Raw genomic sequence first — 144,179 nt, 5'->3', positions numbered from 1 at the left:
ATAATATGAATATAATTTGCAGAAATGTTTTATTTTTATTTTTTGTTTTTACCCGCATAAAATAAATTTACCGGTTAAAATCAAGGAACACACGAAAAAAGTATACTAAGAGGTGTTTTGTGTGGGGTATCTTTGCTCCTTTAGAACTGCATTTGTATGCTTTTACGCATTAGATTGGGCTGAAGTTACCCCAAATTTTTGAAAAAGAAATCCTGTTTGTTAAAATAGTTAGAGGTTCAGAGACAGCCTTAAATTGAATGTATTTGATCTTTCAATAAATTTAACCACTTAATGTACATTGTTTATTAATTTTAAAATTATATAAGTTTGTTTGTTACCAAAAAATCGTGAAAAGTTGGCCAAAGTTATCCCGATTGACGGCATAATTGGAGCTGAAAGTTTTGATGGTAGCGTTTTCGTGAGGCTGTTGAAAAATTACTCTTCTGTTGGAATTCTCCTCCAAGGAATGGTCATGCAACATTTTGCTGCTTCATTTTGGCGTTGAAATAGAAACTGTTGAATTCATGAGAGAGAAAAAAATTACTTCTTTATTTTTGCTCTACCCTTATCAACTTACATCCGATATTCTCTTAACAATTTAACGTTTGTATTTTTTTATTTTTATAAATAATAATAGTTATAAAAAATAAATCGTTAATTTTCTATTTTATAAGGTTTCTTGTTGTATCTTGTCAAGTTCTTGTTTTTTCGCTTGAGATTATTTCCATAAATCACTAATAATTTGAAATTGAGTTCTGTACGATTCAAATTGTTTATCAGATGTCTCCAACTTCTCTGTAAGTTTATATAATTAAGTTAATTTAGTTAAGCACGCATTAAATTCATTTCTTTTTAAGTTTGCTAAGACTTTTTAAACATGGCAAATAGATATTGAAATAAAAAGGTGGTTGCACTTTTCCACAAGTTTTTTATGTGTACCACAATATAAATTCTTGTGGAAAAGTATTCCTACATTTTATTTCAATATGTCGAACCTCCACTATATCACGCTGGAATCGTTTTATTTACGGCAAAGGGAGATTAATTTTTTCATATTTTAGATATCAAATAATATATCATTTTCAATTTACGTGGCTGAAGCTTACATGATTTCGTTCACGTGTGTCTGACGACATCTCACATACATTACGTAATTCTTAACGGCCTAAGTTAGCCTTGGTTCAACTTTTTTTTAACTGCATCCATCCATTCTTACAGCATTTTCAAAATTTAGAGCTTCTACATTCATCGTCCAACTCCTAAAAAATTCATATCCCCTGCGCGATTTGTCTCGAGGAGGTCATGTCCTGCATCACGTAATGTCCTTCCAAACAATTGTCTGGGCGCTGATTGGTGGCCCGTCGCCAAGTTACGGCGAACCTTTTTAAGTTGCGCAGGTCGCGAGTACTTCTTATTGGAGCGCTCTCTGGTGACTGCATTAGTAAACGCGAATGTGTCACGTAGCCTTAACGACATGAAGGCCCGGGGGAATTCCTAAGTAACGACTCGCCAGCATTTGAATGCTAGTTCTTAAAGTAGTCGTGCTTAAACACCATAAAATCCTTTGCATATTCATGACCAGTTTTACTGTCTGTAGCGTACGCAGACATCTATGAATCCAAGTTGTCATCTGTTTTATTTTTCAAATCGTCGTTCGGGGCGGTCCACGTGGCTTAAATTTTATGATTGCGTCTTTTTTTTTAAGATCTTCCGGGAAAAAATTGTTTGATGGGAAATAACTTTTTTTGTCGATGGGAGATAGTACCTTGGTCTTAAAAAGGTGGAGAGGGTCTTGTTGCTGACATCCGCTACTAACTAATTCTGGTAATAAAAACCCACGGTGATGTTATAAACAGACCCCTGCCTTAATATGAGATAGAGGGCAAAAAATAGTATTGCGAAGGCTGAAGTCATTCTCCTTCCTGGCCACTGCAGTTGATTGACTGGAGTTTTATAAGTACGCGTAGCTGTAGGCTGCTTAGTGAAATGATTATTCTTATTGTAATTAAATATGAGAAATTTTGTGAGGATTTAAATTGGAGGGTTGTCTTATAGTCCTCCGTAGCATTCTTGAGACAAGTTCTTGAGATCTTGACTCGTATATTTCACCATTTTTCGGGTAATCGCCGCGTTATCTATCATAGGTTGACGACAGTGGAGTTTATATTGGAGTTTACAATTGTATTTACCGAAATCCAGCTGCTCTGTTATCATACAAACAATTGAATGCCCTTTACATGTTGTATATGTTGACTCATAGAAGTCTCTTTTGGTGGTAACTAGGGAAATGCTATTTTTTAAATTATATTTATGTTTTTATTCCACTAACTATAATTATTGGAGTTTTCATCCAAATTTGAAGTAGCAATTATGTTATAGCCACACATCAAATTCTAAGGTCATTTTCACTCCTAAAATTGTATCGAATTTGTTAAACAAACTATAGGATATACGTGTTGTGCCCTAAAATGATTCTTATTATGTAGTCCTGAAGATGGAATTAATTAAATTACTCATCTTTGTCAATGAAAGATTTATCAATCACTCCAACTGACTACTTACACTCGATGTTTAAAAAATGATTTTTGAGGTTGCTGGCGTAAAGGGTTGCATGTTGCGAGGCCTATTGCCTGTTCTGTCATCATGTTCGTAGCATATTAAGCTAATTGGGGCATATTTTTAATCTGCCAACGGAGAGTTGTAAATTAACCTTAAGAATGATGTTTCTTTGGCAACGATATTTGTAAATCGAATTTTGTATTTTCTGCGTTTATACCAAAGAAGCGTGTTTCTTATTTAAGAATAATATTTATCGGAATTGTTCAAGACTGCAAAATACGTAGCAACAGAATAATGCAATAAACGCATTTTTAAATACGTTTTTTATTCTATAGACATACGATAGATGTATTAAAATAAAATAACCTTGTTTACCATCAAAGTTTTTCTATAAATACTGGTAAATTTGCTTCCCAAAGCTGGAATTCTAACTTATGTGACCCTCTCACTCATGCAACGTTTTTTACCTTGCATCTGGAGCGTTATACAATTGAGGTTTCATTGTAATACTACAGGGAAGGACGGTTGTATGTTAAAAGTACTTACGGCTCTCGAATGTGCCTTTTCGGATTTCCCCTTTTGGCTCATCGCCGTTTATCTCGTATGCTCTCCCCCTATCCTTCGCTGTTGCATCATTTGATTTGCGCGCTTTAATTATTATGTTTTGACGCACAAAAATTTTCATGGTTTATTTATGCTTCTCTCTCACCAATTTCCTCCAATATAGTTGATTCATTTTTGTATCAGAGCCCTACGTCTCTATATTACAGTGGAACCTCAGTTGTATAACGCTCCAGATGCAAAGAAAAAAAACGCATGGGTGAGAGGCTTGCATAAATTCTGACCTTCAAATTCCCCAAGACCGCACCAATATATATTTCAAATCTTTTCATCTAACTGCTTCTAGATTCTGGAACTATCTTCCGCCAAATATAAAGACGTCACAATCACTTTAGTCGTTTAAAAGAATGCTGTACTCCTATTTGAAGTCCGGGGCTTAATTCAGTCTCCTCAACTCATTAGAGTTATCACCTTAAAGTTGTGATGTTATCAAAAATCTCTACATAAATGTGTATATGTATGTGTGTGTTCATCACTTTCTAAGTTAAAACTCATATTTTTGCGTTATTAGTTTTGAATATTTTACATTAAAAAAAAAATATCTTCTACTTGTTAGCCTAGAAATAATCTCCATAATGCCATATTCTTGTCAAAATGCCTTTTATTAAGATGCAGAACATTTCCTGCATTTTCCATTTTTGGCTCTCATAGGTTTTACCTAGAGCATAATAAAAATATTCTATTCTATTCTAAGTTAGAATTATTGCTTTGGGAAGCTAATTTACCAGTATTTCAAGAAAAACTTAAAGCACGGTGCTTTGTAAAAATGATTAATGGGCAAAAGACGGTGGACGGATGCACGAAGCATTTTCGTAAAGAAAGGGCAGTTTGATCACAGGAAAAATATATCGATGCGAAACACATTTTATTGACGCTTTTAGTTGGCTACATACTTACAGCCGGTCTCGGTGGTGCCTGGGTAAAGTCCCCAACTACTAACGTAGAGGTCGCCGGGTCGAAACCCACCCTGGGCGGATTGACCCGTAGCCACCGAGAGACAAGGCCTGAGCAACCAGCCGTGACGTCACGACGAGAAGGGTTAGATTATTGCCACTCGTCGTTCGCTTGAACGATCGCAACTGGAGTGAACGTAATTCTTTCTAATTAGATAGTAGAATTCCTTCGCATTTACTTTGCTACGTTAAAATATTTACCACAAATATTTCAGGTTTACTTTATTCAGCTCTTAACGTCCTTATATATTTACGATTGCAAACTAAACCACCGAAAGTAAGCAAACGCAATGCTCGAACTTCTTGTTCAATAACACATTTTTGCTGCGGGGAATCCTTTGAAAAGCAACAGCTCATTAGTTTTCTCCAAATATATGATAAATTATTCCACGAGACGTTAATTAATACGTTTTAAAATCTGATCGGAATGCAGTAGCTGCCAAAGGCTTAGACCAAAATTCTCATTATAAATTCTCGGTACCTTTGGACATCTCACTTACTTGACAAGCTCCTCTCCGAAATTGATTATCTGGATACCATGGACCTGTTTAAAAATAAAAGTCATAGGGGAGTGGAGGTGATGCATAAATAAGGATGTCAACAGTTGCGTATTAACATGTTTATTATTATCATCAAAACTCGAGTGTAATTGTACACATCACACAGGACACTCTCAAATGCGGCTGCACACATTTCCCTGGTACTTTTACTTTTAAGCAGAAGTTGAGAGATAGAGAGAGAGAGAAGAATTGCACTAAATATCTACATATCTGTGGAATAGTCAGGCTTGTTAACAGATTTCAAGGACAGGTGTTCGCCAATAAAGTAATAACAGGGATCACTGTCTGGCATGACAGATTTTCAGTAATCAGAGGCAATGACTAAGGAGTCACTGCTATATCTACCACAAGAGGCAGATCAAAACATTTGGGAGAAAGTCTCACCTCAGATTCCAACATTATAAACATTCTTGCGTAGGCTAAACTTCCCTAGTTTTAAAATTGGAACTTTTTCAAAATTAACACTAACATTGCGTGCCTAGTTTACCACAACAGAGAGCTAAATTCAAGGTATGGGGTTGAGGATAACGTGTTCGGAACAAGTATGCAGTCATGCTTATGAACCACTGTCCAAACATTTCACAAATCAAGAAACTGAACTTTTCTCCAAGATTCACTAAGCTTGAAATAATATTCTATCGGTCGTATGTCTCCTTCACCCTAATGCTTTCCTCCACCGCCTCTTCCAATGCAGAAAATTCCTTCACCTTTCTTCGTTTGCCTGGGCTCTCCCGTATGCTTGCCTGAGAAGACAGGTAGATGGGGTAATAGGGAAGTTAGGATGTCTCAGCGTCTGAGTCGTGACCATTTCAATGGTGCGGAAAGTAATCTCGCTGTCCTCTCATCATACTTCCCTAATTCACGAATTATGCCATGAGAAGAAAAATTCTCTTCACACACACCTGTAAAAGTAATGAAATTCACTATTTAGGTCTCAGTACAGCAATCAAATTAAATATTTTACATATTTACGCTCATATAAAAAGTAATCCCTTACTTCCCATTACATGATATTTTGAATGACTATTTAAAATTTATTTTAAAGCATTTTCAATTCTTTAGACTACTCTATTTTTCTATTCTACCCCTCATGCCTTTAATTTTTAACCTTGAGAAAACTGAGGCGTGTATAGGGACACCAATGACTACAATATTTATTACGGAGGCTTCCGCGGTGAGTTATTTGGTGATTGGTTTTCGGGTTCATTCAGCATTGACTCATATTTTGCGGACGACAGTTTCGGGCGCGTTCCAGCTCCCGTCTTCGGGTACAAATGATAATCAATGATAATGCCCAATCATTTGGAACCGAAGACGGGAGCTGGAACACGCCCGAAACTGTCGTCCTCAAAATATGAGACCACGCGGAATGAACCCGAAAAACAATCACCAACAACAAGATTTGTTTAACTATGAATAATCGAGAATTGTGGCTTACAGGAATTAATAAGAATTGATTCACCAAATAGGAGTCATGAATAAATAAAATTTGACGAATTGCCAAAATTTTAAACTAGAAAGCAATAACTTTTCTATCGCTGCGATCAATACAATAAGCCTTCCAATAAAAAAAGCAATTAATAAATGCTACTCTAGCCGGTTGGATTTTTTATACCACGGCCGTGTTTCTTTTATTTATAATTAATTAAGTTAGTACTTGAATATTTGGCCAGCTAGACTAAATTTACACTCTTTGACTCCACCAAACAATAAAATTAAAAGAATTTACACACTTCCAAGTACAGGAAATCCCGGACTGCTGTCAATTAAATTAAAAGAAATTCTAATTTTTTAAAGTAGTATAAGTGAATGCCGCTATTCAACTCCTCATCTCTTTAATTATAACCCACAAGATTAATTGTAAATATTTATATTAAATCATGAAAATATTTCATTCACATCAAACGGTGACATAAAAACACTCTAAGATCTTTTATACACTTGAGTAATTTCACTGTGCTACCTTTACTTATTACCATATTAAGAACCTTTCAGTAATAGCTTAAAGCAATATCAATCTGAATTAAATGATATACTTCGATCCACCGAATGGGATTCATGACTAAATTAAACATGCCGAATTACCTATTTAACAATGAATAACTTTTCCACCACTGCAATCATTAGCAAAAGACTTCCAATAACTAAGGCAGGAACGTTTAATAAATGTTTAATCACTCAGGAGACTTTTAAAGTATCCATCGATTCATGCCCTTCAAATTTAAACTCGGCAATTTCATCGAAATAATAAGTAGGCATCTTTAACAAAACCGAAAATTCTTTTGAACACACTTTCATCAATACCTCTATAATTAAACGATACGTACCTTATTGTTCTTTTTTGGCTCAAGTTCTTCTCTCATAATGGCACGAATGGATTTTTCTCAAACTTCTGGATCGCTCGGGAAATTGAAAACAGACACCTTGAGCCCCGTCTTGTAATTTCCTCGGCAGTCAGAAACACTGCGGTAGTTAGACTAATTGCACAACTTTTTACACTTTAGTAGAACTTCAGTAACATCCACTGCTACCGTAGAACGAACCACTGCTAAAAACCTCTTTAATTTCTTCAAATTATAGTTTTATTTTCACGTCTCACTCATTGAAGCGACTTCTGTTTACCACTTCGACAATGCCACTATCCTTCCATCAACAACTCCCTAACAACATTTGTAACCCCACTCGTCCTGACGTCACTGACCTTCTCTGCTCGCTTGCGTAGGCCTTGTCTCTCGGTGGCTACGATTGACCACCATCCAGGGCATGGATGTAATTGTGATTGTCAATCAGGTCAATTGTAGGAGATGACAATGTTGTCCTAAATTTGCTTGAAAATTAAAGACAAAATTATTATTATTCTTATTATTATTATTACTATTAGCCCGGTCAAAACAGGCATTGACCCTTGCATAAATTCCCAACAAGCTGATATTTGCATGAACTTTATGGATACCCCTCTAATGAAATCCTAAAAAGTCCCCATCGATCCTGTGTGTGCAAAAAATTTTATTCAAGGTCAAAGGCCACAAAAATGTTTTTTTGTGTGCATATTTTGGCCAAACGGTTAATTTTATGACCAAAATTACTCAGATCAAAATTGTAGATCAAAAAATTGTCTACTAAATTGTCATTCTACTTTTTTCCTCTAAGATTTACCGTTTTTGAGAAAAAGCCATTCGAAAATCAGCTGGAGCTGTATTCTCCGTAATATGCATGACTATATTGTTGCGCTCTCTGAACATTATTGGACGCGTAACTCGCATATTGGTTCCTAGCTCTCACCTGTCCATCCGCCAAAAAGTTGCATCTCTACAACTTCTCCTTAAGTTTATTCTCTGCCTTTTTAAATGTGGTAAAACATTTAACTACAAAGCACCTTTTTCGATCTTTTTTTTCCTGTTTATTGTTTTGGTTTTTGATTTTTTGAGAACGGGAATCGGGTAGGTGTGCTTCGTTTTCCCTCTTCGTCCAACCCCGCTTATATCCTCCGTTCATCCCCCTATTTTTTGCAGTTGCATCGCTTCAGTTATGCACTTTAACTATCATGACTGGACGCACGAAATGTTTCCTTTGTTTTTATTAAAATACGTCCCTCTTCACCCTCCTATTGCACGGCGGAATCATTTTCGTATCAGAGCGCTTAAGCATGTTACTTTAAAAAAATGATTCCTGGGCAAAAGAGGGTGGACGGATGAATGTTGCAAGGAATTGTGGTTGTTTTGAGTTGCGTCGTTTAGTATTCCTCCTTCGGTCCCTATTTTTTTTAAGGTTATGTTGCTGTTTGGGGCATATTTGCTGTGCGTCAATGGTGTCCTTCGATTTCAAATTTTGAATGATTTTACACTTGGACCTGTTTTAGGTGAGTACAGTGTAATTTAGTGGCAGAATAATAATTTGTATATTCAAATCATGCTTCTATAATTGAGTTTTTTTAAATTACTTATTTCATAAAAATGTATTTGACCAAGAAAATCTTAAGGCATTGATGATAAATTTTCCTTCCTCATGTTATCTAGTATTATATCCACCACATTTTGCATAGTTTTATAGGAAGAAGTAGCATATTTCCATTAAAAATACCTTATTTCATTTAAGTTTTATTAAATTTACCCTCATTTTGACTTCAAAACGCTTATTTTCGAATTTTTACTCTCCTGTTTTTTTTTGTTACCTTTTATTTGTTTTATTATTTATGTTTTTGAGAACAGGAATCGGGTTGTTGTGGTGGCCCGTTTGTTGGCTTTCCCCACAGTAGGCCCAGGTTCAGATCCCGGCGGATGTGCGTCGTTTTCCCACGTCCAAACCCGTTTGTACCCTCCGCTCATCCTTCGCAGTTGCATCGCTTGAGTTACGCGCTTTAATTATCAAGATTGGACGCACAAAAGGCTTCAGTTGTTTTTTTACAAGGCGTCCCTCCCCGCCCTCCTGTACTGTGGAATCATTTTTGCATCCGAGCGCTTAAATATGAGGGCGCGCGGCTCGACGTTCGTTTTTATTTTTTTTAGTGGTTAAGGGGTAAAAAACAAAAAAACTCCCGCTTTTGTGTGCTCTCCTTCCTTGTTAACTTCTCTCCCTACCCCCCCCCCCCTCCGCAACCGGAAGTGGCCCGACCTCACCGGAACTCTTGTAGCGGAGATTTTAATATTCGGGTGACGTAACTACGCCGGACTACCTATGGGAAAAAATATCATCCGGAACGTATTCAAGTCTTTTACGGAAATTGGGTCTTCTAATTCCTTGTTTCATGCTTATGACATTTTAAGTTATGGTAAAAATCGATTTATAAGCAAAGCGCCGTTGGATGGTTAGCTATTAAGGCTTTTTTTTTAAACTCAAAATTTAATAACTTTTTACTTCGGGAGAGATTTTGAATTAAGTGCAGGGGGTTTGTACTTTTCATAGTTTTTAACGTAGGTGGATTTAGGGGGGCACGAGGGAGCGTGCCCACCACCGACGCTTAAAAAATAGACGAGACTTTTTATACAAATATTAATAAATTTTGATGTAAAAGTTTTCATATTTACACATTAATAACTTTTATGATAAAATTAAGAGTATATTTCGTTGAGTAATTGTTGCATGTAGTTTCTAATCCCAAATATGATAAAAAATTCTGGACATTAAACAGCATATTACTTATCACCGTTTAAGTGCTTTCGATTGGAAGAAATGAAGAATGGGTTTTTGGGGCTACATTGCAAAATTTGGGATGTTTTAGCAAATATATTGTATCATGTGGCAATGGTCCTGAACTTTTGCTGTGGATATTTTAATATTTGGATGACGTAACTACGCCGGGATACCTTATGGTAAAAATGGATTTTAAAGTTGATTTCTATCAAAAGCTATCGAGGGTTTATTCTCAAGTAGCAAGGTTTTTTAACATCAAAGTTTTATCATTTGTTACTGTGGGAAAATTGTTGAATAATTCGGGGCAAGAATTAGTAATTTTTGTAGTTAGCATTATACCTTTTGGAATTTAGTATTTGAAGATTTCTTGTGCATTTAAGTAATCCTTTTACATCGTTATTTTGTTGTTTGGTCAGATTGCTCTGTGCCAATGGCATGGAACTCTTGAGGCGGCGATTTTTACTATCGGATGACGTAATAATACCAGAATACCTGCGGGAAACAAATCATTCAGAGCATATTTAAGTCTTTGAGGGAAATTGAATCTTCTGATGCCTTGTTTAGAGATTATGATATTTTCAATTGTAGTAAAAATCGATAATATAGACAAAACAGACTTGTATCAAAAGCTATTATGGGTTTTTATGTTAGGGAGCAAGGTTTTTTTTAGCCTCAATATTTGATCATTTATTACCGTGGTAGAATTTTTGTATAGATCGCGTCAGGGGTTACTATCTTTCATAATCTTTAATTCCTACTTGAATTTAATGGGATAACATTTCTCGAGCTTTTATTTAATATTTATGCATTATTATTTTTGGAATTTGGTCAGAGTGCTCTGTGATTAAGTCCGGAAGTCTTGTAGCATAGGTATTAATATTTAGTTGACGTAACTACAATAGATTACCGAAGGAATAAATGTCATTAATAGCCTAATTCACTTTTGGAGGGAAATTGGGATTGCTAAGAAATATTTCCTAGTTTTGCATGTATGAAATTTTCAACTATGCCAAAAAGTCGCTACAGATAAAATACTTATAGCGAAACTTATTAAGTTTTTTTTCAAAAAGCAAGTTTTATTTGAGGTCAAATTGCATCATTTATTTTCGCGCGATAATAGTCGATTCAGTTACAGGGGAGTGCAATTTTATTTACTTCCATTGAATAAAGTTTTCACTTCAACCTTGTAATCGAAATATTCATATTGTATCTTACTCTTTAATTTTGAAATTTGTTTACCTGCGAATGTTTTCGGGATATATGTTAAAAAATCATGCAGTTTAATCTTTTTATAGCAGCCTATTTCCTTGGAAACCGTATGGGCTTAATATATGCGATAGATTAATGGCTTATGAATAGGAAAATCTACTGCGATGATTTAAGATTTAAACAGCGTATTACTTATGACGGTTGAACTGCTTTCGATTCGAAGAAATAAACAATGGGTTTTTGGAGCTACAATGCAAAATTTGTGATGTTTTAGCATACGAAAAAAAGTTAAAAAGAGCGATTCTATGAAAGCAAACATACAAAATAATTTTGGTATCATCAAAAAGTAAAATTAAAAATGTGGAGTAAGAATTTGAATGTACTTGTACCGCAGTTTCATTGAACTATCTATGGAAAAAAATCCGTAGACTGTTTGAGTGACCTTCGAGAGATAGGTTTTTTTTAAAAATGATTACCTTCTAACTACCTTTTTTTTTGAACGAATGTAATTTAAAATAGCAAAATTTAATATTATAAAATTAAATTAAATTAATAAATTAAAAAAATAAATAATTTTATTAAATGGATTACACATATAGTGCAGTCATACTACTAGGATGTATCGTAGATTCTTGACCCAGGAAAGGCTTATAAAGGTGAGTGTCTTATCTTCCTATTTCTTTTTTCTTTTGTACTGGTAGAATTGTTGGGATTGAGCTATTCATTCCTATATGAATTATAATAATTGAATGTTTTTGTTTCATTGTTCGAAACCATAAAAAGTAGTGAGTCTTGCCTCTCCAATTGCTTAATACTAAACTTCACTGCTTTAACATTGATGGAATACTTCAGGCAAAAAATTCAGAATATCCAGTTTAAGACTTCGAAAGTTATTCTGATTTTAGGAACAAGTATTTCATGTATCATAACATAAATTATGCTTAAATAGACAAGAGAAACTCATTTTCTCTTGATACACCGGAGGTCAATAATCAAAATGATGGAATTAGCGTTTTTTACTATAAATTTATTTTATGTTGTCTCGTTAAATTTTTAACTTGTTTTCGTTTTTATAACGTTTTTAACTCATAGTTATTTGGATTTTGAGGAAGAAGGTAAAATCAAGAATCGGGTGAAATTATTTTGTTTATTTGATTTGGCTTCGTGTTACCTTATTCTTTCATTAAAATTCTATGCTTTGAAAGAGTAGACCATTTTTTGAGATTACATCATTAAACGGAAGAAAGTCTTTTTATGTATGAAAATGATTTTATTTGTACAACCTTGGAATAATAATATGCCATTTTCAGATAAAGAGTGCATGGTGAAGGCCAATTCTTTTTTAAAGTTCTGCTTTATGAAGAGAATGAACAAAATCTTTTCTTAGCTCCGTATATACCACCGGTAAAACTATGTTACTAAAAATTCTGCGGAATTCTTTTTTCACGGTTACAATTCCTTGATACGTGAACATTATTTTTCCGAGTGTAAGCATTTTGACATTTTGTGGGTGTATTTAAATCCCTGACTGGAAAGAAGATTACTATTTTGAATTCTTCGATAAAAATCAAGGCTAGTTTTTTCGGTCATCAGCTTTAAAGGGCCTAGAATTTTAGCCATGTGGGACTTATATATATCTGCTTCGTACATCTTACTCTATATCAATCTGTTCAAAAAGCAATATTAATAGAAGTTTGAATAATCGAAATTATTATTGTAATTATCATTATTATTAGAGGTTAAGGAATAAAGGATCATTTGAACCGTGTCATGGACCGACATATGGTCACTACTCAAGAACGTTGTGTGTGGTTACGATCAGAAAAAAATGGCATTTTGAAGGTTACAATTATGCTTTAATTACAATTTGTACAGTTAAATAATACTTCATAAAATTCAGTTACCATTTGCCGCATATTTCCTCAGGTAAGTCTCGTATATAGTATTTTTCTGACTAAATCATCAACTCGAAGATTCACATGACTGCCTCGAGAAAAAAATTCCCTTTAAGGGGGAATCGAACCCTTGACCTTAGGCTTTCCGGGCGGTTGAGCGGACCTTAACGTTATGCAGGTTCCTAATTTCCCAAGGCAATTTTATGCTTTGGTTTTTTAAAATTTTCATTTATTAATAGAATTTAGGAATCTTGATATCGTAGTGATGTGCACAATCGCTCGGAAAGTTAAAGATCCATGGTTCGATTCCCGGCCGGGGGGAATTTTTTCTCATGCTAATAAATGCGAATTTTAATTCCGTTCACGCTGCTGGGTAGAAATATTACGCAAACCCGCGAGGAGACGCGAGTGGCCACTTTTGTAAACACATTGAAATGCGCGGTGAATGACAACACATCTAGTGGTCGACAGGAGAATCTTCTTCCCATATTGCACAACGCGCGTCATTTCGTGCATTTAAGTGTTCCTCATTCTCAGTGATTCATCGTCCAATGACGATTCGCGTGAGTCGGTGGATAATGGCTTCGAGAACAACGGTCAAAACAGGAAAACAAAAAATCAGCCAGGCTTCCAGTAATTTATGTAATCCTTCGGTTCCACATCCTTCACTTAGCATTGCAATGTACTTGGAGGTCTGGGGGTATGCGGAGGAGTGTGAGGCTAAAAAAATTAAAAGGCACGGTTGAATAGAGTATAAAAAATTTAATAACAAAAAAAGCGGTCAAATAAGAAAAAAACACCTCACTGAACTGTGGTGGTGACGATACCAATAGGGTAGTTTCCTTCATCAAAGAAAACGAAATGCATTGATTGCTATTCGTTACCCAACATTAGGGTTTTCATAATATACAAATTATTTGGTTTTAGATATCCCAGTATAGATTAATGGAAATGGTCAATTTTAACCTCATTTGAAAAAGGCCAGATTGCGCCCATGGGATTCCACTCCACGTGACGTCATAGGGACCTAGTTTCTACACGAGAGGATAGGAGTTTTACATCGTCTGAGATTACCAATGCATGCATGAGTCACAGAGCTCAGGGAAACATCTCTTAATAATCACTTATTAAAATTGTCTAAGGTCGGAAAGTTTCCTTCGTTTGATAAGGTAGTAATAATCCATATTTAAACCAAGCGCTACCAGCCAGCAGGGTACTCAGCTACCTGCTAGCAGGGTACTCTGCTACCCGCTAGCAGCCTGCGCCGTATCAGCGCTCAAGCCTCGCCTCAAGGTCATCTCACAGGGCGGCAGCGGGAACCATAAATGCGTCACACGAACTTTTTCCCATCATTCCTACTTAGCCGTCGCGTTTTCGTGCTCTTAAAAAATTTTCACTTTTCGTTTAATCGCGAAAAATAGATGCCGTCATTCGGAAATCTAAGGGCGTGAAATGCGTAGTCCAGGGATAATAATCTTTCGATTTAGGCAATAAAAAAATAATAGGAAACCACCCTATTAATACTCGGGGAAAAGACGAGGTAGGAAACAGGGATGTTATCTTGTCTGTAAGAGGTAGCGGTGGTAAAAAAATGGTTCCTTTGGTCGCCTCCCGGGAGAAGCTCTCCTCACGGCCGAACACTCGACAAGAGCTCTTGTAAAATGATGCCCACCGCTCGCGGACAAGCATTCCTTTGGGCCCATTTGCCACCACCAAAGTTAGGGCCTTTACTGACCGGAGGCCATTTCTTTTTGGCGGAGGATTTCACCACCCGCCGAGCTGCTCGGCCGATGGCGTAGAATGAGGCACGGCTCAGTATCCATAGCAAATATTTGACTTGTTGAACGAACAAGTAAGAGTGAAATCCACGAAAGAATAAGGAGAAAATGAGGACGACCATCTTCATATTTGCCCGATGTGAAACACTCATTGATCACACTGGGAGCTGGGTGGAGTTACCAGAATACCAGAAATATATTGAATTTTTCGCTTAAACATTGCGCATTACGAAAGGTGATGTATAACTGACTGAAAATAAGGTCAAAATCATTTACAACCTCTAGGTTTACTCCTGAACAGACCTCAGTGATCTTCTATGGACAAGGGGGTTTGAAATATCTATAAATGAATAATTTTAATTAATTGATTTGACACAGCTCTCTACACTGCTTTCCGATCAGCTATCGTTAGGTTTTTCTTCTGCTATACCTCTAGTATGTATTGATGGAAACATCGATTTCATTTAAAATACAAATGCCTAAAATACAAAAGGCAATTTTCAATTGTAAATGCCAAAAATCGAGGAAATCGAGATCGAGCTTTGATCTTCGATTTTCGACCAAAAGTCGATTTTTCGACTTCGATATTGACCATTTTGTTTGATCTCAGCGGCGTCATTACCGGCCTATGATGACGTCACTCGTCTAATTTGAAGGAAAGTCCGTTAAAATTGTAAAGGCACGCACTCGATCATGAAGAAAGCATCGCAATCACTTAATCTCTAAATATAACATTTTGTGAAGCTGAATACTTTCGAGCGGCGATCACAAAACTTTAATGTGAGTGAATTTATAAGTTTTTACCACTAATTATTGACGCATTTATTCTATGTATATTATTTGGAATTTTTCCTTCATTTTAAATGTGTATTTTGAGTGTTTTTCGAATGTTAAATGAACATGTTATTGGTCCAAATTGTATTTTAAGAGAAAAGTCGCCGATATTTTTGATCAAAAGATCTTTCGGTTAAAATTTCTATTTTTGTTGAAATATCTAGATTTTCGCATCGATTAAAATATCGACTGATCAAAAAATCGATTGTGACCCACATTTTTCCATCGCCAGCCCCTTGTACTTTCCTTTGCCTTTCTTCCTCTCCTATTTCATGTAACTGATAGTCTTTAACAGGCTATCTTGCATCATGTGTGTCCCCGTCTTCTTCTTTGAGCGGTCAGAAGACTCGCCTTCTCTTCCACCCTACTTAGGAATTCCTCGTCACTCACACGGCCGATCTATTTTATCCTCCTCATTCCCACATTTCATGGCACTAACTTGATCCATCTTCTATATTATTTCTACTGTATAGATACCTTTTTCTCAACTTATACGCAGCCAAACCCTACAAATGAGGCACCAAAATGCACAGAATTTATCAGAAAACATGCGACGGCATATCTTACTTCCTAGATATTGCTCTTGTTTCCTAAAATTGGTTTTTAAATAATAAAAAAAAAACAAAAACGTAAGTATGAGTCATCATGTGCGTTTAGCAGAGTATAGTGTAATTACTTCCAATGTTGTGTTTAAAGAGGTCCTCTGACTTCAATGTGTACATGAACATTCCAATTAAATTTGTACATATGACCCTGCCTTTTTTCTACATTTTAAAATTAGAAACGCGCCTATCCCTCTGTGGTCCTGCATTGAAAAGAGCGGGGGAAGCCCGCTGGGAGCGGGCGCAGCACGCTCGTATACTTCCATTCGTGGTTTTCCTTTTCCGTTCTTGCCATCTGCTTGTCTCTCGACGATTGTCTTCCTCGGACCATGATGTCCCAAGATGTGGCCTAAAAGATTGTTCCGCCCTTAAGGTTTTCAGCCTTCCCTCCTACTTTTCCAAGGACTTCCTCATTTATAGGACTTGGCCGGTCCATTTTATCCTCATCATTCTTCTGTAGAATCACATTTCTAAGGACTCTGCCCTTGATTTCTCCACGGCTGTCAGTTCCCACGCCTCTTTTCCGTTTAGGAGCATAACCTAAACGTAAGATTTGTTTCTGAACTAAATTATCTGAGTAAAATCGCAAGTAACTTTAAATTTATAGATATTTTATTTGCGGTTTGAATTTATCGATGTGCTACAGAAGCTGGGGTTTTTTATTTTGGTCTCGGATTTTGCGCACACCGCAGACATCTTTTGCGCCCTCTGTTATATTCAATCTGAGCGCTTAAATTCTAGATGAAGATTTGAATGCAACACCTGCACAGGTGAAACCAGTGATTTGATCCCCCCATTCTTCCTCCGGCATCAAAGATACTTCTCCTCTTGATCAGGGGTACTGATTATTCCAGAGGGAGATATGACGGGATATTCACGAACGAAACGTCGAAATTAAACCAACACGGTCTGCTATACAAGTTCCATCCTGCGATACAGATTTTCATTTTGTTTTTTTTCCTATCGTTTATATACGAACGCCTTTTTCGCTTATTAATCGTCCGGCACAGTTGCATACACAATTCGCTCATATAATATTCTCCGTGAGATATGCATCGAGGCATCGTAAATCTGCGGTTGCGCGTAGCAATGAAGGGATTTTTAGCCGGCGTGCATATCCGCGGGTGTGGTACCCTTGCTCTCACCAACCCCTCTCTCTCTGTCTCTCATAAAAGCGCACTCCTGCGGGGATAGACGATAAATTTTTCGCCCGGACAGTTTTCTGTGCTGAGGCGCATTCGTATAGTTCTCTACCGCTCTCCGTCGCTCAGCTGTTTTTATATTCCCGCCCCCCGCCACAGAAACCCTTATTATTATTCCGACGTACCTACAGGACATGCTCCCGGGGCTGTAGGGAAAATACCGCGCGAATCTGGTCCGGATTTCATCCTCTTTTTTCGTTTTTTTTCTCTCGCTCTATTATATATTCTTTTTATTCTCCTCCCTTTCCGGTTGGGTTTGTTAACCTGCGCCGCGCTCCTATGATAAACAACTCGAACGCCATGGAGACGGAGAAGGGGGGGGGGGGGGAAGCGCACTAAATTTTACCCCGAAATCCACCGTTCCCCTTTTTGCATCTTATTCCCTCGTTTCCATCACAAACAATTCCCGGCGTGGAAAAATCACGGTAACTCACGGAGATTCTCCCTTACCCCTCCTTCCCTTTCGCCAGTTTTATGTGTCCCGAAGAAATGGTCCACTTAAAGAAACGTGGTGGGGTCTTCCATATTCTAAATATCAGCTGCATCTGCATACGACCAAGTAGCGGAAAAAAGAGAGGGACTAAAGCAGACGGCAGGACTCAGTTTTTGGATTTCCTCTTCAATTTCGGAGGGTTGAAGTGCTATTGCTGCGATTTCATCATCATCAACATCATCATAAGTCATCAATTCTAAGATTTGTTTTGCCTCGTTCACATTACGATTGTCCGAGCGATCGTCCTAACGATAGTCGGCCGAACTAGCTGTGTGAGTGCATGTCCTGACTATAGTTCACGTAGCTCCGAACGTTGCCACTTTACGATGGTTAGGCGCTGGGAGACCGGAATAGGAAGCGACAAGAGAAAGACGAAAAGCTCGTGAAGCTCTCTTCACTCTATTTTTTTCATGGATTTGTTCTAGGAAGGAAGAATATGGGCGGAAGAAAAATTATTCGTTAGACACGCGTTGAACATAGTAATATCATGTCCCTGCATAGCTCATCAGCTTTGCTAACCGTGAATTTCCTGTTTACTTTAGATGTCAGCACTAGATGGCAGCACAGGTTTTAACCATCGTCGTGTGAATGCACGATAGTTCCGACAATCGCTGGAACAATCGTAATGTGAATGAGGCATTCGAAGCTATATCTATAATATGCTACGCTACGCATATAATCTATTTTGTACGTTTTCGTCTTGCGTATCTCTATAACCTTTCGTATGGGCATTGGGTAGCCTTTTTTCTCTTCTTTGACGATCATCTTCGCATTTTCAAGTCGGAATTGTGCTTTGGGTCTTCCTAGACGCTGAAACAGTTTTCAATTGCGTCCCTGAACATGTCATTTGTTCCTGATATGTTTTTCTTTTATACTTCGTATGCATTAACCAAACCAAATGTAATTTCTTTAATAGAAATATTCTTTTATGTGGAGCCAATAAAAAACCCTTTACCAGAAAAATCAAAGAGAGCTACAGAATTAGTACCTTCCAAAAGCATGTGGAAATCTGGCTATTTACCTACGAAAATATTTTATTACTACACAATATATATTACATTTTTAATCCTATGGAATATATATTCCTGCAGAATATATTCTACAGAAATCCTGCAGAATATATGTATATTTCCACAGAATATATATTCCACTATTCATTACTGCAGAATATATATAATATCATATAATTATATCCAAACCATATTCCAATTTTTAATTTTAAATTTAAACAAGGCACACATTTGGCGGCGTACGTGACGGCTTTTTAATTCCATTGTTTTTCTTTGCATTACCATTACTGAATATTACTTTTGTTCATTTAAAAGACGTTTTTTATCATCGTAAGCATAGTTGTAACTGAGGCATCCAGCTCATAACCGTGTCGAATGATATTTATAATTTTCTGCAATCATACTTGAGTTTTGATTCAGTATTTGTCTTTTTACGCCTCACAGTCATACTTATATCTCCTGTCAATATTTTCAAAAATATATGTCATGGAGCAGGTTGGAAAATTTGAAAGTAGTCTGAATTCTCATGGTGCTTTGGAGAACGTACACCGTAGACAGCATTAAAGGAAGTATTCGCGGAACATTCAGAGACTTTCTCTGTCCAAATCCCGAGTTTGTTCTCCGCACTGTGGTGATATGTACCCTAACATGCTTCTCTGTGACATTGTGTGCATGGTATTGTAAAAAAAAAACTCCGCCAAATAAGATATTTTGCTATTCAAATCTTTTAAAGTTAAATAATTCAAATGCAACTCGAATTCCTAATTTTCTTCATTCCGTTTGCCAAACTTCACCCAGAATATGATGGAAAAATTTTCTTGCACGGAAGTGTGCATCAAGTGGTAGTTTTTCTGAATTTTCTTGGGTGAAATGGCTGTGGTATTTCTCAAGTCGACGTTTCATAACCCCATGACGATTAAAATTTTTCAACAGGCGAGGCGAAGACAACTCCTCCTTCGGCCGCACGTCTTTCTCGCGTTCCCAACACGGGTTCGGCGCTTCTACGAAGAAGAAACGCAACTTTAAGGCCTCATTCTCTATATTATTATAATTTGATACAGAAATCAATCAACCCGTAACCTTTACTAACCTATCAGATTCAAATTTCACTGGAGCTTAAACTTTTTTACCCTCAAATAGGCGTTTTAACGTAGATTGAAAATACAATTTTATATCAAACATCATCACTTTTGAAAATTGCAATATAAGGCGCGAAATTTTCAACAAATGGGAAGAAGACATAATTAATGATAAAATTCCCTATCAAAGCTTCAATTAATGAACTATTTCCTCAATTAATTGGTCCGTATAAGTGTAGTTGCTTCTTCCATTATCTGACGTAATTAAGGGATTATTCTACCGCCCGGATACCTCAAAAGAGCAGCCGAAGTAAATAATGTCACAGCTATTCAAAGAAACATTATTATTTTCTGTAGACCTAACTTTATGAAAATCTCTTCTAATAAATTGATACTGGTACACCATCTCGGTCTTTGAATTGAAACCACGTCGAGTTATCCTTTTTCAAACACCTGACGTAGACCAGTGATTACTTTTAAGCGTGGAAGCCTGCGTTTTAGAATTTATACTAATTATTACGCTCCACTACGAACGGATCAAGTAAAGAAAATTCCTGCGCACGATTTAATTCAATCCCAGAACCTATTATTAAAATTTTCAAAATCGGATTCTTGGGTGTGAGTTTTACTCCGTGAAATTTTTGCACTCATTGTAGATAGAGCGGCATCAACTGAAGTCAATTGATGTACTGGAGCTACATATACTACTCGTAAAAGAGTCGTCCAAAACATTTAATCACAAGAAAACACAATTAGGAATGAAATTTGAGCGTAATTTTGCACTTAAGCACAATATTAACGTCAAAAATGATTTTGAAATGGTATTTACAGTAGTAAATTTGACTAGTCTCAACACTGCTTCGAATCTTTGCCCACAGAGCTGTTGAAGACTCACCTCGACTAAATATTCATAATCTGAGAGGTAAATCGTAAATAAAATAATTTGTTTATAAACATAAGATATGAAAGAAGTATGTAAAAGCCGGTAAACTTGAAAAATTTCCATTGGCGTACCTAGCGAGGGCCAGGAGTGGGCAGCTGCCCCCCTCCTAGAAGCAAAAATCGCAAATGTCTTTAAGGAAAATAATATTTTTTAAAGCAAATAAATTTAAAAACTAATATAGAGCTGATGCAGTTTCCTTAAAATGTTGATTTCATTCACCTTTACCATGCTTTAATCTTACCTACAACTTGAACAACCATGGCTTGCCCTTCTCACCCCCTAGTTTTGATCCTGGGTACGCCCTTGAGTATTTGCATAAGTTAGGGTAAGTTGGTGTTGTGGTTTTCATTTTGTGATGTTGATACCATGCTGTCCTGCCAGTTTCGCATACTTTTTCGCAAATATCGTTCTTATTTTATCATGAACTATAATTTCCCCTACATATTTAGATTCGTCACATTTTTTTTCTTCTATTAAGTACCATCTCAGCTTTTAGATGAGGTACGGAGGAGACAGAATGTATGGATGGAGCGGGTACTTAGCGGGGAGGGGATGTTGAAAATGGTGTGGGAGGGTAGAATATTAGGGAAACGAGGGAGGGGAAGGAAAAGAATAGGATTTTCAGATAGATTGAAAGGGAGTAGGCCTTACAGTGAATTGAAGAAGGTAGCGCTGGAAGGAAAGGGAGGCTCCCAGATCACTTCTTTAGTACTCCATGGAAACCTACCTTAATCGGTAGAATACTGTTATAATAATACCGTCTCAACAACATCTTGTTACAAATAGCTTTTCTAGCTAAAAAAAACCGTATTTCTCCATAATAGCCCATGTTAAATTATCCTAATTTTACCGTCAAACATCGCAACAACAGCACATGGGAATCCCTATTTCTTTGGATCATAGAAAGTAAATCTATCAAAAAATATGTGACCAAAGTGTAATTAAATTCGTGATGCCTTTACCGAAGTGCTCTAACAACCTTAAAAATGCTACTGCGGGAGACTTCGCAGAGATACACCGCTCGTGAGTCTTTGGTTATATCTTCGAATAAAGGTAATTTTATTTACTTTACAATTGTATTGCGTGTACGGGGACACTTAGGATGGAGGACGAGAGAAGACTGGAGGCGTTCAAGATGTGGATGTGGAGAAGAATGCAGAAGGTGAAGTGTACGGAAGAGAATTGCATTATCAAAGGAGGCGGTCATGAACAGGAAGGAGCTTCTGAGAGGATCGCTATATAAGAGTTTTAAGAAAAGGTTAGTGAAGAGTTTGGAGTGTAGCTCTCTACGGTGCGGAAACGTGGACACTGAGGAAAGAAGACGAGAGAAGATTGGAGGCATTCGAGGTGTGGGTATGGAGAAGCATGGAGAAGGTGATGTGGACGGAGAGGAGGAGGACCGACGAAGTGTTGGACATGGTGGGTGAGGAGAGGTAGCTTCTAGATGAGATACGTTGGAGACATAAGGTATGGATGAAGCGAGTACTTAGCGGGTAGGGGATGCTGAAAATAGAATTAGAGGGTAGAATGTTAGATAAACGAGGGAGGGGAAGGAAGATAAAAGGATTTTTCAAATGTATGGAGGAGAACCTTACTAAGAATTAAATAGGAAGCTCTTGGAGGGCGAGGAGACTCTCAGAATACTTCTAGAATACTCCATGGAAACCTAACTATATCGGTAGAATATTTTAATAATAATAATTTTTATTAGTTGTCAAGGTTCCCAGATATGACGACATAGTCGTTGATACTTTGGTTAAACATTTTCAGGATTCAAAATTAACAGTACAGGCTCTTGATATTACTTCCTAGTGGTGATCCGGCTATGTCCCTCCGTATCTTTATGCGGACGTATGATTTCCTCTGTGTAAAGGAAAAAAATCCCATTTGGAAACGTGAGTTTCTCTCCTCTGCGATGGAACGCACTCTGCCATGGAGTGTTAAGCAATTGGCTTAAGTACTCGACGCGAATTCGGCGAATCTGCGCTAGTAGTATGGTTCCGTGGATGGAGTAAAATGCTTTTATTTCGTGAAATTCGTGAATTTCGCCAGTTCGTGCTCTTAGCTTGGACGTCAAGTGAAGCGGTCGGGAGATAAATGGCTTTGAATTTTCATTGTGTACCCAGCCATAATGCCTTTTCCCTTCTGCGAATACATGCACTCAAAATGTCACCGAAAAAATAATAATACAGTGAACAGTGCCGGAAGTTTTATTTTAGCCAATATTTTATCTTCCCGCATTTTTTTTCACGGTTTTTTTCCTTCGCGGAAAATATGAATAGCTCTGAGTGTGTAACCATTTTTTCGTAGTCTCTCTCTAGTCGGTTCTTTCCTAAATCCTCTCCATAACTATGTCAATTTAATATACGCCGCCGGCAGTTCCTTTTTAATGAAAACGCTGCTAGCTTTCTCTCATATGCGTACATCGCATAGGCATACTTTAGGGTGTGGACGCGGGTTTTTTAATTAAGGGAGGTATCATTCCCGAATTGTATCTTTCACGAATGTCATGTCATCGCGTTCTGTTGGTAACATTTATCTCCCACCCTACGGGCTGTCTGTGATCGTAGCCATAGTGTCTTTAGTTTCTCCGATTGTTGAAATCCAGTGTGGGCAACAAAAATTTTAATTTCTATATATTTGCGTACGGGAATAGATCATCGTCTTAATCCTGAGTCAACAATCCAAAGATTGTTCGACACAAATCTCCATTTCGCTATCCTGTTCACTAGGCTTATCATAGCCAGGTATTTCTTCCCTTTTACACAATTTAAAACCTATCCTATGTAACTCTTTCGGGACATCGTTTGTCCCTCTTCCCTTCTACCTTTTCTTCAACGATTGTTTTCATCAGGCCATCATGCCTCATAATGTGGCCAACTAAGTTGCCTTGTCTTCTCCTTAAGGTGTTTTCTCCCTGGCAAGGAGACGGAACAGCCTTATGGGGCATATCTTGAGACATAATGGCCTGATGAAGAAAATCAAAAGAATAGCCCAAGCGAAGAGAGAATCACACCAAAAGAGCGACTAGCTTACAGCGGGAAACTTAAAAATGAAAGTGAGGAAACAATTTATAAGAACCTACATTTGGAGTTTGCTCCTATACGGAAGTGAGGCATGGACCGGGACAGCAGCGGAGAAAGCAAGGATAGAGGCCTTTGAAATGTGGTGCCACGGAAGAATGATGAAGATCAAATGGATCCACCGAGTTATTAATGAGGAAGTCCTAAGAAGAGTAGGAGAGGAGCCTCATGAAAACCTTAACAAGAGTACGAAAAATTCTTAAAGGCTATATCTTGAGACATGATGGTCTGATAAGGAAATCGTCCAGGGGCAAGAAGATGGCAATAACCGAAGAGGAAGACTTCGGGTGAAATTTAGAATAGAATATAAAACAAATTTATTGTTCAAGGCAAAGCCTACGGAACATGCATCCAATACATAAAGAAAAAGATAACAACAGAATCATTGAAACACAAACATAATATAAAATCAAATACAATGACAGAATTTACCAAGAAAATATAAAGCCAATTCAATAGAATAAACAACAAAAAAATACATACAAAAACCTTTGATGAAATTAACGTAGATTCTTTGAAAGGAAGAAAAAAAATCAATAAATGATTGAACGGTAGAGATACACGCTCAATCTCCATAACATAAATTAATCAGGCACGCAAACATTTTTATTTATGGAGAAGGTAAAGAAGGATGTGAAAGAGAAGAAATATGTGGGTGTGAAAAGATTGACTAATGGGAGAATCGAGTGGATGGCTGCGTAAAAACCGATCTTAGGATTTCTGGATCAAGTTTCTGATGTAAGTTTTCGTGGCGTGCAGATTCGCAGTGGGGCAGATTTACTGGTTCTGTCCTCGTAGTCATTTTGATGGCGACGTTTCACCCACTGTGCTGTAGGCTGAGGTAGGAAAGCGCTTCTAAGATGTGTGATATCGTAACCATTAAAATGAGAATGCGGACAGAAATCTACCCAGCTGCTAATGTTGGGCTAGCGATCGGCTTTCAATTATATCCGTGGCGCGATGATGAGTGCAATACGATCCACTTTTTCCAATACTTTGCAGGAAAATGTTTGCAGTTGCAAAGATTTACATTGAGAAGTTATGAACTTGATGGATCATATCATCATGTAAGTATATAAATTTCTGTTCACACCGCTACTTACACCTTATTTCCCCGTGAAACTCGGATCAATTTGTCCGTCAGCGACGCAAGTGGCGACTTTTGTAAACAGATTTAAACCCGCGGTTGGTGACTAAATATTTAGGGGCCTACTTGAGGATCCTCTTTCGCATTATTCGTGCATACAACGAAAACTAGCCCAATATGTTTCTTGTATTCTCGTGACCTACCGCAAGAAAAGAATAAAATAATATATATTACAAATAAAATCGGTTTTTCTGATGATGCTTCCTGAAATCTATATCCCTTAAATGGAAGCTGCAATAGGGTTGTTTTCTATTTTTTTAATTGCCTAAATCGAAAGATTATCACTCCTGGAGTACGTATTTCACACTTTTAGATTTTTAAATGACTTTTGAATGATTTTTTCGCGATTAAATGAAAATTGAAGATTTTTAAGCGCGCGAAAACGCGACGGCTAAGTATGAATTCTGGGAAAAGCCCGTGTGACGTCATTCTGGTTCCATCTGCCGCTGTGTGAGGCCACCTTGATGCCAGGCTATGAGCGCCGCTACGATGCAGGCCGCTAGCAGGTAGCGCTTGCCTTAAATAAGGATTATTATTAACCTATCAAACCAAGGGAACTTTCCGACCTTAGGCAATTTTATTAGGTGATTACTCTGAGATGTTTCCCTGAGCTCTTGCCTCATGCATGCATTGGTAATCTCAGACGATGTAAAATACCTGACTACTCCCATAGAATCTAGGTCCCTGTGACGTCACGTGGAGTGGAATCGCATGGGCGTCAATCTGGCCTTTTTCAAATGATATTAAAATTGACCATTAACATTCGTCTAAACTGGGATTTCTAAAACTAAATGATTTGTATATTATGAATACACTAATGTTGGGTAACGAATCGCAATCAATGCCTTTCGTTTTTTAGATGGAGGAAACTACCCTATTCCAATTCTTTTCCTTTGTAGGATATTTATGATGGGATAGTGGTTGATTTGATATTATTTACTTATTATCTTGCCTTGCAGCACATATTTAAAAACTAGTTTGCCAAATGGTTTTGTACTGGGCTTAGTTTATAGGTCATTGCAGCTTCTGTCTTGGATCTTTCAGCCTCATGTTGACAAAATTCAACGTAGATATATTTTAGAGGGGGTTCGAACCCACGACCTTCGGTTTGGCAGGCATGAATCGTTCCCCTCCACCTCGGAGGCCGAAACCTACATATTAGTTCTGTTTTTGTGGTGCTCCGTTTTTGTGTCTTTCATGATGTTCATCATGTCTCGCTTATCCGTGCCCAAAATCTTTCCCACGCTTCCTTGCGTCTTATCTCTTCCGTGAACTCATTCACGGTCTCCTACATTCCCATTCAGTCTCGTTGCCTGTCCACCTGCTTTTCATTCTCCGGCCATTTATACATTCCGGGGCACTCTTGTATGTATGCATGTGGGCCTGAGTACGGGTTCGTTTCAGGGGTGGCTGATCTCCTTTTGAGTCCAGGGCCGGCTGCAGGCGTGACTTCATTAAAATGCCGAAAGGTTGCAGGGCCCGCCGTCCACCCCCCCACCCATCCAAAAGGGGCGCCACGTCCACCTGGCGCCAGGACGGCCATTTGACGCCGCTCAACCCTAAGATTTCAACCAACCCCCAGCCCGTTTTACCGTGTTGGGGCATCTCCCCATATAATAGCCCTTAAACGGTGACCGTGCGTTGTTTTAATTTTTATAAAAACACACCTCTGAATATTTTTTTTGTTCAAGGCCAAAAATGACCTCTGTTTCCAAACACTCTTTTAGGATTCAGGTCAACTTCCTTGCTATTTGTTTTCGCTTTTATTTTCGTCCCATAATCCCGACAAAAACTAGGAGTTCTCTCCTCAAATTCCCTCGCTGTTCCAAGGTCTGCTCGCATGAGAAGTCTCGCATAATGCTTGTGAAGACCTCGTTAAAATGGCCGCTTATGGCATTTGAGTTCTCGGGTGCATAGTTAGATGGCAGTTTTTATATGGAGACCTGCGTCTACCCAGGGTTGTAGACCGATGCTGATGATGATATTAAACAATATATGCCATGGTTCTGTGAGCTTCATGAGAGTCTACGGGCGAGTAATATATTTTTTCTTTGAGCTATGTCATAGGAGGCAATAGTAATAATATTTGTTTCACGCATAAATACAATTTTCAGTAGTACATATATAATTTGGAACATACGTACCCAATTCGAATCAAGGTTTCGTTATGGGGTTTTCGACTCGCTTTACATTAGGATGTTTTGGATGTTATCCTACGCATTTGTAGAAAACTGTATCAATGCTGGAGGTTGCAAGAGAAATTCACGTGATAATCAAACGAATTTGAATTATCCTATAACTTAAATGCATGAAATCACGGAAAGAGGACATTGACTTCGAATTTATGTACCGTATTCCGTACATTATCCAATCAAATTCGATACATAACAAATAATATTCAATTGACGCTTCGTTAGCTTGCAGTTAAGTTTTCTCGGGTTTCGCACCGGGTCAGGTCCTCCATTTCTCCTTCCAACGTTTCGATGGACAACTCGCCCATCGTCTTCAGGGATTCAGGAATCCAAGCTTCGTTAGCTTAACTTGCGAAAGTAATCGACCGGAATTCGGGGATCCGGGTTCGAATCCTGGTCGAGGCGAATGATTTTTTCTATTTGTATTTTTCGCAAAATTCGAATCATCATTAAAAATAACGGCCCCAATGGGTTACAAAGAAGAAGTTTTAAAGGGTGTGAAAGAGAAGAAATACGTCGCTTCGAAAAGTCTAGCAAATAGGAGAGCAAGATGGAGATCTACGTCAAACCAACCGTAAGACTGTTGACTTAAGATGATGTTGAGAGCCAACCTCTTTAATTACCAGCAATTGCGTTTTCAACGTGGCGCTTTTCTATGAGTTTCCGTAATCTGGCGAAATCGCGCCAATTCAAATAGCCTACTGGAAAATAACTCTTAAACCAAAAAGCCGAAGGCAGGATTTTGTGAGTGCTTATTGAAAGTACCTACTTATTTTTGTAGTTCCCCTCGTAAATAGTAAATTTTTACGTATAAAATGTGAAATCCATGGCGAGTATTTAAAATGCAAGGCAATGTTTTACGAATACTTTTGTGTTAACTCGATGTAAAAATTGCATTGATACATTTAATGAAATCTCCAGGTGCAAAATGTATCGAAATTGTTCATGCAATTAAAGTATTTTATGATATTGTCAGTGACACATAATTTATTTACACCTTAGAATCCCACGAGATCTAGCCTTCAAAAAAGTTGATAATTAGTCCTACTTAGGCAGTTTTTTCTTCGGATACGGGTCTCATTTATGCGTCTGAGTCGAGATAAGGGAAACTTTTTTTATGGACGTAACTATATCGCTCATTTCCGTGCTATAAGCGACCTCGGGTTTAAGGAATCGTTTTGGTGGAGGTATTTTTAAATGGTACTCTGCTGTGGCTTGTTTTATTGCCAGCGGAAGAGAATATGAGCTTTTTTTGTTTCAATTAAACGTAATTGCAATGAAATGAACGATTAAGATTTACGATTTTTTCTTTATTTTAGGCTCTCTCTTGCGCATTTACATAAAAATCCAGGAACGTACCTACATCCTTGTAATTAGAGTTTTCTTTTCGCTTTGATCGTTAGATATGGAATATCCGACTAAATTCTCCACAAACGTCACGTACCTCGGCGTTTTCCGTGTATTTATTTTTTACTTTGGAAACCCGAGTCTGGCCTCAAATTACGTAAGGCAGAAAGCTTTAACTGCTTTATGGAAATACATATTTTATTTAGCTTTCTTCGATTTCCCCTTCATGTCCACTTAAAAGAGAAATGTTGTAACTAAGACTATTTTCAAAAATGTTTTTGGTGACTTTGTCATCTGTCTTCACGGTGGAAATAAATAGGAATTGAACCTCTTGGAAAATGTCCAATCGAGCCGAGATTCGCATAGCTCCCACTATTTTATTAGTGGAAGTACACGATTCAATTTATTTATTTTCCAATAATCAATTTTTTAATAAGGAAATCGGTGGAGTTAAATTATAGAATTGTAACGCCTTACTGAAATATCAAATTAGCAATATACCGATGAAAATGGTGAATTTATCATATGTTTTTACAGAATTATATTTTTGAGAAATATTGCCAATTTTGCCATAGCACATCGTCCAGAATTTGAGTGGAATGATCCAATATGGACTGATAAAGTGTGACGTCAGTAGGTCCTGTTGCCATGGAGATCGCCATATTTTTTTCCAACCACAAACTGGAGTTGCAGCAGTTTCTCCCACAAGGAAGTTTTGGGCAATGAATTTCTGATTTCTACGGTACCATTTTACGGTACTATCTCATCACTAATGAAAGTTGCTATTGGGGGTCCGCAACACGCCTAGCTTTTATTCCGAACCTGGCGTTAACTTCTCATGCATAAAACGGTTCTTTTTTATGTCCGGAGCAGACGATATTGGCATACGTTAAGTTAATTCAACGATCCAATAATTACTCATATTGGCCCAAGCTGACTTGGTGAATGGAAATAGAGGTTGCAAGTATTATCCCTGTACCTGTAAACAAAATTTGGAAAACTTTTTACGTGGTACGAAGTCTACTCCCTGATGTTCCCGGGACAATTTTTAAATTTATTTTCCAGCTACTGTGTTTATCAGGACAAATTAATATTTCCAAAGAAAGGATTATGTTCTGAAAAATAAAGAATGAGTAAACATGGGAGTGAATTCTTTTTCTTTCTTTTTTTGCCCAAATACTGAATATGGTGTAGAAAAGGTGTTTATAAAGCCTTGCAGTTCGCTTTTTTCTCGTAGATGGTGCGGTAAGCGCTTAATTTAGCATATTATGTTAGGTTAAAGTGAAGTTTTAAATGGACATTGTAAACTTTAACAACTATTAGAAGATATTTGAAATGATTTTAGAACTGCTAATATCTCTATAATTTTGGGAAACATGGCCGCCCTGTGTGGAAGTTTCTAAATTTGAAATTAAATTTCTGGTTCATTAATATCTGTGCGATTCGAGTAGAGAAATAATTAATTCCCTGCGTAATGATACTATTTCAGTTATCTATAATGTTATAAAATTCGCTTGTGAGACAGAGAAAATGACTCAGTTGTCACTCACCGCTTTAAGATAAGCCGAAATGACTTATTTGGAAAAATTAATGACTAGCGATCTGTGACGTCTTTGACTTTACCTATTCATTGATTCGAATGGCTTTTTCTTGTATCCTGGCGATTATGCGTGATGTAAGACATAAAAGTATTGTGGGCAGTCTACGCCCAAGATACATTGTCGACGGAGAAGTAAGCTGTGAGGGATGTGATGAACAATTAGTTAAGGGAAAGAAATTGCTTTTAGAATATGATAATACTAGTAATAATAGTATTTATAAAGATAAGCTGCTGTTAACCCTGGAATTTCCCTGCATAATGTCTACGGTGAACACCCTAGCGTTTGTAGTTCCGGCTTTAGCCTATGGATTGAAGCATTATGCACACAGGCATGCTACCCTATAGTATTGTACGACTGACAAGGGTATACCATTTTGTTCCACAAATCCAATCAAAACCAATTACATATCATAGTAAACATTGTTAATATTATTATTGCCACTCGTTGTCAAGAAAATATGTTGATATCAGAGGAAGCATGATTTTCCCACAAATGCAAGACCTTAAGGAGAACAGATTATGATTATAAGAATTAAAAACTTTATTTTCCCAGCCATACAATGAAAGGTTCCCCTATCTATTTTAGGCGAAATGAATGCATAAAAAAGTAAAATTAAAATCACTACACGATTCTAAATGCTTGGTATGATGAATTCAATTGATTCGGCTTTTACTTTGTGAAAATCAATGTTGAAATGAAAATACACAACCTTGGTAACTTTTCTCTGGAAAATTATTTATATTGGTACGACGCATTTCGACGCTGAGGCGTCATTCTCAAGTACACTGTTTATAATATCGACAATCCAATATATACCCAAATTGGGTATGATAACTTGGGCTTGGTATGATAACTAAAAGGAACGTTAAGGTACTCTAGGGATAGTTATATGATAGTACATAAACGGTCTTTTTAAACATTTGTAAATGTGCTATGTTTCCATGTTTTGCAGAACTATATTTGTCTATTTATCTCGGATATTCCTTTCTTTTTTATTTATTTAAAGAATAATATTTTGATTAATGTTATGCGAGAGTGATTATCGGCTATTTATTTAAAAATGACCCATTTGTACAATGATCTGATACCGTAGTATTTATCTGATTGAATTTTCTTGTGGATATGTTTTCTAACTATTGTTTCATCAATTTCGGAACGATTGATTAATATGCATTCCTGCGGAAAAAAGGCCGGGAAAATGTAGATGCAATTTAGGTCTAACCTCCTCAACGCACTTTTAAGTTTACTGCCGGTGACTGATGGATTGTAGTTTTTGTAGTTCGCACCATTGTATTTACAGGCGTTAGAAGTGTTTGTTTTACTGTGATGTAGGGATTAGGATCCCCATTCAGGAATTCACCATAGGTATATAGACTCAGAGACCCCTGGAGGGCTTTGCGTCCAGACCTTAATACACAGCCTTCCGCGCCGCAAATCGGAATACACTTCATTGCGCACACTGCAAGGGTGACCGCAAAGGATTTTGTTGTACGATACGTTCGGGCTGGCTTTGTCCCTCGTCCTTTTCCCTGGGGTCGCATTACGACTGCCTGGCGGGAAAGGCACTGCGCTGTTGCAGGGTAAATATTTCACGTCCTATGTTTATCTTCGAAAGATTACAGGGAACCGATAGTTTTAGCTGTGTTATTTATCCAGTAGATTAAATTAAATGATATTCGTCATTCAAAAATATTAGAAAATCATGGCAGACACACAGAGTTAAAAATTAATAAGTGTTTAAAAACGGCAAATTAAAAAAAAATATCTAGTCATTTGTCATGATTTTTTCAAGTTCCATTAGAGGGAGGAAGAGTTGAATTCATGTATGCTTTGTCTTTACTAAATCACCTAGGGTGTTAATTTAAATAATTTTTCAATTCAGAAACTAATTTTTTAAGCGACTCATAATTTCTGCGTGATTTAGCAGAAATTAAGTAAAAATAGAGGGAAATTAAGATATTATATTAAGTTAGGTATAGTATTGACCACGACGATAGGGTACAAAAGACCTTGTCAAGTACCACTAATTGTTAAAAGTAAACTTGACAACTAAATTTAATCCCTGGAAATTGAAAATAAATTTCTGAAACTATACATGCCAATTTTTTTAAAAAAGGACCTAACTCCTAAATTTGCTATTCCGAAAACAAAAGTTGCTTACCTATACACCGATATTACTATATCCAGCGTCGGAAATTGATTGTTAACTTCACCATTACTAATTCAAAGTCGTTGGATATATTAATTTTCCCAATTTTTTAGTATTTCTGTGAACATAGAAACTACGTTGAATCAAAAACTGCCCACGACAAAAAAAAAAAACACTGCTGGTTACTCCCCGCGGAATAATGAACCTTATCGTAAAAATCGTAACAATGAACTTCTTCGCAATTCCTAGGTGGGGGATCACGAGATTTGAGACAAGTTTTCCTCATTCGTTGAAGCCAGAGCGCTCTCTCTTGTACATATTTTCTGTAAGGTTAGGACTAAGCATTTATTTAAATGCCATCTTGTGCGCCTGAAGATATCTTTTCACCTTTAGCATTCAGGACATACGTATGGAGAAGTCATGCGTGAATGTTAAATTGGGTGAAATTAATTTCGTCTCGGAAGCCATATTTGGTCCTTTTAATTTTCGTATTTATTCGTATTCAACAATGCTGAGCAGTGGTTGCTCCAAAGTCTTCATTATATTTCTTCATTCCCTTTTATCTTGGTCCTTTAACTTCCCAATTTAAATGTCTCGCTTCGGTGGTTCTGACACTTACGTGGAACCGGGGGGGGAAACACTCAGTGGTGCCAGAAGCTGTCATCCTTAAAACTCTTCGCTGAGGAGGAGTGGTCGATTAAAGCCGGAAAATATAACCGTTTGTGTCTCTGCCTCAGAGGTGGACATTGAATGTTTAATTCTCTGGTGGACTCGCCGTGGAAATGTTGCCGCAAATATAAATTACATTCCTATTGTTGAAGTGGGAGTATTTTTTGATGAAATAGATATAAAATAACAAATGAAAAAACAGGAGTTTTCCCAAAAACAGTATAATTAGCAGTAAATAGTAAAAAAATAAGCTTTTCCTCACTCGGAGAATTAATCCTGGGTGCGATTAGGTTTATCAGAAAGATTGCAGAAGAAATAAGTAAGGATTGGCTCGCAATGTTTATATGTCAACCTCATCAACTCCCACGCTTTGTTCTCCAAGCTAAATTTGAAAAGCTCAAGTTTCCACTTCATAGGCATTGAATAATGTTTTAAAAAGAAGCGTTTTTTTGGAATGTCCTGGTTCTAACATTAGTTACGTTATGATGATTATGGCTCGTAGCGTTGTGTTGGTGAGTAAAGTAAAAGCGAATAAATTTTGGTATGCTTTTCCTAATGAACCTTACGCGAGAAAGTATCAATACACATGGTAAATTAATAATATTTAGAAAGTATCTATACACATTGTAAAGGAATACTATTTAGTAAGTTTATATGCGCATGGTAAGGGAATAATATTTAGGGATTTGGATATTAAATTAGATTTTCGTTTTGAAAAGAGAAAAATGAACCTGTAGACGTTTAATGCGAAATGTTTAGCCGATATAATAATCATGAGAAACTATTTGGTGACAGACAACTGGAGAAGTGTTACAGAAATAAAAGCAAGGATAACATTGGGAAAATATGCCTTCTGCTAGAAGTAAAATTTGATTGCCAATAAAAGCCTGAATTTGGAGGTGAGAAAGAGACTAACCGATTGGTGCTCATGAACTGTATTCATTTACGGATTGCATGCGTGGACATTAGGTAAGAGAGAAAGAAATAATGAAATGTGGGTGTGGAGAAGGTTGGAAAAAGTAAGATAGGTATGTAAGGTGTGAAATTAGGAGATTATGAGCAAGTTAAAAGAAATATATTTTCTAAAGTAAATACGGAAAAGGTAAGGTTACTGGTTGGCTCATGTGATGAGGGGAAATGTAAAGAATGACTAAAGAATTGAATGAGAAGAATCACTAAAGAAAGGCGCGGTTTCAGTAATTCATAGGAAGATACCAAATATCACTACTTCAGATTTTTTCTTGTAGGGATAAATGAAAAGCGTTGTTGATACACGAAACATTAACGATCTCAACCACTTAATGAATAGGATTAATGAAGGAATGAAAATCAACATATTTTTGAGACAGACGTTGAGTATCATTTGGACATTAATGGAGCAACTAAGAGCGTACATTTTTAAATTTATTAACTCTAAAAAAAAACTGTTTGAGACAACAAATTTTAAAAACAAAAAACATAAACTATAAGGAATTTTGTTTTCATTTAGACCATGTTAAAAACGCGTCATTATTTTATGAAAATAATAAAAAATATTTATTCATGTGGACTAATTAGTCCTTTTGCCATAAAATAGAACAATCAATTTTTATTTTACTTTGAACGCGTTGGAATTATTAAAATTAAACACTTTACTTTCATTTAATCCTTGTTTAGCATCGCACCCTTCGGACCTTACATTCTTTTATAATGGTACATAACAATACACATTTATTTTCGTGGACTCGTTGGTCCTTTATTGCTAAATGAATAACCGAAATAATATATTTACTGAATATTATTTATTTTATGGACATTCTGTGTAGTAACGTTGGCACAAGAGGAGGTTGTAAAGAATATACAGGTACTTCACGCTATAGAAACAGAAGAGTAATTGCACCTATAATGATTATATTGCCTTCATTGGATTTAAGTAGCCATTTTTAGAACTCCATATTTAATTTTTATACCTAAATATTACTCGAGGTACTCTTCCAATCGTGGTGAAAGTGTCATAACAATTCATTGTGTTCCATTTCTAACCTATCCTGAACATTTCAGAGCAAAGGAGGCGTTCATGAACAGGAAGGAGCTTCTGAGAGGATCGTTATGTAAGAGTTTAAAGAATAGGTTAGTGAAGAGTTTGATTTGGAGTGTAGCTCTCTACGGTGGGGAAACGTGGACACTGAGGAAAGTAGACGAGAGAAGATTGGAGGCATTCGAGATGTGGGTATGGAGAAGAATGGAGAGGGTGAAATGGACGGAGAGGAAAAGGAACGACGAAGTGCTGGAAATTGTGGGTGAGGAGAGGCAACTTTTAGATCAGATACGGAGGAGACAGAAGGTATGGATGGAGTTAGTGCTTAGCGGGGAGGGGATGTTGAAAATAGTGGTAGAGGGTAGAATGGTAGGGAAACGAGGGAGGGGGAAGGAAAATAATAGAATTTTTTAGATAGATTGAAAGGGATTAGGCCTTACAGTGAATTAAAGAAGGCAGTGCTGGAAGGAAAGGGAGGCCTCCAGATCACTTCTTGCACACTCCATGGAAACCTACCTTAATCGGTAGAATGCTATAATAATAAGTTAATCAGGATGTGGCTTAGATTTGAGTTGCAAGATTTTACCCGGAAGGACAAACAAAAAAAAACGAGTATAATCAAACGTGGTAAAAAGAGAGGCAGGGGAAGAATGAAATTGGTAAATAATGTGAAGATCGAAAGCAATGAGTTTAATGAAGAAGAAAGCTGGGGACGGTAGTAGATTGAGGCAAAAGTGGTCTACGGGACCTACCAGCAGGCAGGACACCAAATGTCGATGGTGATTATAATAAAAAGCCATAAGATCGATCAAATTAGGTTTCTTATACAGTAGATGTCGTTTTTTTATATCCGTTACGAACTCGAGTTTTTTCTTTGTTTTCTATTGATGCTCGACACTCATCCAGTGAACCCCATCCTTTGCCAAAGTATATTCTCATCGAAAAATTGGTATTTTCTTTAGAGAAATCGATTTCCAATGACTCAATACATTTTTATCTTCTCAGCATTCCTGACTGTCCATTTCAATATTTTTAGTGAGAGGAAGTCGCAACGGTGGAGTAGACCAAGTTAAAATGGCATGCCTATGTAAATAGCTAGTTACAGCGCACACTGTTGTCACATCTCTATTCACTAAGTACGATCGACCCCATGAATAGCCTTTACAATCGCTCAAGAAGTAGATATGCTTACTTACCTAATGAACTCGATCATTTGAGAAACTGTCGAACATGCACATATTTTTGTATATCTTCATGTATTATTTGCGTTAAATTTCTTTCTTAGACAATATTTGGGAATCTAATAGGTACGAATTTTCTTTTCGGGGGAAATTTGTTGCAATTATAATTAGATTTTTTTCTCATCAAGTAATTCCTTTTGAACGAGAGCGTAATGAAAACAGCATAAAACTTTCTTCATTTCTTGGCTTTCTTTGTAACTAACAATATTTAAAGAAAATAGACGCAAAAACACTAAGTTAAGTTATACTTGGATACATGAGTAATATAAAAACCAAATAAACATACAAAGCGATAGCAATCGACAACTGTACTTTTCAAACAAATGACGGCGATAATCCAAAGAACTAACTGATGTGATATCGATATGAATCATTTCAATGCAGTAACAGTAAGAATCGCACACTGCAACATAATAAAAATATTTTCTAAAGCTATCTTAGTGACCGCTGATGATAAACCGGTATTCTAGTTGTCTTTCACCTTTTTTAGTTTCATCATATACAATATTTCATATGCTTAGTCATTTAAACCGCTCATAGATGTTGTAGAGTTGGTTCTATTGTAATGTTGTCGATGAAAGCAATAAACTAACGTAGTCGCAGCTTGTGATAAAACTTGTAATTGCCACGAAGTTTCATACTTATATATCGAAGATCAAATTAAAACTCAAGCTTTTGAAAAGGCTTTTTGGTATGTGAAATGATATGAGGAAATAAACACGATATTACAAAAAAAAAATATAATCGACGCAACATTCTCGTTCATTCTCAAGTGTGTGGACTATCTTTGTTAATTTCCAGCAGCTCCCTCAACCATTGTGCTACGAATTTCAATCCTGACCTTGTATGACCTACTCATAGGCAAAATAGCATGTTTTTCAGAGAATGATTCCGATTTCGCATATTTTTGGCGAAACGAAGTTGTAAGGGTGAAATAATGGAAGAGTTAAAATAGCGCGGCGATGGAAATAGCCCGATGGAGCGCGCGCTGTTGTCACATCTCTCTCTTCTGTCACCCCTGTTTGTTTGTTTATGCAGCTGACGACGTCACTTTCGCGCGCTTTCTCCTCCTCGTTTCCATGGACACGCGAGCTAGCGTGCTTTATATTTGTTACCGCTCCCCAACGCCCTCTGCCAACTTTCCCGCGAAACACTCTATTCTCGCCTTGTTTTTATTTTCGCGCTTTCAGGGTGAAGATAAATAAATTGAACGCGAAAGGAGAATGTAGCTGTTCCCCCTCCCTTCTTTTTCCGTTCCGCTTCGAGTGGACGTTATGCGAATGGCGTGTGTTAAGGGGTCGTGGAGGAGGACAGGCACCTTTTTATTTCCGGTAAAATGGAAGGTGAAGGATATTTCGTCGAGGAAAGAAAGAATAGAAAAGAAACATGCTTGAAGGGGGTAGGGAAAGAGAATGGGACTTTTTTGAGGCATAGTGTTTCCTGGTTCTAATGTCATGCTGATTTCCTAAAAAAAATTCTCGAATTACAAAATTCTAACATGTGCTTTTTTAATAAATATTTCCCGTTTAAAGAAGTACTTGAATTTTAATTTTCGAAGGGCATGCTTGTTCCTCGAATGAAGGGTTGAAATGGGTCATGCATGTATGGTTTTTAAAAATTCGTGTACACGCTAAGGGAACTTATTTTGTAGCAAAACTCGAAGTATTTTGCGCTTGGTATTTTTAAACTCATATTTGACATATCTTTAAAATGACCGTTATGGGGAGAGAGGTTATTACTTCTTCGACTTTCGAAAATGAACTCGCATCATAGACTATTCAGCCACAATGCATCGAACTCGATGCTAGTGATTCATATCTTACCTACGCGGTCAATCAAACCCTGACTGGGTTTTGGTTTATAGTGGAAGACTCCTAAAATTTCCCATTATCTGGGAATATAGTATGGGATCGATATACACAAAAAAAGATTTGATTAAAACTATCAAACTGGTGTGATAGGAAGTATTTTTGTTAAATATACTTAAACTTTGATACAAATTATTAAGCACTTGATTTATTTTACCAAACGCTCTTGATATAATTCATCACTCATTTTGATATTTCATAAATTGGTCGGTAATTGTACGAAAGGGTTTGGTAAAAATATTTGGACTAATTTAATACGATTCTGAGTTTGGTAACTTTCACCGTAGTTATGTTTAATTTTATGAAGGTGATTGCTTGATTGGTAAAAATTATCAAGCTCTACATTTTTATGCAAATTTGGTTTGATAGAATTTACTAAGCGTTTCGTAATCTATCGAACGGTCTGTCGTTCCTCTTTTGTTTTTCCAATACACATTTGCAGTTGAAAGATTCTTAAACAGGCCTTACATAAAAGAAAGGTTGGTAGAAATGATTTTGTTTTCATGATTTGTGATGGCGATAACGTTTTAATTTTGTTTACGTTCATTTTTCTGTTTGTTCCCGCTTTAAATTGCAATGTTATCCGTAAGCTGGTGCATCGAAGACAATGATTAAATAGCGTATTATTATGGATATTGAAGCTGTAAGTTTGATAAATTTCATCAGAATTCGATAGTGCTAACTAAACTTTTTTTCCGTGTAAGATTTTTCCAAAGCTGACAATATCTTCGATCTATTGTCATATTTTGAGTCAGGAAAGCGGGTAATATCAATCATTAGATCAAAATTTTAAAAGTTTGATATTTAATAGATAAGCATAGTTAATGCGTATCTACTCATTAGAAAATGTGCATTCTAGGTTATATGTGATACACAACTTCCAAAATCAAAATAGATTTTCCATCGAGGCCCAATTCTTAGGCTGAATCAGAGCGACATACTAGGTTCCACCGAACATTATTTGCCACAAAAGAAAAGCTAAACATTTATGTCATTGTCTTTTAATTTGAAGGATTTTTATGTTCAGTACACTTTTTCTTAGTCTTTTGGAAGCCGAATCACAACATTTACTCACAAATACAGAATCATCATCTTCGCTCCTGTACACTCGTGACCAATTTCTTACAAATGGAACAAGTGGCACAGCCATCAATATTCCCATCCTATCATTCTTTTTTTCCATTTTTTCTTAATACCCAGTCCCTGCGTTACCTATGTGGCCTATCACAACATCCCTAGAGGTTTTTCTCCTCGTCAACTTCTGCTCGCCATTCGTTATGGTCATGCATTATCAGCTCCGGTGCTGCATTGAGCATATGCATATTTTTTTGCACTTAATCTCCTCACCGTAGTGTTGGGCGTCATTGGCGGTCGTCTGCCTCTTAGAAGATATTGTGCCACCATCCTGTGTGTGGAGTCCATATACCTAATATAAGTAGGTATATGGACTATTGTAGCAGTTTTTGACGGAAGATTGTTTTCCAGGGTTGAGAGTTCTGCTGATGTCAGCGCCGCCGCCCTCCTCCCGCACTACTCCGGTGGATGGGGGAGGTTGGACGAGTGTACTAATTGACAACCAATTCCGTATTTTCATTCATCGCCTGATGATGCGCCCTGTAACGGACGCGAAAGCTTGCACGACAAAGCGCAACACGCAGCTGCACCCGGAAGCCGTTAGCAAGTCGATACCTAGTGTGAACTTTCGAGCCTCTAGTGACTCCAAGCCTTATTGGCGTAAAAGTTGTGTAACGCTTTCTGTGCGTCCGCAGCAGTTTTTGACGAATCGCGCCGCTTTCCTTTGTTTTTTTATTAACTCCATGAATTTAGTCTTTCCTAGTTGGTTCCCAAATGCTCTGGGAGTGATCCCAAACCTGGAATTATTATAAGGCTCTGATAAAATGATCTCTGTGTCGCCATGAAAAGTAACCGGTCTTATTTGCTCAAGCAATCTATGCCTTGTCCGAAACTTTCCAGCCTTAGGTGGCTCCGAGCCTTATTGGTGTTTAAGTTGTGTAACGCTTTCTGCTCAATCGTAGCAGTTTTTCAAGAATCACGCAGATCTCCATTGTATTTAATTAGATTAATGAATTACGTATTTTGGCGCCGGATTCAATACGCTCGCCGCGTATTCAAAGAGCTGTCTGATGGAAACTTGATCTCCTGTAGTATTCAGATTGTCTTATAAAAGTGATCAGAAAATGTTTTTGTTTTCCAGTTTCCGGACGATTCTTGGCAGAAAAGTTTACATTGTGGATCCATAAAAATCAATTATTTTTTGAAATATTTCTGACCTGTGATTTGCTATCGTTTAAGGATTACATTTTCTGAATTCAAAGATCAAAATTCTCTGAAGTGAGAGTTGATGTCCAGTGGAAGTCGGATTGGCTGGTAAGTCTGTTCAGGAATTAATTAATATTTTTAAATATTTATCGAGCGATAAAGGTAGAAAAATTATCCGTTGGGCTCATTAAAAGGCAGGTTATTCATATTCAAGGTATGGCCTGACGATTGCGATATAGCACCTTTCTTTATCTTTCTTTTCCGTAATCTCTCCCACAATACTTGAAGAATCCTAGCTTCCTTAGGATTATGCCACAAATATTTCTTATGTGTGCTCTTTTAGATAGATTTGTAGTCATCGTGACTCAAAGATATTTCACCTCATCTTTCGCCTTCATGTTTGCGCTATTCACAACCTATACAAAGTGTGCAACCTATTCTACATTAGGGTGGTCCTTATTTTTTCGATTTTTCGAATTTCTTTCGGAACACCCCCTCATTTTATGCCAATCGGTGTTAAAACATATCCTGTAAAATATTATTGCAATTGGATAACGGTAAAACGTGCCGCATCGCACTCAAACTTGAGAAATTTTGGTATTTTCGGCTGTTTTTCGGATATGAATGGCGATAAGAAGGCGCTGGTATTTTTCAACTGATATTTTATGGTAACTAACGATACAATGGACATTGGGCATGCTGCTCCTAAAATATTGACCAATTGTGACCAGTGGTTCCCGAGATACGGCCCCAAGAGTGAGCGCGCCCAACCCTAGGCAGACATATGTACTAGTAGTAGTAATAGTATTATTACATAGCGTGTTGTGTAGAAAGGCAATATACCAACAGCAACGGATGAAATTCAGGATCGGCGCCGTAAAATCGTCAAGGGAGGAAAGGGTCTTCATCCCACACATTCACATAACCATCTCGGGAGTTTTCGGCATCGAAGTTACTGCCTCCCTCTTGTATGTCGAAGTAGGAATGATTTCGCTTTTTGCCTCTCCAGGAGAGGAGAAGAGGAAATGACGTCATCTCCATTTCCGTTTCCGTCTGCTCCCACACCCGTCTTTATTTCGGGGGTTGTCGAGAGCAGGTGAATGCCATAATGTTCCGGTAGGGTGCAGTGCAATCTTCGTCTTCCGATCGAGATGGTTTCTGTCCTCCCTTCTCAAAGGAAAACGAGAATAGCCCTCGTGGTTGCTACGATCGACGTCATCAAAACCTTATTCCGCTACCTTTTCGCGTTCTCCCAATGGGTACACGATAGCTACATAGTGGTACTAGCTGAAAAGACCGTCAGTTTTCAATGTTGGGAGCGAGAGGAAGGAATTTTAGCCACATTATTTGCTAGGCCAATATCATGGACGAAATTCTGATAAGTTCTCCTCGGATTAAAATGTTTAGTTGCATTCATAAGGTCGTGTACACTCAGCTGCTCATACTTGGAGTAAAAGCGGACTTTTTTATTTTTTCAGGTTGGTTACCATGTTGTAGGTACACAGTGTTAGTGCTCAGAGTAGTGTCTATTGTTCCATAATCATACTGTCGTCAAAGAGTAGAGTTGGTTTGTTATTTATTTTAAGTTCATTTTTTTGCAGATAAGTTTTGTAACTATTTAATTTAAATAAAAAATAGTTTTCTAAATTTTACATGGTACAGGCATTAGAAAACAAAGGTAAACATAGGAACAAACTTGGGAAAATACAAAAAATGATAAAAAATGGTGGGATAACAATATTATCTGGAGGAAGCACTGATCAATGATCATACCGTCTTCATGGAGTGGTGTTGGTTTAATAGATTTTTTCTTGAGTTCATGTGTTTTAGTGAGTAAGTCTTGTTACTATTAAATGTAATTAAAAACCGACCACAATGTCTTAAGTTAGAGTGCCTTAGTTTTAACATGGTACAGTAATTAGAAAACAAAGGTGTTCTAAGTAAGAGGGAGGTAACCTTAACTTGGGACAACACAAAAAAAGTAAAAATAAATAGAAAATAATGGTGGGTTAACAATATTTTTATTTTAAAAGTGCCATGGCTCTTCAGAGATTGGGTTAACATTTAGAGTTTGTGATTATTTCCTACAGTATTTGTATTTATGTTAGCACTTAAAATCTGTGCCAAGTATGACCTGCTGACTGTATTTTATATTTTCTGTCGGTTCATTGAATAATTCATAACTCTTAAAAAATATATCCTGTTTTAAAATTAAATACTTGGATATTATATTGGACTCTTGATGATTTTTAATGGTATCGTGGTTGCGAATGCAATGCTTTCAGTGAGCTACATTCGTTTAGTAAATGATACCCAATTCTTTGCCAATGACACAACTCAGAAAAATGATAATATGTCATAAAACTATTTCTTTGTATTCTATTCCAGTTAAATATTTCATTGACCGAAGCCTTAAATAACAAAGTCAGTTTCATGGCTACCAAGGGTTAACTATATTTCTGAAATTAAATCGGAGGAATATTGGTATTAAGCTCAAGAAAACGTTTTCGGACTCAACTTTCCAAGAAAACGTAGTCGGAAACTAATAGTAGTCGTGGAATAAAATATTTAATCTTTTTCCTATTAATGTATGACCTTTACAATGTCTTATGCCTCACACAAACTATTGCGAAGAGAAGATATTGTAACCTCAGCATCGTTTTAAGCGAGATGTCACATAAGTTGAGACAAAAATTCTGTTCAGTTTTATTTTCTTTATCACTCGTGATAATAAAATCCCTATTTTTTAATCCTTTTCCCATCCACCTCCAATGGAAACGGTTTATTTTTTGGTAGGTTATTTTTGGGAAGCCCATTGGGTTATATCAGTAGAGATTAGAGGTAGAAATCATAGGTTTTTATGTTTGCGGATGATATTATAATTGGCTTAGCCTTTACCAAGGACGAATTTTGTTGTTACGTAAACCTTCGATTAATATTCGTTGGCTTCGGCCGTTAAGTTATATATTTTCTATTTTTAGATATAGATTAATTCAGAAAAAATTCTAACGCATTTATCGAAAAAATTACTCACTTTCAATATTGACAAAACCTTCAATACCTACCTACATGTAAACAGAGGAAAATTTATTTTTTTAAACTTCTTGAGGCATAAACTCGAGATATTTAAAGTATTTTATGAATATTTAAAATATGTAAAGATGACAGATGATTATTGACTTCAATTTAGTATCGACTGGTGAAATAGACGTGTGGACAACATTTATACCATTTTCGATTTCAGAGACCATTTAGTGATACAGTAAACTATGCCATATAGAGGTTATGTCGCTCGATATTATCTAATGGGTTGAAACACTCACCCGCCGGTGTCTAATCAGATAATGGGAGTAATTAGTTGATGGCTCATCCAATGATTCGCTGTTAGTATTCCGTTAGGTATTGATGGCCTAGATCCCGAGCTAACTGTGCGTGTGTGATGCTTGAAAATGCGTTATCCATTGGGTACTTGTGACATGTAGCCACTATCATCGCATTGAAAACTGCATACTGCAAGAGTAGTTCTGCGATTAAATCTACATAATAACCTGCGGAACACCTCAAGGGTATTTGGCAGGGAGTGAGTGGGCTACATACACGTTATTCGGGTATGATAAAAGCATAATGTAACATTTTCAAATATATGTGGATTTTGCTAGCTCCCACTAAACATGCATCGCTCCATGTGACACTTAAGGCTACTGGACAAATGTGCGTCTATTGAATCGCGAGTATTGAAATTGGGGAAAATTATTTAAACTGATTTACAAAAGTCGCCCCTCGATTCGCAGACGGTGAATATAATCCCAATTACCAGTGAAACGGGCCAAGATTTATATTGATGGTGATATTTTGTATTTAAGTATTCTACCGATGAAGGTAGGTTTCCATGGAGTACTTAAAAAGTATTCTGGGAGCCTCTCCTTTCTTAACGCTCTTCTCTCTTCAATGAACTATAAGGCCTAATCCCTTTCAGTCCATCTAAAATCCAACTGTCTTCCTTCATCTCCCTCGTTTACCCAACATTATACACTCCATCGCTGTTTTCAACATCCCCTCTCCGCTAAGTACTCCCTTCATCCATACCTTCTGTCTGCTGCGTATATCACCTAGAAGCTGCCTCTCCTCACCCACCATATCTAGCACTTCGTCGTTCTTCCTCCTCTCCGTCAACTTCACCTTCTCCATTCTTCTCCAAACCCACATTTCGAATGACTTCCAATCTTCTCTCGTCCTCCTCCCTAAGTGTCCACGTTTCCGCACCGTAGAGAGTTACACTTCAGATCAAACTCTTCATTAACCTTTTCTTTAAACTCTTATATAGCGATCCTTTCATAAGTTCCATCATTTTCATGAAGGCCTCCTTCGCTAATGCAATTCGCTTTTTGATGTCCTTACTACTGTATACGTTTTACGCTAATGTGTTGCCCAAATAGTTAAACTGCTCTACGTACTCAAGTTTTTCCCCATCTACTTTTATCTTGAGTCTCATATTCCTCACTCGAGATGCTTTACAGAATGGTGACGATTAGTATACACGATATATTCGTAACTTTTCAGTGCTATTCCTTGCGAATGCAAAAATCGTCTAAAAAATGTAGGGAATGAATGAATCCTCTCATTTCATCACCGAGATGTGGACATATTTGGAAACCGATTGAAACGCGCCGAAAGTGGCAAAAATAAAAATCCTACGGGACGGAATTAAAGGCCTGCAAAGTGCCTCCCAAACTCGCCAAATTTCTTTCTGATGATGAAGGATTTGGTGCTTTCCCAGCGAATCTTGCCGGTGAAGTCTTCTCGGGAAATCAGCAAGGTCAGGATGGACATTGCTGCCAACGTTTCGACGGCCTTCTCTGCCATCGTCATCAGGGCGAATGATGAATGATTCTTTCGGGTGGTGCTGGGATCGGACGTGTACACTAGGGTGGGCCGAAAAAAGGTTTGTTTTCCTGATCAAATTTGCCCTATGCGGGAAAGTTGCGAAATGATATAAGAAATCTCGCACACAAAATTGTTTTCAAATCGGATGATATTAACCACTGCCGCCCGAGCTCTAAAGTTTAAAATTTTGCGAAAAATCAGGCTGATTTCAGGATCAAACGGCTATGAAGACAAATTTTATGAAAATATGGGATAATGGATAATAGTAAAAAGTGGATACATGTTTATAGATTATAAAAATGAAATTTGAAGTTAATTTGTCAAAATCTATGGTTCAAACAATGTCTATGAATTAACAACAAAATTAGAGTATAAACCACCCGCACAACACAACTCATTTTTGCCTGCTCTTCTAAAATTCCATTTTGGGGGCTATGTCGCAGGTTAAATAATAGGTTAATTCGAGGCTGGAGAGTACACTGTACACTCCAGCCTCGAATTAACCGATTATGGTTGTGCTCGACTGCTATCTCGCCTTGATCCACGGTAAACTGACGGATATCACCGGTTTATGGTTACTCGGCAACTACTTGGGCGTTCTCTCAAACATTTGCTATCATCAAATCGGTAGCTTGTTGGAGCTTTCTGAGAAGCTGCGAGAAGTGAGGCACATTTTTTTCCCAAGACAATTATTGTGAAATTTCACCGCTGTTGACGCGGCAGGTTAGAAATATATTACACAGATGGGTGCGTTGCTTAGAGCTGTGCTTCCTAGCCCGTAAAAATTAACAGACCGCGCGGCCAGAAATTAAATTGGCGACAGACGATCCCACACGTACCCTTTTTATTATCTGCAACATCATCTTAGCATCTTAGCATTAGCGATATCCAAAGTCGGTTAAAGAGTATTGGGATGGATAGAAATTATTCACACCGTCTTGCATCCCTAGTGTCATTCAAAGCAAATCTTTGACCGAATAACACAATGGGTCACATAACCGTAATTAAGCTGCACTGAATTTTTTTGCACTATTATCACTGTATGTGTGTTTAAAAAGTTTTAAAGCGCTGTTGGAATCTTCGCACAATGCGACTCATTTCAAGATGACGAAGTTCTCAAGGCTCAATTTGTCATATAAAAAATTGGAAACGGAAAAAAATTACGAAAAACCTGGAATTAGAACTTATTCAAATTAGTAATTTGAAATCTAAGTATTATTTTGCCCATACACACACGCTGGGATTATGTTATGTCGAACCAAAAAAACCTCTTCAAAAACCTTTTCTCGTTTATTCACGTTATCCAGGACGTAGCAAGCCTTAATATTCAGAGATAGGTCACTTGTGGCAAAGTATTGGCGTGTTAATTTCATTTAGGTTCTACATACTGTTCTACTTGTCGTACTGTTCCTGTACTGTCATACTGGTTCTACATTAGGTTCTACTGGTCGTTCAACTATAACCATGTAAATGTTGTGGACGGTGTGCACATAAAGGCGACAGATTAAGTACCTGGGTGTTACGATAACTTCGAACTTACCGTGGGGAACAAACATGAGAAATTTTTGTGGCAGAGCCACAGCGTAGAAATATTTCATCCGTTAACTTAATGAAATTCAAAGTAAAGCTGCGCAATACGTCAAAAATAGCTAACAGAAATCGTTATTCGTGTCTTAAGCAAATTAGGATGGGAGCCACTAGAGGCTCGGAGGCTACGCGCTAGGCTTGGATTGCTGGAGCAATGGATAATGGATATTTTTAAGAGCGACACGGATAACATCGTATTAGAACTGTACTTCCTGGTCCGATAGAAACGATGTATTAAGAGAGAAGAATTACCGTGCGGATTGGTATGGGAATTCGTTTTTTCCTCGAACGATTAAAGATCTAATTAATGCTAAGCGGAAATGCTTTAGTCCTTGTACCCCACATTCACCACACCTATTCAGACGGCTTCCGGGAAGTATGTAGATGATTGTTCGGGAGAAAAACGAAATCCTAATATCTAAACTTTCGGGCAAATATCAATTTTATTTCATCGTTTTTGTGGGATCTAGAATGTAGTTATGATGAAGTTGCATACGAAGCGTAAAATAAAAATTCAAAATCCAAAAAATATAGGCAAAGTCGGTTAATTTCGCCAATTTATTATGCAGTGACAAGAAAGCTTAAAGATAAAAAACTTGGCTTCAAGTATGTAGTATTTACGCAGGCTAATGTTAGCGTATTTTTGAATGACTCTCTTTTGTTATTCTTCTCTGAAAATGAGTTAGAAAATATTCATCTTCGTTTTGCGGTTCAGTATACTTTCTTTTCTCCATCAGTATGTCGTCAGATTTCTTATGAACCAGCGGGAGAACAACAGTTGGCCTGAAGATAAGCAGCAAGACTGGCTCTCCCTTTCAATAGTGAGCTGTATTTAAATTTTTGATTGGCCACAATCAGAAAAAAAGAGATGACGTCGATTGGGCACTGGCTTTATTGCACGTTTCCCTTCTTGGAATAAATGAAATCATTTATTTTTTTTCGCAAATATTATCTACATTCCTTGGATCTCATGTTTTGCGGTGGAGATCTTACTTCCTTATCGTGGATTCTACTTTTTCTTCTCGGATAAACCTCCTCTCTAGATAAGTTTTTCTCTTGTCTTCATTCCCCTTGGATGAGAAGGAATGAAAGGCATTCATTATCGCGTTCTCATTTTATTTTCTCCGAAAGAAAACAAGTGGAATAAGTTTGCGGGAGTTTTTGAATCGCTCGAGGAAGTAGAATTTTTGAAAGGCAGAAAAGAAACGAAGACAGTTGAGGAAGAAGCGGTGCCTGTAGACGGAATTTTTTTTATCGCGGTAGATTACAGAACTGAAACTTCATGCAACAATGAATGTGAGTATGTAAATAAACATTTATTTATTTAAATGAATGAGCGGCTGCGTATCATTCCGCATCTGGTTGCTAAGAAATGAAATTTTTGCCATCGAGGTTGATTCGCTTTCTTCGTTGGAAAAGTTTTCCTCCAGAGAACCCTTCATTCGTTGGCTTGAGGTAAGGACTTGTTGAAAAAGAGACAAAATTCTGACAAAAATATGGCATTATGGAGATTATTGCTAGGCTAACAAGTAGTAGTTATTTATACAAAAAATGTCAAATATTCAATACTAATAACACAAAAATATAAATTTTAACACAGACAGTAATGAACACACACATACATATACACATTTATGTACAGAGTTTTGATAACATCACAACTTTAAGATAACTTCAATGAGTTGAGGAGACTGAATCAAGCCCCGGACTTCAAATAGGAGTACAGCCTTCCTTTAAGCGGCTAAAGTGATTGTGAAGTCTTTATATTTGGCGGAAGAGAGTTCCAGAATCTAGACGTAGTTGCATGTAAAGATTTGAAATATATATTGGTGCGGGCTTGAGGAATTTGATGGTCAGAAACACGGCGGGTGGAAATTCCAGTAACTTTTTTGCGGGGGATAAATAATTTGCACAGGTATGCAGGAGTCTGTTTTTGGAATAAGGAGAACAGAAAATATCCCAGGGTATAATTCCTTCGGCTGTGACGAGGTAACCAATTCAGATTTGTGGAAGGTTACACGGGCGGGTCAGGTTCTCCAACTCCATCTCGGCCGACGTTTCGATGGGCGAGTTGTCCATCGTCTTCAGGGCATGTCGGGTCTCGAGTCCATCGTCTTCAGGGCATGTCGAGAAGACTCGAGAGACCCTGAAGACGATGGACAACTCGCCCATCGAAACGTCGGCCGAGATGGAGTTGCAGAACCTGACCCGGTGGAAATCCCGTGTAACCTTCCACAATTCTATACGCCCGGAAAGCCTACGATCATTCTAACCAATTCAGATCATTGTGGAATTTGGACAAATGTTCATCTCTACGTAAATTAAATATGAATCTAACACAAATGTCTATGTCTATTTGTACGACTTATTGTTACGAAGTTATTACTTGTACGACTAGTCCAGACGTATTTATACGTAATCTTCGGGTATTTAACATGATTCCGGGTTATGGGAGTTTTTATACCTGGTGTAAATATAATCATGGGACGAGGGTTGGATCCCTCGGAAATCATCAAAAGGAGGAAGTAAGGAAAAAGACATGCGAGTGGCGTTGAATATCAAACCAATTCCTCAGTGCTTCACATCCGGCTTTAACTCCCCACCCTTTCCCCCCTCTTCCCCCTGTATAAGTTCGTTCATTAATTGTTTCACTGTCCACAGTATTATTGTTTGAAAAAAAAGGTACCCAAACATTCACACATCTGTAGCTTTATCTTGGGTGAGCTCTATCCCCCTTCCGTTCGAACCAACCTTAGGTTTCATTAACCAAGGGAGAGAATATTTTCCCCGAGGGAGGACATTTTCTGTGAATCTTCATTTTGCTTGACCGGGATTTTTGTTAATAATTTTTTTTGAAGCGCGAAAAGGCATTGAAACTAAAGGTCAAAGGTTACAGGTACATATTGTGAATCTCCCTCAATAGAATGGATTTCTATCTCCACTTATGTGTCCCTCCCTATCGAATTATTTTAATTAATAGCTATTTCTAGTCTTTGTGAACGGTCCCATAGTTGCTGTCAAATAAAACACTTTTTAATTTATTTTAACGATTGAAATTTTAAAGCATCGGGAAAAATCACAATTATTTCCTTCAGTTATTCAAACCTATGGTTGGTTCTAATGGGAGAGGGTTAGAGTTCGCCTTTGATCAAGCTAAGGGTGTGTGAATGTTCGTGTAACTCTCTCTCAAGCATTACCACGTTGGACAGTGAAAAAAATGATGTTTGATTTGAAAGCTTTAAAATGTAAATCGTAAAAATAAATTAAATAGTGTTATGTTTAACAGAAACTATGGGATCGTTCACTAAGGCTAGAAATTGCAATTTATTTCAAAAATTCATTAGGGAATGGTAAGAGACGATAGCATACCCATCTCTTGAGGTAGATTCACAATATATCCCTGTAACCTTGTTTGAATTGTGATTTTTCCCGAAGACAGAATTTTGCTGTGAATCGACGTTTTATTTGACTGGGATCATTTGAAAAAGTAATATTTTTTTTTTGAATCTTGAAAAAGCTTTGAATGATAAGGTCAAAGGTCGGAATACATTGTGGATCTTCCTCAAAAGATTGAATTGCTAAAAAGTCTCTTGTTTTTCCTTGTCGAATTATTGAAATAAATTGGAATTTCTAGTCTTCGTGAACTATCCCATAGTTGCGGTTAAAAATTACACTTTTGAATTTATTTTACGACGAGCGTGATGCGCCCGCTCCCAGCGGGCTTCCCCCGCTCTTTTCAATGCAGGTCCACAGAGGGATAGGCGCGTTTCTACTTTTAAAATGTAGAAAAAAAAGGCTGGGTCTTATGTCCAAATTTAATTGGAATGTTCATGTACAAATTGAGGTCAGAGGAAACACAACATTGGAAGTAATTACACTATCCTCTGTTAATACTTATGTAGCGTTTTCCTTAATATTTACAAAAATATTTTGAAAAGATCTTACCCTAGAGAATGCTGCATAAAGTTGGCCATGAGAGAATACAGGGTCAGGCAGGAATAAGCCAGCTCTTTGCAAAGTCTGAGCCTTGTTAATAGTCATCGCATAGGAAACCTTAATGGGACATTATCTGCTAGTCAAATTAAAAGGCATGGTGGGATCCGACGGCGTTATCTGTATTCTTGGGATGATGACAATCTTGCCGGAATCGATCATTTTTTCATCGATTTTTTTTATTTTTAAAAACCAGTTTTAGGAAACAATAACAATATTTTGGAAGTAAGATATGCCGTCGCATGTTCTCTGATAAATTTTGTGCATTTTGGTTCATCATTTGTAGGGTTTGGTTGCGTATAAGTTGAGAAAAAGGTATCTATACAGTAGAAATAATATAGAGGATAGACATTTTAAAGCTTTCTACACTCACTTGCGCGTCGCGGCTTGCAAAATCTGGTACACACATATACAGAGGCAACCGCATTGTCAAGGGCAGGAAATAATGACAATGTTTTCGTTGGAACTGGAGCAGTGAAAGATAATTGGAGCGTGTCATTTATGCGGGGGAGTTGGAATTTTTTTTTTACCTCTTGACTCTTCTTCGTTCTGGAGTCGCACCTGCAACGCAATACAGACCTCTTCGCATCCCTCCGTTTTCTCTCTTTGGTTTATTTTTCTCTCAACAGAGGGCGAGGGAAACAGTGAAAGTCAAGGTCGAGTGCACGTTTTGTGTTTAAACTGCCGAGGAATTTATTTCAGGAGACCCTTGACATGGAGACGCTGGAATGCGTGCATTAATGCATAATGCGATGCTAAAGGTCGCACTGTACTCTTGAAAGACATCTCAGGGCCTGCGAGTGGGTGTATATACAATAGGTAAAGTTGAAAAATGAAAAGGTTAGCGAAAATACATGTTACGTTTTCATGGCTAGGAATTTGAAAACGAAAGTTTTTGGAAAAGATAATGAGTTGGATTTTCGGTTGCGTTAATATTTACCAGTTCTTCCGTTTGCAGTTTTAAAAAATAAGTCATTTCATTTGGATTAAAAATATTTGCTTTAAATTTTTTCGTTATATTGTGTACTTAAGTCCAGTCATGAATGGAACGTACGTTCTAGTTGTATTATTTGCGTCGAAAGTGGAATATTTGGTTTTCCATCTAAGGTTTGAAATGGAATATTGAAGGTACGAAATTAAGGTACGGAAATAAGTACTTTAAAATTGTGCACGATATTTAAAAATCCAAAGTCGGACATTTTTTCACATGTGATAAGTAAGCACTTCGTTGTGGTATAGGAGGAGTATGTAGAGGATGTTTACGAGTGTTATATGTTCAATTATAGAAGATTATATTGCTCACATCGATTTTGAACCATGTGGAAATTTACTAGTTAAAGTTAAGGAAAAAATAACTATTTTAATGTGCAACAATGTTGCAAACTAGAGCTATTAAATAAATTTCTGCCTTATATTTTTATAACTATTGCCATCTAATTGAGAAACTTAAAAACTATATTCCCTTGGGAATTATGTTAGTTAGAGCTCAATGGAACAATATGTCAAATGAGTGACTGTTGTATATTGTATTGGCATCAGAAATATGAAAGTGTGCAAAGTTTCAAGACGATCCGATAACAGGAAAGGCGTTAAAAATCAATTTCAAGGTTACGCTGATGAAACAAAAGAGACAAATTAAGTAAAAGTTAAAAGTGGAATAAAATGATGAATTTGGGATTGGTGGCTAGTAGTGCTGGCTACCCACCCATTTGGTCCGGGTTCGAATAGGTATGTCAACCTCTCTTTTCGCCCTGGTGGGGTGCTTGAAATGCGTAGAGCCTTTTCCCTCTACACCCCTGTATTTTTCATCATAAATGTCGGTCGTTTTGCCTCTCATCTGTTAAAGACAGTGGTTTTAAGCGGCCGCGAGGGGCGAAGAGTTTTATCGGCGAGGAATGTGAAAACGCGCCCACGGTTTTTCGGCGCCATCCCCTCTCGGTTGGGAAATAAAACTATTTTTTTTCCTTAGCGGACGAAATGCAAGGATCCCCTCGTCGTTGTTCCTCGTATGGTAGAAAAGCGGCACAAAATGTAGGCAGTAGCGCGTTATATGTGTTTGTGGGTGGCTTGGGTATTAAAAAGGGGGGGCAAAGGGGGTCATTTGGTAGGAAGCAGAACTGGCGGTGGTTAAAGGAGAAAGAAGTGGGAGTGTCGTTTTTGGAAAGAGGCTGCTGTATTGTTGGGAGGGGCAGGGATGATCATTGCTATGGGGATGTAGTCGAAGTGGTTGTTGTCATGATGTTTGGGGATTATCCACCAGGGGGAGTAATCGTGAAGAGGAAAGTGGAAAGCATTTATTGTCTTTCCTCCCCGCCTTGTTTTCTTCGTGGGTGCTGTTTAGGAGCACGGGAATCTTCCCCATGTGTTTTTACCCCGCGAATGGTAAAATGCCGTTTCTTTCCGCTGAAAAATGTTAGCTCCAATGCTAGTGCTACTTGAATGATAACATTCTTGTTCCGCAAGTCGTTCGTTTAAGAGTTGTAAGCTTTTAGGAAGTAATCATTTAAATATTTCTCGATTTTATGCGCTTAAAATCGTTTCAGGCTTGAGTTGGTGGAAAATTGTAAGCCCTTCGAGACTCCAACAGCAACTAAGATCGCCAATAAAGGTATGAATATGAAATTCTTAGGAAGAGGTGACATGAAACTGGAAAATAATAAAAGAATATCTCAACTTATGATTTCCTTTTCCACTAGTGCTTCGATAGAGGATTAAAGAAAATCGAAAAAAAACAATTTCAAAATATAAACTAAAAATAGTAATTTCTACACTTGTATATGAAAAACTCCACGACATTCTATTCGACCTTGAGCTGACCTTGGCCGACTTATTCGACCTTGAAAATGACATGTTGAAACCATAATCCGTAGTGTAGTTTTATATTAAACTTTGGAACTTAGAATTTTAGTTTATATTTTACCACGCATTTCTCTATTTTATTCAATATTCTATCCAAGCATTATTGAAAAGGGAAATCATAAGTTGAGAAATTCCTTTGTTATTTTCCAGTTTCGTGCCACCGCTTCTTCATAAGAATTTCATGTTCATACCTTTATTGGCGATCTAAGTTACGGTTGGATTCTCAAAGGGCTTAAAATTGAGCAGCAATTCCTTTAGATATGTTTTGGTGGTTGGATACTCCGGAGTCTGCATGACAGATAATTTTACCGTCCTCACCACATTCAATCGCTGTGGAGCTATTACCCCGAAAGCTGTATCCAGAAGGCCGACATTTTGGCAAACTCTCTAACATCTGTTCATTTTGAATTTTCGCGATCTATGATAGGCTTGATTGAATGATGAGAATATTTAAGTGCAGTTTTTACAAAAATATGTCTTTGTATTGTTGGGTAATACGTGTTTTATTGTATGTTCACTAGGGTGAGTGTTAGAGCAACTTAATATGGTCATAGAATGAGGTGCGCGATAAGTAATATCATCTCTAATTTGATTTTAAGACTATATTTAAGATGTCGTCATTTTCTTGGTAACTAATTACAGGAAAGAGGTTGAGGTTATCATCTACTAATTAATCTAATGGAGAAACTAATCATGTGCTGAATCGGCTGCTATTTAAGACGATGCGTGATCTTACGCATGAAAAATCGCATCTTTAATCGCATAATAATGCTTATCAGGTCAGTACCATATTTAAAGGGGAATTGGGTTGGTGTGGTGGTTACTGTGTTCGCTTCTAGCCCCGTATGCCCGAGTTGACATCCCGGCAGTGGTGGAGATTTTTTGGAACTCACTGATTAGGTAATTTGGGTTCATCTACATCTGCATTATACCCCGAAAGCCGCCTAAAAGGCGTGTGGCAGGGTGTGTTAGGACACCAGCCGTTTACAGCTAAAAAAAAAGAAGTGCTCTAACGAGGTTTGGACTAGCGTTTATTAAAGTCCTTTATGGTTCGGGGGAAAAACGAATTCCCATATCTATCCGTTCGGCAAAACATCTCTCTTAATTTATCGCTTCTATCGGACCTGGAAATACAGTGGAGCTCTAATATTATGTTTCCTGGGTTGCTCTTAAAGATATCCATTCTCAATTGTTCAAGCAATCTAAGCCTAGGGCGCAGCCGTTGGGTTGGTCTACAAGTGCAATGTAATTCTTTTAGCTTCTTGGAGCTCCAAGTCTTTAATTTATCAGCCGTAAAAACTCACCGCTTTTGATTCACACTCACTTTTCTTTTAAAATCTCCTTCCTTTTTAACATTAGGGTCCTACGATGGAGTGATAAATCAACGGCGATATTGATCAATGATTCAATGCATGAGACTGACCAAAGATGCTTACAGATATTCATGAAAACAAAGTGCTTTCATTGCGACTGCACAGGAATGCTTTCAGCACATCGGGGTCGATGAATGAAATTAAGAAGCTAAACGATCTCACAAATTTTGGTTCAATGTTTGAATAAAAATCAAAGCCTCTGCGAGAAACCAAAACCTGCGAGAACAAACAACTTTATCAAGTGTTGCTTGTAACGACGAAACGCGTAGTGTCATAATAAAACTCAGTGGAAATACTGCAATGTCTAATTTTACTAATGTTAAGAACTTCCACCACATCGTTCCCAACGTCATACAATACATTAATCAAAAGGAATAAAGTCTGGGCTTGCGTGTTAGTGGGAGAGCACCGTAGAATTATAGCCCGAGGAAAATGGAAATAATTTAGTGCCTCTTCTCCCCTTTCTTATTTTACTCGCGTGTGCTGTTTGATTTTGAGGGAATCGTCTCCTGTGTTTTTTTTAAATCCTTCCAGTGTTGCGACACCGTTTCTTACTGCTGAGAAATGCTCGCTCAATTGCGTGTACTGCTTGAATGATAAGTGTTGTTCTTAGAGACGTTCGTTTAAGAGTTGAATGCTTTTTGCACAGTTGCTATCGTTTCTCTCGTTTTAATATCTTTCTCTTAGAACGTAGACGAGTAAAGGGAAAACATGTAATGCCGTCACTACCTTTTAACCCTTCCGTGTTTTGCGGGGTAAATCAGTCACCCCAAATTATGTTAATGTTGTATAATTTTTTTTATTTTGTCCCTTTGATATTTTTTAAATTTGAGTTCAACCAGTTTGTAGTAATTTAGGCTATGAATGATTTTTTGACGTTTAAATTGTTTTGGAAACTTCAATTTTTATTGGTGGGGTACCTAAGTTACCCCGCATAGCTGTTGCCGGGAAGAAAAAAAAAACTTGTTACTTGAGTGCTGGGATAGGAGTTGAATACAATAAATTTTACTTCATAATAACTCCAATAACGTCAAATTCTACATGACTGCACGTTTTGCACCTGATTTTATTCATATCATGTTATTCAATGTACAGTTACAATAGCAAAATATGAAAGATTCCTGCCGTTTCGCGCAAAATCAATGTAAAAACCTAAATTTAGCCTACCATGTATTTATAAATTATTCAAATCAAGATATCATATCATTAAAAAAAGGGCCAGGGTGTTGATATACAGGAAAGACTAAAATACAACATATAATTAATGAATTATGAATGGGTAACACCCCACACAGTTGTTCACGTAAGTTTTCTAGGCACAGTCACGGAAGGGGTAAGGCGGTGCATTTGCTTTTAGAGTCACATTATTTTGTGCTGAGGAACCATTGAGGAACCATGTAAGTATCGGAGTACAAGATGCAATACCGTAAGGGACTAGTATGGAAATATTTTTATTGAAAACAAAGACAATGTAAATAAATGGAAGGATTATCGGGAGGAGTATTTCGTGGATGCTGCGTAGTCTCATTACATCTATTTGTCCTGTCAGTGGTGTAACACGGTTTAGTTCCCCTGAAAATTGTTCACCCAGTGTCTAGGGATGGCAACGATTAATCTATTAATGGAAATAATCGATTTTTCTCTTTCGATTAATGATAAGATAATAGGTAACCAATTAATTGAATGATTAATTGACTGTGATAAAATTTATGGAAGTAATCAAGAATCGAAATGAATTAAGAATAATTAATTTTTCTATATAAGTTACAGTGTCCGGGGTGATACAGTGGATATCTTTGATATTCAGCTTAGTAAAACCACTTGTCTATTTCTACACACTTTTATTTAAACCGACCATGGTTTCGGCAACTCGTGCCATTATCAAGGAACATAGCCTTAGGTGACAGCCTTTTTATATTGGTAGAGTTTTTCAGGAGGGGGAGGGGGGTTATTGGGGTGTCTTCATTCCAAGGTTAATGATGACGTCAATGGGCAATGGGTGGGAGGTAGGGTAATGTTCAGGAGGGGTGAGTGGAATGGGAACATATGGTCGTTACATAATTTAAAATTAGCGGGACAATTAACAATTTCAAACTGTTCTAAGAAATCCAGTTTCCGCCCTTTGTCATATACATGTAAAATTTTTGCATCAAAATTGCACCAGTGGTGTTCGTCATTCAAATGTCTTGCAATTCCTGTAGTCCAGGAAATGAAGCATTTTGGCTTGCAATTTTTTCAAACTGAATCGATTTTCTTGAAATTTTCATAATAAGTAGGGAAAAACAAAGAATCTAAATCTATATCATGCCGACGGGCACTTTTACCCTGGGGGTGGTTTCCACCCCATCTCGGGGGTGGAAATTTTTAATTATATTTTGACCACATGAATCGATAGAAAAATACATTCTAAGAATAAAATGTTTTTCCATTTTTTGCGTAAAATTAATATTTTTCGAGTTATTTGCGATTAAAAGTAACAGTTTTTTGACGAAAAAATCAACGATTTTAATCGATTATAGGCAAATAACTTGAAAAGTATTAATTTTATTAGGAAATTGTGAATTATAAAACTGTAGCTTGTAAAAAATTAAATAAAAAGCTTATTTTATATTTCCTTTATGACCAATTCGGACCGAGCTACAACTTGTTGATGGTTATCTATTGTTTGTCATACGCTAAATTTGAAAGATTCAATACTAAATAGCGGGAAAAATGTAATTTTCGAGGAAAAATTATGTTATCTGTTTTAAAGTGTTTTTAAAAAACTTTCTTATAATGAGAAAAAATATTTTTTATCATGAAATTTGAGCGAGTTATGATTAAAAATAAGATCAGCCCCTACTTTTTTGTACGAAAAAATCAGTGAAAACAACTCCTTATTACCACACTAGACAAAATTGATCAATGCCCTTCAGTATGTCTCTTTATTTAAGTATTGTTAATTGATCCTAGAAGTTTTTTTAATTTACAACTCTAAATTTTGAAAAAATTGAAGGAAAAAGTTAAAAGTCATTTTTTACAATTTCGTTAAAAATGCTCTTTTTTTTCAAAATAACTCCAAACAAACTGGAGATATGAAAAAAATGCAGGATTGATAAATTGTAGCTCCTTTATTTTCAAATATTTTGGTGAGTTTAAATTTTCTATATAATAAATATTTGGTGAGATATTGATAATTAAAACCTCTATTTCCAAGGGAGCTCCACCTTATTTAAACCCTTAAATCCCTCCCCTTTCAAAATTAATGACTCGAAAAAAATTTAATTCGCATGACCTTATAGTCAGTAAAAACACTACAAGATACAATTTAAATGAACTTTCTATCATAAAAAATAAAGGAGCTATGTTTGAAATACCAATCAAATTTATTTTCGAAGAATTCGAAATCCACAATTCAGAGCATAATATTCCTCATAATCAGCATATACTTCGTGTATTTTACGTAAGAAGCTAACGATACACTCAAATTTGCTACAAAATAAACACACATACCCGTAAGATGTATATATACATACACATATGTGAGTATGTGTGCTCTCGCTCACAGTGACCTGTGAGCATGCATGTGGTGGGAATACTGGAAGCCATACAGTCTCCGTTTGATTGTGTTTCATGTAATGTCTACATAAATGTACATTTATTTGTTTATGTTACCATGACGAAGTTTGTTCTGTTTATCCTATTGTTATACCTTTTCTGCGCTGTGATTAAAATCATGAGAGAAAAAAGTGAATACATAATGAAAGGAGTAAGGAAGTGAATAACAAGATACAATGTGATAAATAATTTTTATTTTTAGGGTAAATAATTTTTTTTTACATTAACCCCCAATAAGGGTTGATGATTATGGGTTGAAACGCCTTAAAATTATTTTCCAAACAAAAAAAATAATTATACAAATAATTTAAACTAAATTTTACCCGTATTTAGCTTTAAAATATAATTTTTTAAGTTCCAGCTTTTGGGGGTAGTTTTCACCCCTAAAACATTAAACGCGCCCTTCGGCATAATATAGATTTTGAAGAACGGGGTATGATTAGTCTAATCCCAAATATTTATGCAAATCGATTCGGTTTGAAAAAACTTTTATAAGGAGGTATGATTAGTATAAACACAAATTTTTATGCAAATCGATTCAGTTTGAAAATTTTTTTTTACATTAACCCCCAATAAGGGTTGATTATTATGGGTTGAAACACCTTAAAATTATTTTACAAACATAAAAAAATAATTATACATATAATTTGAACTAAATTTTACACGTATTTAGCTTTAAAAAATAATTTTTTAAGTTCCAGCTTTTAGGGGTAGTTTTCACCCCTAAAAAATGTAAAGCGCCCTTCGGCATAATATAGATTTTGAAGTAAGTAGGGGTATAATTAGTCTAACCCCAAATTTTGGTGCAAATCGATTCAGTTTGAAAAAATTGCAAGGTTTTTCACTTTTATGACCTTCATTTCCTGGACTACTGGTGAGTCGTCGTTATTTAAAAAACATCGTCTATGTTCTCTCATTCTTGTTTTAAACTCCTCCCGGTCTGGTCAATATATTTGGTTTCACAATCGTCACAAATCTGTTAGTACACTCCACTTTTATTATCACAACAAAATGCGTATTTAGAATTAAACAATAAATTACCTAGTGTCAATGGATTATAAAAAGCCACATTCGTTTTGTCATTTGAAATAATCTTGTCAAGTTTAAAAGAAATTTTCTGGATAAATGGTATCTTTCGCCAGTAAGATGGTTTGTCTCTTTTATCTGGTTTGCGGGCTATCATTTTGAATGCTTTTTTCCGTCTAAGAACATTCTAAGAGTCTGTTTATTAAATATGTGTCAAATACATTGCACACTTATATATATCTCAATACCTTATCGCAATGGTTTTGATTGCGTTTAACTCCAAGTTGAAATTTTCTACGGACATCGGGATGTTTGTTAATCTATTGATCATTGCTTCGAACGAACTTATTTTGTGGGAAGGATGGTGGTTGGAAGAGTTGGGGATTATGGCGTCCGTATAGTTAGCCTAACTGAATTATATCATCTATAATAGATTATACAATCGATTAATTGTCCACCAATTAATCGAATAACCGGGAGCACCTTTTCTATTAATCGATTAATATAATATTTTTGCCATCCCTACCAACAGCGCGTACGATTGGATGATAACCGTCTTGTCCTTCGACTCAATCGTTTAAGAGTTGATAAAAGTTAAGATTACTGAAAGTGTTTTTATAACTCTTGGCTGGGGTTTGATTAGAAAGGAAGTTTAAGTGTACATATAATATTTGTTATAATTGAGGACTGATTGTGATATTTTTTTCTAAAAATGAACAACTTTCCGAGTATAAACTTGCCTTGGTACTTAAATATTTTTGCCTGTGCTGCCATATGGATCAGATTTTCTAGTGAGATACTTCCATGGTTTATTTATAAGAGATAATTTATTTTTATAATTTATGTGATAGACTCTTCATAGAAATACCAAATGAAATAATGTCAACCTTTTTATGTGCATTAGTGTAGCAAACCGGAGCTGTTAAATAAATTTATGCCATTATTGTTTGTAACTTTTGCCATCTTTTGAGATATTGAAAAACTATTTTATCTTGAGAATTAAATTAGTTTGAGCTGAATGGAATAAAATTTCAAATGAGTGACTGTTGCATATTACACTGCCATCAGAAGGATTAAAGTGTGCGAAATTTCAAGACCATTCAACAACAGGAAAGGGGTTAAAATCAATTTAAAGATAACGTCGATGAAACAGGCGAAACAAATTAAGAAAAAGTTAAGAGTGGAATAAAATGATGAATTTGGGATTGGTAGTTAGTAGTGCTGGCTGGCCATCCAGTGGGCCCGGGTTCAAATAGGTATTCCAACCTCTCGTTTCGCCCTGGTGGGGTGCTTGAAATGCGTCGAACCTTTTTCCCCTCACACCCCTATTGTTTTCATCATAACTGTCGGTCATTTTGCCTCTCCTCTCTAATAGACAGTGATTTTACCTCACAACTTTATTTTGTTAACTATTCCGTTACGTTTCTTTAAAATTAAATATTGTAGGCTTCAATAATGTTAACCATGTATGCATAATGAAAATTGTGAAATTCTTATATGGAATGGACGCAATTCTAGTATTTTATATGCCGTTCAGAAAATCTCGCTAAGAACTCACTATTATCGTTAAATCTATATTTAATCGTTGAGATCAAATAATCCTATACATCCTGATAGTAATTTAAGTTTTATTCTGCAATTGTGTGGCCTAGAACATGTTTAAAAAAATCCTATCTGTGGCTCAGCCTCATTAGTCCAATATTTTTTATCCAGTTACCATAATTTCTTCAATGCCACATTACAATTTTATGGCTGGTAGTTATTCCAAACCTTTCATTAATTCGGAATCGGCTATAAAAATATGAACTTAGACATAATGCCACCATGACTTTAAAAGCCTGATTGGCCGTAATGAGCAATTTTGTGGAGTGGATGCATTTATCTTATTAGGAATGCGGATCCACATATCTCTCTAAAGAGATATTAAAAATCTCTTTCAAACCAAATTTCCTTGTTTAAATTCAATGATAATGTATTTTGATATTTTATGTTATATTCTATGGGTAGGTACCGTAAATATTTTTTTTATTTTTGTGGGACGTGAGTGAAGGAATTCCATCCATGGTTCATTATTATTTCTGGTGTCATTAGGGAGAAAATGCATTTAAAAAGTATATGATGAGATTTATTCCTTAAAAAAACCGAGTACGATAATTTTAATCCTCCCATGTCTTCACATTCGGACGTTAGTGTAGGAAAATACTTCCTATCTTTTAATAAAGTCTGAATGAGCTGTGCACCAATAATGTTTACCATGTTTTCACCATGTTCCATGAAAGTTCGTTTGAATTTATCATCATCCCCGTGATGCTACTATATTTTTAGTTCAATTCTTATTTGGATTGGATACAGTTGTGTCACTTCGATACTGACTTATGCTACATTCGGTATATGGTCCCACAAATCTCTATACAACTACGCAGTCGAGTTCCAAAAATCTCTATACACCTATAGGTTCTTGTTTACATTTTATTTTATTACTCATTTCTCATCCGCTGCATATTTGAACATTTATTTTACTTTTGTGCAGTATATAATGTGATTAGATAATATTCTGTCCATGGTTCATAAATAGCTTTAGCATGATTCGAGAGAAAATTTTTATTTTTATTATTTTTTTTAGGTCTTTACATAGAATGAAACCTAATGCTTTTATTTTCGACCTTAATAACAAGCGAGTTATCCATTATTCATATTTTGACATGTAAAGGGGAAACTGCACTCCATAGGTAATTTCCCGGCATCCATTTCATTCGAATCGTTAAATTCATGGGATGGACGCTTAAATAATTTAGTGGAGGAGGATAGAATGTTTTTATTCCATTTATTTTCACGTGTGTTGCAATTTATGGTGCATTTAGACATGAATACAATAGGGTTGGAAGGGGAAAATTTTGAAAGGGCTGCTAAACGGCAGCTAGCCTTCAAATGTTCTCCGGAATCAAGGGGGGAGGGGGGGTACAGTGGACAGTTTGTGGACGTTACGGAAGGGAGGTAGGGAGGGGGGTTGTCATGACGACCGCTCTTCGTGTGTCGCTGACCGGAAATGGCACCGTCACGAATTGAAGTCATTGTTGTCTTTTATTTTTGAACCCTATATATAGGCGAGATATGGCATTTGCTCCCGGCGTTATGATTGGAGGAGCTTTTAGGCTGGTGGCGCTATAATTATGCAATTGCCTCTCGGACTGGAATACCATTATAAGTGAGCAAATATCTCTACATTTTCATAAAATGTGCATCCCTTCATAGAAGGGATATTTCCATCCAATATTTCACCAGCTCGCTACTCAAAATATTTCAATGCAAAAAAATTGTGCTGAAGGGGGATAATGCTTTTACTTTGCCGAGAAGTAGATGATGAAAGCCGTTTATTTTTTTAAATGTCCGGTTTACTTTATAGAAAATTCAATATTTATTTGAACGCAATTGGAGTGAATAGGAAATTTTACTACCAATCAATATCAGAGATAGAAATGTACTTACATCCTGAGATGATGAAAATTTCAGTTGAGGTATACATGTAGTCATTACAACTGGCGTTGGCTAAGACGGCTTCTCTATGCATAGCTCTTGTGGAAGTTTTTGCTTTCGACAATTTTGGTCCAATTTCTTTGTTCCTTTAGAATTTTCAATCTGACTATAGCTCTTAGAGTTTAGATTGTTCACTACATGCAGCTATAATTGTGCAATTATGTCCCCGACTAGAATAGTAATACATTTCTATATTTTTGGTAAAATTTACGTCACTTCAGCTCAGTAAAGTGCTTGTCAAAAATGATTTCACCAGCAGGCAAAGCGTTCCTGGCAAATAATGTATCCGAGCAAAAGAATTATTTTAGTTAAGCGAGGAATTTGAGCAGTAATAATGGACCATGGAATTTAGTTGAATATAAACTATAATTAACTTGAGATCCGATCGAGTTAAAAGGAAAAATGTATTTCAATTGACCTCTTATAAGTTACGTTTTATTTAGATGCTGACACAGTAATTTTTACAAAATCATTTACTATTATTCGTTAATAAAACTGGTGTAATAATAATCGTTATTAAAATTGGCATACATTTACAAAGAATCTCTGTAGCATTGCATATTCTCCATCTCAATAGTTAAAGACCATTTTTCCCTCCAAAATATATTGCCAGCATTTTGTACTCTTTCGCTGGATACAATCATTATCTATGATTTGATGCTTTCCCGGCGAATTATGTGGGTTAACTGTTTATTTTATTTATTTTATTCTCAAACTACCGAATACAGCTTCTATTGGCCATTTTACATCGGGGTATTCAACAAATTTTAACAAGGAAACCTACACGAAAGACCATGCCCTGGACAAGGGAAACCTACCCAGGCGGGACTCGAACCCGCGCCCTCTTGTTTGGCAGGCGAGGACGTTACCCTGCCGCCACCGAGGCCGGAAAATTTTGTTTTTGGGATTCCCACCGGGTTAATAGGCTAAGCGAGGAATTTTGAAGTGCAGCAGTAATAAACCATGAAATTCAGTTAATTCAATTGATATTATCTTTTAGATTTATTTATTTTAGATCAGATATATTTCTTTATGGGAGCGAGGCTTGGACAATGACACATTACATGATACTTCGTATCGCTTATGAAAAAAGCTAAAGCGTTCTACATTGAAGTAGGTATGCATATACATAGGAAAAATAGGAATTTTTGCCGTTGCACAGTTAACGTCTGAAACAGTTACTTGTGTTACTTGTGAAAGTGTTACCTGTTTTACAAAAGTTGAGGATATATTACTACAATATTACACAATTCACTATTTTTAATCAATGTAATTTTTGCACCCCTTAAGTGTCTTTGTTATTTTATTCCATTCAATTCGTAAATTTTAATTACAGATATGCTAATGAAAAATCAATATCCCACCAGATAGTATGAATTAGAATCAATGGAATTAGAATCGGGAATCGGTTTGAAAGAATCGGCATTGCACTCGAAATCGAAAACAAGTGGAATCGACTTATCCTTAATCGAAAGCAATGCCGCTAGCAGTTAAAATATTTGTGAGCTATAGTGTTCTTGAATTAATGAATGATTTTAGATAGGCGAATAATTTTGACAGCACTAATGTACCGTGGAGCATAGTTAAATATTCTCTATGTTTTACCCGAGGTCATTTTATTTTGCATACATGATATTTTTGCATCATCATCACGATAGTTTCTGCACATGAGAGCTTTAAATGAACATCTACGTCCTCCTAAGTCAAACGCTTGACATTGAGTGCCACCACAATCTATTCTTGTGAACAGAAAAAAACACGCGAAAGAAAATAAAAAACTATCTTTTCAAGATCGTGCACGCTTGTGAAAGCATATAAATATGGAACCAGGATCGTCTGGTGCGATAACTTAATGCAGATAGTGAATAGTAAAGTCACTTAATATTTTCCATATGAATATATTAGTTAAATAAAACTCTGAAATTGCTCCACAGAATTTCAGTGTAAATTTAATGAAATATTATAATGCTTTATTCGACCATTATTAATAACTTAAACCACATCGTGCTGCATATTATAAACTAAAAAATAGACCATTAGCCTTAAATTCCTCTTTGAATGTACATTAATAAAATTTGCGTTCGTGAGTTCAGGCTCTTTTCAGCATGGCTGAAGTGGAAAAGTTTTTTTCTTCACGAATTTCAGACCATTATTCCCTCCTTCAAATATCTATCGGACATTAGCTCACGTATGAATAATGGCGCAGCAATTATGCAATTTTCCGCCAAAACAGAATAGCTTTATCTGTTCCTCTATTAGTTGCAAAATGTGCGGCGATTCATCGGAGAGGAAGAAAATTATTTCTACTACTAGTTTGGACATTCGTGACCTAGATTGTCCTTCAAAAACGAATGATTCTATGTTAGTGAGGATTTCTGACAGAACTAATGGATTAAAGAATTAATTAATATTCACTTCATTTCGATTTAGATGTGATATAATCCTTCGTACAGACGGAGTGGGTAAGGAAAATATTTGTTAATTATGGTTGAATGCGGGATTTTTATTGTCAAATTACAATCTGGACGTAGGAATTATATTTACATCAATTAAGGCCTAAATAACGTATATTTTGTCTTGTGTAACTAATGGTCAACAATTTTAAGATTGGTTTGATGCAACTTTCCTTCAGTTCCTCTGTCAGATTAAACTTTCGCGACTAAAATTTCTTCCCTTTCAAATCCTTCTCTACTTGTTCCTATCTTTTATTCGAGGTCTTCCTTTTCCGATATTGCCATCTAAAATGCTTGTCCCTCGAATATTATCTTCATCAGACCATCATGTCTCAAGATATCGCCCATGAGGTTGTTCCGTCTTCTTGTCAACGTTCTCATGAGGCTTCTCTTATCTCCAAGGGCTCTCAAAACTTTCTTCACTAGGTCGATTCATTTGATCATCATCGTTCTTTCGTAGCACCACATTTTCAAGGCCTCTAGTCTTGATTTCTCTCCAGCGTCCATGCTTCATTGTCGTAGAGAAAGGCACGCTGAAGTTGTAAGCTATGATGGTATGATTCGTTAATTTCATGAAAACATTTCCTGAAGTTAGTATATCCTTCTTTTTGCTGGATGATCTCTTTGCCTAGGCTCTTTCTTTCTTGCTTCTTTGATTATTCTTTATTCTGCTTCTCAAATGTAAGAATTCGTACATCATCATCATCATTGGTCAACAATCCTAGGATTGGTTTGACGCAGCTCTCCACTCTATTCTCCTTTCAGCTAATCTTTTCACACCTACGTATTTCTTCTCTTTCACATCTCTCTTCACTTGTTCCATATATTTTGTTCGAGGTCTTCCTTTTCCATTCTTACCTTCCACTTGTCCTTCGACGATTGTCTTCATCAGGCCATCATGTCTCAGGATGTGGCCTATAAGGTTGTTCCGTCTTCTTATTAAGGTTTTCATGAGGCTTCTCTTCTCTCCTACTCTTCTTAGGACTTCTTTGTTACTAACTCTGTCGATCCATTTGATTTTCATCATTCTTCTGTAGCACCACATTTCAAAGGCCTCTATCCTTGCTTTCTCCGCTGCGGTCATTGTCCATGCCTCACTTCCGTATAGGATCATACTCCAGATGTAGGATACAGCAATTTTTTATTGCTAAGTTTGACTACTTCTAATCTGCTGCATACTAGTATCTTTCTTTTCTTCGTACTGATTTTTTGCTTATATGTTCCCAATTTCCTTCCCAAATTTCCATGAATCTGTTTCATATCCCTTTCTATCTAATGCTCTGACAGCTAGCTTGAATTGAATTAAGTGCATAGGCTTAATAAGCTAAAAAATATTTTTTTAAAGTTTTTTTTTTTAGGCAAGGCAAATCTATGTATGTTCCCGTCTAGTAGCGGATCTATGAGGAGGCTTAGGGGGATATAGCAGCCCCCCATTGGGTGGTAACACATACTACATGATATCGAAATTTTTAAGGTTATCACTTTTCACAAATGTATTTAGTTATATTTTCCCATACATTCACCTACTTTAACGAATCTAAATACAAATTAGCTGTAAACTTAAGGCCTATTTTACACGCTTATGGTACGTTAAAATCCAATGGCTCATCCAGAGAGAAGATGGGGGTGTAGCCCCCCCAATGGGTATCCAACTTTGTGCACCCCTTGTCCTTATCATAGATCCGCCACTCTTCCCGTCGCTAATTCAAGTTCAAATTCCCTATTTTGCATTAACTCTCAGCGTTTTGAATGGAGCAGTATGTGTATTGTTGCAATAATTACGGAGTTTCCATCATGCTAGAATACTAGTACCTACATTCCTCTGTAATTCGTAAAACCTGCGTCTCTAGGTAACGAAATTCAGGTCATTCAGGAATTGGCATTCAGGCATTGGCTTCAATCGGCCAGAATTATTAACGAATTATGGAGACCGGTGAATTAATATTAATGACTTAATTTTCTAGCTTCATCAAATATTCTCACAATAAACGATCGACTTAGTATTAAATTACTTATAAATGAGAATAGAAACATAACAGTTTCTATTCCAGGACTTGAATTCCTAGAAGAATATGCAACAAATCAATAAAAATAATTTTGTTGCAAATTGTACTGTACATTCAAGATTGCCTCGTGGAGAAATAAAATCTATAGTTGCCTTTACCTATATTCTGCATCTGGAATTAGGGCATAGCGTTATAACGATAGCATCCACTAATATGTTCAACAATAATTTACATTGAGACCATAACGTGTATTTATTCCTTCTTTCTTCGTAGAGTGTAACTCGTAATGTAATTTCTGCAACCAACCTGCTATTCCTTTGAGCGCAATTAAAGTAGCAAAAAAAATTACTTAGGAGTGTCTTGAAACATGGGAATGTCTTCTGATCGGTGATACAATTTTATGACCTATGAATGTGCTTGTCCCCTTTATTCAAAGAGGTCAAATACCCAAATTTATACATTTGTTCGGGTTGTAAAAGATTGATATCGAATAATTCGTAGATCTAAAAAAATTGAAATCTTGTCATCATCACGGCACAATTATGCTTTGGATTGAAGATTTATGTTGTTTGCGATTACTGTGAAAATTTTTGCATCAGTCGCACTGAAGTGTCACATTCAGGAAAATGCTTTAGTTCCATTTTATCTCGAAGTAACATTAAGTTAAATTTAAAAAATATCCGTAGCAATAATTAATAATTGATATTTTGTTCTAAATATGGAAAAAATGGTGTAACTTACACTTACTTCAATTTAGCCTACGCTTTAGCGTATTTAAAATTCTTTTGTTCAAATTCTCTCAAAATTACGTATAATTAATCAGCTTTGGGTGTGATCATATCATGCCTTTATTGCTTCAAACCTTGGACATTAATGTGTATTTATGCAATTTCCGAGCTGAGTGTAGCGTCTGCACGTATTGGTCCTCCTTTAACCGGCGTCCATCCATAGCTAAAATCTCATAATCAAAAATCTTCGAAATATCTCCGCAAATTCAAATATAATTACGTCATGGCTGTCAGTGCGGGGAATTTTCCTGAGGTTTTCAGAGCCTGATACGATTCTGGGATCCTCTGTGACATGGGACTTGAAAAATACTTTATATTTTTGTGATTTCATATATTTTTTTCGTGGAATGCTTCGACCATGTAGGCGGAATTCTCGTCGTCATGGAAGCGGTTAAACAGTCGTCGCCTCACCACTTGGCGTTCTGGGAAAACGGTCATTATGTGTGATAAAGGGTAGGCAGTGTGATATGGAATGGTGAAAAGGTAGAATTCTTTTCCACTTTTCCAGGAAAATACTACAGCGCTATCCATTCTTTATTTTTAGGTGTAAGTTATTTAAGCTGGTGATCACTCGCTATTCTTTAAGCCGTAACGTGAATGATTTGTTCAATTACAAAAGACGTATGTATTTCCGATCTCTTAAATAATTTAATATTGCCCTAAAACTTTAAAATAGTAGTGATTTGAAAAGTTAAGGCGACAAAAGGGCTTTCTGGGAGAATATATTGCTTGTATGTGTTGAAACTGGTTAATAAGAATATTTTGTATCAGTTTTTTGTAAACTAGACAACTTTTGTGAAAAATGTTCTTTACATGAAATAGTACCGTGGACCAGATAGATCCATTATATGTTGCAAATCATTTAAGATTCCCTAGCCATTTTTGGGGTACCTTTTTTGGGTTACAGAACCAAAAAAAGTACCCCAAACATAGTCTAGGTTACATAGTCTATCCCTTATTGAACCTCACACAAATTTTTATCCATATCTGATTCCATAACTTATTTGCAATGCGATGTGTTAATGCTATATGGCAACCTAACATGAACACATCGTAATTTAGCATATTTTAGTCTTCTCAAAGTGAAAATATTTGCCATGATAAAAGTAAAGCCAGCCTACAGAGGCTCACTTTAAAATATTTAAGAATCCTTGGTGCCACTAAATGTTAATTTTTTGCCTAAATTTTGAAACCATTCGTTGCATAATTGTCAATGTTTTTGTTTTTAATGATGATTGCAAATGTGTACGACGCCAGGAATAACACTTCGGCCAAGCGCAGGTGGTGGAAATCACTGTAGTTGATAAAAAATGACGGCAATACTACCTTTAGCCCAGAAGAATTGTGACTAAAAAATTATTCAGATACCTATTTCATGGCTGTCGCTGTAGCTGCCTTTTCGATTTAAACTATAACCCCAGGTTTTATATCTAGTGCGGGTCCCTACTTACGATGGAAGAATAATTAAATTCTAGTTACTTTCTGTTTAGTTACTTCGCCATAACTTCGGTCGGTGGCGGGTGACTCCTCTTGTTTTAGATTTCAATTGAGAAAATCTAGCTAGGAAGGAAATTGATAAAAATATTCCTGGAATAATGGAAAATTCGGCCAAAAAATCCTAGATTTCTCCTAGCTCAGTTGATTTGCCTCCAATATTTCTGTCAGCTGAGACCGTATATCTGTCCGTTTTGGCTGTAGTTATAATACATCAGTATATGGTAAATGAATTTTTTTTAGCAAGCTTGACTCTCATATCTTGTGAAAAGTGAACTACGTCTCCCAGGCTCCGTTTTGTCGGCCTTGAAACTTAATAACAGAGAATTGATTGAATGGTACACAGATTTTTATTTACCAACCAAGGTTTGACTAACTAAGTCATTTGTAAGGTAAAACAACACATGGTGCAAGCTAGTCGAAACAATATTTGAGATATTAAACGATCTATATCAGTACTTCTGTAAAATATCTGCGATTTTGCATGTATAAACCATTTATTTCAATAAGCTTCTTGATAAATGACATTTCTAATAAAAGATCGTGGGTATCAAAATCAAAAGTGTGGTTTTTATTAATCTACATGTTTATTTTTAAAAGATGATTTGCCTTGGGAAATAATTTTAAGTATTGAGGTATTTTTCGTAATTAACAGTCTTCACATGCTTGGGAAGGGAATAGGATATTAACTATCTGGCAACCGGAAGGTAATAAGGATATCCAGGTTCGAATACCGGGAAAAGCCAAATAATTTTTTCATGGCGAATTTCGTCCTTGTACCTAATAATGCACCGTGCGCATGAATACGCTTTGAGTTAATTATTTCATGCTTTGTTTTATCAGATGTGCATAGAAAGAAGCAAAATGAATTTTTTAATCTGAAAGTCATGGAAGGAATGAACTTGAATTCCTCAATTTCTCAGAGCTTTAGTGAGTTATTAACACAATTTCCTCCTCCGGTGTGGATCATATTTCATCCGTTTTTGTCGGTCAACGTGGAAATTCACTCTAATTCCGTTCTAGGCAGAAAATATAACGACAGGGAAATGAATTTTATTTCAAACTTAATTATCCATGTGATGAAGATAGGCGACCTAATTTTTTAGAATAGAAATTCACGGAAAATAGTGTTGGACTCTAATTTCTCCACATAGACATTAAATATTCACTCACAGAAAGGGGGAAAATGCGATACATATCTTTAAATAATGGATTAATTTACGGAGAAATTCTGGAACTTTAAAATCTCTATGTTCGGCTGAAATGCCCACTTTTTTTCATCATCTGCATTAGAGTGGATATTTTGTTCTTTTTATTGGCCATTACAGCTGTTCTTTATACTTATGATGCTGATAGTAGAAATGATTAGAATTGGGAACTTATAATCTATGCATATTGTTGATGTGCATAATCAGAGCACAATACATATGGCCTGTTCCGAAGAAGATATTTGAGAATCTTTATGCGGTATTAAATATGTGGAGATGGTTAAGTAAAAATATTTCCACGTTTCCAAAGTGGGTTTAAATTATTATGTCAGAAATTAAATTCATTAAGACTTTACACTACCTGTTACCTACTATGATTTTATTGAAATAAACGCAAAATGGAAGAAGGCACCGGTGAAATAAAGCGTAGTCGTTTCTTTAAGTTTGGTGGAATGACTCTTCTAAATTTATTTATGGAGTCAAAATTGCAATCCAGAAGTGCCTCAGTTATCATACGTTCAAATTGAAGATGTTAATATTATTAAATTGTTACAGGTGCACCATTACCTTCGTGGTAACATGATATATAAGTAAAATTGTCACACTAAACGCTTCTAGCAATAAAGGAAAATAAAATGAAATTCGTGTACTGAAAATTAAAAAAATTCACTAACTCGTGATTTACTTTCTTTAGTCTTGATTTAATTTGCGCCTGAAGATGATGATAATTCATTGAAACCCGGGTCGTGCTCTGTAAAAAATAAGTGGTATAAGCAATTGTGTGATATCCAGGAAAACTTATTACGAAAATTGTTTTTCGATAAGGACCGATATTTCGTATGTACAAACTCTAAGGAGAATTTATTGATATCCAGATAGGAAGGAGGAACTATAATTTGAGTTAAGTTACGTTTTACTGTGCATATTCGATTTTTATTGAGAACATCTAACTAGAAGGTAGAATAATATGATATTTATTCCTTGAAAATCACGGAAAATTATGCACATAAATGAGTAATTTGAACAAAAATCTGTCGAAATTGACCTTTGGGGTAACCTATTTCTATCAAATTTAGCAAATCATCTTTTTCCGATCTGAAAACATTCACTCCAAATTCCTTTTGTAATGCAAGCAAAGGTTACACGACTTGGAAGGTTATTGCAATGTTTTAAAACTGTCATTTTTCAAATCGTCTTCGCATTAGAGGCCATCATCATCTATAGTCATCATCGTACCTCAATTGGTTTGGAGCAGGTATTCCCTTAATTCTCCAAATCGGCTAATCTTATAATTCTGATATAATTCTTCACCTCCACATACAGCATCAGCCAGTGGCGGATCCAGGATTTTTTTCTGGGGGGGGACACTAGCGTCTGATAGGCAAACCATCTTCTCATACTTGAGATTAAAAAAAAGATAAAACAATTACTGTACGAAATATTCTCTTTATTCTAATAAGAAAGTTATTAATATGAAATTATATGATTGAGGATTCGTAATTCACAACAGAAAACGAACGTAATGATAACCTTATAAAAAATGTTGTACCAATGTTTTTTAAGCGTCTGGGGGTGGCACTCCCTTTGACTCCCCTAAATCCGCCTATGGCATCAGCTGCTCTGTGCATGGGCTACCTCTTTCCTTCCTCTCTTCCCCCATATCTAATAACGATGATTTTCATTGAAACTCTTAGTGACTCATGATATGGACAATTAAATTGCCCCGTCTTCTGCCCAGAGAATTCAAAAGACTTACCACCGAAGTTTTCCTAGATTTCACACAATTGCTTACACCTCTTCTTTTTTAAGTTCTAATCCACCTTGTCTAAAGACTTTTCTAAGTCTACTAACGCTATGAATTTAGGTTTTTTTCTTTCCTATTGCCTTCTTTACGACCTATTTAATGGCCTAAATGGCTTCTCTAGTACACTCGATTTCCCGAAATCTGATTTGGTCTTCAACGAGGTACCTACTCCTCTGCTAACTCTTCTATTCTCCTGAAGATAATTCTAGTTTTATTTTCGAGGCATAAGACTTTTGGCTAATGGCACTAAAAGCTTCAAATTTCTGCGCTCTATTCTCCTTTGGAATAGGAAATTATGTTCTTCTCGAAGTCCTTGAGTATGTTTCCTGTTGCAAATATATCGTAGATGGTTCTCTAAAGCTGGGTTAGTGTCTTTTCTCCTGAATATTTTATAAGCACTACAGGAATATCGTCAATTCCGGGAGCTTTTTTCATCCGTAGGTTTTTTTTTCTTTTGCGGCGTCAAATTCGGATCTTAAGTTGGAAGCTCCCATATCATGCTTTCCGACTTCCATTTCCCCTTCAATTTTTTGCAGAGCTAGTTCATTTCCGTTGTATAATTCTTCCTGCCACTCCTTCAATCTCTTCAATTTGCCTTCATTTTCAATCCGAAAGATTTTCTGTTCTTGTTATCGATGGCATTGCATCTTGCGCTCTGGTCCTTGAAGTGGCTCCTTACTACTTACTATATTAAGTCTCTACATTTTTGCGTGAGAGGTTGTCCTGCACATCTTGGCAGGTATTCAATGTCAACATTTTCATAGGTTTCCCTGTTTTACGACTTATTTCTTTCCTTATTAACTTGTTATATATTTGTCCTTCTTCGCTTTCCCTTCGGTTTTTGCATTCTTGTACTTCCTTCATTCCAAAATGAGTTCTAAGACATTATCCATGCTCCTTGGAGTTTTCTCGACAATTATTTTTCTTCCTAGAACTCCTTTTGCTTCGTCAAATTTTGTATTTTCCACCTTTGTCTTCATTGTATTTTCAGCTCTATTCCGAAGATTACTCGGTGATATCCTCATTCATTTTACTCTCAAATGCTTATTTAAAATTTTCATCTATTCATGGTTAAATTATTTTAATCATTATTCATAGCCCTGATGATGATATAATATAATATCGAAACGTTGGCAAACATTTTGCATTCCCTTTAACTGACCTACTCTCCAAGAAATAATTACTTACTAATTACATTTATTACAAGTTAATTTCTAACGTTGCAGTAACGCTGTTTAGATGAAATACGGAGGGAGGAGACAGAAGGTATGGATGGAGCGAGTACTAAGCGGGGAGGGGACGTTGAAAACAGTGTTAGAGAGTAGAATTTTGGGTAAAAGAGGGGGAAAAAGAAAGGGAATTGGATTTTTGTTTACGACGGGTACTTGAAGGACAAGAATACTTCACAATAAATTGTTGATACAACCCTTTTTCACAAGTTAAAAATATTTGGCGGTGGTAATATTTCATTTAAGAAAGATCATATTTTTTGGAGTGAAGGCGTGACGCTAGTCTCCCTCCCTAACCTTACTAGTCCTACGTTTTCGCTCAACAGATCTAGCCAGAAAAGAGAAATAATATGAAATGTGTTCCCAGAAAATTACGGAAAAGTCGGCCGGCAAATTCTCGTTTTCTCAAAGCTCGGGTGATTTATATTTTTATATATATGCATTTTTTTCTCGTCGGCGGGGACCATATTTCGTCCGTATTTTGGCGGTCACCCGGCGGATATTCGCTACGCTTCTGTTTCGAGGGCGGTGTTCCTCTTGACAAAAGCGAGACCCTGTTTCATGGCGTGACGTCACTCCGTCGACTTGGTCTTTTGTGTTCTACATCAACTCAAATCCCGAATGGGTATGGGTGGTTGGGATGGGGGTGAGGGAAGACTCCGAAAAATAAATATCTTCTCTTATACAGCTAACTAACCGTACCAAGTACTGGTAAACATCCATTCAAGTAACATATGAGATGTGTTATTGCTTTTACCTAAACCTACCGTAACAACAAAGAAGGAACAAACAACAACGGATCGACGTGGCTTACTGTACCATGCGGTGTGCCACAAGGGCCAGTACTTGGGCCTCATTTATTTTATCTTTACATCCTAGATATAGCAAAGCCATAGACACTGCAAATACAATTTTTATGTCGATGACACTCAGATTTATTTTCATGCTTATATAGCTAAATAACATATATAGGTAATTAACTTATAGAGCTAACTAACATGTATAGACAACTCTTTCGTTCTGTATTTACGTCCTTGACATAGCAAGCAGACTTAGGCAGTGCAAATACGTGCTTTTGACCGATGACCTCCAGATTTATTTTCATGCATATGTAGCTGGCTAACTTCTACAGCGAACCAGCTGTAGCAACCAGTAGTAAACATCCATTAACATACGCAAAAACGGAATTGCTTTTACCCAAACCTACCATAAACTATCTTACGAGGAGCAAACAACAACGGATCGACTTGGCTTACTGTACCATGCGTGGTACCTCAAGGGTCAGTAATTGGGCCTCTTTTATTCAGCTATAATTTCCTTGACGTGGCAAAGAGCGTCAGAAAATGCTAATACAGTCTTTATGCCGATGACCTCAAGATTTCTCTTCATGCCTATCGTAATGAATTGGTAGCCGTGATCTCCCTTGTCAATGAAGGCGTTTCAGCCATACCTGCATGGGCCCATGAAAATGATTTTGTTTTAAATTCCACCAAAACATAGACAATCATTTTTGGTATCTCCAGAATAGTCGGCAGAATTAACTTTTCTCTTTCCTCCCACATTAAAGGCGGTGACGCAGAAATTGGATCAGAAATTGGGCGTTAGAAACCTTGCTATTACTCTAACTAATAATCTCTCGTGGAATCATCTCATAAGTGAAATATCTAATAAGTTCAATAAAACGTTATATCAGCTAAAGTTGCTGAAATCTCCTCTTCCCATTACTACCCATAAAATGCGTAATTAAACACTTGTTTTTCCCTCGATTTATATAAGAACCTTGTTCTGTGATGACTTTCCATTGGAATTAGAGAATACGAGCGTGATGCGCCCGCTCCCAGCGGGCTTCCCCCGTCATTTTCAATGCAGGTCCACAGAGGGATAGGCGCGTTTCTAATTTTAAAATGTAGAAAAAGAGGCAGGGTCTTATGTATAACTTTAATTGGAATGTTCATGTACAAATTGAGGTCAGAGGACCTCTTTAAACACAATATTGGAAGTAATTACACTATCCTCTGTTAAACGCACATGATGACTCATACTTACGTATCAGCGGGATATATGAATGTGGAATCAGCCGCATTTTGATAAAAGTTATTTAAAGAATGCGAGATATTGTTGCAAATGAACAAAAGTATCTGTTTGTGCGCCGTTAACGTCAGGAATATTTACAGTTTTTCTAAATTATTTAAAAACCAATTTAAGGAAACAATAGTAATATTTAGGAAGTAAGATATGCCGTCGCATGTTCTCTGATAAATTCTGAGCATTTTGGTACCTCATTTGTAGAGTTTTGTTGCGTATAAGTTGAGAAAAGGGTATCTATACAGTAGAAATAATATAGAAGATACTTCAGCGGCTCTTTAGTTCTTGTGTTTGATCCGTCCTCGACCTTCGTAGAGATAATCAAACCTCCCATTTATTCTGTAATTTGTCATGGCTTTGAACTTCTTCTCGGAGGAAATATTAACTTGGTTCATTTATTTTTTCTCTTTCTAAGACTAAGTGTCCAGCACATCTTTTTTCAATGGTCAAACCAAAATTAGCATTTGATTCTAGAACCACTAGAGCTAACCTTCCGACCCCCTACGTCCTGAACCATGGAAAAATCTGAAACTTAAATCTTACCTTATCCCTGGTGGTAAACTCTTGAAATTTCTTGTCGCTATCTATCAAATATTTCTCATATCTGTATATTTTCAAAGATAAACTATTTTATTCTTACCTCAGTGAGCACTTACGTCAATAAATTAATTTATTTTTATGGCATGTTCTACAAATTATCTGAGATTTATTTCTCTTACTCCTGATTACCACTGTATAATCTCAATGCGTACCTAGTGTAATTTTACTTCGTTGTAATATTCTTCCTTCTTAATGCCAAGAGAATTGTATGAGGTGTATTTTTATAGTTTGAGCGGAAATTTTTGTGTTTTTATTTGCTCTTACGGGGAAACCCAGAGCATAAATATACTTTATTCAGCCATTCACAAACAATACACCACTGATGTCACAACATTGTAAAGACATATATTAGTCTCAGTACCCGTTGTAATTAAAAGGCAAGTTTTCGCTAATAATTATATATATATATTTCCATATTTTTCCCTCCTGTCTCTTATTAGGAATGTTCCCCTCCATTCTTCTGCTGCGCCCCCTTCAAAAAGGATATGTCGCCCTCCCGAACATAGCATTCAATGCGACACGCCGCCTTCATTTTTTTTTACACTTTCGTATTTTATTTTGGGTACCGAGTACAGATTATATGTATATGTGTTCGCATGAGCTCTTTTGGCCTACTTTTCCCCGCGGCACCCACGCTCACGAGATGGCAGCAGCGTCGAGCCGCGCGTACATTTGTCAAAGGGGGAAGCGTAAAGAATTGGGGCTCCGCCAGGATTGTAAGAGTGGGCGGAAGTCGCTCGTCATTTTTTTTCTCTCCCACCACCACCACCACCTCCTGCCTCCTCCTATATGATTGGTGTTCCGGGTTGGTCACTTTTGTACGAATGTAACGTATATGTGTGCGTGTTTCTGTAATCCTAATACACTCTTCTTTCAGAGTCCTCTGGCGGGGCGTGTTCGCGACACTTGAAACGCGTTCTCGGGCGATCTACGAGTTGAGGGTTTTCCTTTGAAAAAGAATGTGCTCCTCATCGGGTTAAAAATAGATTCTTTGTGGGGAAAAACCTTTAAATCTGGTGCTATTTGAAAGCGAGCGTTAACTCCTCTTCGCTGGAATGTGCCGTCGTGATTTGCGATTATACTTCCTGGAATACCTTCGTGACTCTTCCTAACATTGGGAGGTGCGGCAACCGTTTGAAAATATGCCAGCTCGACGATTGTGACCACTATTGTACTTCATTGGTGCACTGCACTATTGCACCATGGGTAAAAAAATTCCTTGCGGTTGGCGCCACAATCGGTTTCCTTGAAAATAACTTCTTGTCTTATGGTATGTTATGCTTTGGGCTCGTCGCGACAACAGACATTTAACGCAGTATCTCGCGTTAGTTTATAAAGGTAGGATTATGCAATCTAATTAATCGTCTTACCATAGCCCACGTAAGTTGAGGCAATGTGTTCTTCACCAAAATACTAGGGATCTCCATCTCACCAAAGACCACGCCACGAAGAATTTTCAATTAGTTTGTATACATAGCATGGTAACATAGTAACGAGTGTATATGTTTACTTTCCACTCCTAAGTATTGGGCGCTGAAAGAGCAATTCTCCGCGTTTACTATTTATTTTATTTTGTGATTTCTTTTCTTTAGAGGTGGCTGTCAAATATCTAGGCTTGGTGCATAAGAAATCACGGTATTTAAGAATTCTAATATTTATGGCCATAAACATGGAATAACATAGAACAGTGAGATAAGTAAAAAGAAGTCCACAAGTATGTTTGGCTCCACTTCATTGGTAGGGAAACACTTTTTTTTGGCTCATATTACGTTGTTGTACTTACCGCAGAGCACCAGAGAGTTGTACGCAGGTAATTAGAGAGGCATGAGCTTAAGTCAAGTGATGTACTCGAGTTACTTATTACTTACGAAAATCAGTCGCCAAATTATTAAAACAAAAGAAAACATAATTAGGAATGAAATGTGTGTGCTATTTTGCACCTCATTACAATGTAAACTTCATAAATGATTTTTAAAAGGTATTTACAGTAGTCAACTTGCCTAGTTTCAACACTGCTTCGAACGCTTGCATCCTGATCTGTTGATCACACACTTTGGCTAACTATTCACAATGAATATAGTAAATCCTACAGGAATATATTTATTTGTAAAAATAAAATATGTAAGACGTATGTAAAATCTGGGAAACTAAACATTTTTTCGTAATTTAACGTCGCGTCGGTGTAGTGGTTTTCGTTTTGCGAAGTTGGTAGCAGAGATCCCGGCGGCCATCCAGCCAGTTTTAGGCCGTTTTTCGCAAATATCTGTCTTATTTCATCATGGGCGTATACTTTCTCGTACATATTCATATTTTTCGCAATTGTCACGTCATGTCGTTCCTTGTCTTCCAATGAAAGCACTCTTGCGCTAAATTCGGTCGCGTAAATGAAACTCATTGCCCCTCACTACCAGGGGCGGATCTAGGATTTCTTTCCGGGGGGAGGGGGGGGGCACAAGGATATCTCGTAATACAAAACGAACGCAATGATAATGGGACCATATTAAAAATCTCGCATATTTTTGAGGGTCTGGGTGGGGCACTGCCCCCGTGCTCCCCCCTGGATCCGCTTATGCTCACCACCCTATTATGGTCCGTAATTGTACGCGGAAAAAACATGTTAAAACTATCGATTAAGCAGTCCATTTCCCTAACCACATTCATGAGACAGGTTCCTTCCATAACAATTAGGATCTCTCAAAATATCTTGAACATCAGATAAAAAGTATTCTACTTAAATTTTTTCGCAAAAGATTTAATCCTAAATTTATCCCTTCGATCGGTTAGACGTTTTCATTCTAAATTACGAATCAATTCAGTTACACCATTATATTAATCGTATCAATTTCTGAAACCCTAAAGTACGATGACCTTCCAAGTCATAAAGCCAAGTAGAGACTCTACACTACATATTACACTCAAAAGAAGATTAATACTGATTTATCCTCCGGCCAATTTATTCTTTTATCTTTCTCTTTCTCTGTGTACAGCGTAATTCAGCCGTTTGAAAGCAAGAGACGTAAGGAGTATAATTGCCGGAGTGGAGGATTGCTTGCCGAACAGCGAAGGAATTAATGAGAACGGAGTTTGCTGAGGATTTTGAGTGGAGGAAGAGGAAAGGATAGAGGAGAATGAATAGCGGTACGTAGTCGTTTGGTTTAGGGCCGGCCTTTGTGCGCTAAGTAATCGGCAGGAACGTGTTCTGTGGAAAGGGTTTGAAAGACGTTTTGAGCTCTCGAAGAAAACGCAGAAGGTTTGAGAGAATTCTCAAAATTACGTATTCATACCACATGCTGTCTAATAGCGGGAATCATTCCAATGCGGTGAAAATCAAGAGCCAAGTTTGGTGACATCTATGACTCTGTGATGGCTTTACTCGGAAATAGTGCATTTGTAGTCATCCTCAGTGACCACGCATTACGATCCCTTATCCAGTATCAATCACCTATTATCGACACTGTGAAATAAGTTTTATACGCCGGGTTAATGAGGATAATAGCATCGTAAGATCACGTAAAATACACATTTATTTCATGGTTACACTTTAACTTCATTATTCAGTTCACATCAAGAATAAAATCAACATGCAGCTTAGGTGATTTTTATTACTTAATTTTACCTAATTTAATAAATAAACTTCCTTGAAATATTTAAATGAAAACTCACGTTGCTGTGCGACTTAGTTTCGAAAAAACGGAATATTTATAAATATTGAACGTACACATTACTACTCGTAGAGGGAGTTACTTATTCATTATTTTGATTTCGGTTATTGGGATTTGCATCTCTTTATTTATTTTTCTCGAGAAAAGACCAAATTTGGCCGGTCGAATGGTAATTTAACGTTCTTATTACATAAATACAATAAATTTAGGATGGAAAATATGTAAAACGAAAGTTATCCCGATTGATAAAACGATGACTACGTATGTATCGAAATAAAGAGAACGGCCTCAGGCTTCACTTCATAGAAGTAGCTACCGTATACTCTAAAATTTATGTTTTAGTCTTGGAGGTCAAGAGTTGACTATGCTGAAGCCTTTCGTGAGCTTTGTGGTTTTCGCTGCGCAGTTCAACCTCGGCGCGGGAATCGTATAAGGTGACCTTGTAAATGAGACTGCTACTCGCCTTAAACTGACAACTAATGCTCGAAAATGGCTTAGCGTGTGGTAAGGTGGACTCAAAGTTGCCCCCTGCGACCACCACCCGCTTGTCGCTAATAAGGTAATTTTGTTCTGCGATCGTAGGTTGAAATAAAATAGGGAAAGATTTCAAATGAACACCCTTTTTCAAAAATCGGTATAAAATGCACTAACAAGTAAAAAGAAAGCTTTTCATCGCTAAAAGAGGATAATGCTTGGTAGCTGATTCGGTTTGTTAGAAAAGAGCGTAGAATAGGCAGATGTATGAGTAAGGATAGGTAAGAAATAATATTATCTAAACCTAATCAGCACCCACGTTTAATACCAGTGACGACATGGCAAAATTTGCAGTGCCGGAATGCACTTTCCTTATTTTTTTTATAAGAGAAATATAACTCTTTGTTGTATTTTTATTACAAGCTATAATTTTAATTTTATCACAAGTTATTTTGGTTACAAATGTATGTATCAGAAATTTGGAGGAAAAAAATTTATAAAAGTGTTGTTTGACTTTTTGGCTTTCCGGTACCATGACAACACTGCTTAGTACTACGAGTTACAAAAACTTATTTTTTACCCCTTTTTTTGCATTATATACTCCTTTTGGAAAGAGTGTCTTTTTTATCCCAATTTATTTTATATTCATTCTCTTCTATTTAGTGGTGAATCATATTATCGATTGAACCGGAGCTGTTAAGGAAATTTGTGCCAATTTTTCATTAATATAGCCGTCTATCATTATCTGAATATTGAATATTATATTGCCAATAAGTGTGGATAATTTCAAGCCGATTCGACAATGGGAAGTGGGTTAAAATATCAATTATTAAGTTCAATCAATGATTCAGACGGAGCAGGTTAAGAGAAAGCTCGTAAAAGATACAACCCTGGTATATTCTGAAACGAATACATCTTAAATATGTAGATATGCGAGTAAATTTAAATGTAACCTAAAGACCCTCGTGAGAAGGTTAAAAAATATCAATTCGTATTGGTCATTCCCATTTTTGTTCGTTTACTTTGGTAAGGCTACATTTTATATAGCATTAGTATTTATGTGTTTCTCCATGAATATGTTTTTTCATTCCAACATCACATATTAACTTGAATCAAACCAATCTAACTTACCACCCGACCGAATGGTCGACTGGAAAATTTATTTTATAATAATAACAATAAAATCAGCAGAATTATCAGCAGAATAGCTCAGGCAAAGATAGCATTCCACCAAAAGAGAGACCTGCTTACAGCGGGAAACTTAAATATGGAAGTAAAGAAACAATTTATAAAAACCTACATTTGGAGTATGCTCCTGTACGGAAGTGAGGCATGGACAGGGACAGCAGCGGAGAAATCAAGGATAGAGGCCTTCGAAATGTGGTGCTACAAAAGAATGATGAAGATCAAATGGATCGACCGAGTTAGTAACGAGGAAGTCCTAAGAAGAGTAGGAGAGAAGAGAAGCCTCATGAAAACCTTAACAAGAAGACGGAACAACCTTATAGGCCACATCTTGAGACATGATGGCCTGATGAAGACAATCGTCGAGGGACAAGTGAAAGGCAAGAACGGAAAAGGAAGACCTCGAGCAAAATATATGGAACAAGTAAAGAAGGATATGAAAGAGAAGAAATACGTAGGTGTGAAAAGATTAGCTTATAGGATAACTGAGAGGAGAGCTGCGTCAAACCATTCCTAGGATTGTTGGCGAGTAATGATGATGAACAATAAAATCGATATACTGTCAAACTATGAGAAAGAGATGCCGGGGATAGGAAGGTAAAGTGTTGTTTCAGTGTGAGAGAGAGAGTCTGGGGGTTGAAATGGGGCGGGGAAAGTGGAAAGTTTAGGGCGATGCAGAGAGAGAGAGGGGGATGGGTAAAAGAAAAACAGCAGGGCTGATGCGTGGCGTGGGGCGGGGGAGGGTTAGAGGAGGGTGGGGGTAATGGGTCGCTAAGTGGTCTTAATGGCGCGCTAAAGCCCTCGCCGGCGCTATAAATAGAAGAGAGGGTGAGGGTGGGGGTGGGAAAAGAGAAAAAAATGAGTAACGAAATGCAATTATTCTTCCCCTCCCCACGGGGCAACGGCCAATTTGAGGTTAAACCACGGGAGACGAACTCATCCACCGACAGTTATGCAAAAATTTGCCTCTATGAAAAAGGAATCCTTTTCTGTGAGGGAGAAAAGAGTTTGCGAATAAAAAAAAGAGAAAAAATAATTTTGTTAGGAAAAAAAACCGGCGGACGTCGTTCTACAGATACAAACCAAGAAAATTTCATCATACAGTTCAAGGGCTGACGGGGAATCAGGTTAGTGTGGTTGCTAGAGTGCTGGCATTCCCATCCCATAAGCTTGTGTTCGAATCCCGGCGGTGGTAGAGAATTTTCAGACTGCCCGATCCTTGATTGAATGTTGTGCGAGGGACATTTATTAACTCAGATATTCATTTACCTAGTTTGAATCCTCCACATCTTCGTTCTAGGCCGTCAAAATTGCTCGCTCAATGAACCATTTGTGATTTTTGTCGTCATGAATCATATTCGGGAGCACTTTGTTGATGAGCTCTCCTTTCGATGAAACTAATTTGCAAACATTCCGAGGAAGTGAAATCAAACTGCTTGATTCGCCGACAGGATAACGGACTTTACCGATTGTCAACAATTGCTTGGAAATTTGTTTAAAAACACGGTAGTGAAGTGTCAACTCGAGCTGATATAAAAAAAAGGCTTTCCGATAGTTTCGATTCGGGACTACCCCGCACAGTATCGCCTTTTTTGAGAACTAGACTACGGCGGATGTTTTTGTAATTATTACGTTCTAAAGTAAGTTAAATACAGTTTGCATCTATAACGACTGCATTGCTTGTATTTTCGTGACCATTTTTGGAACTCCAGATTTTATTTTTATTCCTAAAAATTAGTCGAAATACTGTTCCGTTCGTGGTAAAAGAGTAAGTAAATTTTATTTTCATCCAGTTCTGAGCTAGATGTAAAGTTTCAATGTTGTAGATAGTCGTTAAGTGTGTTAAAATTGAGTTACAAAATTCCACCGTAACAAACAGGTAGACATAAAAGTAAGTTAAGAAAAACGTTATAAAATGGGGGGGGGGTGTATGGGTTGGAGACTCATTTTCGTGGCAGAGGTCTATTCAAGATCATCGGACAAGTTTAAATGGGGGGAGGGGAGGGTTTCTCAGCGCAAGAAAAGGTGACTTAGTTGTCGTAACCACCTCGGTAACCAGATTTTTTTACAAAAAAATTGGAATACATCCCTATTTCAAAACTTTACAAGCAATCAAGTCTGTACCTTTGTGAAATATTTGTAATACACTATAACTTTGTTATAACGTTATTTAAGGGATCACACAATTATTGACCCTATATTTTCTAAACAGAGTTAGGTAAAGAAAACAAACGAGATGAACTAGATATTTTTTGTGGTGAATTTGATTTTCCACTCAATGTCAGCACAGACCAGAAACTCAATCGTACCTTTTTTTTTGTAAACCAAATGCTTGTATATTTCTTCCATAATTTTCTGTACCTAACTCTGCTTATACAAAAAATTCCCTTAAATCCTATGTACCCCTCAGTGGCAAAGCGATGGGAGGGGGGGGGGTTGGGGGATAAAATCCCCCCAGAGCTCAGAGATATTTTTGCATTTAATCCATTTTACTTAATTGGATTGATATCACTAATGTAATAGTGTAAGAATTAATAAAATATTCCTCAGAAAGCCGTAAAACTCACCATTTTGAACCATTATTTAAATTCCTCAATTTTACTAATCTCTCACCTACCGCTAATCCTGGAGGGTATTCCATACCCCCACACACCCCGGTATTAGTTGCACCTTAACCCCCCTAGGCTTAATTCCTGGCTGGGCCCCTGGTACCCCTTGCCTCATCACCCCATCATTTCTTCAAGGATCTCCGTTGACACCCTGAACAATTTAGAAAGCGTGGCTAAGCAGGTGAACGGAATACGTTAACGTAGAGATTAAACATCTGTTCATGCGTTGAATGAAATGAAAGCATTCTTACGCGCACAATGGAAAAAACACCTCTCCATCAACTTCTGTTTACACCATGAAGAGGGAGAGAGAGTGAATTCTGCGGAAGTCTTTAATGACTTCCTCCATTCGTTTGCGCGCCCTCTTTCGACGGCTGAGTCGGCCTGTGTTCTCGTCGACAGCGATTAATTCGAAGGATTAGGCAAACTCCAAAACGCCAGGTGCGTGACTTCATCACACCCCGCTTACATCTCCCAGAGGATGCAGCTGCCATGCCTATGATCTTCTCATCTTACTTTCTCCTCTCATTAAGATTCCATAACGTCTCTTCAACCCAGCAACTTAGGCTCCCGCTTGGTGACAATCCTAACCGTGGCTATTTCTCTCCTTCGGTGAAACTGTTTTGTGACGAGTCTCAGATGAATACTCGAGTCGCCTAATAATATCAGCTTGAAACAAGTACAAAGAAAACTAAGATATATGGTTTGCAGAAGATGTGGAGAAGTAAAGACTATCATTAAAATAGGGAGGCAAAAACCGGAAGAGATGGATAAATGCTGTTATTGGGTTTGAATATCAATGGAGAAAAAATTAATATGCTTACATTTGCCGATGAAATAGCCCTCAAAGCAGTGATAGAGGAGGATTTGAAAAAGATTCTGTTTAATATCAGTAGGGTAATGGGAGAATATATTCATTCATCTAAGCAAAGCTTTTGGATTTAACCAACATGAATTTTAAAGTTGATAATCTGATGCACTGTATTATTATTCATGATTTTAATCTGATACAACGTGTGATTCATAATTTTCAATTTTGAACACTTTAGTATGCTAGGAAAATAGAATTGCAGGGAATTATCTTTTTTTATGGAATTGGTTATAAATTTACTGGTGGTTATTTATTGTTTGTCATCTATTTTTACCCCGGTTTTTTTAACTTAATGTTTTAATTTCGGAAATATGGTGAAAATGACATGGGAAACTTTTGGTGGGTTGAACTGAATTAGTACTTGGGAAATATTCCATGAAAATTCGTTGGAAAAAAAGCAATTTAACCATGAGCGCATTACCTTCGATTCATCGGTCAGGGGGATGGATTAGTGTAAATGCATTTGAAAAAAGGCATCAAATTTGCATAGGGAATTCATCTGTATGTTTTCCCAAGCCTGAAGGCATATTGATGGAAACATTTATCATAGCATCGAAAAAGTAAAGGTCAAAAGGTCAATATATGTTTCCATAGACTTTTTATTTATTTTTTTCCTCGCCTCAATTTGTTTTACGTTGTGAAAAATTAACTCCGAAGTATAAATTGAGTCAATAATGCCATTTAGATTGAAGTTGAATAACTGATATATTTTACTAAACTTATGTAAAATAAAAAAATACATTATCTTTAATTTTTATGGAGATCTCGTCCTTCAGAATGTGCAGTGTTGACGGAGTGCATACTCTGCTTTGCGTTACCATTTCAGTGGTTTGGTATATTACGTTGCTATTTTAAATGGAGCAATAATTGTAAAAAAATCGCAATCAGCAACCTTACCTAAATATCATGAAAGTTTGTTGTAGCAAAACAAAAAAAAAGAAAGGTCGCTTGTATAATTGCTATGTGAAATTTACGTAGTTTGTTTTTTCCACAGCAGGATCGATAGAGGAGGATAGTTCTCTCGCAGAGGATTGAGACATCGTGATCGCGGTCGTCTCCTTCTGCCATTAACTCCTTTTTTTGAATGATGCTGGGTGATTTCTGGAACCAACAAAATAAGTGATGTAAGCATTCCATTTTTTATCTTCAGCAATCGTAAAATGTAGAATAAAAATTGTGTTTCATGAGCGGATAGGTTAAAAAATGGAGAGATATCTATATATATAAAATAAAGTCGAAAATCGTGTTAGTTAGAACACTTATAACTCGAGAACGGCTGCACCGATTTTAGTGACAATAGGCTCTTTGGATTCGTCTCAGCCCCGGATAACATATAGGGCATTAAAAAATAGGAAAAGTTCACAAAAAAATTCAACTTTATCTTAGAGATATGTTTTTAGGAGTTGATTGTTAAGACGGTCAAAAAAATAAGATTTTTTTTCGTTTTTACTAATGTATTGACTGATCTTTTTAACAATATTAAAAAAATGTAAATGTTCAAACATGTTAAAAATTTATAGAAATATTTAAAAAGTATTAAAATAGTATTAAAATAATTGAATTAGAGGTAAGCTCAGCTCGAATTGAGTTGTCAACAAACACATAACTACCGTGTGTGTAAACAAATCTCCAAGGAATTGTTGATTATCAGTAATGTCCGTGTACTCTGCATGAATTCAAATATTTTAACTTTGTAATAAACGAAGACGAAGTCACCAACTATCTATCTGAATATTTAAAGTCCTTGGACGCACCTGGCTTACCACGGCACGATTTACAGCTAAAGGTAGGCTCTGTGTTCATGATCTTTCGAAACATAAACCAACCAAAACTATCCAACGGAACGTGTTTGGTTATTTAAAAAACTGATAATGAAAGTGATTCACGCCACTACACTCTAAGGAAAATTAAAAGATGAGGAAGTTCTCAATTCGAAGATTCCATGATTCCAACTTATATGCCCTTTTGAGCTTAAACGTATTCAATTTCCAATTCGTGTTGCATTCGTGATAACGTTTAACAAATCGCATGGTCAGTCTTTCAGTTTTTGTGGTGTTTGTTCTCATGTGTCAGTGAAAACCCATGATTTTCTCATGGTAAATAATATGTGGTATGTTCACGAGTCGGTAAACCATCCGCTGTATTTCTTCCTTCGACTCTAGGGCGCAGCTAGGAATTGAAGATAGGCGCAGCAAATACTGGCGGGTCTGTAGGGTATAGAAAACTCGCCAAGGTAAGCGAGAGGTGTGGGGGCCCTCCCCAGACATTTTTTAGGATAAAAGGTTCAAAATGGTAGGTTTTGTGGCTGTGTGAACAGTTAAATATTTTGTGACTCATCCGTCCCCCTAATATTAATAACCAAATGTTTTATAAAAAGATTCTCTGAGCTTTTGGGGGGGTTTTAACCCCCAAAACCCCCCTCGCTGCGTCCCTGCTTCGCTTCGCTATTTTTATTTAGCTTCATTTGCTTTATCTTGCGCCTGATAACAAAACAAAAACTGTTGTTCATCAGAAGGCGCTTGACGCAAGACATTAAACCCGAATGTGTAGGGCACACCGCATGCAGCACGTTTACGCAGTGCATTTTTTCTAACCAGAGATACTATAACTGGCGCGCCTAAAGTCATTTGATACGAATGCTGCTTCATTGGGGCTTTTCTTACACTATTTTGAGCATCAGTCAAGCGTCGGTCTAGCGTTGCGATAACCTGCCCCAAGAACGAGCCAAGTTTACCCTACGGGCTTAGACCTAAAAACATTTTTTTACGGTTAATAACACAAATAGCCAACAACTGAATGCGTATAATTTTTATTTCATCAATATTTTCTCATTTAATTTATAATAAATCAAATATGATTAAAACGATACAGCCGCTCTTTATTTATAAATGGTGCAACTAAACTATAAGTTCATTGAATGTTAGGCGGTACGAAGTTCGCCGGGTCAGCTAGTATACTATATAAAATAGAAAAAGAACTGTACAAATAAATTAAAATAATTGAGGATAAGATAAAACGAAAAGTATACGGATCTCAGCGTGGTTGGAAAAGTCTTCCAGCCTGTGCAGTACCATTTGAATTAAGCTAAATTACTTTCCAGATTATTATAGATTGCTCATCTTTGGTGAAAGAAATTCGGGAAAATTTCAACAGTATGTATAATATATGTGTGTGGGTGTTAAATCTTATTGAAAACTGGGCTACCACAAGCTTTCTCCCTTCTAGATACAAGCCAGGCGTATGTTTATGGGAGGTATCGTCGCCTTTCTTTGGGCTGTTAGCCCCGACCTGCTTGTGTATATAATATATTTGGTTTCTCTCCTTCCTTCGAAGAGATACCCCAAGGGACCCTCATATCTACGCCAACACTCCACGTACGCACAATGCTGCCACCCTCCACCCTCCCCTACAAATCATCTTCCTCCCCTAAAGCCTTTTCAATCTCCTCCCATCCTTATTCCGTACCACCCGACGAACTTGGGTCCTAGCAGAAAGATTGGAAGCTTTTCTCAACCGTACGTCATTACTGGGTCTAGTGATGGACAGGGATGGCAAGTGAAAAGGCAGTTTTACACGGGGCACAGAATTGCGCAGGTTGAAGCTGCATTAATTTCTAATTGCGCGAATGCATGAACGAAATTAGAACAGGGGCTATTTTGCCGTCTCGCATCCACGCATGTGTTCTAGCAATTCACCGCTCTACACGACGCAATTTTGATTGCGCTTTCGCACGTCGTCAGATTGCGCAATTCCGTATGCCGTGTAAAACGGCCTAAAGGAAAAGGAAATGTATTTAGTATACCGGGAATAGCCACGGTGGTAACTTTTACGGAGTCACCCGCAATGCACAAATTGTGCGAAAAATCCACTGAGAAAAAAATCATTCGCCTTGACCGGGATTCGAACCCGGACCCCTCGATATCCGGCCGAGTGCTTTTTGCCGGTGAATCCGTAAAAGTTATCACCGTGGATAGTCCCGTTATACTTAATAAGACTAGAGCGAACACCACTTCGTGTTCAAAGTTCGGGCTTTGCTCTCCGGCTGTGGCGCCGTGCGCACGACTTGGACTGCTAGTCGCATTGTCCGGTATAGTCCACAAATTTCCATAAAGGAGAATGACGCCTCGGTAGCTTAACTGGATAAACCTTTGGACCGGAAATCGAGGCATGGTACTTTTTCACGCAATTTATTTAAGACCACCGGTTTCGTCGCAGAAGCGACGTCTTCAGGTACAGAAATCGTTATTTTTATAGTTAATTTGTTGTTTAGAAACCAAACCAACCTAAGCAAACCATAGCAACCAAATAAACAACAAAATAACTATAAAAATAACGATTTCTGTACCTGAAGATGGTGATAATTAGCGCCTGATGATGATGATTATTCAATGAAACCCGGGTTGCGCTCTTATATAAAAAAGTGGTATAAGTAATTGTGTATATCCAAGAAAAACTTATAATGGAATACCACAAGGTTAACCAAGAGTTAGTGAATTTTGGAAATCGAGGGATCCGGGTTCGAATCCCGGTCAAGGCGAATGATTTTTCCTCTTTGAATTTTTTGCACAAAACGAAAATGTTTCGTCGAAAACACGAGGCCTAGGTTTAGTTTCGTTCCCGCACGAAATTAAAATCACCAAGGAGTTTAGTTTCGAACCGGAACGAAACTTTACTCCCAGGAACGAAACGAAATTAATCGAAAGTTATTTATGCTGCTGATAGTTAACTTTCGATCTCAGAAGTTGAGTGGAGGGGGAAAAGAGGGAATAGTTTCGTCCCATTTCATGGCAGAATTTAGAGGGATTAAAGCAATCGGCTTCGTCATGTTGCGACTAAATACTGCGTTGCCCATTATGAGTGGAAAAGTAGGTATCCCATTTATCTAGAGGCCGTGGGGCGAACCTCTGCTTCATTCAACCATATTTCGTATTCGGTGTGTGGGTCGAAGCTAAACCGTTCGAAGGTGCAGCACGTGGTCTCTCCGTTGCGAAACGTGATCTGTGTTTCGTTTCGTCCCACAGGTTTAGTTTAGTTTCGACCCGAAGTAGTTTTGACTCCGATTTCGTTTCGACCCCGAGTTTAGCACCCTGGGTTTAAATCCATTTAGGTTCGTTTCTACATTCCGCTCCCGGGAACAAAACTATTGAAATTTCACTGTTTTCACTTTCGTTCAGTTTCGATTGCCAGCCCTGATGATGAAAACATTAATTTCGACTAAATTAGAAAATCGAGTTTTAATTGTTAATGATCGAGGAATTAAAAACTGAACCATGATATTCGAGTTTCGATCCAAACTCGATTTTTCAACTTCGATGGTCGATCTTGACACGTTTGATATCAGCAGTGTAACTACCAAGGAGACTGCATAGAGGAGGCCCAATTCCATCATATAGAGGGATAAACTCGATTGTTTCAGGCGTAACTTTGTGAAAATTCATTGTAAACAATAAAAAGGTATGTTACTTTTTCACGAAATTTATTTAAGACGAACGGTTTCGTCGCATAGGCGACATCCTCAGGTACAGAAATCGTTATTTTTATAGTTAATTTGTTGCTTAGCAATCTAACCAACCAAAGCAAACCATAGCAACGAAATAAACAGAAAATAACTATAAAAATAACGATTTCTGTACCTGAAGATGTCACTTCTGCGACGAAACCGGACGTCTTCAATAAATTGCGTGAAAAAGTACAATATCTTTTTATTGTTTATATAGAAGGCTGATAATTATGGCCATTTCGGTCGCATTTTAATCGGTTTTCAAAAATGTCCGCGGCGCGGTGATGAGTGCAATGCAATCAACTTTTTTCCAATATTTTGTAGCACAGTGTTTTTAATTGCGAGGAAAACCATGGGCGAGTTATGAATTTAATAGATCACATCATCAGGAATGTAAATATAGGTTGAAAAACCCTGAATATACCACATTTCCCCGTGAAAATCGGATCAATTTGTCCTTCAGCGACGCGAGTGGCGACTTTTGTAAACCCAATTATATGCGCGGCGGGCGATAACACATTGTGAGCCGTTCTTAAGGTCCCAATATTGTAGTATTCATGGTCACTAGCAGCCTGTGATAACGTCAGTCGTCCCGGCAGAAAGACTTTTATCCAACAATAAATTCGGTGAAACTGGAAAGGCACGCCCACGTTTATACAGGAAGCATGTCAATCGGTCGGTCTTCATTAGTAATTATTAGTCGAGCCAAACGCTTCCAAACAATGATATCAAAACTTTAATGCGCATTCATTTATTATACTAAAAGTTCAATTATACATTCAAAGTAGATTTTTTTGGATGTTTCCCCTGAGATTTAAATGTGAATTTTGAGTGTTTTTCTAGTGAATAAAAAAACTTTAATGTGCGTTCATTTATAATACTAAAAATTCAATATGTATTCCGAGTAGATTTTTGTGATGTTTTATCTGAGATTTAAATTTGAATTTTCGAGTGTTTTTCTAGTTAATAAAGAAAACATTATTTTGTACGAACTGTATTTTTGTCAATAAATAACAGTCGATTTTTTCGATTAATCAGGCTTTTGGTTCAAATTTAGATTTTAGTGGAAAGGTGTGTAATTTTAGGAAATTGTGTGTAACTTTACCACTGTAAATAATTGCTTTCATGGTTGTAAAAAGGATTGTTAATAAAATATATTTTTGAAAAAAAAGGTGGAAATGCTCATTTCCATTAAAAGTCGATTGCTCGAAAAATTCCATTTCTACCGCCATTTTTTCGTCACCAACTGGGACATGATTGACCTCCTTGCTTTGTGCAGCTCTGGAAATGTGAAAGGCTATTTTCAGAGAAGGAGCACTGTGACATCAATATTGCGCTTTGAATACGTTTCGGCTGTTGCTATCTGAATGAACATTTCATAGTTCCGGTAGATTTCAAAACTTCCATTACGTAGAGGCTGTGACCAACGTTATGAAAACATTTTATTCCATCCCTACTGTTACCATCTTTTACCCTGCAATTCCAACAGAAAATAAGCATATGCCATGCCATCCTAGGCCATTTAATTATATGCACAAAATTCAGAGTGAACGAAATGCCTTAAACGTATAAAATCCATCAAGAAAAATTCTATTTATGATTAATAAATGGGTTTTCAATTTACATCTAACTCAACTCGATTCTTGAGCGCCGATAGACTAGTTCTTACGTTCTTTGGTCTCCACGAATTAAAGGGAGATGAATTAAAACAGAAAAAAAACTTTGAAATCGCTCAATGAATTTATATTTTCAAAAGAAAACTCCCATTAATGAGGATGGTACAGTATTTATTTTACACACGTGGAGGGCTATTTAACACACAAAGTTAAACGACGAAGTGCTGGACATGGTGGGTGAGGAGAGGCAACTTTTAGATGAGATACGAAGGAGGTAGAAGGTATGGATGGAGCGAGTGTTGAGTGGGGAGGGGATGTTGAGTGTAGAATGTTGGTTAAGGGAGGGAGGCATAATAAATTAAACAAATATATAAATATTTGTTTAATTGATTATGATGTGAGAAAATAATGCTTACCATGATATATATAATAAGATGAATCATAGAATGCTTAGAATGATTATGCTTGGAATTATTAATTGTAATTAAATAAAACAAGGCTTTACATGTTTGATTCCTATGAGAGATAAGAATGATTGATATTGTTGATTACGAGAAACATTTCTTTAAGTGATCGGTTAGATTAATGATTACAATTCTTAGAATTATCTGTAACGATAAGAGAAATCCTTGCTTAACATGGTTGATATTGAAAGAGAAACAAACTCTTAGAATTATCGATTATTAAATTAGAAATCAATGCTTAGAATTATCGATTATCACATGAGATTACAATGCTTAGTTTGATCGGTTTAAAAAAAATCAACCAAGCTCTAAATGAACGAATCTACTCGGGAAAAAACATTTTTAAAATGATCTATTTTAAATGAGACAGAGTAATGCTAAAAAATTATTTATTCTAGCATCGCCTGGGTTAAAACTTTTTTCCAAGGAAACACCCTGTATACACGCAATGTTTGAGAGACATTCTGCTGGTTCGATGTGGACCTTTAAAAGGAAAAGGGACTAAGAAAAGGATACTGGTGTCGGACAGAGAAGAGGTTTTTGAGAGTGTATAAGAGAAGGAAGAAAAATTGGGCGTGGAGACAGGAGAGTGTTGAGAGAAGTGGTTCAATAGCGAGGGTGTGTATTTGGATGGGGACCTTATATGCCGGAGAGAGAGAGAGGAGTTGAAGGCTTTGACAAAGAATGGGATGAACCCCAGAATACAACCACTCGAACGAGATATCGAGAGGAAATACAGAAATCGAATTCGGCAAGCGATTCTCTTTTCCTTCATTCTCTTTTGTCGCAAGCCAAAGAACCCCCAGGGGGCGTGAAGGTAGTTCGTACACGTACACGAAAGTAAGGGGTTTTTGACGCTGGAAAGAAATATAATACATCCACACTTGAGCTGGATTTGTCTCTGAGCCACGAAGGAGAGATTACAGGAAAGGGAAATCTGGTTGGCTCCCTCGCTCCAAAGCCTGTCTTTGCACTGATAAAACACTATCCTGGTAAATGAGATCATTTGTTTGGATAATTTAACCGCTCTTCTATTTAACCAAATTTCTTTGTTTCTGAAAAGTTGTGTATCATCGAAGAACATGGAAAATTGTGCAGAAAAATGTCTATTTATGTAGAAGTTAGCCTTTAATCGATCAATAATTCAAATTCTGAGGTGAAAATGCTATTTTATATTTAAGAATTTTATTTATTTTATATTAGAGGCAAGGTATATTGCACAAATGTTTATTTATTATTAAATGATTAACGGTCAACGATTAATCTATCTCCTGAGATAGATTGCCCAATTTGTCTTAATAATTAATTTGTATTACGAAGAAGGGATTGAAATGAGACTCCATACCAAACGCAAGGCAAAATAGAATGGGATTCCGCATGCACATAATAAATAAATTACTTGCACAAAAATGATTCCTTTCCGGTGATTCATGCTTGTGAATGCCTGAATGAATCTCGGGCTTGCCACCGGGTTAGGCTCGTTTCCATTTCGGCATGAAATACATTAATATACTTAGAAATTTATTGCTTCAATAGCCAACTTAAACCTGAGTAATTTTATTCAGAAATGAGTTGTTAATTTAGACCTAAACCGTTAATCAAGGATTATTGTTACTGCTTCAATTTTTCAAGCTTTTAGGCTGAAATTGAAAATTCAGAGGACAGAAGAGTATCCTAAAAGCATCAGTTTTCATTTTTTATCTTGTTTGATTTTGACAGTCGTGTCTTCGGAAAATAAATTCAATCATGTCAGGCGAAACATGATGGAACTCCTTGATGATGAATCAGAAAAAAACAGACAATAGCAGATTCCACAATTTATTAATTACTGCGATCAGTTTCGACCACATGATGATGCTATATATGAAGATGATTCTATGAAACCGGTCGAAGTAATTAATAAATTGTGGAACCTGCCATTGTTTTTCCTTTCTTACACTTTCGGAAAATAAGGCGAGATCTTCTAATCTAGATAAAGAAATCGCTTTTTCTCTCTCTCTCTGTCACGTGATTTTAACCTGAGGAAATCTTGTCACAGATTGTGCAGACAGAGTGGGATTAATGAATAACAAGAGAATACGCTAATTAAAAGAAGAGAAGGGAGCCCTTCGGGCACCTCGTCTCGATGTGAAAGCACCAGATGCCTCCTGTGAATCAGCCGAAGAGGGAGCCTTAAAATGTTAATTTGAACTTTAGTGGAGAGAGACTGGAAGGTTTGGAACTTCCTTCCTGTAAATGTCGATTTGTTTTTCCTTTTTTGGCGCTGCCTCTCGTTTTCTAAAACAAAGTCAAAGGTTTTTAGAGGTGACGGTACCGATTCGGAAGAACAATGTTTAGATGTCCGGAACTTTGTGAAAAATTGTGGGTCGAAAGACAGAAAAAAACTATTTTATTTTTATTCCTCCCGTTTTTCGAAAAAATAAGTTCCTTCTTTTGAGCTACGGGCTTGGAAAATTAATGTTTCGATCCTGAAAAAAAATTATAGGTCGGCTTAAAAAAATAGAATGATATCCCATTTTTTGTTAACCTTCATAATTTTATTTTCCTATTTCTACTGCTTTTTTTGTGAAGGAAGAAAGAGGTGCTTCTTTAGAAATACGGATGCGGGAACGAATAAATGTATCGATCGCGAACTCTTTAAAACGAATCGAAGGTTGCCTTAAGAAAATGAAAATATTCCGTTTTTTTTGTTAAGTTTCATAATTTTATTTTGCTATTTCTGCTGCTTTTTTTGTTAGGAAATAAAAAGGTGCATCTTTAGAGATATGGATTCGGATACGAATAAATGTATCGATCAGGGATTCTTTAAAAAAAACTATTTAAGCTTGAAAGGCAGAAAAATGAGAAGGGAGTTTTTCTTTTTCTATTATTATTTTTTTGGTGTCCTCTCCTTCCCTTCCAGTGCAGAAATGCGACGGAAGTTCTCGAATAAGGCGAAAAATATAATCCTCTGCCTCTCCCCTTTTTTGTAGTCTTCGCATTATCTCCTCCACGTTTTCATCCTTTTTGAACCGGTTGGGATGAGGAGGAAAATAAGGGCGTTGCCTTTTAAATAATTCAAATTGGCGTCGTGAAACGAATTCTGGAAAAAATAAGAAAAAAAAGTCAAGAGTAGGAAGGGCGAAATGTAAAGAGAGTGCGAAAATTTCGGAAGTTTTCTTTTCCACCCCCTCCAATCTTTCTCTTCTTTTCCTTCCACTTTCTTCTCCTCTCCCCCCTCCCCTTGACACTTTCTCTTTCGTTTCCCTTGGCGACCGATCCTTTGCCTCGCTTGTGCAGTCAAAGAAATCCCAGCTACTGACGTGATATTATTCGCGCCCAGAAGACTTTCGCGTTAATACCGGTGGGATTCATGGGGGCATCTACGTGCATCTATGCTATAAATACCCTCAGAAGGCATGTGGACACAGAAGACATCAAAGAATATGTTGTAAATATAAGCCATCAAGCATCTTTTCAGTGTCTTTCTCATAAGTCAACAATCCACATATTGGTTTAACGCAGTTCTCCATCACCTATCGGCTAGCCTTTTCGTTGTGAAGTATTTATTCTCTTTTATATCCCTCATGACCCGTCCCATGAAACTAATTCGTGGCCGTCTCTTAACCTTCTCACCTTTTAACCGTCCTACTACGCCCAAGCCTCGGTGCCCAAGAGATGCATGATCATTATGCAGGATCTGATCATGTGTTTTATTTCCTATATCCTTGAATTTTAAGCTTTAAGTAGATTCTTCTAGCCGGCCTCGGTAGCGCCGGGATAAAGTCCCCGACTGCTAACCTAGAGGTCGCGGGTTCGAATCCCGGCTGGGTGGATTTACCACCATCCAGGGCATGGATGTTTGTGATTGTCAACCAAGTTAATTGTAAGAGAGGATAATGTTGTTCTAAATTCGCTTGAAAAATAAAGATGAAAGATGGCATTCTTTTTGTTGAAAGCCCTTATATCCTATTGTATTATATTGACTATGTCCTTTTAGCTTTGCCCGTCACGAATAACTCGGCTTCCAAGGTAACAAAGCTATTTCAGTACTTATTCTAATAACATAAAGGGTACAGCTGCCTGGAGGGTGCAACCTTTGATAATGACCAAGTATGTATCGAAAAAGCTGGGGTTACATAAACGCTGTGGAGAAATCTTTACGCCGTTATCACCTCCATCATCATGAAAAAAATTCGCGAAGTAAAGTTAGCAAAGATGGAATCATTCTGAGTTTACATAAGAGTTTTCCAGACTACTTTTTCAAGTTGGATCCGTTCCAACTTGCACGTTTATTTAGGTATTTGAAATTATTTTTATTTGTACCGCGAACTCTCTATACCTTCAGGCGTTCAGATTGAGTGACATCGCCGAAAACAACTGATTCGGAGAATTTAAACATAACATACTTCCCATGCTTGCATCAACATCGTCGTAGGTTATGACACGTGTATAAGTTGTAATTATTGAATGCAATTTTCCGCAATATTTTCGAGCATAATCCGTTTTTTTTCGTCATCAGTCGAAGGGTAAAATAAGAAAAACCATTCGGTAACCTTCTTGGAAATTGTATTTTTTTCACTTCTTGCGAAACCTGGGTTAACATGGGTGTATTTGTTGCTCTTTCCAATTCCAATTTTGTGAACCACGAAAGATTAATAGTCACCGGCTCACTCGCATCAAGTTGGCTGAACATTGAACTATATACTGGGATGCACTTTGGAGCAGATTCTGTGGTTATAAACTTGTGTTGGGAATACTTGCTACAGTCCGTGCGTTGGGGAAGAATTCTATGAATATAAACTTAAAGAAGAAAAACGAGAGAAATGTAAAGAGAGTTTTTTTCCTCACTCTGCCGTCACTTTCCTTTCTTTTCTCCGTTTGACCTTTCTCTTTCGTCTCCCTTGGAGACCCACCAGCCCCCGGTCTCTGCTCTACACTTAAAGAAATCCCACTATAATCTCGGCATAATTTTCATTGTGTCGTTTGATGAATTAAAATCTGAGTTTCCCAAACTTTTTTCCTGCCGACTAAACTTCAATTCATCTCGTGTATGTCCCACTGTATTGCATACCTAACTAACTACAACCAAAAATTGTACGAATAAAAATAAAACAGCCAAATTCCCACGTTTTCAAGTGATGTCTTAAGCAATGCTACAGACATCACTCGAATGTGGGTATTTGACTGTTTTATTTTTATATAATTTTGGGTCATAAGGACTTAAGTGAGAATGACTGCTGGTTTCAATGGCGGAGAGAGGTAGTCAATCGCCTGCTAACCGACAGATTGTGGGTTCGAGTCCCGTCTGGGTAATGTAGGTCTATTCAGGGCATAGGTGTTCTTGCTTTTACAATTTTTGATTGTTGGAAATCTCAATGTCAATGTCAATCATTTAATACACCAGCAGTTTCATTGGCATTAGCATTGGTAAAAGTTCTAATTTTCTATTGTAAATTTCAAAAAAAAAAATGAATTTGAATAAAACCCCCATCGTTACTCGATGAATTGCTTCACGAAAGACTCTATTTTGTGTCTTTTCTGAATATTGCATTTCCTTCGCTTATTACGAGATTCACCTTAAATAGCAGGTATATTTTGCTTTTTCCAGTTACACAGCCATTAAATAAGACAGATTTGTAGCCACACTCGCAAAAAATTAGTGACAAACATCGCCTAGCTGCTTGAAGTAGATTCTGTGGTTGTATTATTTTTTAGGTAAAACTACTCGCTACGCCACTTCTTGTAATAATTGTTGAACCCTTTGACGCAAAACCTTATCTTTCTCCATTGATGAGCTAATTATTCACCAAATAGAGAAATGAAATTGTACAGTTTGGCCAAAATTAAAAGTGCTCCGATTGGTATGAAAATTTGTATCTCCATGTATCACGTAGTCTGTATCCGAAAAATGATATTTTTGGAAAATCGATTTTTTTAAACTCCCAAATTCCCCAAAAAAGAGAGGTATAGAGACAAATGTCAATAAATAGAAAAATATATTTTCAGACAATTTTTCCTATCAATTCAGACGATTTAGGAGATTTTGCCATTTTTTGTCGTATCTCGTCTCGTTCACCTAAACTTTTTGTATGAATAAGTCAGTCAGTGGTCGTAGTTGGTTTAATAGTGCAGTAAAAATCACTCATAATGAATTTCAGGGAAGCATCCTTCTATTAAACACAGGATTTCGTTATTTCCATAAAATAGGATTTTGCACTGAACAACACAGGATTGTAGGCTAATTTCCGTAAATTGTTTTGATTTAAGTAAGAAATCCTAAAAATATTTATCGTCGTCCAACCCTTTTTAACAAGCGGCCGTAAAAGAACCAAAGAATAGTTCATAACAGAGGGAATTTCGTATCATCCTACTCGTTACATGCGGGAAAATTAACATTGGCGATCATGGGAAAGTCCAAGAAGCTCATATCGTTATGGACGGAATTTTGTTGCATGCGTGATTGTTAAGAGCGAGTTTTACTTTTTTTTGAATATGAAGTCTGTGTACATGGGTCGAATTATAGAAAATTTTAAATGCAGTTGGAGACGCAGGGAGAGTTTTTTTTCTTTCTTCCTCGTTTCCAATTCTACTTTCTTCTTAGTTTTCCCTTTTACCCTAATCAATTCGTCTCCCTTGGCGACTCTTGGTCTCTCCTGTACATCTAAAGAGATCCCCATGACTGACTTAAACTTTTATCAGATTTTCGTCGTGTTCTTATGGCTTCTTAGTTCACATTAAACTTTTTCAAAGTTTTCGTCTCTCGAGTACAATTCAGCTTATCCCAAGTATGCTCAAGAAATCACCCACCACGGGCTCATTCCCAAATTTTTATCCGTCGCCTGAATTTCGAGAAACACTTGGATGGAGAGAAAGAAGAACGTCGAAGTGCTGAACATGGTGGGTGACGAGAGGCAGCCTCTACATGAGATACGGAGGAGACAGAAGCCCATACAGCACAGGTAGACATTTACTCGTGTATGCTGAGTCGATATTTGGTGTAAGGAATAAGTCGAGAATTCGCCCATTTTTACACGTGTACTTACTGTGTAAATTTGGTAAACTCCCTTGATCCTTATAAACAAAATATATGAAGCTAAATGTGGTAATGCATATTCGGTAGTTACCAGTAATCTGAACACGATGAAAGTTTCAAGATAGATGACTCAAATAAATAGTCCATCTTAATGCCAGCAAAATTTTCCCAACGAAATCTGGTTAAAATCATTTTACGAATCATCTTGCATATATTATATAGGTGTATACTTTATTAGGACTATATATATTTTCCTGTCGAGATATGAACGAGTTAATCATCAATTGCAACTAAAATGACGCTGTCCATCAATTCAATCTGTCTGTCATCTCTGTAAACCATCCGATGGATGGAGCGAGTTCTTAGCGGGGAGGCGATGTTGAAAACAGTGTTAGAGGGTAAAATGTTAGGTAAACTAGTTTTTAGTTCAGATAGAAGCAATTGGGAATTGGAGAAGGATGTTTTCAAATCGTTGAAAAAGAACCGTTTAAATCCTGATAGAGCGAGTCAGGAAGGTAACAGGTTCTTCCTCCGGTGTTGGGAACGCACTACCATGCTTTCGCTCAGCGAGTTGTCACTCATTTAATAAGAGGCTCCAAAAAAGCGTCTTGTTCATAAATTTTGCTTTTTCCACCCAGAAAATTATCAATTTTAATCATCAAGGAATATGACTATTCCTGTCATTTTTTTTCTACTCCATAGGGTGTTAACAATTCTACTAATAACGACATCCGATTCGAAAATTAGGCATGAATGGTGATGTTGAGTCCACAATATCATATTGCAACATAAAAGTAAACCAAATACATGGGTATCATAACAATGCGTTGCGATACGAAAATGAAATGCTTCCGTGTGAAAAAATGGGAAAACATAAGACGTCGCAAGTGTACAAAAACATTTCCTCGCACAGAATTAAAATTAACAGTGAAAATTATGAATATAATTGCTAATAGCAGGTTTCTTCAAAAGAAAAAGTAGAAGTAAGTTATGAAAAAAATAACCAAAGTTGGGAATCGAACATGGAGCTAGAGAATTGTATTTTAGCACCGTAACCACTGGACCACATTCGCAAGCACCTTCTTTAATAACGGTATGAAGGGAGTATATTTAACTTGTAAAGTTTAAATGTGTTTTTATAACTATTAGATATAAATTGAGCTTAATATTAATCAATTGAGCATGAATTTGCGCAATAAACCATCAAATTCTACACTTAGCATATCTCTTGCGGGCTAATACGTATGTTGACTTTTATCCCAGCGACTGCACCGCCACTATTTATTACAGCTCTTGGGAATCAATGGAACCATTGAACTGGAGAATCCTGTGTGGAGTATTTAGGGTTGGTGGTGACGTGACCAAGGAATGGAGATTGTTGCAGACGCTCATATTCCTTTGTTGAGTCACCTTGTACACTTAATGTGCTGTTACAAAATGGTCCACTAGTTTTATTTGAAGTCGATTTTTCTTAGTTTTTATTCCCCCACTACTTCAGCGCGAAAACAATATTCAACCCGTAAACACTCCATGGTCTGAATTTTGAGATAGACATCGGAAAAACTCGTCCACCACGGGAGTGACACGCACGGCTGATCCTCTCAGGAAAAGTCTCAACTCCCCACCGTCAGGAGGCACCACTGAGGCAAAAAGCTCACGTCTCGCTTTCCGGAGGACTATAGGGAGCCCCATTTGACCCCGTGACCTCCCCATACCAGCATCCCTTCGTCTGTCGAATGGGCCACAAGGGATGGCGGGGCTCGGTCAACCGGGCCTACCCAGGGCCGGGTACATGGTGGCACGGAGCAAACTCACTCAGGGGGGGCAGCACGCGAAGGGGTTTCATTATGCAGGGGCACGGCCCTCTACTGCTGCGCCAAAAAAAGATAAAAAAAACAACAGACGACCACAATACGTGAGGAGCAGGAGGGGTTCATGAATACTTGGGGACCTTGACTCCGTGCCCTGGCAGACGAAGGACCTTGGGAAACGCATCCCTGACGACGAATAACCCCCGTGACGTCACTGCTGCGTGAGAGGTAGGATCGGTGGTGCCGCACGAGCGCCTCTACAGGGAAAAAAGGGAAATAGGCAAATCGACCAAAAAAATAAGACCGCGCTCCGACCTCAAGCTTCCCTTAGGAATTTTAACGCTGAAGGAATTTTGTTTTATTTTCCTTTGAAGTGTGGCAGCGTGACAGCGCAATTAACGAGAACATTATCGTTGAAGTTGTTATCATATAAGCGTATGTCGTTGATGTAAAATCATTGCAAGAGTTGAAACAATGGTGCCGCTAATTCAATGTTAGTCGTTCCTGGGTCATTCCATTTCAAATCGCCCAATATGAGCAAAATTTTTCGCTCGCAATTTCTAATTATCCTGATTTTTTCATCACTGGTTCCCTGCAAGTAGACAATTGCAAAACACCATTTGAAAACAAATCTACAAGCCATACTTATTTTTTGGCAGCCATTTTTAAAAGGGTGGATGGGCAAATTTTGATGAAAAACATGGTTTGCATAAAGTTTAATATCGAAACTATTTTAAAAGATATCAGAATAATTTAAAAACCAGTGTGTTAATCACGAAAAGAACTTTTGGAAACAATTTTAAAAAAATTATCCATCACAAAAGATAGTCGGTCAAAATATTTCCGCAAAAACTCACAGGACTGTGGCTCTACGCGTGACGTCACTGAAGTTCAATTGGTGCAGAAAGTAAACAAAAATTTAATGAAAAATAAAAATTGTAAAGGATGACCGGAGTGTTTGCACTGAAGTCGCGGAGATCAGTTAATTCAGTTTCTAATAAAGTCATAATGGTGTCAGGGCACATATGTGCAATCAAAGGTACGGACGGCTATGCGATATTAATTTGATTGGCTATAGCAGATTTACATGCAATTTGAGTGGACATCTTAATTAACAGCAACAATAAACTATCCAAAGAGATGCCGCGTATAATTGAAGTCAAAGATATTGGAGCCGGAGTTATTTATTGTTTTGTGTCGATTGTTGAGGTTTTATGTTTACATCACAATATTAATGGATTGTAATTTGGCTTCTAGTAACAATTAAAGCAGTAGGTAAACAGTAGGTATTGTTTTATAAGTGTTAAATGTACGTAATACTGTAGAATAGCTTTGACTTCTTCGTGGTGAGGTTTGACCAGAGGAAGTCACTGGGAAATACGAATAAAATGAATGTGTTGCTTGCGAAAGTAAACTCCACTCCTTGTCTACCTTGTCGTTCACTACTATGCCGCTTCACCGGATGTGGAACGAACTACTTAGCATAAGTAATAACATGATTGAAACCATGAGTTCTCGAATAGCACCAGCTCATTCATTAAATTTTTGAGCCGATCCTCTTTTTATGTGGGTATTTCTCGAATGGTACCGCAATCACCACTTTGACTTTACACAGTGACTAGGATATTTATCTCAGGGATAAAAAAAATTGAACCAAAAGCTCTGATAGCCAAAAACATATGCAAGACAACTGTTCATTCCAATATCCTGAAAATTTGTTTTGCATTTTTTTTTTTGGAATCTAGCACATCAAAACCCACGGAATTTTAATAAGAGACAGTACGAAGAATCAGAGACAAGTACAATGACAGAAGTAAAGAATATAAGCATATAGCTAGGTATTCGAAATGTGGGTATACATTAAAATGATGAAAATAAAATGGAATGACCAACTATGGTGGTCCCCGGTCTCCCCCTTGATATATGCCTGAATAAAATGAACGTGCGTTTAAATCCTGATTTTCAAGTGAATTTCCAGAAAACATAGCGCGTTAAGTCTTAACTTATGCAGCGTGAAAATAATATTCCGGCGCAGAAGGACTTAATCTGTGAATTTAATCAAATATAAAGGAAAACTGCGAGATTCGTCATAAACTGCTTCGGGGGTGCGGAAAGCGTTAAACAGATGTTAAAAAAAATTGGCTGCGAGCCACTAGAGATTCGGAGGCTACTCGTAAGGCTTAGGTTGCTTAAGCAATTGAGAATGGACATCTTTTAGAGCAACTTAGAAAAATTCAACTTAGAACCTCATTGTATCTCCAAGTCTGACTGAAACGATGAATTAAGGGAAATATGTTGCCGAACGGATAGGTACGAGAATTCGTCTGTCCCCCGAAAAATAAAGGCCTTCAATAAATGCTTGGCGAAACTTCGTTGGAGTATTATTTTTTTTACGGCTGGTGTCATAACATCCCCAATTGTCAACAACGTCTATTGATCCGGCTTGCTGGGTTGTAGGTAGATGTACATAGCTTATTGGCCAGAAGTTAGCGTTAGCTGAAGTAAGGCTAGAGTAAGAGGCGGCTGCCGTCTTCATGACATCATTCTCTTTCCCATCCAAACTCAGCGATAACTCCTTTCTTTTCGGCTCCCACGATTCCCCCACCACCCAACGGGACAGGAAGTGCTTGCATGGCCACGTAAGGTAAGAGATCTTTCTTAAGAACGTGAGCCGCTACGCACCCGAGAGAATAACAGAAAACGCTTACCAGAGGGATACGGCAGTTCGCGGGTGCAGTTGACGGGTGTAAGCCAACGAAGGCAGATTAAAGAGTGATTGTTGACGACATGAGTTGTTTCCTTTTTCTGTGCGATTTTTCCGATCAATCCCCGGGCGACGACGACCAGAGGGCCTTGGCGACTTACACTAGATATTATTTCCAATGCTAGTTTTCCTATGCTTGTTACAAGTTCTTTCTGCACTACCTAGATATTCTCTATTCTAATGGATTCCGTTGGAGGTAAAATAATTTTTTCACTAGGGTTAATCGTACCAGTGCATGTCCACTTTATAAGTAAACTTACAAATTTTGATTTTAGACGAATGAAATGTCGTCCAACTGCCCCAATATAGACTTTTCTTAATCTTGTAGGCTCAAATGTGAAATTCACACAAATTGGGTGTATTAATTTCACATCTGATTTCTACACGTTCCAGTAAATGATTGAAATGGACATTAACTGGCACTTCCGTTTATAGCCGATACCAGTAAGGTGTCCGCCAAATTTTCAATGAATTAAATATATTTTTTTAAAGATTAAATGAGCTGTATGAGCTTCAATTAACAAGCAATCAAATATAAACAACACTATCACCTAGTAACCACCGAAGAAAATACTTGGTAACCTCTTGTCTATATCGACTTTTCAAATGCCTCTCGCTCAATGAAAAGCTACGTACTCGTTTTGGAGATCAAAATAATGCTGTTCTGAACTTCCAGACGATCAAAAAAAGAATGAGAATATTTTGAGTAGTATGAAAGGAATCCAATATACCCAATTACTACGAGGAATAAACGTGTAAATCTTTTTGGATAGAAGATTCACTCCAGCCGGACATCCATTGGTGCGGAGACTAAGACTGGTGCGATTACCCCTAGTCAGTAATAAAAGTGTTAAGTTTGACGGCAGGTTCATAAGTTTACCGATTGGAAGTAGGCTTCGCCTCCGCAGTTGATATCGCCAAAACGTCTTATTAAGTAGCTGCCATTCCATGGACATCAAAGAGCCAATTTGAGGGTTTCATCTTGCTAAAAGGTGTCTCCGCTAACATTGGAGTAGCGAGACCTTTATGTGTGAAGTTGGTGTTTTGCGTTAGCGTGTCGTATGGTAACTGGTGGTAAAATATTGACGCATAATATGTGAAGACGAAGCTTATACAACAAGTATATACATAGACGACTTACAAAGTTTAATTTTAATGCCTGATAAATGTAACAGACCAATACAGGCTGACATTTTACCAATTAGTAAAACAAAATGTTTTCGTTGTACGGGCAACCGCTAGATATATCTAAACAAAAGTCACCCAGTATGACAACACCCTTAAGCAAGCAACCGGTTTTATTCATATTATCCAGAATTAATATAGATAATGCATTATTATATTTGAAAATGTTAGATATGGAAATTATAATAGAAGTGCCGAGTAACTCGTGCGGAAAAAATCACAGTCAAAGATAAAAAATTAACGAGTAAATAACTAATTTTAAGTGTCTGCCAAGTTTTGGCAGTTATTCATTAAGGTAATGGCAAAAACATAGATATAATTATTAGTCTAATAACAAATCATATTTGAAATACAATTGAAAACAAATATCTCGAAACGTCGGCATAAACATTTGTTGCCGAATTTTCGCGACTTCTTAGCGCTTTAAAAGTATGAAAATACGTACATAAAATATATAAATTTAAAACTGATATGAATAGCAATTACCGAAGTGTGGTTCATCAAAATTTATAGTTATCGGTTTCCGATGTTTGACAGTTCTATTTTTACTTTTGCATCAATCATTCTTATTCCAATTTCTTATTTTTCCACTAGAGATATTATTCCGCCTGTTATTAATATAAAATAACAAGTATTAACGCGTGCTCAAAAGTTAATTCAAGTGAAGTATCCTCCACACCTGTGGCTGCAATCAATATCACTGGAAAGGCTTATTAAGTGCAAAACCCTTTCCATAGATATCAAAGAGCCAATCGAAGGGCCTGTTCGTGCTAAGCCGTGTCGTTGCCAGAGTGACGAGGGCCCTTAGGTGTGAAGCAAGTGCTTCCGTTGACGCATCAAAAGCGTAACTAGGCGACTTTGGCGTGCGAGTACTCAACAGCGGAAAATCCCTCGCCTATGAGCGGAATAGCGGCTAGACCCATGCGGGGTACACAGCCCTCTGGATCGACAACTTCGAATAGATGTCGTGATTAGGTGCGAAACCTCATCGACGGCCCAGAAATGCGAGCGATGCCGTACTGAAATTAGTGACGTGGTATGTTTTCCATTAAGCCAACTACGTAACAATGACTTCAAATTCACTAACATGACATCAACCCTATCAGAAAGTCGGACAGTTTTGCAGTTCTGCCGATCCTCAAATCTTTGATCTAAATACTTCGCGTAAATCAATATTTGAGAACGCGTCACATCTCATAATTTTTAATAATAGCGAAAAAAAGACTTCATTGTCAACGGGAGATATTAGAATGAAAATGATTGAGACAGAGATAAAAAAAGCATTGCCAAACATCGTAAAAAGGATCACAAAAAAATGAACTAAATTTTGGCATGTTTTTCATACTTTTAGCTACTTAATGATTTTAAGCTTAAGCCTAGCATAGCTTTTAGCTAACCTGCCCCAGATAAAGATTGAAAACCGCACAAACTTCCGAAATCCGGGTGAGGACAAGAGGACAATAATGAGGAAAATTTTTGCACAGTTTCATCTTCAGCGACTTATTACCCCGCAATCCGCCTTAATATGCGTATGGCGAGGGGTGTCAGGACAACAGCCGTTAGCGAGTAATAACGAATTCCTGTAACTAAGTTTCGCCTATCACTTATTGTCCTTTACAGCTCGGGGAAAAAATATGTTCCCATATATATCCCTTCAACAAAATATATCTCTAATTTTATCGTTTTTCTCGCACGTGGAAATATAGTTGGGTTTTAATATGATATACTACGTGTCGCTCTCAAAGATGTGTATTCTCTGTGTTAGGTGTACCGGGACTAGCCACGGAGATATCTTTACGGATTTAACCCGCAATGCACAAATTGTGCAAAAAATCCAGGGAGAAAAAATCATTCGCCTTGACCGGGTTCGAATCCTGGTAAATGTGAATGATTTTTTCTCTGGATTTTTCGCACCATGTCTATTCTCATTTGCTCAAGCAATGTAAGCCTAGCGCGCGGCCCGCGAGTCTCTAGCGGCTCCCAGACTAATTAATTTAAGCAGTATTTTCATGCTAAGATTATTGCCTCATTGTACGTTTTTTTTAACGAAGATTGGCGTTTACCTGAATAGGTGTGTAGTTTTAAATGCGATTAAATGCTATCATACAATGAAAGCGTCCAAATCCACTTGCAGAATAGTGGTGTTAAACTACGCTAATAGAACGTTTTTTATACACAGTTTTATATAAAATTCTTACGGTGAATGACCTGTGAGAAGTACAGACGTGTGCGCAATACGTTACTCAAGTGGTTGCACTTAGCACCTGGCTTTTACCGCAACTAATTTTTTTATATTTAACTATAAATAACTTAAATCCTATTGAAATTGTATTCTACAGTTGGTTCTACCTTGGCTTACGTTTCACACCCAAGTCTGAAGTTAGATAATTGCTCAGGAACGTTGTTCATTATTCCTATTTTTATCCACGCCTGATATTATCGTATAGTAATCATTTCTTGTTTTACTTTGGTTGATACTTATGAAGATATTACTTTGTTATTTTTTTGTGCCAAAATCTGGCGAACATTAATACAAGTATTGAGGAACTTATTAACTATCCATGCTTAATTATTTGGTCTCGATTTAAGGGAATGCATGCAACGTATCATTAGTAAGGCTGGGACTGCCATTTACAAGCTGAACTCTCATCTGGTCAATATGCTACGGAGTTCAGTTTAATTATACTTGTTGCCGCACCCTTAATCTATCCATACCATCAAATTTTGATCATCGATTAGGCCGTTATTTGGAGAAAACGTTGCATTTAAAACATGAAAAAGTTTGAAATTTATTCTTTGTAGCACTTTCAAAAGGTATGGTGCTTACTCTAAAGCAAGTATTTTTAAAAAAAAATAAGGAACAAATTTAAATTTTAGAACCTAGTTTGAATCGATTTTGTTCACAATGTTGGATATCCAAATTTTCAAGCCTTGCTGATGCAAGCAAAAAACTACAAATTATCAAGGTTGTAAAATTAAAATACATTTAAAAAAAATTGCAACCAGAAGTGACAATAAACGTGACTTGCATTTTGGTTTGTAACGGATTTAGTGCTAAATGAGATGCAAAATACATCACCTCAGAGATTGTTTGTAAATAGAGGGAGCTTCGAGGGTTGAATCCGTAGAATGTGACGAAGGCGACTGCAAATGTGATAGGAAAAATTCAATGGGAAACAAAGTTTTCCTGGCTTGAGAAGAGATTTTTGCTTGCCAGGCTTAAAGGCTTAGGGAGCTTGGAGCTGAGAACTGCTGATAGGGTAAGCTAGATGAAACGATGGTGATGGAGTTGTGAATTCTTGAGTAGACGCGGAGGAGAGAGCCTCAAGGGTTTGAGTCCATGAAATATCGCAGTGAGGAAAAGGAATCATTGGCTTATGTGAGATTAAGAAGTGAAAGGAAATCGAATGAAAATGCATGGTGTTATTGAAGTTCGGCTTCGAAATTGTAAGCCGAATTAAAACTGCCCTTAACGAGTTAAGAACTAGGAGGACATCGTCTTAGAATCACACAATATTTCGAGGCCCGACCGAAATCATAAATCAAGAGATATATTTTGCCGAACCGTGGGAGTTTTTTTCTCCCAGAATAATAAAGGAATCAGTAAAATGCTTACAATACTGCTGCTTGGTTGCAAGCATGCCTTAGCTACTGCAATCCACCCAATTATAGCGAATTAAATTTTGCACCAAATGATGCACATTTAGTGTCTTGGAGTGTACGTCTTGAAGAATTTTAATGGCAATATTTTAGCCAACGTATCAGCATATTTATACTTCATCAGGGCTACAAATATAAGAACAGAGATTTGGTTCATAAAAAAGGTTTAAATTTATAACAATTTTTTTACAACAATAAAATAAGAAATTCATTATAGTCCAGGAAATGAAGCATTTTGGCTTGCAATTTCTTCAAACTGAATCGATTTACTTGAAATTTTCACAATAAGTAGGGAATATACCAAGAATCAAAATCTATATCATGCCGACGGGCGCTTTTACCCTGGGGGTGGTTTTCACCCCATCTCGGGGGTGGAAGATTTAAATTATATTTTGACCACAGGAATCGATAGAAAAATACATTCTAAGAATAAAATGTTCTATCCATTTTTTGCGTCAAATTAATATTTTTCGAGTTATTTGCGATTGAAAGTAACAGTTTTTTTGACAAAAAAATCAACGATTTTCATCGGTTAAAGGCAAATAACTTGAAAAGTATTAATTTTATTAGGAAATTGTCAGTTACAAAACTGTAGCTTGTTAAAAATTAAATAAAAAACTTATTTTATATTTCCTTTATGACCAATTCGGACCGAGCTACAACTTGTTGAAATAAGATCTTTTGTTTGTCATACGCTAAATTTGAAAGATTCAATACCAAATAGCGGGAAAAGTGTATTTTTCGAGGAAAAATCTTGCAATCTGTTTAAAATTATAAAAAAAAACTTTCTTCAAATGAGAAAAAAAAATTTAATCATGAAATTTGAGCGAATTGTGATTTAAAATAAGATCAGTCCCTACTTTTTTCTAAGAAAAAATCAGTGAAAACAACTCCTTATTACCACACTAGTCAAAATTGATCATTTCCCTTCAGAATTTCTCTTTATTTAAGTATTGTTAATTGATCCTAGAAGTTTGTTTAATTTACAATTCTAAATTTTGAAAAAATTGGAGGTAAAAGTGAAAAGCCATTTTCTACAATTTCGTTAAAAATGCTCTTTTTTTTTCAAAATAACTCCAAAAAAACTGGAGATATGAAAAAAATGCTAGAGAAATAAATTGTTACTTTTTATTTTCAAATATTTTGGGGTGTTTTAATTTTCTATAAATAAATATTTGGTGAAATATTGATAATTAAAACCTCAATTTCCAAGGGAGCTCAACCTTATTTAAACCCTTAAATCCCTCCTCTTTCAAAATTAAGGGTTTGAAATTTTTTTTATTCATATGACCTCGTATTGCTTTAAAAAACAACAGAATACAATTTAAAGGAACTTTCTATCATAAAGAATAAAGGAGCTATGTTTGAAATACCAATCAAATTTATTTTCGAAAAATTCGAAATCCACAATTCAGAGCATAACATTCCTCATAACCAGTGCATACTTTCTGTGATTTACATTCGAAGCTAACGATACACTCAAATTTGCTACAAAATAAACACACATACCCATAAGATGTATATATACATACACATATGTATGTGTGCTCTCGCTCGCAGTGACCTGAGTGCATGCATGTGGTGGGAAGACTGGAAGCCATACAGTCTCCGTTTGCTAGTGTTTCATGTAATATCTACAAAAATGTACATTTATTTGTTTATGTTACCATGACGAAGTTTGTTCTATTTATCCTATTGTTATATCTTTCATCAGAGAAAAAATGAATATATGATAAAAGGAGGAAGAAAGTGAATGAGAAGATACAATGTGATAAATAATTTATATTTCAACGGTAAATATTTTTTTCTACATTAACACCCAATAAGGGTTGAAATATTCTAAAATAATTTTCAAAACATAAAAAAATAATTATACAAATAATTTAAACTAAAATTTACCCGTATTTAGCTTTAAAATATAATTTTATAAGTTTTAGCTTTTAGGGGTAGTTTTCACCCCTAAAAGCTAAAACTTATTAACAACTTTGGTTTCAACAAATAAAAAGCGCCCTTCGGAATAGTACAGATTTTGAGAGAGGGGTATGATTAGTCTAATCCCAAATTTTTATGCAAATCGATTCGGTTTGAAAAAAATGCAAGGTTTTGCACTTTTATGAAATTCATTTCCTGGACTATTAGTAAAGTTATTAAAACTAAGAGACTAGAATTTTGACCTACCTTTTTGTAATGAATTGGATTTGCTTATTGATGACAACTAAGATAATAGGTACAGTACATTGTTACCAATCAATTTTGATATATTTTAATGATAATAAATTTTGCTTAAAATATCGATGTCTGATCTTTTATAAAAACTATTTATGTTTTTGAAATTTGTATAATTTCTTTGAATAATTTTTTTGTTAAATCACCTTTAGTGTGTAAACTGTCGGTTACTTCGAAGGTATTGTTTAAACTGTGGTTTGCAAAGGCACATGGTTGAATTTTATTTTTTTATGGAAATTCTGTCCTTCAAATGCTGCGATGTTTGCCCTGTGCAGCAACTGTTATAGTCGAGGTACGGCATTTAATATATAGCATAAATACTGCATATATTACAAAAATATTGAAGTATAATTAATTATTAATTATCACGTAATCAATAATTAATAGACCCACACTAAATTAATAATTTTTCATAAATTAATAATTAATTAATATACCTATGCTCCAAGACAACGAATCAACTTTAAGCATAGAGGCCAAAAGGAAGAAAAAAGTACTCGATTATGGAAGTGAAAGTCATTCATTTGTGCAGATATTTTTTAAACAGTAAAAAAATCAAAATAAATACTGCTTCATGCCTATAAGTCAGGAATTTTTGCTGCAGTCTCAAAATGTGCACCTTTTTTTTGGTAAATATTTGATTGGTGAGAAATTGCACAAAATATTGTTCTCCTTAATGCAACATTAGTGAAGCCAGTTGCAAAGGATTACTACAGCTGTATGGGTTGAAAATAGGTTCGGAAATCTTCAGTGCTGCACAACTATTTTTTAGCCTCGACTCAATATTTTAGTTTCCAACTTTTTGCGTTTAAGAAAAAATGAACGACTTACTTAATACATGCTTGAAGCCTTATCGAGATGTCTGCCGGTTTAATTAGTCATATAATACCAACGTTTCGACGAACGAATCCTCCATCGTCATCAGGGTGAATGAATACGCTTGATTTAACAAAGAAACGTTGATATGCAACGATAACCAGTTACAACAATCAGGTCACTTCTGATTGGCCTGAAAGATGTAGTTAATTTGGATAAGAAGGAGGAGTTATATTATCTTTTTATTTTATTTTAAATGGGATTCCATGTACTGCTAACTTTGTGCCCTGTATGTCGATCAATAGTATAATTATTAAGACTGATCATGAAAGGGTGGTTTCCTATTTTTTTTATTGCCTGAATCGAAAGATTATTACTCCTGGAGTACGAATTTCACACTTTTAGATTTTTAAATGACGATATCTATTTTTCGCGATTAAATGAAAAATGGAAAATATCAAGCGCGCGAAAACGCGACGGCTAAGTATGAATGCTGGGAAAACCCCGTGTGACGTCATTCTGGTTCCCACTGTCGCCGTGTGTGGTGACCTCGGGGCGAGGCTTTTAGCGCTGATACAATGCAGGCTGCTAGCAGGGAGCTGAGTACCATGCTAGCTGGTAGCGCTTGGATTAAATAAGGATTATTAATACCTTATCAAATGAAGAAAACTTTCCGACCTTAGCCAGTTTTAATAGGTGACTATTAAGACATGTTTCCCTGAACTCTGTACCTCATGCATGCATTGGTAATCTCAAACGATGTAAAACTCCTATCTACTCGTATAGAAACTAGGTCCCTGTGACGTCACTTGGAGTGGCATCGCATGGGCGCCAATCTGGCCTTTTTCAAATGAGGATAAAATTGACCCTTGCCATTCTTCTTAACCGGTATTTCTAAAACCAAATAATTTGTATATTATGAATACACTAATGTTGGGTAACGAATCGCAATCAATGCCTTTCGTTTTCTTTGATGAGGGAAACTACCCTATTTAAGGAATAAGATGCCAGTGAGTACAATTGTTTTTTTTCTAAAAAATGCAAGGTACATAAATTGATAGAATAAATATACTAAAACGTGGTGGCCAAAGGATATGAGCGAGTCTCTGTTCTGTGCTGACGTCGAGCGGAAAATTTAATACACTATCAATTATGTAGTTTATCTGGTTGTTCTTTCTTTGCCTACTTTCTGTACCTAACTCTATTTAGAACGGGGGTTCCCAAACGTTTTTGTACCACGCCCCCCCCGCTACACGGATCAGCTTTCCATTTTGCAATACCCTATTTCCACGGTGCCGTACATACCAACTCCTACTTGTACAAGTACTTGTACTCGTACAAGTATGTGCCTATTTGATACGGTGAGTAGATAGATTTTTTTTGTTCACTGTTGAATGCGGTAACGCAGAATGGAAAGATTCAATAATTGTACGTATGATGAAAATTAAAGCAAGTATTACATGAAAAACGAATATAATTACTGATACATAATTTAACATTGTAACACAGTTACATTTTCAATTTAAGGAAGGTGAAACAATAGGCCTACCTACTTACAAAACAAAACATAAAATGTAATTTAGTGAGATGGGTGCGCTTGCATGTTCTGGATAAGTTGACAGATCCTGGGTTGATTTTCAGACAAAGCACAGCGTAGGTCACTTTCGACATCAAGTTTGTTGCGGTACTTGGTTTTGATCGCCACAAGAGTTGAAAACGCTTTTTCGCACATGTATGTTGTTGAAAAAGGCAAGTACATCCGAACAGCTTTCTTTGAAACTATTTCAAAGATCTGAGGAAATTATTTTTGTAATTTTTTTATTTATTTCATTTGGGTGTCACGCCCCCCCAGGGGGGCGCGCCCCCCAGTTTGGGAACCCCTGATTTAGAACAAAAAATAATTTGTACCACTTGGCTTCTCAGCCCATGAATTGACATCTTAGTAAGTAATCCTTCTAAGTTCTATCCTTTAATTTATACTAGCTCCTTCAGAAAATAACTCGCTTCTACTAAACTTTATTTGACTTTATTTGCTTCGCGATATATTGCTAAAATTATACAATTACTACAAAATCATGATGAAAAGAGCTTTCACGATAAACACTCTAAACATCATTTCTCTGAGTCCTGAGATTTCTTTCAAAGACATCATTGCTCGAAGCTTGTTAGAGAAATCAGAATGGATACAGAGCGACTGATTGACTGAATCGTGTACAAAATTTATAGTTTTAGATTTTCACTTGATTTTAGCGTGATAAAGGAGACAATATACTGACTAGCCATAGTCATTTGAGCACATAAGTTTTCAACTAGTTAATATTAAAAAAAAACACTCGAAAGACGTAATTTACCACCGCTTAGAGGCACCTCTTGGATCGCCTGAAAAGAGTTGGCAGCAGGCATTGCCCTAGAGCATGCAAATATGCAAGCAAATACTCAAAAAGTTCTTTCAGGGTTACTTTCGGGCCCATAAAGAAACCATTGGAGTTCCGGAGACAGACTCGTATTAAATAATTTCAAACTTGGAGTCGAGTACACGATAAACTTCTGCAACTCCCGCATCCAAGTTGGTATGACGAGGTGCATAAGCCTAGGGGAAACTTCAAGTTTTCCATTGATCCCCACCGGCTATCATCCCCCTCCCGAAAGGAAATATGACAGAAAATCTCATCGGCAAAAGGACGAGCCGAAGAATTCGGCAAATAAATCCTAGTTTAGCGCAGCCTAGTTTTCTAAGTTTGGCATTCGGAAATAAATCTTTTCGTCCGTTAGGAAAAGTAACCGAAAGACTAGCAGTAGGCCACAATGATTAAGTGAATGGAGATTGAATGTTTAATAAAAGAGGGAATATAGTGAGGGAATAAAACAAGTCAGAAAGAACATTGTGATTTCTATCTTGGGGACAATGATAAAATATAATCAGATTTTCTTTTTTCACTTGTCTTGATCTCTTTTAATTAATGATCAAAAACTCTTGAAGTATAGGTGATATAGTGCAAATAGAGTCTGCCAACGTTTCGGTTTATTTTAAAACCTTCCTCAGGGCTATGAATGAAAAAATGATAGTACATAAAATAAAATACGATTATATACAATATTGATACATAAATAAAGGTTTTTTACAGTAATATAATAAAAAAAATGAGAAGGGAATACACAAGAATTTTGACATACCTACCTTAGTTCATGGGCGTACCCAGCGAGGGGCAGGAGGGGGCAGCTGCCCTCCCCCCCCTTTTCAAGCAAAAATGGCAAATGTCTTCACGGAAAATAATATTTTTTCAAGCAAATAATTTTAATAGCTTATAAAGAGCTGTTACAGTTTCCTTAAAATGTTGATTTCATTCACCTTTTCCATGTGTAAACCTTACCTACAACTTGAACGACCATAGGTTTCCCCCACCCCTTAGTTTTGATCCTAGGTACACCCTTGTCTTAGTTTTGACATATTTCTTTATTGATAGTGGGTAACTAAGCTATTACCTAATTAAGCTACCATTAATTTCGATTAATTAAATAAAGGTCAACTTTACTAAGGTTTTCAATGTCTGTTTTTCATTACTGCTGTTAATTGATCAAGATATTTGAACCATTTCTTTGAATAGTCTTTTTATCAAATTAAACTCTTAAAAAACACTAAAAAACAGACATTGAAAACCTTAGCAAAACTTTTTTTTAAAAATTAATCGAAATTAATGGTAACTAAGTTAGGTAATAGCTTGGTTACCTACTATCAATAAACAAATATGAGCAAAACTAAATTATGTCAAAATTCTTGTGAATTCCCTTCTCATCATTTTTTATTTTATTATTAAAAAAAATGTTTTGTAACCTTTATTTATGTATAAATATTATATATAGGTAATCGTATTTTACTGTACTCCCATTTTTTCATTCATAGTCCTAAGGAGGATTTTTAAATAAACCGGAACGTTGGCAGAAACTTTTTGCATTATAACACCTATACTCCAGGATTTTTTTTTAATTATTAAAATATAATCTTAAAATAGTAATTTCTAATCTATTATATGCAGAGTGAGCGTAAAGTTATGCTGTGATCATAATTTATTACAGAATAACCGTTTTACATTAAAATTTCAATATAAATGGCGGTATCAAGAACGGAGCTTTCACCGCACAAGTTGGTGACGTTGACGAACTGAAGGCTGGGATCATATAGTTAATATTACTGTAGGAGGCTCCACGAGGGAGCAGTTACCGCGTTACTGTGAAACCGGTCTCCGCACATTAAATTCGCTCTCCAACTTTCGTCGCTAGTGGCGCAAGGATCTGTAGCTGTCAATGTATTTGGCTTTGAATTAAAAAAATCGATACACCCATCAGCAAACTCCGTAATTTTTACAACAACGATTAATGTTAAAAATAAGAAAATTACTATAAATAATGTTAATAAATTATTTGGATAAATTAATAATCTTATTATTAATCTTGATGCATTATAGTTTCCTGTATTATAAATTATGATATTTTCTTCAGAGTTATTATTTAATATTATTGGATCAATTAACATAAATCTCAGAAAAAATAAACTTTTTAATACTAGCAAAATAATAAATGATATTTTATTTTTTTAAACATTTCATTTGAAGCTACTCTAGTTATATAAATAAATAAAACGAGTATACCTCCCAAAAATACCAGGAATAGAATATAAGAAAATCATGCATTTTGTGATATATTATTCGTAATTAAGCGAATGAATACTGTCTGAATTAAAAGGGTAATTCCTATAGATATAGGGTGTTTCATTACTATAAAAATAATGAGGAAGGTCTCTTTTGGGAATTGAGTAATGGGTAATTTTTATACTCTCTTAAATATAACTCTCAGTCAATATAGCGTCTTTCTCTCAAAATTTGCCTTTATGAGAGAAGTGGGTAGGTTTTAGTGCCGTGGAATATTAGCTAATTTCCTGATCAAATAACAAACTTCCACCGAAAATAATCAATTGAAGGCAACTTCCCCTTAACTAGAATCTAATGGTTCTAAAACTGTTGAGTTTTAAAGGTCTAAAAAGTCGCGCGTGTCAAATTAGGGCGCGAGGCCATTTAAAGACTGTTCCATTAAATTGGATGCCTCGCTGTAGATTCTGCTGGGAGCGTGCGCACACTAAATTTACCAATCTAAATACCGCAGTAAGTTTACATTCCATTCAATTAAATTTTTTTTACGTAAACAGTCGGCCTACCAAACAAAACATCAGTTACACGTGTGTTTATTTCTTAACTTCAAACGAAGACGAGGTAGATGGTTTTATTTACTTGATATTTATTCCTACTCTCCAGCTAATGTGATGTTTGCAATCGGTTCAATGATTGTTTTAGGAAGTTAGTCAACTAGTCTTGAGGAGCTCAAGAATCGTGGAAATAATATCAGGCACTTGTAAGGTATTTCAGGTCTTAAAAAAAAGGGATTTTTTTCAGGCATATATGCACATCTTGGATGACGTTCTGAAATATATTCAGTCTCAGGGGTGGATGCAGGATTTATTTCTGTGGGGGGTCACAAACAAGGCCGTATCCAAGATTTAGTTCTGGGGGGGGGCACAAGGATACCTCGTAATACAAAACGAACGCTATGATAATGGGACCATATTAAAAATCTTGCATATTTTTTAAGGGTCTAGGCCTGCAGGCATTAATAACGAACTTTACATCTATTTCTTATGGAAATGATTCAGGGCCCAAGGTAGGGCCTCATGGGCCCTGTGGAATAGTGAAAAATAGTTTACATCCTAGTCACAGACCTACTGAATACACTAACAAAATTTCATTGGAATCGGTCCCGCCGTTTCGCTAAGTTTGGCTAAAGAAATCTGTGACACGAGCATTTTATATACGACTCATTATCATTAGAAAGGAGAAAATGAACAAGCACCCATTTGTATCTTATGGGGTAAAGAGAAATTGCGGGAGTTCCAGGCAGTGAAAAAGATGCATCACTACCGCTCAACCTGCCATTTTTCATAACTATTACTTCTGCAAAACTTACGCTGTCGTGGTTACATTACTTAGCAGGGATTCTATACCTTAGCTCCCGAATGCCCGTTAGGTATGCTATCAGTTACACCAGCAAAACGTATCCTTTATGGTGCGGGGAATAATCAGAAAAAATACACAAATCAGGGCGTTAATGGTCTCCCTGTAAAAAAATTCCACGGACAACGTGCGTGGAACATCAACTAACTTGCATAAGTACTTCCTTCTAAAGTCTCGCGCAAAAAATACTCCCTCTAGTTGCCGCGAAGAGAGGTGCAGCTTTCTGAGTTTTTTCCTCTTTATCTTAGTTTCCTTGGAAATGAGCGTCGAGACCCAGAATGTGCAAACGGCTTTATCGCCTCAGTGTAAGTAAAGGGGCTACACCATGCTTACGTACAGCCGAGTAAAAATGTTTTTTACCTTTGAGTGTTAAGGGATAGGCAGTCGCGAAGAATTCCTCAGCTCCTTTTGTAATAATGTTATCAGAATTTGACGAAAAGCATCGTCAGCAGAAAGCACCATTAATGGTCTTGAAAGTCTTTCAGTTATACCTATAATTAATATTATAATGCGTTAGTTGATAATATAATGGGTTCGCTCGTTTTCAATATTCATCAATAATTAATGACGCCACGCTCATTGTAATGTCGGGCCTCAGACATCCTTATTAATATAATAATATGGTCTTTGTGATACAATAATTAAAAAATGAAAATGATGGTTGTAATAATAGAAATAATGACAATAATTATAACAAAAATATGATAAAAATGGCACTTTGACGATAATTATTGTAATAGTAATATTCTAATGGAATCCAATTATGGAACCCGGAAGTCTAACCTCCTGCGAACCTTAACGCCGCGAAAACCTACATCAAAAATTGTAATTATATAAGTTTATTCCAGATTTTATCACATAATTATGTATGGTATATGGCATGGATTACATTAGTAAAACTCCTCCTTAGCAAAAATTAGTAAAAGTTTATTGCCCAAACCCGGAAATACAGTTCATGCTCGTTTGAATCTGAGAACGAATTTTCAGACACAATTTCCCTGTTTATCCCTCATCTTGTAAATGATTTCTGTCTCATTTGATTCTCAGGCTTTCAATCTACCAAGTTGGCAAATTCTGTTTTTTAATTCCTAAATGTACCGCGTTTTCTTAGCTATTGTTTGTCTTCAACGCGGAGTCAGTTTTTGCAAAAGCCAGGGCCGCTCTACGGCAGATTTAAATGGCATTATTGCCAGCAAAAAAAGCAAATTAGCCTTAATTGTCTCTCTGCTTTAAATCTGACCGATAAAATGTGTGGGAAAATCCTTTAACTTGGCTATATACTTCGCTTTAGAGTCACACACGAAATATATTCTCTCATACCTCGAATAGAGAAGTACACAATTTTTTTTCTTATTTTTCTCAGCTCTTTTGGAAATGAACAGCGCTGCTCTTACTCCGCCCCGAATGTGAAAATTGCATCTCCGTCTCGGTGCGACATAAGGGTGCCAGTTCATTTGCATTTGTAAGTACCGCTGGATGCAATATTTATGCCTTTGAGTTCTTCTTTTGGGTTCCAGGAATGATTCTACATCACAAAAAAAATTGGCTGTTCAATCTGTGTAAGTCATACGTCTTCTGATCTTAGCTAACCTCTTTTAATCGCATTTACCTGTGGTTTCACGTAGCGGCTTGCTCGACTACAAAGTGTCTAAATTTTTCTTTATGTAACTATGGTGGCAAATCTCCTTGGCCAAAGGTGATACTTTTATGCGTTTACTCATGAATAAAAAAACAGAAATTACGTATCCCTTCTGGGCATCTGTAATAGCTTTACAACATTTTTACGATGTAAATAATCACGGAATTGCAAAAGTAACAGCCGTAATGGTATCTCAGATATAACTCCGTCAGACAAAGTGCAGATAGAATTTAATAACTTGGCTACTTCTTAGAGTCTCACACAAAAAATATACTCTCATACCGCCCAGAATATAATGATTGCTTTGTCTCGGTGCAACTGAAGGCTGCAAAACCGTACGTGGGTACTGTCGAGAGAAATATTTTTTTAGTGCGTTTTCGAAGCAAGGAAGTATTTCATAACTCAAGTGTAACGGGTTTACAGCCTTCGACGAAAGGCAGTCATAATCAACATGAGTGACTAATTATAGCCTAAATTTTCTCTCAATAACACGTTTTGAAACTCCAACTAACGAAATTAGATTAGTTTCTTCTAATTTGATGACATCCAGAACGCCATTATTTATTCATTCCTTTTACAGGTGTTGAAATTACTTTTATAAACCTTCACAATCAAAGAGATTTTAGCCCACACCCACATGATGTAAGTTTTAGAAGTATGGTAATATAATTATAAATGTACTTTGGTAGCCTAATATACCCAATGCTTTCCCTAATATATCCCTTCTTGGATGCTTTTGAGCATAAGGTTTGCTGGAAATAAAATTTTGCCTTAGTTCGTCGATGTATAATTTTATTTGTAACTCAATTATGTTCTTAGTAACGAAATGCGTCCTCTATGCTTTTTCAAGGTTGAGACGTTAAAGCCTTTCGTTTCCATCAAGTTAATACTATTTTCTTATTTTGTTAAGGGCACATAAATGCCATAAAGCTTTTCGCAACCCAGATATTAACCAGGATCCTCGTATTTCAGTAGTTAATCAGGGTAGCTAATACAATTGGGGAACATCTTCTTTAGTAGCACATAGTAGCATAGTCTTTTCCCTGGGATAATAAACCAAGTTGAGCCTGTGGTATGCATACACTCTAGGTTACCAAACTCTAGCCCTCAATCGCTAAATTTAACATATCTCCTTGGCTGAAGATATCCAATTTGGCGTCATTTATTAACGCAGTCAGTTTTAAAAAGTCAAGAAACTTCCACACTGCTCTGTTCAGAAGTTTTACAGCACTTCGACTTGTAGTATAATCAGGAGAAACACAAATCAGATCCCTAATGTTGTCTCGGAAAATCAACTAACTTGGTTAAGTACTTCCTCTTAGAGTCGCGCGCACAAAAAAAAAGCGTTCTCTGTTGCCACGGAGAGAGGTGCACTATTTTTTTTTCTTTTCTTAGTTTCCCGGGAAACGAGCATCGCGATTCTGACTCCGTCCAGGATGTGAAGACTGCTTTATCGTTACGGTGGGACCAAAGGGTGCTGGGCCGTGCTAGCAGCAGCAAAGTGTAGGTAGCAGCATATTTCAACGTCTCGTCGGAAAAAAGTTACCTTCTTCTCAGAGGAGGAGGCAAGTCCGCTATTTTTTTTTAGTTTTTCCTCTCGGTTTATTTTACGCACAAAAGTGTCACTTTTGGGGAAACTACCCCGTCTTAATTTTCAGTAATATCTCTCGGGCAACTCAGAAGGGGTTCTCTCTCTTAAGAGAGAGAGAGAAAGAAGGTGGAGCGGTTGGCGTTTTTCTTTTTTTTATTATTTTTCTTGCGCGTATCTTTCGTCTCTCTTTTTTTATCTCTTCATTTTTTTATATTCCTCCTCTTCGAAGGAGGAAGAAAGCCTGACGACATTGGGGAAAATAAGTCTCCGCAAGAGATCTTCTCTCTCTCTCTCTGTCTCTTGAGTCTGTCTACTCTTCTTTTTAGTGTGTCTCTCTTCTCCACTTAGCGAAGCCAAGTGTGTCTCTCTCTCTCCCTCCAACTACAGACTCGTCCTCCTCCTCTCTCCAGAGCAATATTCCCAAATCCCAATAAAGTAAGAGACCGAGGGAGTGAGTTCAAGGAAAACACGGCCAACTGATGAGGAAGTTGAGTGTAACGGGTTGCACGCATGTCTTTCAGAGCAGAGGAATTGGGAATGTCAGTTGGACACATAATTAAGCAAAAATTTACGGAAGCAAATTTAAACACAATTTTAATGTTGACCGACCCCGTTTCGATGCTAAAGGCGTTATTATTACCTTGATAATGTTGATTAGTATCTTTAAGTTAAGGTCTTAAAGAATTAAGTTCAATTCTTTTTGGCTACGTTTCGGTATATTTTGATACCTTCTCCAGGACGGACCGTGGATTGTTATAGGTGGTACGCATGCGTTTTCGTAGAGCGGAGGAATTTGGGATGTCAAATTGGGACACGGAAATAAGTAAATTTTAATGTATGGCAAGAATAAATGAGAGAAGTCAATTTCAAGAGAATTTTAAAGTTGAACTATCCCGTTTCGATATTTAGTGCCATTATTAAGGTTTGATAATGTTGATATGTGTCTTGGAGTGTAGGACTTAAAGAATTAAATGAAATTTTTTTTTCAAAGATTCGGTACATTTTTATACCTTAATCTAGGGTTTTTCAATGAATATGTCTTGTATATTGACAATAAACTAATTTACAAAAAGACCATATTCGTTGAAAAAGCCCTGATGAAATTTGTGCAAAATGTTTAAATTTTTTCCCTACAGATCTTCACTCCAAGACTCATCAAAATTAAAAATTGATGCCGAGGGAAAGAAATAAAACTCAAATTACCGTGATAATGTCACTATGAGCCGATATGATAATGCCTGGTTAGCGTTAGCCATAAGATGATACTGCCTTCATCTTTAACTGGCGGCGGCTGTAAGTTCTGGTTAGCTTTAAGTCTAATCTTATACAGAAGCCAATCAAAACTTATATCCACCGTTTGGTAAAGTTGGAGTATAATTTTATGGTGACCGCTAACCAGACATTTAAAACCGGATATATGCGTCGAAAGTGGGTCAATCAAAATTAGAATTGTGAGGATATTTTTTATTGTCTTTCATTGCCATTCCTTCGGGATACTCTTTTATGTTTCTATATTCCTTCTTTAGGGAGTCTACCATCCTGGAAACCGCGAAAGCTTGTAAAAAACAGCAATTAGAAGCCATGTTAGGCAAATATGGAGTCATGGACATCATAACTATTTTATTTTTGGCCAAAACTTAACGAGCAAGCCATGGAGAGTGATACAAAAATCACCGAGCTCATAAAAATACGTCTAACCTTAGCGTCTTGGCCACAGACAAAGTAAACGATGAATGCTGCTGGAAATTCTATCTTACTTCTGGGACAAGAACACCAGCATATCTGTGAACCAGGATATTCAAAAGTGTTAATTTAAGTGTTAAATTTTCTGCTTCGATTGGCTGGACACCGTGAATTAGGAACATAAAGTGATACATAAATATAATATTATTTACAATTATTAAAGTAATTTTGCACGTTTTAATTGGCGGGGGAGTACTGATCGTATAGGGGACGTTGAAAGCAGTATTAGAGGGGAGAATGTTGGGTAAACGAGGGAGAGGAAGGAAAAGAATAGGATTTTTAGATGGAGTGGAAGGGAGTAGGCCTTATAGGGAATTGGAGAGGGAAGTGCGTGATGGAAGGGGGGGCTCCCACTATGCTTCTTAAGAACTCCATGGAAACCTACCTTAATCGGTAGAATACTTAACACTTCCATCATTCTTCGTTCTTCCTGTCCGCAATCTGTCATGGACGCTCTTGTCCCTATCACAGGCCTCCGCCCTCCTTAGTTCCCTATAGCGGAGAACTTCCTCCACTCATACTTCCTCCGACCGTTAATTTATTATCACTAGCATGCCCAACCAATCCTTAAGGCCTGTTTACTCGGTACAATAACACGTACGGGTTAATGTCTAAATGTATGAACGCGAGAATGAACGCCAAAATGCACCGTGTAACCACCCAACTTGTGCGAATGCATGCACAGAAAATAGAACCTGTTCAAATTTGGTTCATGCATTCGTGCATGTTCCGTTCCGGTCCACACAAATTATTCACGCAATCGTACATTAACTCGTACGTGTTAATGTATCGTGTAAACAGGCCTTCACACCCCATTATGCCGGAGTGGGTCAATTTTACCCAATGTGGCCATGTTTGCATATTTTACTCAAACTACTTAATTCCTTCTCAGTTTATTTGTTAATATTTACTGTTTATAAAGCATTTGGGAGGGTAGTAGAAAATTTATTTAGACGAAAAATATAAAAATTGTATGTGTTCAACAATTTCTATTGTGTTATGGGACACTAGCTGCCACAAATTTGTGAATACTTATCACTTTTTCTTCTGATGGGCTGATGGGAGGTACAATGAATTTCAATGGTATTGGGTTAAATATAAAAAATTACAGTAAAAGTTTGACAAAAAATCAATATAAAACTAACCGTTACATTGAATACAAAGGAAAAGTAGAAAGGCTTCAAATGGATTTGATAGTCTGGGTCAAAATGAGCCATCCGGGCATGGCAGGTACAAGTGATGAGAAAAAATAGAAAGAATAATAATGTCAGGCTTAAATTATGCACAGAGGTAAACCAAACTAAATAATTAAACGTCATGAAATATGAGTCTTAAAATTTTTTTTCCTTTCAAGAGAAACGACATAAATATTCTCTTTTGGGCCACATAGACCCATCCGGGCATTCTAGTATTAAATAATAATTATCTATCGCAGTAATCAAGTAAGACTATCCTGGGATTATTTTAAATTTTCCTGGAAACCTGGAATTATGCGTCAATTTTTTTGCTTTAATTGGCTGGATTGGAGTAAAATAGTGCTTTTGGGTCGTTTAGATGTGGCGGAGCTTCTTTAATAGTCTTCGTGATTCGTCTGTTTTTCTTCTTCACGATAGCAAAAGATTCCACCCATTTGTCCGCCCGCTGCTTGCCATCAGTCCTCTTTCCGCTGGTTCCGGTCCAACTTCCTCGACGCCGGGCAAACAAGACGAAAGCAAAAGGATTCCGTCGGAACGGATCGTTAGAGAGAGGAGTCGCTTGGTTTGGTCGCTTCTTCATCTCTTCCTACTTTCAATTGCTCCGACTTTGCGAAGTGTACGACCAGGTTTCTCTTTTCTGTATATCTCATCCCTTCGAGTCCATTTAATATATCGTTAACTAGGAATTCTCGTGAATTGCTACTCACTGATTTCATTCATACTATTCAAATTCACTGAATTTTTGAGGCTTTTACCAACTAGATTTCCATTTTAAGTCTGGAAAAATAACAACTTTGTAACTTAACCGTTAATCGTCGACAAGTTTCAATACACTACAGTATTTTCAAGACTAGCGCTGAAAATGATACAGTTAAACGAAAGGTTGAAAATGATACAGCTGCAGCTGTATTTAAAGTTAAGTTGTAGAAAGCAAAGTTGTTATTTTTCTTAATTTTTCATACTATGCAGTCGAATTTTCCCTACTGGAAAGCAAAAGGGAAAGAATGACATATCAGGTATGAAAAACGAAAATGTGGTGCTAGTATGAGATTATATAATTGATACTTGGTGGACAATATATATCATCCTCGTCTCTTAGCGAAATCGTATATAACCTTACATGCGTTCATCATTTTTCGTTTTAAATATGTGAAACGTTCTTCTAAAAATTATTGTAACTTTCTCATCTAACATATTTAGAAATTTTAATATTTTAAGGGACCCTAGGTCATTCTCTTCTTCTTTGTAATTAAACGTTGTTATAATAAAAAAAATATTTTTATATTGTTAAGTTATTTTTTCTATTCCAGCCTTAACGCACGCGTTGATAAATGCACGACGTGATGGAAGTTGATAGTATTAGTTGAAGAACATATTGTAATATTTCGCCGGAAATCGTTTTCTTACGATTTATTTTCCAGCTCTTGAAAGTTGCGTTTTAACCGCGAGACGCGTCATGCGAAAATTAAACGAGAGGAAAAATTAAAATATCTTTATGAAACAATAGTATAATTAAATAAACATTTATAGGGTTTCTGCGTGGATAAGATATTATAAAAGCTTATAGAGATCCCTTGTGAGTGTGGTGATGTCTACATGGGGAGACTGGGCGAACAATATCTATTCAACTCAAAGAAACCAAAAAGGCATATCCGACTTGGTCAACCTGAAAAATAAGATATAGTTGAGCTTAGTCTGAGTAAAGACCGTAAAATAAGGTTGGATGACACCAAAGTTTTATAGCGATCATGTCAATTTTGAGATCGTTTAACTAAAGAGGCTATAGATATATAACTGGAAAATAAAAATTTCAACAGAAATAGCGGATATTCGATCAGCAGCTCTGGGAATAGAATTTTTAAAATACTTATGATAGCCCAAGTCCACGCTGGTCCACGGTTCTCCGCAACAGCAATAGGGTGGTTTCCTATAATTTTTTTATTGCCTGAATCGAAAGATTATTACTCCTGAAGTACGTATTTCACGCTTTTAGATTTTTATATGACGATATCTATTTTTCGCGATTCAATGAAAAGTGAAAAATTTCAAGCGCGCGAAAACGCGACAGGTAAGAATGAATGCCGGGAAAACTCCCGTGTGACGTCTTTCTGGTTCCCGCTGCCGCAAGTGAGGTGACCTTGGGGCGAGGCTCTGAGCGCTGATACGACGCAGGATGCTAGCAGGCAGCAGAGTACCATGCTAGCTGGTAGCGCTTGGCTTAAATAATGATTATTAATACCTTTTCAAGCGAAGAAAACCTTCCGACCTTCGCCAGTTTTAATAGGTGATTATTAAGACATGTTTCCCTGAGCTCTGTGCCTCATGCATGCATTGGTACCCACAGACGATGTTAAACTCCTATCCTCTCGTATAGAAAATAGGTCCCTGTGACGTCACGTGGAGTGGCATCGCATGGGTGTCAATCTGGCCTTTTTCAAATGAGGATAAAATTGACCATTGCCATTCGTCTAAACCGGTATTTCTAAAACCAAATAATCTGTATATTATGAATATGGTTGATATATATTATATTATATAAATGGTGGGTTACGAATCGCAATCAATGCCTTTCATTTTATTTGATGAAGAAAACTACCCTATTGGGAATCGAACAATCCCGCTCCTCCTGATGCTGAACTTCAACGGTCACTTCAAATATTCATTCATTAGCCTTGAGTATGGGTGGCGAGTCGGAACCCGAAACGTCGGCGCTCTTCGATTATTTTACACGCGAGAAAACCCGAGAAACATTTATTTAATCTGTTTTCCGAGAAAGTGTAAAATCATATATAGAATAATAAAATTATCAGTATGTGTATGTGATAGGAGGCTTATTATCCAAAGGCTTTGTCGTCACACTGCTCATTTTAATACTGTGACAGGTGGAGGGGGAGTGATGCGTCGCCTTAACTGTCGAAGTTGCTAGGAGACGAAAGCGGGTGAAAATGTCCCATCTTTTCCCCCTCCAACAAGGAAACCCCTTCACTCCTGCCCATTACCAACCCGCTCGAAGGCGTCTCAGAACTTCGTTTAACGACATTCGCCGCGGATCCCGCTTTCCAAACAGCGACGCGCAATTTCGGAGAATCACAGACTTTAAGCGACGTAATGATCTTTCAAAAAAATATTCGATTTCGTATTTTTTCGGGTATTTCGTCATTCCAATCTGCCCCTTGTTCTCGGGGCCATAACGACTTTTCGATGCTGATTAACGTGATGTTTCCTGGTTATTCCAGGGTATAAATGAGACCTCGGGGTATCATCTCGGGACTTCGCTGAAATTTCTGTATAAAAAAATATTATCTTTCGCCTTTCGCGAAGACTACGACCAGCATGAGGTATAGGAATGCATCATCTTAGAGCCCCACTATATTTCCAGGTCCTACAGAAGCGATAAATTAAGAGAAATATTTCGCCAAAGGGATCGGCGTATTCCTTTTTCCCCCGATCCATAAAGGACTTTAATAAATGCTAGTCGTAATTTTGTTTGAGCATCTGCTTTTTATATGTAAAGGGCTGGTGTCATAACACCCCCTGCCACACGCCTTTTTAGGCGGTTTGTGGGGTAGTATGTAGATGTATACGGTAAGTGCAGTAAAATGCGATGATGAATCGGATGCATTGTTGGGAGTTCCGGCGCCAATATAGAGAAAGAAAGGATCTACGCATCTACATAGAATTGCGCTGAAAACGACTAATAAATAGCTACATAATCATATTTTAATCAAATTTAAAAGAATTTTGGTTACAGATTATCATTTTTCATGGTAATATTACAATTTTATTTTTTTTAATGTGATGAGAATGAATAAATGGTTGGATTAAAACGCCGCACATAATAGGCAATTTCTTCCCCTGAAATTATGCCGCAGATTTTTGTTTTTCTCGCTTCTTTATTATTGGTTGAATAAGTAATATAACTAGAATATGAGGCTTATCCTTCTGCCTTGTAAAGAGACAATCCATCTTAATAATGAAAGACACTTTGTTTCTTCCACAAGCTTATAAAAATTTCTATTTCATTACCTGTTTCGGCTATTACACCATTGTCAAATACTGTGTACGGTGTAATAGCCGAAAGACAAATATAAAATAGACATTTTTATAAACTTGTGGAGGAAACAAACTATCTTTCTTTATTAATATGGAGCCCTTCCACCACGTGCGTGCTTCAAGTTTCGATTTAAGCTAATCAATCTATCTAAGACGGAAAATTGAAATTCTAAAATTATCGAATTTGAGGTACGAACGAATTGGACCAAGGTCTACTTTTTATACTCTGACAATATCAAGATGATAGCATAAGTCGATTTCTTCATCATAACCTCAATTTATATAGTACTTTATAATTTCTTGAAGTATGTGTCAGTGAAGTGAAATGCAAAACGCTCCAATTTCATGAAAATATTCCAATTTTTATCATAAACTCTGATAAGAATGTTTGAGTGGTTGGATTAAAACGTAGCATGAAATAGTTCACTTCTTCCCCAGAATTAATCCCGAAGATTCTTATCGTTGTTTAAATGTTTGAATTTCATTAAACATGACCATTTGTGATATTGCTAACACAGCCTCTGAGGTAAATAATATTTTTGACACAGCTGACAGCTTTTACGACCAAGGCAGGAAAACTGCAAAACCTGCCCCATTAAATTCATCGAACGAGGTCGAAAAATTTCCGAAGTCAATCACATGGTTAAAAACACCGAAACGCTGTCCATTGGATAAACATATATTTAAATATAAAATAAAATACAAAATACATCAGCGGTTCTGGTCAATTTCAGAAAGACCACGATTTTATTATTATAATTATTATTTTTGCTTGTAAAAATATTTATTTCTAACTACGAATGCACACATCAACCTACTCTCGTTTTTTCATAGATGTGCAAAATTTAAAGCGGTACGCGATTTAAATTTTCATTTGATAAATAAGGAATATTTCATTAGTTACGACACACAAGGCTCTGGACAAATCCACTACGCGTTTGTTTAAAGAAATCGAGTTTGATCCCTTAAGTGTTTATTTATTTAAAAGATTAAGCCAAATTATCATTGCTATAATTCTAATATCTGTAATTATCATGAATTTAACTTTATTATCTTTAACTACATCTCAATGTTGGATTCTAATAAGTCGATTGGTCAAACCAATTTGAATAATTGTACAATTCAACTTCACATTTGTCCAACTCTTTAATAAGAACCTTATTTTTACAAAGTAAAAATGTTGTGAATAATAGTGAAAAGTTTGTCGAGAAAGGCACGGAAGGTCAGATTTATTGCCGGAATATAAATTTTCCCCTATTAAATCCTTTGGCAGGAAACGCATCTTTGATGAAATTGCTCCTTGACCGTTCAAAATTATAGCCCAATGCCTCGACGAAGGAATGTAAGATCTGGATCGACTGGAGTTTGCGAGAAAAAAAAATCTCTCGCCTCGACTATGGCCATCCGTTCGGACCGGTAGTTTTTTTGCAGATAAATCCTCGCCGGTCATAGAAGATACCCACTTCGGATCTTTGCTCATTTGACCATCGCGTCCAAGCTGAGCGGTATGTTCCACAGGAATTAGGCGGCAGTAACTGCACAGAACACCTCTCTCTCCAAAGCTAATCCCAGCTACAATTCCTCTCCTTCGAATACCTACAGCCGTTCCTTCTCGCCAACCCATACAGCGAGCGCATTCCATGCAGTCTTTTGTTTTCCGAGCGATTGAATCGCCGGGGCAATATCATCGCCTCGCCTTTGTCGTCGCCGTCTCTATGACAACGTCGGAGATATCTCCGTCTCTCCTTACCCCACCCCTCTCTACCCTTACCAGTCTAGAGCTCTTGAATTGTCGTCCTGGGATATATATCCCAGCTAAACTCACACCACCCCATATACACACTTGCTTCAGATACCCACCACCACATAGCTGCTGGCGTTCTTGCTACTTCGTGTGTGTGTGTGAGTGAGCTTGTGTCCTTCTTACACTTTCTTATCTGGAGCCATCTCTTCCCTCTAACTCCCGTCTTCGACTCCTCGGACCGAATGAAGAGGGAGGAGACACTTCTCCGACGACTTATTTTCTTTTATATATCCGTTCGCTTGAGTAGAGCATGGGCAATTTCCCCTCCTTGGAATTTCCTGTAACGGAGTTGGCCGAAAAGTGTGTTCACTCAGAAGAGAATGAAGGGAGGAAGAAGATGAGGACGAAAAGAGTTTCTTGTTATCGGCAGATCTCTTGCTTCATTCCTTCCCAATTCTTTCATTTTACTTTTTTTCTGTTTTATTCGTCCTGCGTGTACGGAGGGTGATCGTCTTCTGTTGCCTCACTTTCCGACCACATGCAGATCAGCAGATCTCGTGCTTCGTTCCTCCCCAATTCTTTCATTTCAATTTTTCTATATTATTCATTTAGTGCGTACGGAGAATGATCCTCTTCTGTTGCTCCATTTCAACCATATGCGTGAGCAAATATACCCCTTTAAGCTTTTCTCGATTAAATATGTTGGTCTCAATGTTAACCAAGACCAGTGACGTCACAATGTTCACGCCATCGACCGAAATTTTAAGAATAACACGAAGCGCGAGATCTCTTGGAGAATGGAGAGCCTTCGGCATCTAACTTGGCAAAAATTTGCATTTTAAATCCTCAAGACCTACACTTCAAGGTACTTGTCAACGTCTAACACTTTTTTACATCGCCTCACCGCTAGAAACTCCCTCAATTTAAACCCTCTGTCTCCTCCGTATCTCATCTAAAAGCTGCCTCTTCTTACTCACCATGTCTAGCACTTTGCCGTCCCTTCTCATAGTCCACTTAACCTTCTCCATCCTACTCTACACCCACATCGCGAACGCCTCCAATCTTCTCTCATCCTCGTGATACATGCACATTTAATGTAAAAGTTGCCTATAACCATTACATATCATATTTTTTAACAATTAATCATTACATTAATAATAAAAAAAAGCAGAAAAAGTTTATAAAATGTAGCAATTGAAATGTTCTATATATATTTAATAAGGAAACTTTTTTTGGCAGGTAATTAGAAATTTATGCAGTTAATGGACCGCAGGGACCGAGCTCACATTAGGACAACTACTGCTTCCAAGTGGAGCCTCCTTCAGTAATATAAACTCGATGATTGAAGATATTAAAGTGCTCCCAAATTGGTAACAACAAAAACTAAGGTTCAACGGACAGACAACTGCCTCGTCCGAATAGTACCCTAGCATGGAGAAGGCGACAAAGCGTTGCTCCTCTGTTTTCGCGTCGGAATCCAGCCCCTGACATTGTCTCTATGGCTGGCTTTACATGGGGCAGAGGTCAGCTTGGGAGGAGAGTGAGAACTGGATCCAGGGATTGGCTCATTGTCGCCGCTGCTCCCCCCTGTCGGTTGAGCGGGGAAGTTCCGCAGACGGCTCAAGAGGTTCTCAGCCATCCCAGACAGGGAAGATTTATGGGCGATTGGTCAGTCGGCATTTAAGCGTCCTTTCCTAAGGGGGTAGTGAAAGGGAATGGTCGGATGCGAGGATAGACAAAACACGACGGCACTGCGCAAATATGCGGCGACTAAACGAGGGTTCGGTTTCTTTTATGGGCTCATAAATTATGTCGGTTAGGTATTTTTTAAGTGCTGATAAGTAATCGAGTGGAAGAAATCGGATTACTGGTAACGATTACTTTTGCATTATTTTTTACCTGTTAACCATTACTTACCGTTGCGCCGTATTGATGAATCTAGCTCATCATGATCTTTCGACGCCAAACCGCGCAATGACGAGTGTATCTCGTCATCGGATTTTCATAATTTCAGCACTATTTAGAGGAACAATATAATTATTTTGAAAGCTTAACAATGGTAAAACATTCATAGTATACGCAAATAATTCATATTTAATGAAACATGATGCATTTAAAGGATTCAAATGATTTTATTCGAGTAGCGATAGCTGTGTTCTCCATGTTTAATAATCACATTTTATTTCACGGTTTTTCGTCGATTACAAATTACAAAATTATCATTTCATTACTTACCATTTGAAAATGAACCACGGAAAAAATAGAAAGAAAATAGGAGTACGATATTCGGAAAATAAATCGTAGTGGAAGGGGTTAAGAAAGGTAATTTTCATTTGCAAATTACTTCATACGGTGAAAGAAGAATCGTACTTACTTGTAATCGACGATTACTTCACGCATTTCACTGATTCATGCATAACTTCGAGTTCCTGAGAACCATAATTTTTTTATAGGTTCAGCCACTCTTACGCTGTAGCCTAATTTTGATGGGTAATTGAATACATTTCTTCTCATGGCAATTCTTGTACACCCCTTGTGTTGTTGCACCAGTATTAGTTGTATGCATCGCAAGTGATATTATTCCACATTTTTAACATTCGACAGTGGTCAGGTAGTCTATGGAGTGGACAATCTTACAAGAAATAATTATAACGGTAATTTTATCGATCACTTTTTCAGTAATTCATTCTCGTAATTGATTACTGTTTGTATGAAGTTACTGTAATTGAGCATAGTTATTTTTTCTCCGTATACTTGCCAGCACTGGTATTTTAAATTGTAGAATTCATGTAGTTAGCGTAAAAAAGTCGTTCCAAACGCGTTACGGTCCCCGATCAGTCAAAGTTCTCAAGGAAAGCATCACACTCCTGGACTAGATTCATCTGGAATGATATTTTTTGTAGACCTGGGATTCATTTTCTTAGTTCTGACCGTAGGCACAGATGTCATAACTAGCCATTTCTGATCTTTATTGCGAGGTTTATAATTGAACAAAATACAGTTACCTAGTTATACAGTTTCACGATTATGTAATAAAATATTTATATCCTTGGGCGTCCATGCCACACTTCCATGTAGGAGCATGCTTCAAATGTAGGTTCTCATAAATTGTAAAATTAAGTGTGGAAGCTTTAAGGCCTCCGATTGTTCGTCGAAGGTGACTCGAGAACTAGCTAACGAATCCCTTTCAGTGATTCAATCTCGGGTTGATTTGGATGGATGGGGCTGGAGCTCACCCCGAATAAAGCCTAAAGATGTTTGATTTTCACAATTTTTCTTGGGCCATTCCTTTCTCCGGGTAACCTTGCACTTTGTGGAATATCTTCGCGATGAATCTATGAACAGAAATGTGTGGATTTATTTTTTTCAAACTCAATTGTATCAACTGTATTACAATAAAATGGAAAACGAACAATCGTTTGTTATTGTCGCGTGCTTCTTGAGAGATCTATAATATATATCTTTCAGAGCGACAAGGATAACTTCATACTAGAACTCCACTTTATTTCCAGGTCCGACAGAATCGATAAATTAAGAGAGGTATTTTGCTGAACGAATAGATATGTTAATTCATTTTTACCCGAACATTAAAGGACTTAAATAAACGCTAAAATGAGCTTCATCAGAGCTTCTACTCTTTTTTTGATAACGTGTGGTGTCTTAACACACCGTCACACGTCTATTATGGCGGCTTGTTGGGTAGTATGAATTTGTAGATGTATTTTAATTCAGTGCTCTTACACTATCCTGTTTTTTTCTTGTATCTTGTTTCCATTAATTAACTTCGATCTAATTCATATTATCTTTTTCAGGTCATTTTTGGGCCAATCATGCAACCAAATGGGAAGAATCAGCGATTTCTTTGGCAAGACCTTCTGCTAAACTCCTCTATACCAGTGGCAAGCACGGGGCCTATCTCTCAAGGGACAGTGGAAAAGAGACTCCAGGGCGGGCTCGCAAGGTTACACTCCCGGGGTAGGGACTGTGAGCGCCAGCTTTTCTCCTCTGCACCCAGAACGGGGAAGGACGCGAAGGAGAAAGGAAGGAGGCGCCGCCGCGATAGGAGCCCGACGACGCCTCCTGGGAGTGGATAGGGAAGGGGCAAGGAATCCCGCACCGTCACAGAGGCGGGCGGGTCCTACTAACAGCGAAACCAGGCAAAGCCATTAATGTTGTAACGATCTTGGAGGACCATTCTATGAGGAAGAGGGATCGAACGATCACATCGTTAGGTATCTATCAAGGGACAGGAAGGAAGAGTCGGAGGCGTAACAACCTCGTCAAAAAACCTGGATCCATCTGGCCCGGATGGTAACACCCTATAAGGGCCCCATGCTAGGTCTACGGTGAAGTCCTCAACGACAGTGAAGGCGGAGAAGATGGACTTCAGTACGGCTGAACTGGAGGAGAAGGCGACCCGACTGACCGGGGTTGAGCACGACACAAACCACTGCCTTGTGGTTTGAAGAGGTATCTTTGAAAGCTAAGGGAGACAACCCTGACAGAAAACGGCCAGCCGGTAGGCTTAGGAGGCAGCCACTCCAACCGGCTATCTCGGTAGGGCCAATAACCCACTTGAGTGAAACAAATTATTCAGAGTCAAATAGAGAGAGCCGAATGGATTAAAAGGAATCGAATGAGCGAGCGAATGGACACGATTTTCGGTAGGTGGAACATATCATCACTCACAGGAAAAGTGTACAATTCTAGATGGGATGGAAAAGTAAAAATTAATGGTACTGGGACTAAGTGAGACAGAAAAAAAAGGTTTTGGAGTAGAAACACTGAAAAATGATTACCACATGTTCGTACGCAGGTTTCCGCGGTGATTACTTGAGTTCAGCATTCTTTCGGGCTGCATCCGCGTCCGTTGTCGAAGAACCACAACAGTTTCGCCAGCTCTCCTGCCAGCGTCCTCAGGTGAAGGATGAAGTGAAGCTTTTAGTCCTCTCTTAAATAGTCAATTTTTGGCGCCAATTCGGTGGATTTCTTTCGACCAATCAGGGAACGTCCTCGTATTTGCGTCGAATATACCTTTTCCACGCGCTGTGCAAAGGATAGCAATGATTACCACATGTTTTACTCTGGAGTAGAACGACGTAGCAGAGCAAAGGAAGGAGTGGGCATAGTTATGAAGGGTAGAGATATCGAGACAGAGTCATGGAGTGGGTGCCAGTGATTTCGCGAATAATAAAAGTGAATCTGGAAATGAAGGAGAAAGTATCATTGATTCAAGTATATGCTCAAACACAAGAAGCCGAAGGGTTCGATAAGGATCTTTTCTACGCTCAGCTGCAGGAAACTTTAGACAAAGTGAGAGAGCAGACCAGACCAGACATATCGTTATAACGGGAGACTGGAATTGAAGAATATGAAGAAACTTGGAACGAGAACATGGATCCATTGGACTGCATGGAGGAGAACAAGCTATTAACACCAACAGAGAAAAGATGATAGACTTCTGCATAGATAATCTACATCGACATAATACCCCGCAAGCCGCTTAAAAGGCGTGTGGCAGGGGGTGTTAGGATACCAGCCGTTTACAGCTTAAAAAAATGAAGTGCTCTAACGAAGTTGGGACTAGCGTTTATATAAGTCCTTTATGGTTCGGGGGAAAAACGAATTCCCATATCTATCTGTTCGGCAAAACATCTCTCTTAATTTATCGCTTAAATAGATAAAGATTAATAATGATCGGCTGATTGGCAATACTTTTTTCCTCATAAAACAACTTTTGAGTCTGAGAGCAGGAGAGCAAGAAGTGTGATGGATTATTTCACCTACACAAGAAGTATTAGATAAGCTGTTAACGATGTACGCATATATAGAAGTGATGAAGGAAGCACAGAACTTACTTCTGATCCTGAATCTGCGGCTCCGTCCTCTGAAAAATAGGAAGGAATTGCCGTGTGAGAGGTTTAAAGTCGGGCAGCTCAGAGATGAACAGAAGGAAAAAGAATGTAGAGAACAAGTAACGGCAGAGTTACGGACAAGAATAGATGAAGTAACAAGAGTGGAAAGTGATGGGGTCCAAATGGAACTAGGCTGGAAGGTAATAAAAGAAACTTGCTTAAATAGAACTAGAGATGTCTGTGGAGTGCAAATAGTGAAGATGAAGGTCAAGAAAACGAAGTGATGGAATGATCATGTCAAAGGAGAAAACAAAGAAAAAAAAGATTGCTTGGAAATCGTGGATCAGAGATAAAACAGATGAGGCTTGGCAAGATTAGGTACAGGAGAGGGACGAGTCAAAGTAATCAGTGAGAAAATCTGAGGAAAAATTCTGGGAAGAATTTGGAAATGACGTGGAAGAAAATGACGAGCACAATCCGCGAAAGTTTTGGCAAAAAGTGAAAAGCTTAAAAGGAAAGTTTGGAAAGGGAGAAAAAAGTGTAGCAGAGGAAACAAGGAAGATGTGTGTTAAAAGTATGGCGTGGCCACTTTGCTGCGACTTTTGGACACCAAGAATTAGGGAAAAGAACAGATGTTGATCCTAACCCACAAATAGGAGGGAATGGAGAAGAAATAACACGTGTCGAAGTGAAGGATGCAATAAGAAGGATTAAACTCTGTAAAGTAGCAGGTGCTGATAGTCTGAAATAGCCATGAAAAAGTGATATCGTTCATCTAATTCCTTCTTTCATTAAAGGTGTGCCGAGCCGATGACAATGAGAATTTTCACCGGAAAATTATTCTTCTCCAATATCAGGAACTTCTTAGAGCTATTATGCATTTGTTTCGGTTACTTACAGTTTACATTTTGCTAGTTTAATCATGCGTATTCGGTTAATGTAGGCTGTGCGATGTTGAAGGAGTATATCGTGTGAAGAAAATGTGGTGCTTCTCCTACGAATAGAATTAATGAGGTTTACTCTGGATTCTAGCCGGACGAGATGTTGCATTTTCTCTAACGTTTCTAGGTCCGACACGCGAAATTATGATTCCTTGATATCGAGAAACGTGTCGACCTCGAGATATTGGAGAAAATGGACTCTCTCACCTGGATGATAACCCGAGAAAACCGTGTATGTTCAAGTGTAGTGTGTTTTTGTTTTGTGCGAAGTGCTTTAGTGGCCCAATTTCCTTCTCCGGGCGAATTGATGTGTGTTTTTTTTTCGTGTTATTTTGTGTATATTTGTGCAAAGTGTTCTTTAGTGCGTCCCTGAGCGAAGATAAAGGAGTTTTGAGTGCTGCTCCATGGATGGAACGCCACGTATGTCTCTACACAAGGTGTGTATGCCATACTTACATCTAAGTTTTAGATCTATACCTCTGGGTAACATTTTCAGCACTATATCTGTTAAATTCAAATTTGGAGCAGTTAAAGGGTTGAATAAGCATGCATATAAAAAAAACAATTAATTTTCGATGCGTAGTTTTCTGCGGCGTTGTTTAGATGATGTCTCCATGCTTCTGGGTTTCACCGCGTGAATTTTCTTTGCGACGACATTTTCTCCAGAAGACGGATTTTCTCCGGAGAAACTGTCGTCGCAAAAAAAAATCCACGCGGTGAAACCCAGAAGCATGGAGACATTGTTAATTTTCTTATATTACTTCAAGTTTTTTCTCTGCACCGTGTGCGAATGTGATCACGTTTATCTAGGTTGATCTTGCATCAAAATTATTAAAATATCATTAATTTTCCATTGGCTCATATTAACCTTCACCGACTGATGCCGTCGTGCTTTGTAAACTCCTCCGTAGTAGTATTTATAACTAATACATTAAAAAATAAATTTTATTAATATTTGTATGAAATATTCCGGCCATTTTGTAAGCGTCTAGGGGGTCACGTGCTCCCGTGCCCTTCCCGTAAACCAAACCTGTGCATTGGTGACAAATAAATTCAAAAGACTCTCAATAATAAGATAAAGACGGAATGGTATGGGCTGTCGCATATCCGAAAGCAATAAATTATACAACCATAACTTAGCATTGATTCACGAGGCATTGATCTGCTGTCTTCCATGTTGATAGTTACGAAGCATCAACATAGTTTCGAGAATCTCTAAGAGATGGCAGTAGTTGACTTTGTTTTTACAACACGTGTTTCTTTCGAGTTAGATCACCCGAAGTGCAAAGAAATACGTGGATAGCTCTTATGCTAACCGGGTTGAATGATGCATAGCACGAGATGCATTGGCCAATAAAGGGGTAAAATGTGTGAGAAATCGTGCAAATTTGACATTTTGCTCTCAGCCAATGTAATTCGGACGAGTTTTAGAGTGGAAAGAGAAATTAATTATTAATTGAAAATTTTTGCTCCTTAAAATGCACTTTTCTTAAAATAGAATTTTGCCCATTCCCCATTTAGAAACATCGTAGTCGGCTAAATCTCGAAGGCCAGATCGGGCTTAATTTTCGCTCAACCATTCCAACGACCGATGAAAATGGACCAGCATCTAATTTATTTCATATCAGGGTATATAGGGGTCTTTTTTATATTATAAGTCAAAATCCATGACAAGTATTACGCAAAGGACAGCCACGTTACGGCCAAAATACATCAATTCATCCCCTGCCCTGAATGAGCTACAAAGAACATAGTGACGGATGTAAGAGAGATGAATAAGTCAATATGAAAATGTTAGCGGAGGGGAGAGAGAAATGGAGAGCTGCGTCAAAGCAATCTTAAAATCGTTCACTTATGTTAATGATAGGTGAAGGAGGTCGAGTTCCGCTGTGGTTGAAGTGCTACATCTAACCCTAGCTCTCTTTTCTGGCGCGCTTGAATGGTACCGGCCCAGTGCCACTCCCCAACCCTGGTAATGCTGAGCGATGCCGTCCTTTCTGTACCCCGGCGATGGTTTCAAACGTAGATGGCAGAATTAAAGCTAGCCCGTTTGCACCTATTAAATTACTTGGTTGGGACGTAATGGAAAAGGTTCTAAATATGAATTTATATCTTTTATATACTGATTAAAGCACTGAAACGTATTTTCTCAATTTAAAATCTTTCGTCTTTGGTATTAGTGCGTGGAGGACCATGAAATAAACGCCCGAACTCGACATTTTCTGCCTCATTGCATTCCGTCTGCTAGGCTTTAAACAGATCAATCAACGGCGTCAATCAAGAACAAACTCTACAGAATGGGGTTACAGATAATACTCATCACAACAGCTCATCAGTGGAATTTAACTTCGTGAGTTGTAAGCACGTAATTCCGATTCAAGGAGATATATCATGCTATGAAACAGCCCCAGCTTAGAGGTGATTGCACTTAATCAGCGTAGGTTGAAAAAAGGTTCTTAACAACAGATTTGAACGGATTTTGAATTTCACTAAATCCAAGGCCTACATAAGACGGGAAAAAGTACCTTCATCAAACACTTCGAACCTGAAGACGCCATCTGCAACGCCGGCGAAACAGACGTCATGAAGATGAATCGACGCGGAGGTCAACTGCGAAAGTCTCCATTAACAAACACTAGATGTTTCGGGCTAGCTACAGTGCTGCCATCTACCCGAGGCATTACTCTGCAGCGACAAGAGCGACGACAGATGAAGCTCAGTCCTCATTATTCTAAGTCTATGATTGGTACCCATAGTACCTAAGACTTGACTACGGATGGCCGCTAGATGTCTCTGACGGCCGAGGCGTTTCTTATATATATACTAGATAGTTGTCCTACGTCATGACGAGACCTCGAAATCAATTTAACTAATACAATCCAAAGATTCAAGGTAAATGGAGTGGAATTTTTCCATATTGATGTAAATGATTGTAATTTTCCACAGCAATCGTGGAGATTGCAGGTATTTATTTGAAGACAATTTTAGTTATTTATTGGTGCTATCCAACGCATCCTAAGGGCATTTTGGAGGCCCTGCCACTCACCCTAGAGATAAAAGATGCAGATGAATGAGTGTAAAGGGCGTTGAGATGTGATAGGTCTGAAAATAAGGGTTGGGAGATGCTCGTATTTTCATTGAAAACGGGATGGAAGAAAGAGAATCAGTTCCATAGAAGGGATGAACATAGATTGGATGCATACGCTGATGAAGGGAAGCGGTTTTTTTTTCGACGAATGGTACCAGTGCTTACGTTCATGAAAGAGGAGGTAGTGGTTTCCCCTGTCTTTTTAAAAAACTCCTAAACCTACCAAATGACTCCCTTAAAAAATAAGCACGCGCTTCTTTGAGAGCTAATGAAACCTTTGCGTACGCATTTGTGATTTTTTGCTTTCGTTGCGGTGTTTTTCGATTTGGCAACGCCGGGCCTGCCCCTAGTGGCAGCGTTGCAGTGTATAGAAAGTATGAGGTTTTAGGTGAGTTTGTTATTTTTAGGATACTTCCTAGTATTTTGTAAGATTAGTCTAGGTTGTGTTTTTAAGGTTTTGGGTGGTTAGATGTTCTACATTCGATTGGTTTACTGTTAGCTAATATCTTGAACGTGTTCCAATTTGTTATATGGGGCGATTCACTGGGCTAGAACGCGTCTTAAAGCTTTTGAGAGCTCTCGATTATTTTGTTCGTAATTATCTCTAAGCGCCGTCCGTATCTTGCATTCAGAAAGCTAAGTACGAATACTTTTAAGTAGTATTAGGAGAATTTTTATCACCTTTGGCCCTTGCTTCTGATTTCAAAATGTTTACTTGAACCGTTGCCTCAAATGGACTTATGGGCGCACAAAAAATGATTTGGAAAAATAATTAAAAACTTAAAAAAGAGGGCAGGATGCAAGGACCAAAGTAAGTTTTAACGGGTGTTTTTGCTATTATCGTAGTTGAAACAAGGTATGCGATAAATCGCGTTAATTCTGCCTCCTCTTCATCATTATTAAGATACTAGAGTAAAATATCCCACGTGGTTACCGTAATTGACGGTTGATGAGAGAAGGCCAAAAATCGTATATTATAAATTGTAAGCTGCCATTTTAATGAACGGTATTACTGTATCAATTCTTTCCGAGATAAGTTCCATTATAGAGGTATCTATATAGATATCCCATGCGTGGTCATTCTTTTTTATTCTGTTCTTCCACCTGTTCTTCAACGGTTGGGGAATGCGGAGTAATAATGTACTCTTAAGCATTTTTATTTTATATATTTCAACTGAAAACTTCTACGAAAGAGGCAATCATATTATTTTGAAGGAAATTCGATTTCCCACCAATTATTTGCTTCATATTTGGAAAATATAACTTACTTTGAGTGTAACACTTATTTTATAAAACCCTTGCACTGCACGGTATTGTCCCGGCAATACCGTATATCAGTTGGGGCAATACCTATGGGCTATTCAAAACCACTAGTTTGAATATAGCCACTAATAACAAGTTTCCTTTACCTCAGTTCGAGTTAGTATTTAAAATTATTAGAAAATTTGACGAAACAGAAAAACTTTCGTCACATACTCGTGCGTAAAGGCAGAAGCTCCCAGATTGTGTTTATCGGTTTCGCTTTCCTTCCTCTATGTAGCACTACTTCCCAGCGCTCACTATAGTGTGGATACCGTAGGTTGGCGCACGGGCCCACGAAGTACCTGAGCCGCGAGCAAAGGAGGGAAAGTTTAATCAAAACATACAGTAATGCGGCTAAAAAATTACTTTCGACCATTTCATTAATTATGATCGGAGCACTTCGTGTTTTATATCATTCCTCTTAGCTTTTTTAGTACTTTGCAAATATGCTATTTAGATTGAGATATTATGTGAAAGTAAAAAAAGTTAATAATTATATTAGAGGTGCTAGTTGCCTTCGTCTGGGGGGAGGAAAGGGACGGACGAACGGACCCGTCCCTCCTTTGCTAGCGGCTCAGGTACTTCGCGGGTCAGTGCGCCAACTTACGGTGTACAGACTATACATACTCTAGGGGATCTAAAATTATGGTGCACGGTATTCCCCCGCCGCGGCGCGCCGTACGGTATAACCACGGTCTCCCCTAATTTTGATCAGATCATCGCGTCTCACGACGTGGCTGATTTTAACTGTCCCGTCCTCTATCCAATGATTTTAAAAGGCTTCTCTTCTACTCGTCCATGAACTTCCGCATTACTCGCTGTCCATTTGATCTTCATCGTTTTTCGATAGCACCACATTTTGTAACTTATTTCACCGCTGCTGTCGTCGTTCATGCCTCACGTCCGTAATTATTAATTATTTTTCTTTGTTTTATGGAAAAAACTGAGGTAAAAATATATTAACCCATATCTATCTTTAAATCCCTGAAGAATGTAGTTTTTAGAGAGAATTAAGTTAAAAATATATGGTTTTAAAATATTCACCTAGGATAATGGACTTTCCCATGTTAGGTTCACTTACAAAATTATGGTATTTTGATTGTTTCTGTCTGGAAACTGCTTCTTTCTCTCTAGAAATGTGTGGATATTATCTCCTTCTCATGGTAAAAGATTTGTCAAGCATGGAAGTCTCAGAAGGTGTAATAAATGAAGCCAACCTTTCATCATCTTGCGTTCAACAATGCGAGAACAATCCCATTTTATTCCTTTCTCTCCCTCGTTTACCCAATAATAAGGCATCCACTATGATTCTAGTGTCGGAAGGATATTCCGATAAAACTTTTTAATTGCATATCTTAAAGTGATAATTATCCATGTTTATGATCTAAATTTTTAATGTTAACATGCCCTCTGAATTCTTCTTTTTCAGCCCAGTTGCGAAGCTAGGGATTTTTTTAGGGGTGGGGGGGGGGGGGGTCCAAAACCAGGGGGGAAAATTTTTGAAAAACCGGATTCTGACAATGAGTAATGGATTTTAAAATAATTTCAACACTAATCATAATTGAAAAAACTTCATTTTTCAAATAAACCTTTGGTAAATTCATGATTTTTTTAATATTTGGTTTTCTTTTGTGATGCAAAGCAATAGTATTTTTATATTTTTGGGGGATGGGGAGGTCCGGACCCCCTGGAACCTCCCTCTCGCTACGCCAATGCTTCAGCCAAGGATTTCTTAACAATTGATGATATAATTGAAATTAAAAACTCTGTAGATCATTATGACACGATGATTTTCTGGCTTTTCTCCATCTCTTCTTTTTATCGCGCAGCCTTCCCCACGGGTGTAGTTCGAGTTCTTTAACTTTCTTGTCGGTTTGCAGGCGTGCGTACGAGACCCCGTGTGTGCCCGAATGTTTGTCGTGCCTATGTATACGTAATGACTCACGTTTCCGCGTGAGTCAGTGACGCAGGCGAGCAATTTCTTTTCTCCTTCACTATCTCCCATGCCCCAGTGCTCCCTACATTTCCTCATTTTATGACTCTTCCCGACTCTTCTTATTCTTGTTTTTTTATTTTTCTATTTCTTCACTATTTTTTTTCCGCTTGAATTTTGCAGGTCGACGTAGAG

Source organism: Ischnura elegans, chromosome 12, assembly GCF_921293095.1.
Source record: "Ischnura elegans chromosome 12, ioIscEleg1.1, whole genome shotgun sequence".
NCBI classification, from domain to species: Eukaryota; Metazoa; Arthropoda; class Insecta; order Odonata; family Coenagrionidae; genus Ischnura; species Ischnura elegans.
This window is presented reverse-complemented; position numbering follows the sequence as displayed.